This window comes from Miniopterus natalensis, chromosome X (assembly GCF_054644295.1).
Source record: "Miniopterus natalensis isolate mMinNat1 chromosome X, mMinNat1.hap1, whole genome shotgun sequence".
NCBI lineage: Eukaryota > Metazoa > Chordata > Mammalia > Chiroptera > Miniopteridae > Miniopterus > Miniopterus natalensis.
The window spans coordinates 98016863-98161041 of record NC_142103.1 but is presented as its reverse complement, the minus strand read 5'-3'; the positions used below and the strand labels follow the sequence as shown (position 1 = coordinate 98161041).

The window sequence follows — 144179 nt, the reverse complement described above, 5'->3', positions numbered from 1 at the left end:
CTTAAAAGGTCTAAAAGGAAAGTACTTGGAAGAAAAGATTCTGGGGACATGTCTGTTCGAAGCAAATCAAGAGCGTCTCTTGGCAGCAGTAGCAGTGGCAGCACTGGTTCTGTCACTTCACCCAACAGCAATGTGACTACCCCAAACAGCCAGAGGTCTCCTGGCCTTATCTATCGAAATGCTAAAAAGTCCAACACGTCAAATGAAGAGTTTAAGCTGTTACTCCTCAAGAAAGGCAGTCGTTCGGATTCCAGTTACCGCATGTCTGCTACTGAGATCCTGAAGAGTCCCATTCTGCCTAAACCTCCTGGGGAGCTCACAACCGAGTCCCCCCAAAGCACCCATGAAGCCCATCATGGGGCACCTGGGGCCGAGGCATTGTCCCCACTCTCTCCATGCTCCCCACGAGTTAACACAGAAGGGTTTGCCTCAAAGACCTTTGCCACCTCAGCATCAGCAAGGGTTGGACGTTCTCGAGTCCCCCCTGTGGCCAGCAGCAGCCGCTACAGTGTCCGCTGCAGGCTGTACAACGCGCCCATGCAGGCCATCTCCGAGGGAGAGACGGAGAATTCCGACGGGAGCCCGCACGACGACCGATCCTCCCAGAGCTCCACATAGGTGGCCGTGCCAGACTGGCTGTCAAGGCCAAAACCCTCAGTCGGCGAGGGTGGGGGAAGGGAACAGAGGACCAGGGAGAAGCCAGCATATCACGGGGCACCATCACTCGCTACCAATGAATTCCTAAATATTTGCTGGGGAAACAAGGTGGTTTGGTCTTTCTTGATTGTTTTCCATGTTTTTAAGTAGCTGCACTGTCTTTCATATATTTCTTTAGCTTAGTTTGATTTACCCAAGGTCATTCCTTTTGATAATATAGAATTTTAAAATGTCTGCTTTTCATGAAACCTAGAAAAAAAATTTCCCAGAGCTGCCTATTCAGAAAACAAAACCCCCACTGTCATAATTCTTACGAAGATGAAATTACTCTGGAGGTTTGGTATTTTTTTACATTAAAATGAACTAAAGCAAAATTTAGAAGAACTACACACATGTAAATACCATATTTTTGATAAAAATGTGTAAATAGATTTATCAATGACGAGTGGACATGTGGCCAATTATCTACTGCACACCAACTGTTTATAGAACACAACAGATAAAGTGTAATAATTGTATTCTGTGAATACCATTTTCATATCAAATACCATAGTTAAATGTCCACCAATATGATTTCTGAGTGATAAACCTCATATATGAATTTTAAACTGGTGAAATAAAGGAAATCTTGAGGTCATATACTGAAATGTGATTAATTTAAAATAAGGAATTCAGACCTAATCATTTTTGTGACAAATTGCAGCACCAAACAAGCTAATAATCACATGGCTATGATTTGCCATGTGGTGATTTGGACAGAATGAAAAGCATGCTTTTGATTTTTTTAAATCAATGAGAGAAATCATCATTCTCAATACAAAGCCCTGAACAACAGCATTTGACAGTGTCCTTTAAACTTTAATTTTTCAATGGATTGCTTTAAAGAGAATGAGCAGGGAAAACTAGTTAATTTTAGGTTATATTTTATATTAGGCTACTGGAGACATAAGCAGTCATAATCTAATGACTCAGATAATGTTAAAACTCCTTAAACAGTCTAGCAATTAGCTCCAGGTTCTTTAACAGAAATAAAATATAGGCATGCCACAGAGCTGTTGATTTATCAGTAAATACCTGCAATGAGTTTTCAGTGAAGCTTCTCTCTGTGCTGATGAGATTCGTACTACCTAAAAATTAACAGAAATGACACTGTGAACAATGTAGTTGGGAAATAGGTATGTGTATATGCATTATTTATATTCACTGTTAAGCTGGGAATGGGGAACAGCTCTGGTTCACAATGCTACATACAACTGAGTTTTTGTCTGATTTTACTATATCTGCTTGATGGCAAAAGGGGAGGGGTGGTGGGTGGGAAAGGAAATGTCAGGGCAAGCGCTCTGATAAAATGAAGGCAGGGAAACAAGCTGAATTACTTGAAATTACTTGAATTTTCTTGTCTTAAAACTGAAAAAAAAAATGTAGTTACAAGTTGAAATCTGCAAATAGTTTTTACACCTCTGATTTTAACATGAACTGATGCTAATGTTTGAAATATGTCAGAAATATGAGCATTTATGTACTGAGAATATGTTTTGAATGGGAGAAGGTAGAAAGTGGAGAGAACTAAGGAGGGATATGGCCTATAAAAGAATATAATGCAATTAGAATGGTAGAACATACCAGAGTTACCAAGAAATTGATATGCAGCTGGCTTTAAGCTTATGCAAGTGGTATTTGGGAAAGTAGGATGTGTGAAAGGGGGGTTGTGGTTTTGATTTCATTCAATATGAAGGAGAAAGCCTGGTCTAAGAAGATGCTATCTTTCAGAAGAAACACTTTCCAAGATGTTACAGATTGAGAATTAGAGAATCTGATTGCTGTTGGGGTTTTTTTTGTTTGTCTGGAAAGAAAAAACAAGTCTGGCTTCTATTTGTTTTCACTATAAATTGTATTTCTTAATTTCTTGTCATCCTTGTATGTAAAATGGGTGCTGGGGGTGGTGGGGTAGATGAGGGAGAATGTGTGTGTGCGTGCGCGTGCGCACTCTCGGGCTGGGATAGATAAGCTACCTGGTAAAGGGTACATTTGAACATTTATGAAGTGTTATACTTTTTATTAAAAGAAAAATGTTTTGGGGTTTAAAAAAATGGACCATCATTTCTCATTGGAACCCATCAGTTAAGAAAACCGGCATGGTTTGACACCGCATTGGAACATGAATATCTTTTTCTCATGCTTTGAAAAGTACACTTGGCAAAATTTTAAAAATAAAGTTTTTAGACAAATGCGATAAGAAACAGTCATTACAAAAGGTGATCTTTTGTAATTTTCATAAAGCAGTTCGTTTGCAGTATGGCTTTGTGTAGTTAGGGGTGTTTTAAGTGTAAAGAAAGGTATGTGGGCTTTAAAAGTGATTCTAAATCTTGAATAGAAAACATGAATTGGCTTTAATAAATATGTCACCTTTTTATTATTGACATTAATTTAAGTAATGGTACCGTGTATATTTTAAAATGCATATTGACTTGAATTGTGAGGCAATCAGATACCTTCTGTATGTAATGATCACAGAACTAACCCTTATAGTTTTACTTATTTTGTTTACTCTAAAATCTATAGCAGAGTTTCTCTATTTTATATTTCATAGATTTAAAAAACCCAAATAAAGATGGATTTTAAATTCACTGTGGAAAATAGTATTAACAAACTGAATTTAAAAAAGGAAGGAATTCCTTAGTAATCTGGAATATTCTACATGACTTTATTACATAGTATATAAGACCACGATTTAGAGGACCATCTTCAACATCACTGCCATCTTGAAGCAGGGTACACACATTAGGTATTGCAAAAAACATCAATCCAAACTTTTCTTCTGTTGTTTGCACTGATGCTAATTTTTTGTTTTTTTATGTTTATACAACATGTCTATGTTGTGTGGGGGAAATTTTTTCCTTTTTGATTTTTTATGTTTTGGCTAAGTAGAGGACATGGACTAGTTATAGCAAACAAAACACACTGTTTGCTCTTGCCAAAGGTCAGTGAGTGAGTACATTTGCTGCAGTGGTGGCTGGCTTAGAAAACTAGATCATGACAAAGACTTAAAACTATGAAGTGTAACTATTTTGGTACTAGAACCAGTTCATGCTGGCCGAAAAGACAATGGTTTATGGACTTGCATCCATTTTGTATTTTTGTAATATTTGTAAATATGAACTTTTTAAATTGTTGCAAAAATGGTTTCTTTTGTAAGATGTTTTCAACGTTTACATTCAATTCAAGCCTTTGTATATTTTAGAGCTGTGCAACACCTTAAGTCTTGTATTTATTTTTAGTAAAAATGGTGACAGTTTCATTGTGAACCCCTCTCAAAAAAATGTACCAGGAAAGTTTGATTACCTAGAAAGTGTGTATAGAAACTGCAAATAAACGTGACTGCGATTAAACAACCGGTTTCTCTCTTTATTGTTATATAATTGGGGTTTCACAGACACAAGCATTATATAGGGAACTGGACATAAAGGAGGGGTAACTGCTATGGCAAAAGTATGAGCAAAATAATAATAATACTGTCTCTACAATGGGCTCTAATCTAGCTTTGTATTTGAGAGGAAGAAACACATTTCCAATGTCAGATATACTTCCCTTGTAGCCCCTATCTGGGCCAGGAAAAGATTTCCTGGCTTAACTTTGTAATATTCACCTTTGCTTCTGATTAAGTACTCAGACTGTGCCACACTGTGTCTCCTTCACAAGATGGGCAGCCTCGCGATGATATATAGATACAGATATATGTAAGACATCATGCCACTAAATATCATGTACCCTTTATTACATAGCAAATTCATGCACCAGATACTCTTCTAAGTGCTTTACTTACTCTAACTCATGTACTCCCCATATTGTGCCCATTTTACAGGTGGGGAAACTAAAAGCACAGAGCATTACTTGACTTGCCCAGAGCCACAGAGCAACTAATTGTTGGGGCTGGGGTTCCAATCCAGAAAATTGGCTCCAGGGTCGGAATTTGTACCTAACCGCGATAGCTAAAGCCCTACCCCTCTCCCGCTCAAATTCAAACACTGAAGGGCACAACTAGGGTCCACGCAACCTCGACTTCTGTGGCGCATTATTGGGAGGGGGAGGGGCGGAATTACGTTAAAAAGAAAGCTTCCAAGCACCAACCACTGACAGAGTGGACGCCACGCGCCTGAATGCCACACCCCCGCGAGCTGCCTCGGGGAACCCTCCCAGCCACCGAAATGTTGCGCGGGCATGCGCACGTCGCTCCTGCGCAGCAGCCCCAGAAACCCCTCTCAGCTATGGAGGATCGCGCCTGCGGTCTAGCGCCGGGTTCCAATCCCACCAGCCTCCGCGAACCGAAATCTGGGATGTCGGCCCAGCAGCTGCGCAGTGGGAAGCAAAGTCCCTTCCCTAGGCTGTCTCCTTAGCAACGTCCTGCTCCCCAAGGGCTACGCATGCGCCCTCGGGGTTGCTTGATAAACTGCTGCTGTGCGTCGAGGGCGGTCCCTGGTGCGTGCTGGGGTCCTGAGCATGCGGGAGGAGTTGGGCCGGACGTCACGTGATCTAGCTCGGCTTCCGGTGCGGCCTCTAGTGCGTCTTTGCCGTCGCAGCGCGGAGAGAGCCGCCGCCGTCGTCGCTGGGGGAGAGCCGCCGCCGCTCGCGGAGGGCCGCCGCCGCTGGGGGAGAGCCGCCGCAGCTGGGAGAGAGCCGCCGCCGCTCGGGGAGGGCCGCCGCCACTGGGGGAGAGCCGCCGCAGCTGGGAGAGAGCCGCCGCCGCTCGGGGAGGGCCGCCGCCGCTGGGGGAGAGCCGCCGCAGCTGAGGGAGAGCCCCGCCGCTCGGAGAGGGCCGCCGCCGCTGAGGGAGAGCCGCCGCCGCTCGGAGAGGGCCGCCGCCGCTGAGGGAGAGCCCCGCCGCTCGGAGAGGGCCGCCGCCGCCGAGGGAGAGCCGCCGCCGCTCGGAGAGGGCCGCCGCCGCCGAGGGAGAGCCGCCGCCGCTCGGAGAGGGCCGCCGCCGCTGAGGGAGAGCCGCCGCCGCTCGGAGAGGGCCGCCGCCGCTCGGAGAGAGCCTCTGCAGCCCGTCGCTTACCTTGTCTTCCGGAGGCCGGTGTGACAGGATTTGTCTCCAGAAAAGGTTTTATCCAGCGTCATTTTTCCCTCTCCTTGAACTCCCTTGTCTTGGGTGTGGGTGAGAAAACCGTTGAGCTATTTTAATGGCTGGGGAATTGCGGGGCGGGGTGGGAGGGCTCGGGGTGAGGAGAGAGGCTTTGCTGTGAGGGAAGAGGAAGAATTTGTTTTTCTGGAAGAACAAGTCTAGACTTAAATTTCAGCGGCGCTGAGGGGAGTGGGTCTGGTTGGTTCGGGCTGATTCCCACCGCCGCTCCCGGGATGCCTCGCCTGTGAGCTTTTGCGGTTTGGCCACTTGTTGCGTGCTGACTTTTGAGAACTAGTTGGTCTTTTTTCATTCTTTTTCGTCCTAGGCAGATCGAGACATTGTTTTTTGAGGCTTTGATGGTAACCGGTTTTTATCAAAGGTAGTGCAGCCTCGCTGTTTTACTGTAAATACCTAAACGAGGAGAAAGAAAAGAAAGGTGTTAGGTTGAGCACGGTCCTTGGATAACTTCGTCTGTTGCGGATCCCTTCCTTCCCTACGCGGCTTTCCCGAAATTCGGACAACTCTAGGGTTTTAAACTGGTTTAATATTTCCAAGTCGTTATTTTTTTAAATTCTCACCTCAGGATATTTTTCCATTGATTTTTTTTTTTTTTTTTTTCTTAGAGAGTGTGGAAGGGAGTGGGGAGAGAAACTTCGTGTAAGAGAGACATCGTTTGGTTACCGCTCCCCCCCCCCCTCCCCTCCGGTCCTTAACCGGTAATCCAGCCCGGGACCTTCGGGTGCGCAGGCCGACTTTAACCACCGAGCAACGCCTGCCAAGGCGGCACAGAGCTTTGTTTAAAAAAAAAAAAAAAAATAGAGTGGCTTGGCTGTTGTAATCTGCCCTGTTTGGCTATGTATTCCTTGCAGTTTGCTTTCGGGTGAAGGGTCGCTTTCGTCCCATCCCGCACCATTGTGGTAAGTTGACGGCAAGTGAATGCCTTGTACCTTGGGAGCAGAATCTTCAAATGACTTTTGAAAAATGTCTTTGAAATGTCTTTAATGTCTAAAATACGTCTTATAAAAACCAGATGGCTTTTTGGTCTTATGCTGTCAAGAATTTAGTTTTTCTATCGTAAAATATGGATGAGCATTTTAAGTAAACTCATTTTGCAGGATTTTGAATTTAAAGAATTATGCTAGTTTTGCAAAATTTAGTCATGGTCGGGCTCTAAGAAAATGTTGCACAAGCTTTATTTACCTTGTGGGAAGAAGGGAAAGAAAAACAAAGTTTTTGCTGTGCCTGCTATGAAACAAGACATGATGCTGATTGCTTAACTGTGTCATTTGGTCTTCACAGCCCTGTGAAGTAGATATTATTCCAACTTTACAGGTTAATAAATTAGGGCACACAGAGATTAAATACCTGCCTAAATCAAAATAATAAAATAATAGTAGCCAAAAGTGGGTGCCCTTGCTATGCTAGTCATTGTTCTAAGCACTTGACATATATTAATTCATTTAATCCTCGCAACTCTGTGAAGTTGGTACTATTATCCCCATTATACAGATTTTTTTAAAGTAAGCACAGAGAAATTAAGTAAGTTGTCCAGAGTCACACAGCTAGTAAGTGGAGGAGGAACTGGGACCCAAACCCAGGTATTTTGGCCCCAAGCCTAAGTCTTAATGGTATTTGAAGTTGCCTCTCATGTGCGACAATTGCCTTAAAAGCATTAAAGTGAGTGTTCTGGTACTGGGGAAAGCAGTGTCGCTTCCAGATGGGGTGACATAGTACCTTTGCTTTGTGGATCTGGAACCTGAATTAAGCCTGGAAGTTGAATAGTTTCTCCCAGGTGGAGACATGGCAGGATATCTTGGGCAGAAGGCATGACAGGAGTGAAGAGATTCAGAATGCAAGACAGGTGTTGATTTGTGCATGGGCGCCTCAGAGGTAGAAATTGAATGGTAGACTCAATGCTCGTGGCTTCTGTGTCTAGCTGCAGCCAAGTTTTTGCATTACTGTAATTATTCAGTAGGGAATTGTCTGATTGTAAGAGTGTATGACAATGGTTGGCAAACTTTGTCTATAAAAGGCCAGATAGTCAATATTTTAGGCAGCTTAGAGCCAAGGGACAAGTGGTAAGAGGTGACCTCTGAGAGGTGTGGAGGCTTCTGACTTTGCTTTGTAAGGACCTTGTAGACCTTAATAGGAGTTTGGATTTTATATTGTTATTGTTATAGAAGGGATTCCATGTGATTTGAATAATTAAGACTGTGTAAGGAAGACACATAGACTCTGGAGCCAAACTGCACCACACTTACTAGCTATGAGACTTGGGTAAATTATTTAAACTTTTTTTGCCTCAGATTTCTCTTAAAGAAAATGGGAATAATAATAGAGCCTGCCCTGTAGGGTTGTCAGGAATACTAAATGAGTTAACACATCTAATACTTAAAACATTGCCTGGCAGAGTAAGCAGTAAAATCTCTCTTAGATATTATTATCTGTACCTTGTGTTATATTCCAAATTTTCTATAGTGAAAAAATATATGTATATAAATCTTTAAAACAAAATTGTTAGACATACAGTGAGAGTGTAAAATACTATTAGAGTTGGGAAACTTTTAACTTGCTATTTTCATTCTGTGAGAGTTCAGGTAGAGGTATAAGATTGCTCTGCATGTTCTTTGTACGAGCAAAACTTCAGAAGTGGGACATCCATGAATAGGGACTGTTTAAGTGAATAATGGCTATCTGTGTGGTAGGAAACTAAGAAGTTGGTAAAGTGACTGAGGTATATCTAAAAGTATTGGTTTTGAAAGACTTCTTCCGCTATTGATTACTTTTGCCCATTTTGTTGAATTTTAGATTGAATCATACCCTGTGTTCTCTTTTGTATCTGGCTTTTACTCAGTGTTATGGTTGTGAGATTAATCCTTATTGTGTATAGCAATAGTTAATTTCTTCTTGTTGCTATGTATTATTCCTTTGTCCAAAATACCAGAGTTTAATTGTTCATAGTTTGTTATTATCTGGAAAAATACACATAGTCCAAAACAGTAAAATTTGTTTGAAGTTACAGCTCAAATTGGATGTATTTTATAACTGAATATTTCCCACAGTATTAGCCTACATTTATCTAACTTGAGAGTTAATTTTCCATTCTGACTGTCATTACTGGCCTCCATGTACCCTCCCCTTCCAGTGCCAGGATTCCAGCCAGGGTTCAAATCCCTACTACAGGATATAATATGATTACATTGTACTCCATGTTTTTTCCTATTTGCAGAGTTAAGTGACTCAGAACCATAACCAAGCCTACATACATTTATTTCGGTTTAATATAAAATTTAACTATGGAAGCAACCATAGTCTTAGAGCTGAAATGACCTTAGGGATAATCTCACCCATTTTTTACCTGACAGATGAGGAGGTGGTGTCTCAAGTGGTCTGCCCAGCCCACGCCCTGGTGGGGACCCAATCTGGAACACATTTGGAACACATCCTGACTCACATTTGGAGGCATGCTGGGGTTCCTTTACCAAACCAGTTAGGAATGGTGTTTTCTTGTTTCCAGCATTTACTCTAGCCTTTAAATTGTGAAGCATTCACTTCACAATTTGGAATTGTGTTTGATCTTGACTCTTATTCCTACGAGAGTGGGCAGTGTAGCCCTTCAAGCTTTAGAGGCTTATTCTAAATCATGAATGGGAAAATTATAAAATTCAACCAGGACTCCAATTTGAGTTGGCATTGTGAGAACATATCCATACAAAATTTATTAAGGTAGTGTGTAAAGTAACATTTTTATGCATTGCTTTTCAGGAATAGAAGGCTTATCAGCCCTAGGTGACCAAGCGGTTTCACAAATACATTATCCAGCAAGTGTAAAAATAATTAGGTCCAACTCAGAGAAGTGAAGTTGCTCCTGTTGCACAACGATGTCTAGCTGCTCGAGTGAAGTTGATGTGGTTTGTATTTCAAATTGAAAAAAAAATGTGCCTTTGTTCTGTTCATTGTGCTATATTTCTTTTCTAAATTGAATTTAATTTCAAGCAGATATCATAAGTGTTTAGTTCATGAGATATGACAGTGATCTATAAAGCTGCTATGAACATTCATATACAAGTTTGTGAACAGATACTAACATTTCTTTTGAGTAAATGCTCAGGAGTTGAATTGCTAGGTCATAGGGTTGATATAATTATAACTTTATGAGATTGTGCCAAACGGTTTTTCAGAGTGTTTGTGGCTCTTGTACGTTCTGTCACATTGTATGTTTCTAGATCCCTGAAGATGAATAAAAATATAAATTTTTAAGCTGTATATAATTTGGCTTAACAGAAAACACATTCTTATATAAGGATGTAGATATTACTGCCACCTAAGTGGTAAGGCAATTTTTTAACTTACATCAGTCCTAACATTTTTTATCTTTGGAGATAATGTTAACTGCCTACAAAGAGTCCATTTTTTTCTGACATAATTATGTGAAAGCACTTGGAAACGCATAAGGCACAATACAAGGGTAAGATAGGATATTTTTATAAGTACTAATCTATAGCAATTCCATATTATTTTGGTTATATCATTTGAAACAGACATGCATAGCTTTATGCTTATTTTAAAATTATTCCTATAGTTCATAGTTCATTCTTAGAATAAAGAGTTAACTAAATGAAATTTAATAGTTATTTACTATCTATTTATTTAAAACATTCCAAAAAATATTTTAAGGTGATTTAAAGAATAATTTATCAAGAAAAGGTGAAGGGATTGAGAAGTACAGATTGGTAGTTATAAAATATTCATGGGGATATAAAGTACAGCATAGGAAATATAGTCAATAGTATTACAATAACTGGTACCAGGTGAGTACTAGAAATATCAGGGGGAACACTTTGTAAAGTATGTGATTGTCTTAACTACCATGCTGTATACCTGAAACCAATACAAAACAATATTAAATGTTAACTGTAATTGAAAATTTTTTTAATTAAAAGTGCTCCTGGAAAAAAAAAGCCTTGGTAAAAAAATTATGTAGAAATATCTGGAATTGAAGATGTTTTATGATTATTGTTTCACTAGCAATAATTAACTTACATACTATTAATTAAAACAAATCTTAATCAGGAAAATAAAGGTTTAATAAACTTTTTTAAAGAAATAGGTACTCAAGTGTTTCCTATTTTGTCCATAGAGTGGCACTGTTGGATGGTTTAAAAATCCAAAGCCATGTAACATGGTTCTTTGTGATTAGAAATATTTGCTGTTATAGCAGTTCTGGTGCCAGATTACTAGAAGACGACTAGTCTTTCTACCCTGAGGTACACAAGAGGTTTTGCAAGTAGTCCCAGTCTTTTCTTGTAGTCATAGTATTTATTTATAATGGGCAAAGGTCCTTTAATACCACAGATAGGCTTTTGGAGTTTCTTGAAAGTGAAATTGAAGTCCTCAGTGTTTTTTTTTTTAGTTCGATCTTTCATGCTTCCTTTTAGTTTACTAATAAATCTTCCTTAGGTAAGAACTCGAATATCTACTTGTGATGATGATGACGGCGTTCTTTATGCATATGAACCAAAGCCTGCTGATGCATATGTCAATGTAAGTAATGTTAATTGCCATTTGCCAAATATAGTAACAGTTAACCATTTTAAAGATATTTAAATTCTTCATATACTGTAGAGCACCTCTAAACTACACTCAAAAAATATTACTCTCTCATGAATTTGTTTGCCTCCTTTCATTAGACATTGAGCATTTAACCATTTTACTTCCCTCTTTTTCTTATATATTAGTAGAGAATTGGGAGCAATACTTATTTTCAGTACAAAACTCTAAACGTAGGTCATTCTAATATAATAAATTCTTTTCCTTACTCCCTCTCTTAATTAGCAATAGTCATTTCTATTATCATTAATGTGAGTTTTTTATTTTGTCTCTGCTTTAGATTAAGATTTCTGAAATTCTAAAACGTTGGTGAAAAGTAAAAACAATTTAAATAAATATAAACTGTTTTTTATCCTTTATGTTCAGTTTGGCTCTTACAGAAGTAAACCATTAATACTTAATATTTAAAATCTTAGCAGCAAAGTGTTCTGTCTGACACATCCTATGAAGAGCAACAAAAAACAATTGTGGATGTCCTGAGTCATTGCCAGGTACCAAAGTTCTGTCTGTCAAATGTAGTTTTCCAAAGTATTAAGCTGAAATCCTCTTTATCTTATATAAGTATACAATTAGTTGAACTTTTGCTGTATTAAATTATTTATAATCATCACTCCATTGTGGTCACTTTTTTAAAAAAAATATATCTTTATTGATTTCAGAGAGAGGAAAGGAGAGGGAGAGAGAGAGAGAAACATCAATGATGAGAGAGTCATTGATCGGCTGCCTCCTGCAATGTCCCCCACTGGGGATCGAGCCCGCAACCCAGGCATGTGCCCTGACCAGGAGTCGAACCCCAATCGCCTGGATCCTAGGTCGACGCTCAACCTCTGAGCCACGCCCAGCTGGGCTTTTGTGATCACTTTTAACAGTTTCTAATTTGGATAGCATCTGTAGGTGAAAACTTTGAAATAGCAGTATGTAGATTTTATAGCCCCCCCCCCCCAAAAAAAAGCCCTTAACTGATTAAATGTAGTTATATCTATCTCATCTAGATTGTTCAATATGTAATTTCTCCAACATACTCTTTTTAAGGAAATTGGCTGATTTGGGTGAAATGTAGTATGTGCCTAAATGCATGTCAAGATATCTCAGTTGAAACAAAATGACAGCCTACCTATTTTTACAAGAGTATATCTTACATAGTTTTGAAGGGATTTTGTAAAAAATATGTTGCTAGAGATAGATGTATGTAATTATCAAGGATTTTGTGAGCTGCATACCCTAGAGCTAATGAACATTTATAAAAAATGTTTCTTAACGTATCGAGTATCTTGAATAACATGAGTTAGCATACTTTGAAAATTAAAGAATATTTATGTGAGTATTTTTATTACTGAGAACAGAAGTGGAATGCTTAAAGGGAACATATCAAGTCTTCTGGGGAAGCTGTATATAGAGGGTGGGCCGTAGTGGGAGGGAAGGTTCTGATTTTGAGCAGGGCTATTCCTGGCCTGCCTTACAGAAGCATCTACAACGACTTAGGTGGACACTGCTCTGCCAGGGCATTCTGAGCAGTTGTGCAGGATGTGGTGGGATGTAGCACCTAGGATATATAAGAAATGCTCAGGTCCCAAAGTCATAGCCCTGGAATGGCCAGAAGGGATCCACTCTGTTTCTTCTAGTGTGCCAGCTCTCTCCTTTCTTCAACTCCTCTTACCTGTCTAGACCCTGTGGTGCAGCACTTTCGTCTCTTCTTTTTTTCCCTTCCCCAGCATCCTCTTCAGTAAAACCCCAGCCCTGTGCCTGCTGGGAAGCAGAGGGGAGGACCTCTGCTGGAACCTGTACACTCACTGCCTGATAATCCTTCAGCAGCTCTCTAGTCGGCTCCTTCTCCCATCCCCCCACGAGCTCCAGGCACCCAATCCTTGCTGCTTGTTTAATGGAGAAAATGGAGGGTGTGGAGCAGAAATCCCTTCCAAGCCCTAATTCCTCTCCCCACAGCCAACAAACTTGCCTGGGATCCATTCCTCTTCTGGTGTCTTCCTCTCTGTAAGGCTAACACCTCTGCTGGTTTCTGCACCTGACCCTCTTTCCCTGTGGTCAGACACCTGCCTTCATGCGTCATCCCTCTCTCTCCTGTACCTTCAGCCTCTGTGTCTATCACTCTCAGCATATTCTCCCACAGTTTAAAAAATGACTTCTTTAGCCTCCCATCCCTCCTTCACTGTCATCCTTCTCCCTCCTTCCCTTAATAACCCAGCTCTTTGAATGTCAGTTATGTTCACTATCTAAACATCTGACTTCCTGTTTTCTCTCTGGGTATTTTTGAGTACACTGTTCCTTCTGCCCTGTGTGTCCTTCCATGCAACTTTACTAAGTGAACATGTCCTCATCTTTTAATTCTCAATGTAGACATTTTCCTGTCTGAAACCACCTGCCAATCTGGGTTAGGTCTTGCTCTTCTGTGTTCACTTAGCCTCCTGTTCTTACCTGTGCCATATAGTCACAATAGTAATATTAATATTAATGGATGATTGAGTGTTGTTAGACCAGTCGTCATGTAGTATTGTTATGTTAGTATGAACATAATACTATAGCACCTTGCTTTGTCCTTAAGAGAACTCAGATATCTTTTTATCCTGATTCTGTACATCAGGAAATTGAGGCACAGAGAAGTTAAGTAACTTCACCAAGGTCACAGAGCTAGTAAGTGGCAGAACTCTAATATTTAAACCCAACCTTATTCCCCCTAGAGTCTGCACTGTTTACCTTAGTGCTGTAGGCCAATCAGTGGGTCTTGCACTTGATTGGGCATCAGAATCACCTTGAGAGCTTGTGAAAACACAGATTGCTGCCTCCACTCTGAGTTCCCAACTTATGAGGTCTTGGGTAGGGCATTTTGCATTTCTAGCAGGAGAGCATTGAGGCTGCTGGTCCACGGTCCACGGTCCACACTTTGAGAACCCCTCCTCCAGGCTGCTACTCACTTTTTCTGTTGGAAGCATCTCTTTGTCTCTCTCCAGCTGAAACGGGAGTTCCTAAGGACAGGAGCTGTTTGGTTTTTCTTAATGTCCATGTTTCCAGCATCTAGCAAAGTAGTTCTGACAGGTGGTAGGTAGGCCCTCAATAAATGTTCATTAGAATGAGTGAATGAGGAAATCACTCTGGTCTATTACTTAAGTGTATTTTTTGCCTGAATGAAATTTCTGTGTATTCAAGAATTCTCAGGTTCTGTCAGTCACATGACTGACTGGCATATAGGGATGTGTACTTAGAGATTTTATGGTGTTAATTGTTGATTGCATGATTTTAAAATGTTTTGAAGCCAGAAGTCACATCTGATATATTTGACTCACTGTTCTTTCCAGACTGGAATGCTCACTGCCTATTAGTTCATGTCAGCATCATATCAAAAGAGGTCCTTTGGCTTTTCAGTAGATTTGAAAATTTCTTTCCTAAAAGAGTACCTTCCTTGATGTAAAATGACTCCATCATAAATGTGATGAGTTATAGGAATTGTGGTACATTTACTTTCCAGAATTAAGCTTCTTAAAATGCTTGTAGGACATGGAGTAGTAGTGTAGGAAGTTTGCACTCCTTATGTCAATCAGCTGGGCTCTATGTCACCAACAACCAGGTATCAAGTCGGAAGCAAGACATTTCTGATGGCTTGAGAACTTTTCCCCCCTAGCCATCAAAATTTGACTTAGTGGTATATTCTTATATGTTTTCTCTTGACGTAGAACCTGCTAATAGATTGTATTATTATAGGTCATCCAGGATGCTATTCAAAACCTGGATAAGAAGTTTGATGCCATTAATGGAAAGGTTTCAAAAATTTACCGTTTTCGTACAAAATTAATCTGGCAAAATCGCGTAAGTGTCATAAAAATATTTTCACAACTATAATAAACCTCTGGTTTCTGAAATTGCCCGTCAGTTAGAAGTGAGAGAGAACTAGTAAGTCTGAGATTGCAAGGCTGATCCTTACTTGTAGCAACAGATGGGAAACTAAACTAGGAAGAATGTTGAAGTTTAGGTTTGAGAAATGTATTAAAAATGGGTATTTTTATGTTTGTAACCATAATGTATAAAATGCAATTGAAAGGTAGGGTTGAAGAGGAATAAAAATCATACAATTAAGTAGAACATTAATCTTTAATAATAGAAAGCATTGTTGCATAGATAATAATGTATTCACTATTTACTGTTTGCTCACTCACAGTTGGTTTATTATGCTGGGTTTCTGTCATTTCAGAAGCCACTTGGATATGCATACAAGCATTATACTTACCTGCTTTCTAGAAAGGTCAAATTGCAGAAAGCAAAGAAGAAGGATGTGCCTCTTCCCGCTTCATTCTCTTGTACTGAAAGTTATAGCCCAACTACACCAGTGAGCAGACCAACAGATGATTTCCAGAGCAATATTGTAGGAACATATTGCCCTTCACAGGATTCCCTGATAGAGAATCACGAGTCATACTACGATGACCAGGAGGCGCGCCTTAGCCAGAGTCCAACATTTCCTCCTGTCTACACACAGGCGGATCCTCCATATTACACTTCCACTGATCCAGTGCAGTGCTCCCCTGCTGCGCCCTGCTTTGGCAGTTCAGGGGCACACAGCACCGCTAGTGTCTTCTCAGCTGCCCAAGCTTCCACATCAGTACCTGCAGCCATGCTGGACCAAGGCAAATCCAGTCCAGCACACAACCCTGAGACGACGACTTACCCAACTTTGCTGGAAAATGAGAGCCTCGGCCATGCTGCCTCATCTCCCCGTGTCCCAGGTATCGTTGGTGAGTGTGAAACAACACGTATTACAAGTAGCACTATTTAACCTATATTCAACATCCTAGGTGCAAGCTAGTGGAAGCTGTTAGTTTCCTGTTTTGAGGGCTGGTTTTGGGTGATTCTCATAATGATGACTGTGATTCTCATAAATGATGACATTTATTAAGTGTTTGTTATGTGCTAAATACTGCTAATGAATTGACATGCCTCTTCTCCACTAATACTCATAATGATCCTATTATGAGTGTTTCATCTTTTGTTTTTCTTTACCCTTTTCCTGGGTAAATACTCAGAATGCTCTTGAAATGGCCAGAGCCAGGATCATAGGAAAGAAAAGGTATACCTTTGGCTAATTCACACACAAGAAAGATCAAAATAATATTGATAGTCCTTGGTTAGAGAAACAAATCTTCCTAGGGAATTACAAAACCCACTTCTGTTATCACACACTATAGAGAGTTGAGTGCTCTAGTTGAAAAAATGAGTACTTGTCTAGACACAGAAATTTCGGCATGACTTATTGCACATCACAGCTAAAACTTTGTTATATGAGCACTTCAGTTTCATATCTCCGTTATTTTTTCAACATATAAACCTTCAATCAAAATAGCTATTACTGTGTAATTAAATTCAAAAGAAGTATTGAATGTAATGTTGAAATTACTTCTGATCTAGCTGAGCATAAAGTCATCTTGTTTTCTTCAAAATTCAGATAAGCATTTAAGCCTTGAGAGACAGGAATTTAAAGAGTAAAATGATGCTTAAAATATCAATAGTGAATATATAGGAGAGATTCAGTAAAGAACTAATTTGGTTCTCAAAGATAATGGGGTTTTTGAAATTCATTGATTAAAGTGAATAAATGTACGCAATTAAAAAACTAAATTTGGGGAATTTCCATTGTATTTAGCTAGTAACATAAGTCTAATCTAGACAGACCAATAAGAGAGAAATTCATTGAAATACTTAAAAAAGAGTAATAGGTTAGCTTAGATTAACCTAATTGACCCAAGTAACACATCTTTTGCTGTATTTGCGTGTGGCCAAAGAGGACTCAGATTGCTCAGTCTGTTTTATGAGCTTTGAAGCTTTAAGGTAACTTCTGAAGCTGCTTTTGTTGTTCAGGGGGAGGTCGGATGGGACACTCATGGGCACCCATCCTCACTTCATCTTTAAGCTTTCACTGGATTTTACACTTCCTTGCCAGGGTGCCTAACACATGTTTCCAGGAATGAGACCATTACTCCCTACCTAACATCTCTTCTTTCAGGAAAATGATCAGGTCAGGTATGATTTGTCTCTCCTCCCCCCCCCCCCCCCCCCCCATTGAAGCTGCAGGTTCATCAGTTGGAACTGACCTGTGTATGCTAAAACAAAACTTCCCTGATGACCCTTCAACTTGGACCGTAGAGGAAGTGATCCTGTTTCTGCAGCAAGCAGATCCTGAGACACTCGCCCCTCTCGCCGACATCTTCAGGCAACATGTAATGTATCTTTTGATCTGGTTTTCCTGTCTTTGAGTTGACTTCTGTGCAGGCTCTTCAGTTGGATACTGATTAGTGTGGATGGTGGGGAACCCTATGAAGTGATTTTTCCATATGTGTGACAGGTTACTTTGCTCAAAGTTAGATCCTTAAGTGGTAGAGGCTGGATCTGTGCTGTAAATGGGTACTCAAGTACCTAAAATACTGCAGGTCTTCAAGTTCTTAAGAGAAGATGGTTCAGCACACTCACTCACTCTCAGGTGTCTTCTCCTTTGTAATGACACCTGTGACACCCCACAAAGGTGTCGTCCTAGTTATGATGCCTGATGAATCCAGCAACTGACTCCATTTGGCTCAGTTCTATTAACCTTACATGGTTATTGACAGTTGGGGATGCTGATATTGTCCTGCCATTTACAAAGTAACATGGAATAAATTTTTTATAAGTTCTAATTTCTTTAATTTCTAGTTTTACATAATAGAAAAAGCATAGAAGGTGCCTAACAAAGGGAGTACTCGGATTTCAGATCTTTTCAGACAGTGATATATGATTCAGTAAATTTTTATTTTTAAACCAGATCTCATGAAAACCAAATAATAGGCTCCAGTGGCATCAGTTGATTAATAAAGAATTTAAGAAGGTTGCCTGTGTCTATCAAGTCAAATTTTATAGTTTTTCCTAGTGGATAAAATTAGTGGCCACATATCTGATACACCCTTTTAAATAGGGTGCAAAAATCAATAATTAGTTTTGGCATCTTTTTAGCATCAGACAACTGATTAGCTCATTTACAGTTTGCATTGATGCTACCATACTCATTCCTGGCCTTTCTAAAAACATTAATGACCATCTGAAACTCATTTCTACCATTCACAGTTTTTACTCTATCATAGCTATTTTCCCTATTTTATTCATCATACAGTATTTAAAATTAGGTAATTTGACACTTAGGACATTTTTAGGATATTAGGTTAAATATCCTTTTTCTTAACATTTGAAGTAAATTTACAAGTAATCAAACGATGCTTCAGCTGTACAAATTATATCTTTTAATAGTTTTCATCAAGCAGATGCATATTCAGAGAATGTAGAACTGGAATGAGCTGCCCTCTAATTGATGTTACTTGTTCTTATATATAAAGAAATGGCCATTCTGATAAAATATGAAAACATTATTAATTATTGTAATTGCCTTCTCTCCATAGGACATTGATGGGGCAGCTCTGCTATTGCTCCAGAGTGAAATTATGATAAAGTATATGGGGATTAAGCTGGGGACAGCTCTGAAGGTGTGCCACTACATCGAAAGGCTTAAAGTGGAAAAAGGCATTGAAGATTGAAAAATCGTTTGTGTAGATTTACATTGGACTTAATTCTGGGAGACCAATGCATCTTGTTGTAAAATCATTCTGCCCTTAGAAATGTTTGTGTTGAAGTTTTCTCTAAAAATTTGTTATATCTGGAATCGCAGAACTACATCGCAGTTAGAAACCATTCAACACATTACTAGTAGTATATTCAAATTGGTAGTTGATTCTGGATATCTTTTTATTATTGTCATTGTATAGTTTAAAAATATACTTCATATGAGAAACACCTTTGATTTCAGTTAATGTTTATGTATAGAGCCAAAGTAGCTAAATCCCAAAGAGAAATTTAATAAGATCCATGAAAGTTTTCCTTAGAAGAGAATTTAAAGATACAACTGCAGACATCATCTCTTTCTCAAACACTTTTTGTCTGTTACAGCAGTGTTCGGTTTGTGTTCTACCCGTTTCCGAAAAGGGAATAGCCATATAAATTACTGTCCTTTTGTTATTTCTCTGTTATATTTCTTCATATTTAAAGAAAAAAATAACTTTATAAGCTTTCATAAATTGTTCCTACCAGTTTTTTGATAAATTATAAGATAGAATGGTTGTTTTATGCAATAGATCTTACAGTACAAAGGAGGTTTGGTTAGAGTCTGGTTATATTCTTTTCCATTCAATTTACATGTTTTAAAACTTTAAAAAAATATTGTTGAAAGTATTACAGATGTCCTTCTTTTCCTCTGGTTCACCCGCCCCCCCACCCCTGCCCCCGCCCTAGGCCTTCCCCACGCTATTGTTTGTCCATGGGCTATAACTTTTAAAATATTTTGCATAAGCTCGGATATTTAGCCATTTATAACTCCCATCTCCCTGTGAAGATGCCTGTGTCCAAATTTTAAAAAGATGTATATTCATATGGATACTGTTTCATACTTATATTTTATTCTGTATCTGAAGTATACACACAAGTGAATCTGAATTTAAAATGGCACTTTGTACTTCTACATATAGTGAGATGTTTTTATTCTGTAATGAATATGCACATCATTTGCCATCACAAGTACTTCTCAGCTCACTCTTCAGGGTTTCCATACAGGAAAGTTCTCTGTCCTGTGCAATATATCTTTTCATTTGCTTTCTGAGCCAGTTATTCTACTAAACTTTGGAAGGTTCATTAGTTCTGATTTGTCATTTTGGACTTTAGAACTTTCAGGCAAAACATATTCATTGTTTTGTTATTTATTGCATTATTATGTTGTATGACATTAGTTGTAATATTTATAAGCTATGAGAATTGGTGCTAATTGTATTAGCCATTTGTTGTAAATGTTCGCCAGGGGCCAGCATGTACATTTTCTTTTTAGAAAACCAAGTGTCCTTTACATTTATAAACAAATGCAACGATTTGCTGGGCATATGTGATCTAAAGAGTTAGTTATCTCTTTAGAGATAGTTTATCTATGTTACTCCTTTTGTGTTAAAAGAAGAGTTAGTTTATGTTACTCCTTTTGTGTTAAAAGACAAAATTCTAATTTACACTTTTAACCTCACAAATTGTTTGAAAGTGCTGTGTCCAGCTGAACAGTCCTCAGGTGTTTATACAAATACTATGTTTTACAGTTCTCAAATTTTAAAATATAATAAAGTTAAATAACTACAAAAACTAGTGTCAAAGCCTCAGTTGTGATTTTCTGTCATCTCATTCCATTTATGTATGAATTGGTTTTATTGAAAGAGAATCACTCTAGTAAGTTTGTGGTTTTATATGTCAAAATACAGTGGCACCTTGGTTTTCGAATGTAATCCATTCCGGAAGACCGAGCTCTGAAACGTTTGAAAACTGAGGACTCAACAGCCGACAGCTGGGCCTCAGGATCCTGCCCTCAGTGGAAGCCGTGTGGCATGTTCGACTTTCGAGGCGGGTTTGAAAACCAAAATGATCTTCAACAGAGACATTCGAAAACCAAGGTACCACTGGATTCTACTTTTAACACTTGACCTCAGTCTATGGGTGAACAGATTCCTAGGGGTAAACGGCTGGTGTCTTGCACTGTTCCCCTGGGTTCTCCTTAAACGAGAACCCAGGGGAACAGTCAGAAGCTAAATCAGTGAGCTCTGTCCACAAACCCTTTGTTACTTGCAATGTTATTGATGAAGTGAGTTTGCTAGAAAATGCCAGGGCCCCCAGATTGTCCCACCTGAGTACAGTCTGGCTGGCGATTCTGGCTGCTCCTTCACCACCAGGGCCAGAAGGCCTTAGAGGCTCAGGGTTGGGGTTGAATTGCCTTCAGCGTCTGACGACTCAGCCCACCCGCCCCAGGATCTGCTGCTCAGTGCCTCGGCTGTTGCTTCTCGACAGCCTGTCCTGTAAGTTCACTGAAGGTGACAGAGCCATAACAGGCTCCAGAGGTGATGCTCAAGTGACTAGAATGGGACATCCGTTTGCTGTCTGAGACGGGTGATTCAGAACCATTTTCTGGTTTGTAAATTATTAGTGCAGAGAATAGCATGTTGTGTTAGCCTCCTGCAAACTTGCCAGGCTTTTAAAATAATCTTTTCTCTAGTTTTGCCTCTCAGTCCACCTTGGACACTGTGTGTGGCCAGAATTTTGCAACTAGAGCTCTGAAGCGCTCTGGGCACATTGAGCATTTGCTTTCGTCTGCGTGATTTCTGATGGTTGGAGTATCTTACAGGACATATTCCAGAGAAGGATTTCCCAGACTTTTAAATCCGGCCACCTCTGTAAGCATGAAAAAGCCATGCCTTTCTGTAATATTATTAGAAATTAAAAATTCAACACCACAACTGGGAACGGTGTAATTGGCAGGAAAAGCGCTGCTTTTTCAGTCTGCAGAAGGGATTGTACTCAGTTGGCTGAGGAAATGAAGTGCATTTACATTTTGGGGCCTGTTTCTACACTGTCATGCTGGGACCTGCTTTGTATCCATAAGTCCAGGGAATGACAGGGGCCTCTAGGGGAGGGAAACCAAACCAGGGCCCACCTTCAGAATGCATGGCAGACAGTGTTCCACTCCCTCCCGACGTTCCCCCTCTTGTCCAGCAGCTTGATGGGATTGATCCTTGAAAGCGCCTCTCCCCAGTGAGTGCAGACTCAGCTCGAGCTTGCCCACGTTTCCTGATACACACGAGACAACTCTGGTGTTACGGGACCACCTTCCCTAGCTTTAGGGGCAATATCATCACTGAGGGGAGATCCTTCAGACATAAGGGGCCGAGCTCCTCCCCTCAAGCTGCCTAGAACATCATTGAGGGGATTCAACATTCATGGAAAGGAGAGCCTCAGGCTGCTTATGATACAGCATGTGAGCGAGCCCCAAGTGGCTGTGAGTGGTGTCATAATACTTCAGTTACTCTGTGTCTTGCTCTTCAGCTGAAGGACTAAAGCCCTTAATTAAGCTCAGTCATTTGGAGAAATAACCCCTCAGAGGCAAGGGGGCGGCCAGGGCAGGGTTATGGCCTCTGCAGGCCCTGCTTCACCTTTGACCTCCCCTCTTCACCTGTCTGGGCTGGCGTGGGCTGCTCAAGTCCCTTGATGGGTGGGGGGTGGGGTGGGGAAGTCATACTCCACCAGGCACAGAAGTCAATCCTTTGGAAGCAGATTGAACATGTAGCATGCTAGGTTTATATAAGATGAGAAAAGTTAAAGCTCTTTGACATTTAATGTACAGACTGACTAATGTAAAGCGTTCTAAAGTACTGCGTGGTGGTGACAGTCATGACCACCCCAGTCCAAACTGCCCCCTGTGCTTAGAGGTACAAAGCCTGGAAGCAGCATTTCCCATACTCCCTTACCAGTGGGGTGGGTTCCACTCTACGAGCGGGAAGAAGGAAGGTCAGGAGAAGCAATCTTCCACTGCTGGCTGCTCAGGAGTCCCTTCTCAAACTCTGACTGGTCGACCTTCCTCCCAGTGTTGTCCTGCCCACTGTTTGGAGGGAAGGGTAGAAGTTCCACAGGGAGGGGTCTTTTTTTCCGCTAGTTTGAATAAACTAGTATGTTTAACCAAATGTAAAGCTTCTTTGATTGTGAGATATGCTATTGTTTTATGAACCAAATAGGAAAGAAGAATGCCACCTATAAAACTATCACCATCAGTTTCAATATGCAACCAATTTCACAGATGTTAAGATGTGAAAAAATGAGTGACTTAAGATGCATTAAAAGTTAACTCTCAGAAGCTGAACTTAGAGATTTATAGAGATCAATGTAAAGAAACTGAGAACTAAACACTGACATTGTAAGCTCAGGTGAACCGCAAAAGAACAGAGCTGGTCTGAGCTTTGTAAGAACCACAGTACAAACGAAAACATAAGCAATCTAAGTGGTCTGCCCAGGATTCACAATTATTAAGACTTTGAAATGTGAAAGTCTATCCCCTATGACAAGCAAAAAGCCTTGCCACTAATGCTAGCTAGAATGACAGCATCACAGTTAGCAAGAGGTTTGACAATTTCCTTGCATGCAGCAAGGGAAAACAAGCTGGAATGATTATAGACTAACACAGTCTTAAAGACATGACATCCAAGTGCCACACTTAGACGTTTTTTAGATCCCGATTAGAAGAAACCAACAGTAAAAACGCATTTATGAGAGAATTCAGTAAACGTAATCACCCAGTGGATATTAGACAGTGATACCCATGGTATTATGTTTTGAAAGGGGGTTGCCCTTACCTCTTAGAAATGCATACTGAAGTTTTGCAGATGAGATATCTCGGGCTGTTTTGAAAGAATCCAGCAGAGAATAGGGTGTAGATAGAATGGAATTAGCCCTGTGTTGTTTTTTGTGTATGCCAGGTGATGACGACATGGAAGAGCATTACAAAAATTTCTGTATTCTTATGTGTTTGAAAATTCCCCCAAAAAAGTTTAAGTATTCAGAATATGAAAGCAAAGCTACCTGTTTTTTTAGAGATGTCTAAATTCAAGCAAATTCTGTCCATACAGAATTGCACTAAGTTGATAATATTTAAATGCCTTCCTCAAGATTTCTTAATATTAGCTGAAAACAGTTAAGCTGAGAAACACCTGTTCTGCCTGATGTGGTTAAAAAAGAAAAGGTTGAAGTAATATATATGTTATGTATATATATTATATATATGTTACATATATATGTTATATATATTATATCTGTTACATATATATGTTTATATATATATATATATAATGGTTTCAAGTGAAAATGCATTCTTTGTTCAGCAAATACTATTGGAAGGCATGTAGAAAACATTGTGAAGAACTAAAGAGACAGGAGGCAGCCATCCTGCTCTTGCCATGTGCTGCTGTTGGAGGGCTCTCCCTGCTTCAGATCTACCAGCAGCATGAATCAAGAAAAGTTAGCCAAACCTCAGGCTCAGGTCCAGATAGGGGGCAAGGCTACAGCTCACAGACAGAAGAAGGTGGTACATGGAACAGCTGCAGTTGATGACAAAAAACTTCAGAGTTCTCTAAAAATGGCTGTGAATAACATAGCTGGCATTGAAGAGGTACACATGATTAAAGATTATGGAACTGTTATTCGATTCAACAATCCCAAAATCCAAGCTTCCCTTTCTGCTAACACCTTTGCAATTACCCGTCGTGCAGAAGCCAAACCAATCACAGAAATGCTTCCTGGAATATTAAGTCAGCTTGGTGCTGACAGCTTAACAAGTTTTAGGAAGTTAGCTGAACAGTTCCCTCGGCAAGTGTAGGATAGCAAAGCACCCAAACCAGAAGACATTGAGGAGGAAGATGTTCATGCTCCAGATCTCGTAGAAAATTTTGATGAGGCATCAAAGAATGAAGCTACCTAAAATCTTTTCTGGTTTTTATAAGCTGGCATGGACTAGGATTCACAAATCGACTATGTGGCTCCAAAGTTTTACAGACAGAGAGCATCAACTGTTACTAGTTCAATAGTATAAATATTTTGTATATTTTAAAAAAGATCTGAAGAAACAGATACTAGCATACCCTGCACAATGTGGCAGGACTGCCATTCTGTTGAATGAAAATACAGATGTTCCTAAAACTTGTCAGTTTATGGCCTAACTTCAGGGTGCTTTTATGGAAGAATCAATTGTCAAAAAAGGGAAGACCCTCATTGCATCATTAACACCCCTCCCCAAAAGCTGCCTCTTCTTCTCTTGAGCCTTCTGGTGAATTCCTTCAAGTATCAAGCCTGGTTGTTTCCAACTTTTTAGTACTCTCTCTTAATTTGGTTATTCCAGTTATTATTTTTCTAATTTTGTTTGCTTTTCAGCCAAAGGGATTCATTTCCTTTCCCTTCTTTTCTCCCTTATGTCTGAAGGATCTCCCCTTAGTGACGATAGCGCCCCTAAAGCCAGGGAAGGCAGTCCCATAGCACCAGAGTTGTCTTTCTTATAGCAGGGAGCACGGACAAGCTTGAACTGAGTCTGCACTCACTGGGGAGAGGTGCTTTCAAGGCTCAATCCCATCAAGCTGCTGGACAAGAGGGGGCACGTCGGGAGGGAGTGGAACACTGTCTGCCATGCATTCTGAAGGTGGGCCCTGGTTTGTGTTTCTTTCCTCTAGAGCCACCTCACCCCTGGATCAGCCTGAGAGGACTTAGATACAAGCATGCCTCTTACATATATCTGAAAAAGCCCCTCAGGGTTCATTTCTGCCAATACATCCTGATCCACGTGTTTACAAATCTCTCCCTCCCCGAGAGTCCACTTAAATTAACACTACTGTGAATGAGGGCACTATGAGGTGGCTTTCAATACATCCTGAATTTCCTGTTATAACCTAGTCTACGCACTTTCTAAGACCATGGCCTTTGCTTTAAGTGCCCAAATTACTCCTTGACACTACATTAGCCATTGACATCACTGTTACATGAGGAGCTAGACTGGCTTTGGAAACTGCAAGTTTCGTGCTACACCCTCTTCCAAGTTTTCTTCTTGTTGAAGTGCTGCAAATAAAGTATCTGCCAGGTAAGTGTGTTTAGGAAGGTATTGTGATATCTTAGGATACTAGGCTGCTGGCACTAATAGTCCCAAAATGTATTATGTCTCCAATGCAATAGCAGCTTATTTGTTGCTCACAATCCCACTTGCCTGTGTTGATTTGGGAACCCAGGTTCCTTCCATCAGGTGGCTCCATCTTCTTCTGGGGCCTTGGGATCCTTGATTCCAGGTGGTAGGGGACATACCTCACTTCTCTTCCCATTCCTTTGACAGGCTCGGCTTTGTGGCCACACCAGACTACAACGCTGACCAGAAAAGTCTGTGTGCCCAGGAAGATGGGTAAGTGGATATTTGGTAAATAGCCAGCAGTCTTGATCATCCATTGTGATCCTAATAACAAAACATAACACTATTACTTCTTTGAAAGTTGTCAATGTCCCTGTTACACTTCCTACCCCATTACACTCATACACCTGGCTCTTCTAGTCCATTCTCCCTGCTTTATGTTCTCCATAGTACTTAAACTTGGAGTTGCTTGTATTACTGTTCCCAGGCCTTGACTCTGCCCTTCCCTCTAAGAGGATCTTGCATCCCTTCCATTGCCATGGGACTGGCAGTTCCTCCCTGAAGGCAAAATCTAGTGCCCTCCCCACTGTTGGCCCTGAATGCTGCTGCTTCGGCCCATGGGAGGTAAGTAGACCTGAAGCACATCAGGTGCCAGTAGCAGCTTCACAATGGCTTCTTGGTCATCTCTCTCATCCATTGCCCTCCGCTATGAGCACAGTGTATGCCAAATAAAGGATGCTCCTTCAGACTGGATTCTGGGGCAAGAAGGCACGTGGGGCTGGGCCAAGCCATCCCATTCCATCGCTTCTTACAGAATGTGTGGTTGTAACTTCCTAGGTTTTGGGGACTTAGTACCATAGCTCAAAAATATGGTGAAATATAGCTGATGCACTTCCTGACATTGTGCTTATTTGTACATTAGATGTCTTCCCCACTAGAATGAACTCTTCTTAAGGGCAGTGAGTCTCTCTAGCTTGTTTCCTGCTGTCCCCTGTCTCCATATTGGCACCTAGTACAAGGTAAGGCCCAATAATTTGTTGACTGAGTCATATTCCTGGGAATCCAATTTAACTAGATTTTTTTTACCCAATTCATCCCAAGCCTTTCCACAAGTATGAGAGTTAGTGCCACAATTTGCCATTTGGCTTTAGATAATCTTCTGGTTGGCTTAACATACGAACTGCCAAGCACTGAAACTATAGGAAGGAAGAGTGAATTATTGGAGACCGTGTGGCTCTGAAGAGAAGCAAAAACTGTAAAGTTCCCAACTGGTCATCTGGCTTAATATGACATCTTGCTAGTGGGAGCCTAGAGACTGTCAATGGCATGGAGGAAGGAGGGAGAGTGGGCCTGGGGGAGCATGGGGAGGAGCTGGTCATCACAGAGTCTGCAGAGCAGGATCTGTGACCCTTCTGGCAAGCAGCACGGAAGCCAAGTTGTCCTCCCCACCCCAGAAGTCTTGTCAGGATTGTGGATTTTCCATCTACTGCTGCAAATTATCAGGATACCTGCTTGAGCCCCAAGCTGCCTGTGTTAACCCTCTTACTTTTACAATGGCCTAGGACAGTGATTTTCAACCCTTTTCATCTCATGGCACACGTAACTAATTACTATAATTCTGAGGCACATCAAAAACTGTATTTTTTGCCCATTTGACAAAAAAAATGGGTATAATTTTGATTCATTCACACCAGACCACTATTCTTGTGTTGGCTGTTGTCATTTTTTTTAATTTGATAATCTAAGGGAGAAGAAGTCAGTGCCCCTGACTAGTCAGGTATTGCAGGTTTTAAACATTCTTGTGGGCTAAGATGATTAAAAAAACCTGGAGGGATAGGATCTCAAGGAAGGAAAGCACTGAGTGGTAAATAGCCTCCCTCTTCTCTCCTTCACTTGTTTTTGTAGGAGTTAGAATGTGGGTTTGGGTACTCTAACAAAGAGACCCCCCATTCCAGCAGCTTCACTAAGATAGAGAATTTCTCTCTTGTTGCCATGTTGATAGCAGAGGGCGTTCCACATTATGAGGGATCCACCCTCCTCCATCTTGTTCTGCTTTCCTAGGCATGTGGCTTCTGTCTCTTGGCCCAGGGTGGCTGCCCTGATACCTGCCATTACGTTCACATTCACATACAGCCACTCCTGGCCTCTGCGGAGTTCTTACCTAGGAGGCCCTATGCCCAGCCCAAAGGCTCTTAATCTCAAAACCAGAGACCTCCTGGCTAGAAACAAGATCGCGGCGTAGGTCACAGCTGCCCCCGCCGCCTCCCGCAGCCACATCAAAATCACAACTAAAACCCAGAACCACCGTCCCTCAGAGCCTCCTGAGATCCAGCTGAACAGAAGCCCCGCAACCAGGGAGCTGAGGCAGCACCAAGACCAGGAGGAGGGGGAGACGCGGGCGGGTCGGGGCTGAATCCCGGAGACTCGGCCGCGGGTCCACACCTGGTGCGGTTTAAACCAGGGAGGGAATCTCGGCGGCGGGGGTTTCCTGGAGGAGCAGGGGTCCCAGCCCCACAGCGGGTCCCAGCCCAGGGCTCCAGGGCCGGGAAGAGACGCCCCCACAACTCCGGGCTGTGAAACCAGCGGGGACTGTCCCTGAGGGTCGCGGAGGCCGCGGGAGCCCCAGCAGCTCCTCTTAAGGGCCCGGCACGGACTCACTCGGACGCTCCCTCTGAGCCCAGCGCCGGGCAGCGGCCTGAAAGGACCCGGGACACTCGGGGAGGGACTGACCTGCCTGAGATCCGGGCGAGAGGCGGAGGGCGCCTTCCTCCCGGGCAGAAGGGCTGGCGGAGGCCATGGCTCCTGTGGCGAGTCCTCCCAGCACAGCCGGCGGGCAGGCGCCATGTTTGAATCCCCAGCACCCGACTCACCTTTGGCCCCGCCCCGTGATTCCCGGAGGCCCTGCCCCTCCCCACCTGCAGCTCATCCGGGCCATTTCCAGGGGCTTTTCTGTGCAAGTGGCCCCTCCAGCCTCAGGCTTAGGACTTTCCTACAATCTCTCAGACAAGCAGCAGCTGCCCCATGCGGCTTGATAAGCGGCCCCAGGCCTGGCACTAGCGGCAGCTGCACTGGCTCATAGCTGGGCCTCTCCTGGGCACCTCCAAGCCCAGCACAAGGAGCAGCCAACTACGGTTTGCTGAGTAGCTCATGCTGGGTGGCCCTGGGCAAGGCACTGGCACAGGCTGGCTTTGCACCTACCGGGAGGCCCCAGAGACAGTGCACCTGGTGGTCAGACTCGACCACGCTGGATTACAACCCTACCACATCCATGAGTGACACACTCAAGGGGCCCACTTGGTGAATACCAAAGCTCTACTGAAGTAAATCCTGCTCCATAGGGGTGTCTCCAGCACACCATCTCTTTGGCTGTAGTTGCACCTGGCCCTCACAGCTGATTGGCCTGGGGGTCAGTTCCTCCCAGGGACGCCAACAGCAACCAAGGCTCAACTACAACAGGACAGTGCACACAGCCCACAGGGGAGCACCTAGAGGGCCCAGCTCAGGGGACTGTGGAGGCTGAGCCACTGCACCCTACAGGGCACCTACTACACAAAGCCACTCTACAAATTCCAGGAGACATAGCAGCTCTACCTAATACATGGAAACAAACACCTGGAAGCAGCCAAAATGGGGAGGCAAAGAACCATGTCACAAAGGAAAGAACAGAAGAAATCTCTAGAAGAGGAACTAAATGAAATAGATTCAAGCAAGCTAACAGAGTTCAGAATTTTGTTTATAAGGATGTTTAAGCAGACTGTTAGGGAAATAACTGAGAAAATCAATAACATAATAAAGTACCAATTTGAAATGAAGGCTACAGGAACTGAAATGAAGAATAATTTGCAGGGAATCAACAGTAGAGTAGATGATGCTGAGAAACAAATCAGCAATTTGGAACACGAGGAAACAAAAAGCACCCAGCCAGGCAAGCCAAAAGAAAAAAGAATCCAGAAATATGAAAATAGTATAAGGAGCCTCTGGGACAACTTCAAGAGGCCCAACATTTGTATTATTGGGGTGCCAGAAGAGGCAGAAAGACACCAAGGAATTAAAAACCTATTTGAAAAAATAATTACAGAAAAATTCCCCTACCTGGAGAAAGAAATCGACTTACAAGTCTGGAAGCACAGAGGGTCCCAAAGAAGAGGAACCCAAAGAGGCCCACAGCAAGACACATCATAATTAAAATGTCAAAGGTTAAAGACAAAGAGAGAATTTTTTTTTTTTTTAATATATCTTTATTGATTTCAGAGAGAAGAAAGGAGAGGGAGAGAGAGAGATAGAAACAACAATGATGAGAGAGTCATTGATCGAGCCCGCAACCTGGGCAGGTGCCCTGACCGGGAATCGAACCCTGATCACCTGGATCCCAGGTCGACGCTCAACCGCTGAGCCAAGCCCGGCCGGGCAAAGAGAGAATCTTAAAAGCAGCAAGAGAAAAGCAGTTAGTTACCTACAAGGGAGCCCCCATACGACTGTCAGCTGATTTCTCAACAGAAACCTTGCAGGCCAGAAGGGAGTGGCAAGAAATATTCAAAGTGATGAAAAACATGGAACTACAACCAAGATTGCTCTACCCAGCAAAGCTATCATTTAGAATTGAAGGTCAAATAAAGAGCTTCACAGATAAGAAAAACCTAAAGGAGTTCATCACCACCAGACCAGCACTACAGGAAAAGTTGAAGGGTCTTCTTTAAGAAGAAGCTAATGAACAGAAGAATCTGACAAACCAAATAGATCCAGGGACATTGATGCAGGCAACAGACGATCATATTTCAGAGGAAAGAGGGAAGGGGGGTGGAGGGTGGGAAGAGATTAACCAAAGAAGTTATATGCATATATGCATAACCCATGGACACAGACAATGACAGGGTGAAGGCCTGGGGAGGGGGTGAGAGGGAAGTGGAGGGGGTCAATTGGGGGGGGGAAATGGGACACCTCTAATACTCTCAACAATAAAGATAAATTTAAAAAAAACCCACAAAAAACAAAAACCAGAGACCTGATTTTGCAGAAAACCAGCATTGTCTGTCCCACACATATATTTCATCACCATTCACGTAAAGATGATAGCTGAAGCTTAAGTGATGGGTGAAAACTGTAAGGTAGAAAATGTGGCAAGGATGAGTTTTTTCAGTAGGTTCATAGCACGGGAGGCTGGGCGCAGGTAGACTGGGCTGAGAGCTGTAAAGGACAGGAACTTTAGAAGAGTTATGAGGAATTTGTCATCCGTGCCCCTCCAATGATAATGTAAATACAAGTGAATATTAGAATTTGTTTTCAATTATTTTTCGTTTTGGACTTGTTTCTTTTTCTCTCTCCGTGCCTCCGCAGCCATGGTGTGGGTTGCCATGAAAAGGGCCACCTTAGGGCAGCAGATTGCTCCAATTTTTCGAAAGCACATGCTCTGGCACTAAAGCCTCACCATCCCCCCACCTTGTGCAGCCCCCAGTAGCACACCCCGCCCCCACCTCAGCCCAGACACAGCTGCTCCCCTATCCCCTAACCTGCCCCAGCACCCTCCCTATGCCACACCTCCACTCTTCACCCAGCCTCCAGCCTGCCCCGCCCCCTTCCCTGCCGCGCCATTGTCCTCCACAGTCCCCACACCCCATCCTTCCTCCCCATTTGCCTCTGCCACCACCCAGCCCAGATCCAGCCTCGCCCCTCCCCCCACTGTGCTTGTGTGTCCCGGTAGCCTCCACCACCCTTTCTCTCCCCAGCCCTGTGCTACGAGGAGGCCCGAGACTCAATTCCTGGCTTTGCTGGAACACAGTTTTCTGTTACTAAAGGGCACAGAGGCTCCTTTCTGAAAATTTGGGCCCTTGAGGATTTTTCAATCTGGATCTTTCCCAAGATGTATGATGCTCACAGGTTAGGTTTCAACAGAGACCAAAGTCACCGCCAAGTGCCTGTGTCATGTATCAAGACCATCATGTGCACGAGTGACCTGTGGTTGTCCTTGTGGCTGCCAGCAGAGGGCTCTGTCCCCCTGGCTCAGCAGGACTGGGCTAGGGTGGTTTCTCCCCCAGCATCCTGGTGGAGAGGCAGTGGCTCTTCTGACTTTTTGAAAATTCTTTTACTGCAAAGGCTCCCTTCCAGTGGTAGAGAGGTCCGCAGCTCTTACATGGGATGAACAAAGGATTCCTATTCTACGCTAACCTCACAAACCCTTTTCTGTACTTATTTCAAATACAGTTGGCCCCAATTTATCTAGAAGCTGGGTCCCTGAGAGGTTGCCCACATGCTAGATCATATTTAAAGGGTACTTAAGCAAGCTCTGTCATTGAAAGAAGAAACTGCTGTTATCTCTTGTAAAGTGAATTGATATTTCTAATCCAAATAAAGGTTTATCTACTCTCAGACATCAGGTATTTATAAGACGGGTTTGATAAAAGGGAGTACAGCTCTATATGTTTACTTCTGAGGAAAGCCCACTTGCCCTGCTCACCAGGTTCAGGCTTCTGGTGCTGTACATCCCCATGAGACCACTACAGAGCTGCTCCCAGAGCACGGCCTTCAATGGGCTGTGGCCTCTGGACAGGCCTGTCTCTGGGCCCCCTCTGAGAGCCCCAGGCCTGCCCTGGGGGCCTATCCATTGCAGGAGAGGAGGAAATGGTGGCCTGTGTGTGCCCTGGACATATGCATTATATCATCAGTCCCCAAGAGAAAGGCAGCTGAGTCATGGTTTCATAGATTGGGAATCCAAAGCAGAGTGAGGTTTAAGAACAGGTACCACTTTGGGTCCATGGCCAATCTTGCCTTTGGGGTTTTTTTAATTCCAGTCCATGTTTTTTCTCCTTTTCTAACTAGTCCATTTTCTTGCTGATGGCCAAGTGATGAACCCTTCTCTTGAGCCAAAAGAAAGGAACATGAGATGACATGTTGCTTCAAGTAGTAGTCAGTAGTCTGGAGGAAGGCATGAAAGTGCCTAGCTAGAAACCTACTTTTGTGAGACAAAGTAGAATCTGAAAATATGCTAGCTGAAATTAAAAGCTTTGTAAAATCAGAAATTTCCACGACCTCTGTTGGCCTTCCTCTCTATTACCATTCATAAGCAAAGTATAATACAAACTAATTTATTGAGCACTCTGTCCTTGGTGCCTCAATCGTGCTAATTCACGTACTCACAGATATTTTATTATTCCCATTTTACAGATGAAGAAATGGGGACAAAGTTACACAGCTAGAAGGGAGTGGAGGTAGGAAGTGACCCAGACTCTGTAGCTCCAAAGCTAACAACTCCTAACTTCTACTCAGGCTCCCTAGCCACTTAGATGCAATGACACACACTATTCTTAGTTCTGACACTGAAATGTCTTGTGCTTAGGTATTTTCCACATTTCAAGACAGAAGGATGCCTGGATCTATAGGAGGATTTAAAGGTTCATTCTATCAGTTGAAAGAGTTAGAATATCCTTGTTTCATTATAACCCAGTGGGGTACATAGATGATGAATTGAGGCACAGAAAGAAAATATTGAACGTCTTTATATTTGTTTCATTCTTTAAAATTTTTGATTTTTGCACATATTTTATCATGTATGTATTTATAATCCATGCATGTAAGTTATAAATAAATCCACAAACTCTGAGGAGGTACATGTAAAAACATTTTCTTTGTATACCACCAGTGAGATTTTGACTATTGCTTGCTTTATGTTCTAAGTATATTTATATGAATGTAGAAACCACTTTTAAAGAATCCATCTTGTTTTGAAGCATAATGAACCATATGACTTAAAAGAACCAATCAGTACATTTTTTTATTTTTTGCAAAGTGAATTATAAATTCTAAGTATTTCTGTTTTGTGCGTCTGGATTTCCATGTGCTGTACTGGTCTGGCTAAGAGGGGCATACTTGTACTTTCTCTGTGTGCTCAGTTTAGTACACACATTTATTGAGGGTCCTGTAAATGCCAACCACTGTGTTAGGCATGTGAAATACAATGTCTTTGACTTTGGCCCTATAGGACTTTATGGTATAGTGGGGTAGATATACTTCCAATTGAATAGTGGATGAGATGATATAAGTATATACACATCACCATGGGAGGGCAGGAGATGGCTCTTAGCTTATATTGGAACAGTCATGGAGAGCTTTTGGAGGAGGTGTTGTTTTGAGAAAAATCTTGAAGGATTACCCAGAGTAAGAAGGTGAGGAGCACTCAAGAGAGGAACCATAGAGGCTTGTGCTGGCAACTATTAACCTTCTGTATTCCTGGAGCTTGTACATGGGGATAAAACAAGGTTTCAGTCACAGAGGTGGTCTGGAGCATGATCTCAGAAGGTTGCCATGGAAGGCCTCTGCAGCATATGGGATATATCCAACACCAAAATCTTTTATGCAGCAGAATGACATGGTAAGACTTGGCTTTTATCAAAACTGTTCTGGCAGAAGTATAAAAGGCAGACTGGGGGGGGGGGGCTAAAATGAAGGCATGGTGCCCACCCAGTTCAGAGGCCATTTTAAAAGTCTAAGTAGAGGATGATATGGGTTGGGTCTAGAACTGTAAGTGTAAAGGAAAGGAATGATGGATTTGAGGGATATCAAGGAGGCAAAGTCAGCAAGATTGAGGATGTAGGAGGGGAAATCAAGGGAGAAGTTCTTCTTTCATGGGCAACCTGGAAGAAGGCAGAGTAGAAAACGTGCCAGATGGCTGGATGTAGGGCAGGGGTGAGGATGGGAGATGCTGAGTTCAGTTTTAGGGACAATGAGTCTGAAGTCCTAACAAAACAGCCCTGTGAAGATGGCAGGTTGGACCTTGGGTATTTGAGTCTGAAGAGAGAGAGGAGGGGAAGGAATCAGGGCTGGAGATAGAGAGGAATAAACATAATAAAGATGTTGGAAACAACTAGGATCGGAGATGAGGTCACCGTAGGAGAGCACATGGAATGAGAAGCGTGCGCCTAAAGCACTGTCTGCTATAGAAAAAGAAAGATCCAGAGGCGCAAAAGGAAGAGGCAATGAGAGAGATAGAAGAATGCAAAGAAAGGTGAGTTAGGACAGCTAAGGAGGGAGAGAGGGGATAGTACCCTGTACCTCCAAGGGGTCAGGAAGGTGAGGTCTGAGAGGCAACCATGGCTCCCTGGGTAAGGATTGTCACTTGTAAAATTAAACAGAAGCAGCACTTCTAAGAGTTTTCAAAAAAGAAAAAGAGAAGGAGGGAGAAAGAAAGGAGCTGCAGTAAAACATTAATTAAAATGTCATTAATTTAGAAATTTGCAATGGCTCAAATGGGCTCTGCTGGATTTTGACCTTCATGATAGCAACAAGGAAAGGGTCCAACAAGTAAATAAGTAGGGCAGGCGGGCTGTAAGTGAAAAGTCTAAAACGCTGTCTTGTCCATATGGTTCTTAAACAAATCACCCTTGACCAGCATCCGGGAGAGGTACAAGGCAGAAGGGCCTAACAGTGCCTGAGCCCAGGACAGGGGCCATTACAGCCAAGAAGTGATATATGAAAGTAAAGAAGACACTTTGTGCTTCAATTCAATAAGCAATTGTTGACACTTTCCCAGCTACTCTGCACTGTGGGCCAAAAGCTGAGGACACAGCAATCACTTCTACAGGGGCCTGTCTCAGGGAGCTTACAGCCAAAGCGCCGGAGACTCCATCAATAAGATGGGAGAGGCCTTTCCTAGCAGCCTCACTCCCATGCAGTGGGACTCAGAGAAGCCTGTGGAGGAAAGGAGCTGTGGAGGATCTTCCCAGAGGTGGCACTGAAGCTAAGCCTTGCAAGGAGGTGAGGAGGCACTTGCCAGGGAAGTAGGTACCATTTCATACTCTGGGTTAGGTTATGGATGATAGCCAGTTGGCCAGCAATGGCTATCCAGGCATGTCCTGCTGTCATGGAAGCTGAGAAAGGACACAATTGGAAGAGATTTTAAAAAAATTAAAAAGAAGAGAGACACCAGTGTGGAGAGGGCACTGGGGACAGGAGAGTCAACAGCAGCTAGAGACAAATAGGCCCCCCTTCCCTTGACAGCCTGGAGAGCATCATGTCATTCCAGCCCAGGCCAGCCACCAATGTCCATAGTAATGACAGACTGAAGGAAAGGTTTTCTCTGCCGAGATGCTTAATACATTTTGAAAAGATTCCCATTGAAAACATTTCCAATAAAAGGTCTCAGAGCTTAAAGAATTACACTGGCTCTCTCACTGTCTGCCTAGTCACATTCCCCAGCCACACAAAGAAAACATCCAGCCTCAAGTAGCTTTGGAGCACCCATTCACTTATTAAGTTGATACCCTCTTTATAAATAATGTTATCCCTGTGTCACCACCATCTCGCCAAGGACTTCTGCCAGACAAGACCTTATTAGCTGGTTTCCATTAGTAAGGTACTTGAAATCATAAAGCTGCATTAAAAACATAATTTCTTAACAATAACAATTAAAAAAACTGTTAACACTGTGTGCCGGCCTTGTCTCCAGGAAGACTGAGTTCCCCAGGACATTTCAATAGTCTCCACTGCCACTGTGGCCACCTTGAGGATTGATACCTGCTAACATCCTGTAATCAGGGGCTGAATCTTTGTTTAATGAGGATAATGCTTGGATCCTTGACTGTTTCTCTGCCCTGGGGCCCAGCCCCTCTTCTGGAGGAGGGAATGGTGGTTGGGAACCTGCTCACCTAATTCTGAGTTCAGAGGTCATTAGATTATATGTGCCCTGAATGCCCCTTCCATGCCTGGATAAGATGTAAGATAAAATAGTAGAAGGCACATTGCCCTGGTATCCAGAATCCTGATGAAGAAGGTGTTGAGTGGGATGGCAAAAGCTGCATTGCTATGGCATGTTCAGTGCCACCATTGTGCAGTAGCTTTTGACAACGACAAGCGCAAACCCTGTGAGACAAGGGGGCAATCAGGTAGGACTCCAGATCACAGAACCTGCTGTTTTGTGACATTTTTATACACTGGGAGTTCATGTGATTTTGTTTGAATTAAGAGGCCTGTGGCCAAATATAGTTTGATCCTGGTAGAGAAATGGTAAGGACCAAGCTGAAGGCCTGGGAATGCCTGTTCAGGGCAAACCACTTGGAGGAAGAGATTCCAGATTCTAAGAAATGAGAAATGGGAGGTGATGTTCCAAGCAAAGTTTGGACCATAAAGAGAAACCTGGGAAAGTCAGATAGGTGGGGTCCAAAGGGAAGTGAGGGTACATTAACAGAAATGTAACTGATCAAAGATGGGAAGTAACTATTCAGTTCCAGCAGGTTTTGCTGGAACCCACAGTCAGTTTTCAATCTCTATCTGGGGTTCTTTTATTATTTTTAAAAAGGTGACATCTTTGAGATATAATTCAACCAGATAAAGTGCACAACTCAATGTTTGTTTTTTAATATATTCACAGAATTGTACACCATCACCACAATTAATTTTAGAACATTATCGTCACCTACCTGGGGTTCTTGACTCTACAAAGTAAATGGAGAAATTGTGCAAAGAGCAACCAAGGTGACAAGAGGATTATAAAGTAGGAGCTCAGAGGGCACAAGAAGAGATGGGACTCTTGCGTCCTAGGGACGGAGGCTGCGGAAAGATCTGGTGTTTAAAATAAGGAACTACTAAGAGGAGGAGATTTGGCCTATGTTTCCATTAAGGACAAACAAAAACTGGGCTTGATTACAGCAAGAGGATTTAGGTAAAACATGAGGGGGGGGGAACACCCAACTTCCTGGCAATGTTTGTAAATTCTTGGGTTATGCTGCCCTTGGAAATAAGAATGATGAACGGTCATCACGGGGTGAGTTTTGAATAATGGGTGCTTCCAGTTTTGCGGTGTTGGTACAGTAATGAGGCATCCCTTCAGAACTAGCTGAGTGCCTGCCCTTTCTGTGAAGTGTCCAGCTGAATCTCGTTTACTAGGAAGAAGCTTCTAGAGAGCCCTGTTACATGCTAGATGAATGATGGTCCTTTGGATGGATTAATGGAGGTTGTCAATAATATTTTCCTGTTTGTATCAGACACATATTACTAAACCAGAAAATATGTCAGGAGCACCAGAGATCACACCTACATGTCTCTTTTCCTGATTGTTTCTTGATTAAATTCATTCTTCAAAGAATTCTGAACTCCTGTTGTGGGCCAGGTGTTAAGAGAGACCCTAGAGATAAAGCAGTGGTTCTTAACTGGGGGTAACTTCGCCCCCCAAGGTACTATGGGCAATCTGAAGACGTCTTTGTTCATAATCAGGCAGGGAGAGGGGTGCTACTGACATGTAGAGGGTAGAGACCAGAGATGCTGCTAAACATCCTACAGTGCCCAGGACAGTGCCTTTCAACAGAGATTCAGTCCCAAATTTCAATAGTTCAGAGGTGGAGAAACCTTGAGATAAAGAATTCAGTCCCTGCTCTCAAAGAATTTTGTCTGTTCATTTTGGTGTTTCTTTTTCTTTTGTTTTTTTTTTAAATATGTTTTTATTGGTTTCAGAGATAGGAGGGAAGAGGGAGAAATAGAAACATCAATGAGAGAGAGACATTGATCAGCTGGCTGCGTACTGGGGATCGAGTCCACAACCTGGCCATGTGCCCTGACCAGGAATCCAACTGGTGACCTCCAGGTATGTGCCCTTGGCCGGAGTCAAACCCAGGACCCTTCAGTCTGAGGGCTCTAACTACTGAGACAAACTGGCTAGGGCAAGCCTACACTTTTATTTGAATGTATATATAGACTATATATATACAGTATAGTCTGTAGAAAATAACCTACAAGTTGGGATTATATAGTAAACCTCAACAGTTAATTTCCTTTAACTTGAACCTGTTTGTAATTTCAACAGGGCATAGCAAAAATCTCACTTTACTTAGAAATCTCCTGGTTTAATAACAGTTGCAGATGAATTATTTGCAATATTTTGGAACTAGTTATTTCAAGCACTCATATGTACTACTTGTTATAAAATCAACCAATATGTTAATTAAAATAAAATACCAGTTTATTAAAATGGTACCCTAAGGACCTCAAATGCACCCTATTTTGTTTTGTTGATGTGGGAAGTCAGTTATTTGACTTGGTGATAGTGAGCTGTTCTGGAAAATTGCCTTTTTTATTTAATGAGGAGTAAAGTTGGTCAGAATGACCTCTAATACTTTTTTCCCTGCTGTTCAAGTTTTCGGCTTAGCAGCTTTTGAGTGTGGCTTTTAGAGGCTTGGCATCCCCATTCTTCAGCTTAAAATCTTCCCTTTACCATTGTGCCAAGTGCTCTGGGCATTCCATTTAACTGGAATGGTCTTGAAAATAATTGAAAAAAATCTGTAATTCAGACTCTTCACTAATTTATACTGGTTTTTGCCCCCAAAAGATCCAAATTCTTGTGGGTTCATTGAGCTTCAAACCCAATATTTAAGAATCATCACAAAGTACATACTTTTGAGTTGTTGATGCTTAAAAACTGAAAACAGAAAACTTTTGAGCCTCAATTTCTTCACTCATAAAATGGATTCTAAATACTTTACTGTTTTTTAAATTAATTATGCTATTTATGATTATTCATGACTATATTGACATGCTCTGTCAGTAACTGGCTACCTTTCTCTCAGTCTTTTTCCTTCCTTCCTTCCTTCCTTCCTTCCTTCCTTCCTTCCTTCCTTCCTTCCTCCCTCCCTCCCTCCCTCCCTCCCTCCCTCCCTCCCTCCCTCCCTTCCTTCCTTCCTTCCTTCCTTCCTTCCTTCCTTCCTTCCTTCCTTCCTTTTGTTTGGAATTTTCACCATTGAGGACATATTTTTTCATGCTTAAAGTATGAGAGTTTTGCCTTTGAATATAAACAAATTTTTTATCTCTCTTTAGGATTTTCTACTCACTGTCAAGGACTTCCTTGGTTAGGACATTAACTGTATCCTCATTAAATCTTTCTTTTTTCCTCTAGATAAACTAGTTTTTACTTTATCAGCAAAATCAGTATCCCCAAATACAGATCTTTACTTGCTCCAATTTTTTATCATTTCTGAACTGAAGCGAGCTGAAGCCATCTTGACAAGTCTGAGCAAATATCAACATTCCTAGGGACTAATCCTCTTTTCTAAATGATTCTGAAAGGCTCTTTAGGTTAGTTGGCCTAAATGTGTGTGTACATGTATGTAGAGATGGATCATGAGAAAAAGCTTGATGAAAATCTTATATGGCTGAAACCTCCAAGTGGGTTAGCTGGAGACAGTTGTGAGGAGTGGGGACATAAGAGTCACCACAGCTACCTGCATGACGCAGAAAAATTATGGGGCCTGAGAGTTGGCCAGTGGCCCACTTTGTGAGCCCTGTGGCAATCACATGCCTCAAACCAGGCACCATGATTCCCGGCTGATGGTTCTTATTTAAGGTTTGTGTGAAAGACTGCAAACTTCTGACTGGGGTGGGAGCATGGCATTGAACTACCAGGGAATCCTAGGTTCCCTCTGGCCACAGCAAGCACCTTGCCCTTCTCCTGACTCCCTGGCCTGCATATAGCCAAGTAGATTCCAGTTTCCATTGAAGGCTGGAAAGAGGGGCAGGCAGAGGATGTCACTGCCCCAGTAACACAACCCTGGTCTCAACACAATACTCTGGGTATAGCCTGCAAAGATCTCAATGAGCAAGTCTCCCATTGCTATGGCCGGTCCTCACCATGACAGCCTCTCCCCAGAAGCCCCCAGAGAAAAATAGCAAGGCCCATGGATGGGTGCAGCTGGGGTGGGTGGGGAGGCCTCTTGCAGGAACCTGTCCCCAGGCTGGAGGACAGCCCACAGTGGCTCAACACCCAGGGCTGGCTGTGGAGCCCACATTTCTCACCCAACTGGAGCTGACATCTGAAGAGAAAAGGGCATTGCCAGATACAACAAAGAGAAATTTGTCTTGAAGTTTTATAATGTAATTACAGCCTACCTTTCCACCTGTATGTCATTTTAAGCACTTGCTTCTAAAGGGCAATTGAGAACTCTGCTCCCTCGAAGCTGGAGGAGAAGCAGCTCTTGCCAGTACTCTGTGAAGCCAAGGGCCTTGCCGGCTGCCCAATGCTGCCGGGGCACCAGAAACAACCACAAACATGGTGAGAACAGATCTGGGGCGGATGGGAAATGCTAGTCCCTAGGCACATTTGTGTTGGTTGTATTTGAAACTAGAATATACATGCTATGCTCAGGAAACCCACAATAGGAATAAAATGGAAAAAGACTGCATCATGTAGAAGCTGAAAGGCTGGAGTCTGGCTGGGGCAAAAAAACTAGTTAGCCTGACAAGAAACAGCTATTTGGTTATTTACCATCGTGTCCCACTTGGAAAAAGAGATTTTAACAACACAGGAAAAGAGCAGGAAAAAGAAAAGCCATTCTGGGTGTATGGTACAGGACCAGCTAAAGCTGTAATCCTATACACAGAGGGCCTGGTAATAAAAGAACGGTCTTGAAACTGCTTTTCCTCCTGTTTGTGTTCACAGTAACAGCTGGATACATACTAATTGCAAGAAGTGAAAGAAAGAGCTTTAAGTCTAAAAGCAGGCATGCAATGATCAGACACCAAGTGTGAGGTGGCATCTAGCAAGTCTGTTTGAAATGCACACACAGCTCTTTGCTTGTGTGGTTGGCTTTAGTCTATCTGAGGAAAGCAGTGCGCTTTTCCCTTCTCCCAGGTGCATCGCTTCTGCCCATCAAGAAATGGCATAAACGGGTTTTCAGCCTCAGCATTAGTAACATTTGGGCTGGATCGCTCTCTCTGGTGGGTGCTGTCCTGAACATTGTGGGATGCTACACACCAGGTGCCAGTAGCACCTTCTCCCCCAGCTGTGACAAACCAAAGTATCTCCAGGTATTACCAGATGTTTGCTGGGGGCCATGATCACCCCCCATTAAGAACCACTATGCTAAACTAACAAGATATGACTTTCTCTTCCCTCCCAGACCCCACTCCCAAATATCTACCCAGGGCCTGGAATATTGATGAGACATCTCTGCATCCAGCAGCAACAAACATTCTTCTCTTTGAGTGGTCTTCCGTAATGCTTTTGACCTGCAAGACTTTTAGTCATTCAGAACAATGCTCTTATTGTCCTTCAAAATAAGGTCCTTGTCAGATAAAAATCATCCTTTTAGAGACATTTGTTTTCGTCTACAGAAAGTTCAGACACAGAATTCTACACACCAGGGTCTCTGTGAACTAGAAGTGGCCATGGATACTTGAAACTCATCTCCTCCAGAGGCAGAGAAACAAGATGGCGGCGCAGGTTACAGCTGCACCCACCGCCTCCCACAACCGCATCAAAATCACAACTAAAACACAGAACCACCATCCCTCAGAGCCTCCTGAGATCCAGCTGAACAGAAGCCCCACAACCAGGGAACTGAGGCAGCACCGAGACCGGGAGGAAGGAGAGACTCGGGCGGGTCAGGGTTGATTCAGAGACGGGGCCGCGGGCCCACACCCGGTGCCGCGGGGAAACCCGGGAGGGAATCTCGGCGGCGGGGGTTTCCCGGAGGAGCAGGGGTCCCAGCCCCACAGCGGGTCCCAGCCCAGGGCTCCAGGACGGGAAGAGACGTCCCCACAACTCAGGGCTGTGAAACCAGCGGAGACTGTCCCTGAGGGTCGCGGAGGCCGCGGGAGCCCCAGCAGCTCCTCTCAAGGGCCCGGCGCGGACTCACTCGGACGCTCCCTCTGAGCCCAGCGCCGGGCGGCGGCCTGAAGGGACCTGGGACACTCGGGGAGGGACTGACCTGCCTGAGATCCGGGCGACAGGCGGAGGGCGGCTTCCTCCCGGGCAGAAGGGCTGGCGGAGGCCATGGCTCCTGTGGCAAGTCCTCCCCGCACAGCCCGCAGGCAGGCGCCATGTTTGCATCGCCAGCACCTGACTCACCCTTGGCCCCGCCCCGTGACTCCCGGAGGCCCCGCCCCTCCCCACCTGCAGCTCATCCGGGCCATTTCCAGGGGCTTTTCTGTGCAAGTGGCCTCTTGAGCCTCAGGCTTAGGACTTTCCTAAAATCTCTCAGACAAGCAGCAGCTGCCCCATGCGGCTTGATAAGCGGCCCCAGGCCTGGCACTAGTGGCAGCTGCATTGGCTCATAGCTGGGCCTCTCCTGGGCTCCTCCAAGCCCAGCACAAGGAGCAGCCAACTACGGTTTGCTGAGTAGCTCACGCTGGGTGGCCCTGGGCAAGGCACTGGCACAGGCTGACTGTGCACCTCCCGGGAGGCCCCAGAGACAGTGCACCTGGTGGTCAGACTCGACCACGCTGGATTACAACCCTACCACATCCACGAGTGACACTCAAGGGGCGCACTTGGTGAACACCGAAGCCCCACTGAAGTAAATCCTGCTCCATAGGGGTGTCTCCAGCACAGCAGCTCTTTGGCTGTAGCTGCAGCTGGTCCTCACAACTGATTGGCCTGGGGATCAAATCCTCCCAGGGACACCAACAGCAACCAAGGCTCAACTACAACAGGACAGTGCACAGCCCACACAGGGGAGCACCTAGAAGGCCCAGCTCAGGGGACTGGGGAGGCTGAGCCACTGCACCCTACAGGACACCTACTACACAAAGCCACTCTACATATTCCAGGAGACATAGCAGCTCTACCTAATACATGGAAACAAACACCTGGAAGCAGCCAAAATGGGGAGACAAAGAAACATGTCACAAAGGAAAGAACAGAAGAAATCTCTAGAAGAGGAACTAAATGAAATAGATTCAAGCAAGCTAATAGATACAGAGTTCAGAATTTTGTTTATAAGGATGTTTAAGCAGACTGTTAGGGAAATAACTGAGAAAATCGATAACATAATAAAGTACCAATTTGAAATGAAGGCTACAGGAACTGAAATGAAGAATAATTTGCAGGGAATCAACAGTAGAGTAGATGATGATGAGAATCAAATCAGCAATTTGGAACATGAGGAAACAAAAAACACCCAACCAGAAGAGCAAAAAGAAAAAAGAATCCATAAATATGAAGATAGTATAAGGAGCCTCTGTGACAACTTCAAAAGGCCCAACATTTGTATTATTGGGGTTCCAGAAGAGGCAGAAAGAGACCAAAGAATTGAAAATCTATTTGAAAAAATAATTACAGAAAACTTCCCCTATCTGGGGAAAGAAATCGACTTACAAGTCCAGGGAGCACAAAGGGTCCCAAACAAGAGGAACCCAAAGAGGCCCACACCAACACACATCATAATTAAAATGCCAAAGGTTAAAGACAAAGAGAGAATCTTAAAAGCAGCAAGAGAAGAGCAGTTAGTTACCTACAAGGGAGCCCCCATACGACTGTCAGCTGATTTCTCAAAAGAAACTTTGCAAACCAGAAGGAAGTGGCAAGAAATATTCAAAGTGGTGAAAAACATGGAACTACAACCAAGACTGCTCTACCCAGCAAAGCTATCATTTAGAATTGAAGGTCAAATAAAGAGCTTCACAGATAAGAAAAAGCTAAAGGAGTTCATCACCACCAGACCAGCACTACAGGAAATGTTGAAGGGTCTTCTTTAAGAAGAAGCTAATGAACAAAAGAATCTGACGAACTAAATAGATCCAGAGACATTGACGCATGCAACAGAAAGAGGGAAGTGGGGGAGGGAGGGAAGAGATTAACCAAAGAGGTTATATGCATATATGCAAAACCCATGGACACAGTCAATAATGGGGTGAAGGCCTGGGAAGGGTGTGGGAGGGAAGAGGAGGGGATCAATTGAGGGGGGAAATGGTATACCTGTAATACTCTCAACAATAAAGATAAATTTAAAAAAAGAAAAAAAGAAAGTAACTCATCTCCTCCAACGCCACACCCTTTGCCACATTTTTACAAATGAAGAATCTAGAGGCCTAGAAGGGGAAGTGACTTGCTCAAGGTCATACATATTCCTAATCCTCCTTTTGTGGGTGTATAGGCCAACAGAATTCTTCTTCACCAACATTCCTGAAGAGCTTAGGTCTCTAAACACAGAGAACTTGTAGAGCTTTACAAGCAACAATTTGGGCCAAACCATGCCAGTTAAGGAATGCAAATTTTACAAATGATAAAATGCTGCAACCAATTAGTGCAAACAAACATTTATTGTGAAATATTCATCCTACCCTTTATTAGGTATTACATCATCAAAGCACTTTGTGGCAATGAAAATAGCTTTTTTTACCCCTCTGATTCACCCAATATTCCATTAAAGCTGCAAAAAATGTGCAATCTGCTTGAAAAATAGGTTGCTATTATTTACTCATTTGTGAAAAGTCAAAAATTAAAAAAGAAAATGATGCTAGCTTACAGGGCCTCTACAGCCAATTCGCCTTCCTGCTTCCCAACTACTCCCCCAAATAATTAACAAAGATAATTTGTTTTAAATGCTTTTTTATAAAATCAATGCACCTTTCCCCATATTATAATCATAAAAATTTTAAAAATCCTTTATTTACTTTCTTGGAAAAAAGGTGGCCAGCCGTTGTTTTTTTATTGGGAGCATGTGTATGTCCTGGGAGTTCACTTTCTTGAACTTTATGCTCCGGCTTTTGACAGGTTTTCTAAGGGGCTCCATGTTTCCCATAGACTCTTCTCCTTGGCTGTTGATGTCGTAGCCCTGAAACACGGAATCTTCTCTTTTGAAAGAGAAGTTTTTGGTGGACACACCCGAGAGACCTTTGATCTTGCCACAGAAGATAGTAGGCATGGCATCTTCCACTGAGACGATCACCTTGGCCACCTGGGAGTTGCTCACCATCTCAATGTTATTTTCAGCCTTGACCTCGCCACTGGGCTGGCTGGGCTGGCTGAGTGGCTGGGCAGTGTCACTGCTGCCCACATGGCTATTCATCATGGCTGAGGCCTCATGGGGTGTGGCAGGGGTAAAGGGCATGTCCATGCCTCTGGGCAGTTTTTCCAGCACCGTGTGACAGGGGCTGTCCACTGACCTGCTGCTCTTATACAGAGTCTCAGAGGGAGGCTCAGACTTCCGGTGGGCTGCCAGTGACAGGTCTAGGGCTGCATCCTCCTGGCAGATCAGGGGACTGACTGAGCCAGCCTTGAGCCAGGGCACTGATTTCATGGAGAGATCCAGGGCCTCATTCTCACTCCCCATCTTGATGACCGTGTGGCGGCTGAGCTGGAAATACTCCTTGGGCTGGAGGATTTCAAAGGGCTTCAGTTCCTCCTTCTCCAGAGGGGTCTGGGTGCCTTTAAAGGGGTTCAGGCCGAAGGAAGATGGTGGCTTGGATAAACTGGGGCTGAATTTGGACTCAGAACTCTGAGGCACTGGGATGGGGATGGGAATGGGGACGGGCACAGGCAAGGGGACAATCACAGGGTAGGGCACCAAGAGGGTGGCCGGTGGGACCAGGGGGGACAAGGGGGAGTTAAAGGGCTGGGGGGGCACAGGGGCATATCCAGGAGGAGGCTGACAGGGTGGGGGACCAAGAGTGCTCTGTGAGGGAAACAAATTCTGGAGCACAGCTTCAAATGGCAACGTGGGCTCCTGCGGCTGGCTGGGGATGCGCAAGTCCAGGAGCTGGGGCTGGGCCTCCCGGTTCTCGGCTGCCTGGAAGAGGTTGTTGTGGATGGCACTGGAGGAGCATGGGGCCTCCTGCGGCAGGACCAGAGGGGAGTTGAGGTGCTGAAAGACATGCTGCTCCAGCACCACAGGCAGCTGCACGGGGCCCTGCGTGGTCATAACATAGGTGGCATTGCCGTTAGGATTGAGCTCAGGCGCGGAGCTTCCCTCCACCTGCATGTGAATGGGCATCACCACTGGGCTCTCCCCAAGGCACAGGGGCTGCAACACGGTGGCGGCCACTTTTAGAGCCATACCGCTCTGGGACTCGGCTGGGGGGTTCAGGATGGATGGGGCCGGCACCGTCACCAGCGCCTTCTTTACCAGGTCTGTGGAGTTGATGTTCCAGGCCTCCGTGGTGATCAGCTGGGCCATACCATTCTCCAGTCTGTTATTGGCCAAGGCTGGAGAGGAGTTGGTCATGTCCATGGAGAGGTTCTGTGACTGCAGATCATCCATCACTGGCCTCTGATGCCACTGACCTGCAACATAGAACACACAATATGAATCTTCTTTCGGGGACAATTTATAATTGCCTTAAGAGCTCTCTTCACATCTTTTAAAAGTTTCCATGTCTTAGTTAACCAGAGAGCACACCCATCTCTTCATGTATACATACATGTTATAGGCATTTCTTAATATATACAAACACACCCATGTGATCAGCTTTGCTTGATGAGCCCCAATTTAACAGACGATTTTGATATAAACACAGATGATGTAATGACTAAATTGCCAAGTGGGGTTAAACAGAGTATTTTTAAGCCTAATACTCAGCTTATATGTTTAGCTTTCAACAGACACAAAGATTCATTCCACATTGCTCTATCAGACAGTTAAGATATGCAGAGATTTGACTCGTTCAAATTCAAATAGGCAGCAGAGTCTTTCCTTTAAGAAAAAATCCCATCACATTAGAATATTCGGTGAAAATGGAAGAGGACCATCCCAAAACTGTAATTGAAAAAATCTAAAAAACTAAAACTAAAAACCAAAACTCTCTAGTAATAATTCTTCCAAAAGAAGCTTGATAAGGGGAAGAGCAGTGCACTTACACAAGGGAGTCATTACAGTTGTCTCACCATCTCCCTCCAACCAATGACATCCCCTGTCCCCCCAGCTCTCTGCCAGTGAAAATGCAAAACTTGCATGAATGCTTATCGGGTCCAATGTCACTTTCCCCAATCAGCTCATCCATCTGACCTGTGACCTCTCCTAACTTCCAGCTGTCAAGAGTGGATGTTAATCATTCTAGGGCTGGGGAAATGGAACACTTGTTGGAAACAAGCATCCTCAAAGGTGAGATACACTCTCCTGATGTCCGCAGCATCTCTGGCCACCTTTGGAGAGGCCGAAGGAACCCAGCACAGGTGCTTCCTGGAGGAAGCAAGGCTACAGCTGCCAATATGGCTCTCCATGGAATCGAGTCCATTAGCCTGGTTACCATGGAGAAGGCAGGCACCATGTCTAACTCCAGGATCTGTATAGCCCTGGAGTCTGGTTGGCATCAATAATAATTCAATAATCCTCAGTGTCACTGTGCATCTCTGATTCTAGATCTCATCTGTCTGAGCTGTCTAGACTTCAGTGCTGTGATCATCTAGTCCTCTGCTTACCACCAAATTACCAACACAACCTCCAAAACAAGAGAGGCAGCCCAGCACACCATGGGAATAGAAATAAACAAAAAAACCTTCGCCTTATGTGTGCTATTTTCCTTGTAAGGAGTTACATTCTGAAGAAGCCGACCTGGGGCCTGACTCCAGTCAGTGACCCCCCCACTTCTGTGCCCCACTGGGCACCTACACCAGCCATGTCTGCTTCCCAGGCCTCCTGCTTCCAGAGCATAGCACAAAGCACTCATTTCACCCTATGAGCTCCCATACAAGTGGACTTTTTATATGAAGATTCATTTAAAGCTTACTTTAAGAAGTGAAAACACTTGACCATTCAGATAAATTAGTCTATTGTTCAGGTCCTAGAGTCCATCTATTTTCTCATGTGGACATTTGACACTGTCTAAGTAACACACACACACTCACACAAATAACCTAATACCCTCAACCTTAATGCCCTCAGCCACATCCTAAACAATCCCATGGGCCCCCTGAAGTGCCTGCACCAACTCAAACGGAAGGAACTTGAGAATATGACTGTGAGCCCCACATTGACCCAAGGCAGGGTTTCTGAGACTACCTCAGGCAAAACCTGGTTTCTGAGCCAGAAAGTTAGACAATAGCCCTGGGGCATGTTGCGAGTCTCTCTCAGAAGCTCAGATCCTGTTCCCAAGAGAGGTCTGATTTTATTTTGTGAACTGAATGCATTTTCTCCACAGAAGCAACTATCAAGACAACCGCAAGGCCCCCGGTCCACAGCACCAAGTGCTCCTGAGCAAATGTTTTAGGACTGGGTACTTGGTATGGTGGGCAGGGGTTAGTTATCTCATAGCAACTCAAGGCAGGGGCCATTGCCTCCATGCGGACCCTGTGAGGACCCTAAGACTACTGGGGGAGGTCTCTGGAAGGTGAATTCAGCCTCAAGTGAAGCCATCTCAGTGATTTGGGCTACAATGGACAGATTCCACCCGCAAGACCCAGCTGCCCCAGTGAGGGCTTCAAAGTCTCCTCCTCTAGTCTCCATCCCAAAGCAGGAGTTCTGGAGAGGTTGGGGGCCCTGGCCCTGCTCCTGGTGATGCCCCCTACAACCCCAATGGCCTGTAGATGTGGCCTGCTTTCCTCTTCCACTGAAATAAGCCCCATGTAGGTTTTTTCTAGCAAGACAAATTTCTTCTTCTAAAGCATTCATTTAAAGTGTGTGTGTGTGTGTGTGTGTATGTATATATATATATATATTTTTTTTTTTTCTGATAATTCTCTGAAGATATGTGTTTCCCAACTGTAGAGTCTCCAAAAAGCTTTGCTTTTTGTGGAGCCTGTACACAGTTATCAGTCATTTCAGATCAAAATTGGGTCATCTGCGTCCTTGTGGCTCAAAGTGGGGTCCTTGGAGCAGCAGCAGCATCTCCCAAGATACAACATGGATATGGGTATGGTTTCACCATTCACCTGATATGCACTAAATATCTAAGAGGTAATTCCAACTGGGTTAAAAATGGTTTTGCTCTCCCAATAGGGTATAATAATTGTCAATTACTTGCTCTAGTGATTAAATTTTCTGAGCTTTAAACATCAGCACAGGGCCTTTTTACTGAAGCTGTGAACATAATTACCACATGAATGTCTTCCCAAATTGTTTAAAATACACAGAATACACAAAATAGTCACCCACTTTAAGGCCGTTTGCCTTTTACACCCAGAGATCTACGCAGCTTTCCAAAAGGATATGACTACCCAGGTTAGGTTTGAAAATGAGCTCCCCAACATGTTAGTTAATTTATTAAAACAGTGGTGGCCATGCAGTTTATGACTGAGTCTTACCTTCATGAAGATGGATAGTGGCTGTGGGGAAGTTCTGTCGGAGAGAACAGAGTGAAAATCTTAGCTTTGATGTGATACTGGTGAAAAATGGAAGAGGTGGGCAAGTCGGGCAGAGGAAGTGGTGGGTTGGAGCATCATAAACTGGCCATTGACACCAGGGAACACCAAAGTTTTCCCAGAGAGTGGAGTCAGGTAATCGAGAGGTGCCACAACACTTAGTTATGTTCCTTGTATCACCTTATCCTTTTGATTCCCATTTTCTATTTTATAACATAGGTAATAAATACAGGAAGACATATATAACTTATAATGTGTATATGTTGAGGGGATGTTTAACTTTTTTTTCTGATAGGAGTGCAAGAATGAAAAAGTTGTAACTCAGCCAGAGAGCTGACACTCTCAAGGCCCAGTGAGAGTTACAGGGTCCCCCCTGCCTGAACAGGTCTTGGGGTCACTGGTGCAGTTCACCCTTGCCATTTTTCAGAGCAGGAAACTAAGGGTCACAGGTTAAGTGAGGCTCAGAGGTTGTAGAGTTTACCCACTCCCAGACCTGTGCTCCTTCAAAAGCCCAGTCCCTCACCCATGGCTTTGGTTTCAAATTTCTCTTGAGCCTAAGGGGTCACTTGCTACATCTCTATCTTTATCAGAGTTGAACACCAAAGTATGTGAGATGGTCTGATTCAACTATCAAAATGTCAAACAGAGTTTGATGGGTGAGGTTCTTGATTAAAAAAAAACACACAAAAACACTTGCGTTTGTGATACCTAATAGACAAGAGATTGAAATAGAAGAGATATAATTCAAGACATACATACACACAAGCTTTTTATAACTGTGAGAAAGACATTTTATGTACCTGGGACTCAGTTTCTTCTTCTGTAACATGGGATACTGCCCCACTCCCATGGTGGGGTCGAAAGTTAACTCTGGCCTTCCTAGAGTGAGTAGTGTTTGCTGAGGAGTCAAACCTGGCCTTCTAGGAATTGCTGCAGGCCATGAAGGATGGGTAAGGGTGGGCATTCTGGGAGAATTGGAGGGAAGAAGGAAAGTGCACAAGGGGGTGAGGAAAAGGGCAAAGCTGAGGTGGGTCTGGTTGGGCCACTCCCATGACCACTGAGAAGATGCCACTCCCCACCCTCCCCACTCTGAAGGCCAGGCCACAGGGGGTGAAGGGAGCAGCTTGGAGGGAGGGACCAGGAATGGTGAAAACGGAAACATTGGAGAACAGAGTCAGGTTCTTCTCAGAGTTCTGGTTTGTCTTTAAACCAGGCCAAGGAAGGAAGGGAAAGGAAGGGAAAAGATAAGAAGACCTCTTCAGTTTCAGTTAGAGCATGGTTTGTTTCTCTTGGGACTAAACTTCCCATTGCAGGGCAGTCTCTGTGGTTTGAAGACATCAGAACACTGGCAAAGAACCCACTATGTGCCAAATGTGCATACTATGTGGTCTCTGTGGAATCTCAGGTTAGGACTGGGCCTCAACAAGTAAACAGGTTTGTGCAAAGCTGGTTGAAAAGACAGGTAATAAAGCTGGACAAATCCAAAGAGTACAGGAAAAACTTCACGACTAGAACCAACAGCTCACAGGCCTGTTTTTTTTGTGTGTGTGTGTTTCTTAATCCTCACTTGAGGATATTTTTTCCATTGCTTTTCAGAGAGAGTGGAAGGGAGGGAGGGAGGGAGAGAGAGAGACAGAGAGACAGGGAGACAGAAAGACAGAGAGAGGGAGGAACACCGATATGAGAGAGACACATCGATTGTTTGTCTCTCGATGGGGGCTGAGGATCGAGCTGGCAACTGAGGTATGTGCCTTTGACCAAAATCAAACCTGGGACCCTTCAGTCCGCAGGCCGATGCTCTAGCCACTGAGCCAAACCAGCTAGGGCAGGCCTGGTTTTCTATTGATGGCCTTGAATGGGTTCCACCAAAGCAGAAGAGGGATCTGGGAGACTGCCTTGCCTCCTTTCTCACCCATGTAGAGAGTGTCAGCTGTCTTTGCATTTCCCATCTCATTTCATATTCCTGATGACCTCCAGCCTGCCCACAAAGGAACTATGGCAGCCCTGGGGCCTCGCAGGCCTTGGTGTAGGACTGGAATAGGAAACCAGGTTCACATCCATTCATTTATTTATTCTTTCAAAAACTATCTGAGCACCTACTGTGTGCCAAGCAGGCATTTCTTACTCCTCCACCTTGGCACTGTTTTCTTCATAGGCCCATTGCTTTCTCTCTTGGCTCAGTTCCCAAATTGTTAACAATTTGATACCCTGCCAGGATTATCTGCTCTTAACAGGGCTCCTTCAAGGCCCATATTTCTTACAGAGGTAAAGGAATAGTCTCTAAAGAAGAATGTTAGTCCCTAGACAGCAGTGGAAAAAGACTTTGGTGCAAGGATCTCTCTAAGGTAGAGAAGAAATGCTTATTCTCCAGAGAGATCTGCCTCTGAAACGAAAGGAAAGAAGTGCCCTCCTCAGGTCCTGGTGAACCTCAGTTGAAGGTGAGAGGCGCACCTCAGAATCACAGGAGAAAATCATGAAGAACTGCTGTTGGTGGCAGGGGACACTCACCTGGACAGTGGGCTGTGAGAGTCAGTGAGAATCTGTCTTGCATCCAGCCAGGGCCCCAGAGCCTTCAGCTGGATACACAGAACCCCTGACACCCGCAGGTGCTGCTGCCGGAGCAGCCATCTTGTGCACAGCTCACGTTTAAGGTCTCCGGCCAGGGTGTGTCACCTTAAAAAGCTATGGTTTTTGGATATTTTTCTGGCAAAAAATAAACCTCTTAAACATGGAACAAAGAGCAGGGTGAAACCTGCCTCTGGAAGAAAAAATACTTCTAATTAGATTGAAATACAAAGGTTAAATTTTTGTTCTGGGAAAAGGGCTGTTTATAATCCTGTGTCATTAGCAGGACATTTTCCAGAGACTAGTGTGCCAGAAATAGACCCTCTAAGGGGTCACTGGAAGGAAGGGGTGTAGATTTGTGAAGTACAAAGGACTAGAGTTCAGATTTTCACTTTCTTCTAGTGCATGCGGGCCCCTCACCAATCACTGGCACTGAAATAAACAGTGCCAGCCTCACCCTGGGCACTGGGTCCCCTGTGAGAGTGGTCAGAAGTACAAGCTTTCAACTCAGACAGGCATAGGTTAAAATTTCAGCTTTGTCTTCCTTTGCTAGCTGTGTGAACTTGGGCAAGTTAGTTATAAGCCTCAGTTTCCCTCTGTGCAAAATAGGGATTTAAAATAAGACCTGGGGTGGTTGTAATAATTGTAGGGAATAATTTATGTAAAGTAATTGGCACAATGCTGGCACATGGAAAGTGTTCAATAAAACATGGCTATCATCATCACCATCACCATCATCATCACCATCATCATTGTTGTCATCTCGTCACTAGAGTCATTTTCATCATTATCAGATCCACTGATCAAATTTCCTCTGAGCATCTTTAGTAGTGTAATGCTCCCAATAACTTTGTACATTCAGTTTCTAAGTTAAAACCCTGTTTGTTCAAAGATTCATTTTAAAATCAGCTGCTAAGAACTGGGAAGGCATTTACCATAGAATTTATGTTACACTTGATGGTGAGGTTTCTGCAAAAACTCACTTAATCCCCAACATAGCTGAAATATTGAACATTTGCATTGAAAATAGGAAGCCAAGCTGTTGCAGTATTAGAATAAAAGACAGTGGTAAAACAATTAAATAAATACAAAGTCTATTTCTCATTCGAGCTGAAAGGCTGGGGGAGAAAGAAGAGGCAGCCAGAGCCTTTTGTATGTTGAATACAGACTCATGAACACGTAGGGGTCCAGAACGAGTCTCCCCAGAATGTGCCACCCTAGCATGCTGATTATTTCGTGCTGAAAACAAAGTCCAACAAGTTCAAGAAGAAGTTTTGTTTGTTGGTTTGTTTGTTTTTTCACCTCTTACTTTACCTGCTTAAAGAAATTCACCTAGAAAAACCTGCTTCAGGAAGGGAACCTCAGCTTATTCCCCTCAGCCCATAGGAACTAAGTGTGGCCCACAGGGAGGATCCAAGCAAGTCTGTTTGTTAGGTTCCCGTGTCCCATTGTTTCTGGGTGGTCCAGCAAGAATTTGTTTACCGAATGTTTGCTTCTTCTCATCTACCTGTAAATTGCCAGCTTTCCCTTCAAAGTACCAGACCTCTGCCTTCTTCTTAGTCCAGGTAAATAAGCCTCAACTGCCCAATGTATCTTGGGGTCCCATATTTTTAGGGAACCCATACATGCACATATGTAATAAATTCGGTCATTTTTTCCATAACATAATCTGTCTCATGTTAATTTATTAGACCAGTCAGAAGAACTTCCAAGGGTGGGAAGAAAAGCATTTTTCTACCCCCACAAACATTGTAAGGTTCTGAAGTTACTGCTGATTGGCTATGATATATAATTTCACTTCAGATCCTACGGTTTTCCTTCTGGTTATTGACACAGGGGCCTAAATAGCTCTCCTCTCCAGCTCAGCAGTGAGATTAGGGTCATTTTTTCACTCACAAGAGGAACAAAAACAAGGGAGGGGTGGAAGAGGAGAGGAAGAGGCTAAGGACAAGAGGGACACAGAAAGCAAAGAGATTTTCTAAGATAACAGGGCAAGAGTTGAAAGAAAGAGTGGGGAAGGGGGAGAAGATTAAAAAGTGTGTGTAGGTCCAAATGAGTGAGAGACTGCTCAGATGGAAGTGATAAAAGAGAAACTGGAAAGCTATAAGGAAAGCACTGAATCGGCATTATTCAGGTGGCCACAAGGGAACGCTGCTGAGCTATAACAATTGGTTACTATGCAGTGTGGTGGGGGGAGAGGTGGAACTGGAACTTCTTAGTAGAATGAGAATGTGGGGAAAATATGAAATTGTTCACCAGTACTAGGAGGTACATAAGGAAGGTGATCCATATTTGGGAGAAGCTTCTCCCAGGCTTTAAAGCCACTAAGCACATTCACTTGTGACTTGGCAGTACTGTCAGTCCTAGAAAAAAAACCCACGTAGATTTATCTTCTTTTGGTGCCTAATCTTCATTTTTGTTTACCTCTTACTCCTCCTTGGGCAGTTAGAATTGGGTTTCCGCCATCAAAATTGGGTTTACCAGAAAGAAGTTGATAAACTCATTCTCTCTGAGGTCTATGACTGATAGGTTCAAGAATTATGTTTCCTTGATTGGCATAATCAACATAATTCAGCCAGTAATAAAGCTATGGACAAAGAAATGAAACTCTAATTGAGGGATTTCAGATACCAATCATGGGGTGGGGCCTTCCTAATTGTTTTGAAATCTCTCCATACAGACAAGGGCCTACAACTATGACCAAGTTTGCTGATTCCACTAAAAGGCACTTGAGATTCCAAAAGGAGACGTGACATAGCCTCAACCTTTAAACACTCGTAGGTAAGAGAGGAAGTGAATGCAAGTCAATTCTTCATTCCCTTATAGACTCAATCCATAAAGACTTACTGTTCACACACCAGGAACCTCATGAGTATGTGCCTGCAAGGTCCAGAGATTTTAGCAGTATCTGGAATTGTCCTTACGTCATGGTACTTCATGGTCCTTACTTACCCTGTTACTGAACTGGCTACCTCCTGCAACTCTGGTTTCTGTCTTAACCAGATTTCTATGCAGAGGTTAGGGGCTCTCAAAAGATTGTGCTTCCCCAGGCCCCTCCCCCATGCACAACATGCTACTGCAGTGCTACATCCACAGTGGAAACTTAACAACCATCACCAATAGTGGTAGACATGGTGAGGGGTGTAAAGAGGGAAGCTTGGCTTTTGGTGAATCCAACTGGCTAGTTATCTTAGTGGGGTTCCCCCCTTCCAAACAGGCATTTGACTGAAAGCAGTTTATTTGGGAGAGGATCACAGAAAACACCAGTAGAAGAGTGAAGCAGTGAGACTGGGAAAGGGCTCAGTTCCACTGGGGATGCTGGGAGACAGTGGCGAACACATGCCTCAGAGTTGGCATGTTTATTCACCAACCCCCATCCATTACTGATCAAGGGCTGCTCCTGAAATGTGTGTTAATTCCTTGGCATTTCCAGCTAGCCCAGCATGCAGGCCTAGTGTGCTTCTGAGACCAAAAGATTTTTTAAAAAGTCCTCCGGGAGAATCACAGGTATTTGTAGTTAACAGTCTTTGGTATATATAGTCTGATGGGATATAGGGGCAGAGCACCAACCATGTCTGCTTTACACCAGCCATGCCCTGGAACGTTTCAGTGGTTATGTGAAGACACAAACATCACCAATTCAGGCCACATGACAAGGCATTTCCCCAACGGCTGACACTTTCTACTTTCTATGACCCCTGTGAAGAAGACACTCTGTTACGATAATCTCCAAGCCTGGTAAGACAGAAACCAGAGTTGTGGGAGGTAACCAGTTCAGTAACAAGTAAGGACCATGAAGCACCTTGACATAAGGAAAATCCCGGATACTACTAAAATCTCTGGGCCCTAAAGGCACATACTCATGAGGTTCCTGGTGTGTGAACAGAGGAATCAGCTCACATGAAGTGTGCCTCGAGATTCCATAAAGAGCCAGGCACACAAGGAGGCCAGGAATGCCTCTCTCCAAAAGCAAAACAGTCCAGAGATGAACAGCTTGGCTAATGTGTTCCTTTGGGGCTCTTGAGAAAGTTCTTTTAATCATATTTGTGCTGGCTGGAATGCAAAATGTTCCTGGGATGAGTCACAGAGGGAGTTTCTCTTCTGGTGATCTTCTGTTCCAACTCAGGGACCAAAAAACAATAAATAAATATATGCCACTTCACTTCATCAGCTGCATACTGCCTAAAAATAATAATAATAATAACCTCGACCCAAGAAGTACGCAGACAATGCAGAAAGAAGAGGGTGGAGAATGCTCATCTTTTAATCAGGGAGCCTGCTTTCTGGAATTGTTTTGTCAAAAGCACCCCTCTGCCTGGAGGCGAGCCTTCTTAAAAGCAGAACAATGCACTCTGAAAAATCTTAGGGTTGGTCAGTCTTTTGAAGTCTGATAAATTCACTATATTTATTATCTTAAAGCAAGTATGGTGGATGCAGCTGATACAGCATAAACAGTTGGGGTTTATGCTGTGTGACATCTGGCTAGTTGACAATGAAGATTATAGGTGTTATTTCTTATTTCTTTGGTGGGGGAGAGTTCTCCTTGAATGTATGTGTTTATACACACACACACACATACACCTCCTCCATGGTGGATGAGTAGAAAGGAGGCCACCTACTGTCCCTCTAACACTTGAGGCGGATCTCCAAAGCAAGATTCATGGTGATTCTCCTTTGTCCTCACCTGCGCCACCTCTGAGTTCAGTCATTAAACCTTTATTCCTGGAGGTGACATGTGAACTGGGCTTGGACAGATGGGTAAAATTTCAGCAGAGGAGATGATGGAATGGGGGTGGGGCAGAAGCACAGGAGGAAAGGCACAAGAGGAATAGTGTGGAGACTGGACAGCAGGCTGCGCAGCTGAAGCACAGGGCTGGGGAGGGCCTGAGGGAGAGGCAGGGCGCTGTGAACATTAGAGGGGTGTCTGGCTCTTCCAAAGGGTGTTAAAAATTGCCCCTCTGCCTGGCCGAGCGTGGCTCAGCGGTTGAGCATCGACCTGGGATCCAGGCTATCAGGGTTCGATTCCCGGTCAGGGCACATGCCCGGGTTGCGGGCTCGATCGGTGACTCTCTCATCATTGAGGTTTCTATCTCTGTCTCTCCTTCTCCTTTCCTCTCTCTGAAATCAATAAAGATATTTAAAAAAAAATTGCCCCTCAACAATGAACTTTGTCCCCCAAAGGATAGCCAACTCAACGAACACAATTTTGATTTCTTCACAGGCCCTGATGAACGAACAATAAGAGGCCATGGTGCAGTGCTGAGGCAGGTTGAGAGGAGGAGAAAGGATATTAATTGGTAGGGCTATTTTAGCTCTCTCTTCTCTCTCTCTCCATTTCACTCACACACACTCACAAGATGATATTAATAAACTATTTATTAAGATGTACTTATTATGTGCCAGGCACCCTGCTAGGTATTTTATATTCATTTTCTCAACTCAGTTTCTCAGCAACTCCAGCAGATCAGTACTACCTTGGTGTGAATTGGTTTGTTGGATTTTTTTGTCTTCTTTTTTTCCAGGAATAGAACTGTGAGTCCCCAGGGAATGGTTGTTTCGATGGGACGGAGGGAAAGAGTTTTCTAGAATGTGAACAACATTCAGTGCAGGAAAGGCAGGTCTAGGGGAGGTAAGGAAAAGACACGGCAAAGGTTCCTGGCTCCATATGTAGGGGCAGGAAAGGCAGGGAAGCCTAGAATTCCTTGACCTTCTGTACCTGGAGTAGGCCCATCCCTGAACTTCCCCCTCCACTATTACCAGAGCAACTAGCCATTACTGGCCTTGAAGGACACAGGTACTTTCATTTCTTCTTGGAGCCCAACTCTCCCTTCCTATGCCTCTGGACCAGCTTGCATCCCAGTCAGGGCTTCACTCCTAGCCTTCCCAGGAATATACAGGGTGGGGCATAAGTAGGTTTATAGTTCTTTCTATGGAAAAAAATACAGTAATTAATAAATAATAACACTGTAGAATACACTGTTTCACGTACCCACAACTGCAAACCTACTTTTGCCATACCCTGTATTTCATCTGTGGCTGGCTGTTCATCACACCTGTTTCCTCTTCTGCCTGACTACCTTTCCCAGCCTCCCTTGCAGTAAGGGGTGGCCATGTGCCTGAATTCTAGCCAACATTATGAGGGTAGAAGTGCTGTGCACCACGTCCTGGCCTGGCTGCTACAAATCTTCCTTACATGGTGCTCTAATCTCCTTCTCCTTCCCTCAGCTTGATGTACAGGGACCTCTTGGAAGCCACCTGTTGGAGATAGTAGAGCCAAGGGCATGCATATCTGAGTCATGGTGTGAAAGAGAGCCACTGGCCATCAGGAACATCCATTTTGAGCTTTATGTGAATGAAGAATAAACTTCTATTGTGTTTGAGCCCTGGTACATTTTCGATTTGTTTGCAGTGGCAGCTAGCATTACCTTAATTGACATGCTGTGTACAGGGAGTGCTGGGGGTACACTGACTTGCAGCCTCAGAGCATCCTGAATGCCACCAGCTGAAAGCCAGACTGAAGTAGCAGCCCAAGCGCCCAGAGCCCAATTCTGAGCTTCCACGTGCTGACTTTTCTGTACTAAAAGCACAGACATCCTTGGCTGTTCTTCCTGACTTGAATGGATTTATTAATACGGGTTCGAGATCATTCTTTGCTTGGTTCCTGCATAAATATCCACTGAATCTATTTCATTAGCATTCATAGAGCTGGTGGGGTTGGGAGAGGGCAGGGGGTGTGGAGCTGCCTTCACAGAGCAGGAGGAGGCAGGCCTACCAGCAGCCTTCTCCCCTCCCCCAGCTCTGCAGGCAGCCCTCATCCATGTGAGTGGGTGGGGGTGGGGGAGGGAGAAGCAGCAGGGCCCTGGCACAATACAGGCAAACAGACCCCAGGGAGTTGGCATGCTTGGCATCTGACCAGAGGGAACTGCTAGGACCACAACACTCCCTTCTCTCTTTGTACCCTTGGATGTTTTGTTGTTTTGCAGAACACGGAGGCCTGGGATTTCTGCCCTTTCCCCAGCCACACTGGAGTCTTTCTAGGAAAGGTTTCTGTGGATTTTCCCTTGGGGGAGCTTACCATCTATGGCTCAAGGATCTGGGCCAGCTTTCCCTTGGTGCTCTATCTACATAATTGATTTTCTAGGCAAAAGACTGCCCATTCAATAGTATCCTTCCATTCCACCAACCACTGAAATTTCACCACTAGCAAGCTCATGCCTTGTGTTCAACATTATTGCCATCTTTCTGGGTTCCCTTCCAAAATACTGATCTGTCTAAAGACTTTGGGTCATTGCCACATTAGAGTGAATTGACCAGAATCCTTTCTACATAGTAAGGGCGCCAGCACCTACAGTGGGAACATTTTCTGTCTGTTCCTTAGGTGAAGCTCTAACCCAGTCAGCCAGCAGAGTTCCAGTTATCTATCGCTTCATTTCCATCAATGCTTGAGGCTTGGCTACAGAACACAGGGAGTATTATAAATGTTCTTTTGGTGGTGAAATGGGTGGCTTGCTAATTAGCATGGTGAATGTAAGAAATAGGAAAAATTAGTGAAATTCAAGATGCATGGATAGCTAAAATATTTTAGAGGTATTCCTCATTTTGTATGCATAGGGCTGGAGAATCCAGGAAAGCCCGTAGCCAGCACCCCAAAGATGATTTTGATACTTGCCACCTAACTGGCCCCATGCTTGGCAACTAATTGGTTGCCTACTTAGGTCAACTAGAAGGAAGCAAAATTCTGCCTTAGAAATGTTGTCATATCTGTGTTAAGTGGAAATTTCATACCACGTGTGGTTACAGCAGCTGAAAGGACAGCTGGCTGGGACTCCCTAACACAGGCCCATGAACTGGTTTGTGCCTGCTGGCTACTTACACATCAGATTTTAATTGTGTGTGTGCAGCACAATCTGCCCTGAGACTAGCTGTCAGTGTGATTCAGAGCTCCCTGTGCAGGAGCTCCCCTCCTCCACTCTGACTCTCTGGCCTGATTCCTCCTGCCCAGCCTGAGCCCTCTGGGGCTCTGGCTCTAAGATTGCCCTGAAGCAACCCACAGACAACCCTTAAGACTGGAAAGACTCTGCTTCAGGGACAGGATGGTGAGCAGAAACCTCCTGTTTGTAAAAATGTAACACTTGGCTTCCTCTCCCATAGGACCTTTATAGTGTCTGAGCTGGCATTGACTGACATGCTTGAAAATTCTTTAAAATAAAAAAGTAAGGAATCATATCATATCCATTAGAACAACTAAAATTAAAAAGCTTGTAGCATGTCTACCTGATGTTGCTCAGTGGTTGAGCATTGACTCATGCACCAAGAGGTCACTGGTTCGATTCCCAGTCAGGGCACATGCCTAGGTTTCGAGGGCTCGATCTCCAGTAGGGGGCATGCAGGAGACAGCTAATCAATGACTCTCACCATTGATGTTTATATCTCTCTCTCCTTCTCTCTTCCTCTCTCTGAAATCAGTAAAAACATATTAAAAAAAAAAAAAAAAAAGCCTGTAGCACCAAAAGTCAATGAGGATATGGAGAAACTGGAACCCTCGCTGGTACATTGCTGGTAAAAAGGAACAGCCACTGTGGGGACCTGTCTGGTAGTTTCCAGTGAAATTAAACAACTGCTTACCCTCTAGCTCAGCAATTCCACTCCTAGGTATCTTCCCAAGAGAAATGAAAACATATTCACAAAAATTTGTATACAGATGTTCATAACAGTCTGGTCATAAGAGCCACAAACTGGAAACAACCCAAATGTCTGTCAACAGGTGAATGGATAACACACTGTGTAACACCCACCAGTGGACCTCTACTCAGCAATAAAAAGCAGTGAACTCCTGCCACATACCATGACATAGACAAGTCTCGAAAACACTGTGTTGAGCGAAAGAAGCCAGATACAAAAGTGTACATGCTATAAGATTTCATTGAGGCAAAATCCAAAAACAGGCCAAAAAAATGTATAATGATAGAAATCAGAAAGTGCTTGCTCTGGGGAGGGGGCATGGGGAAGGACTTTTCTGGGGTGATGGAAATGCTTTTATTGCCTCTTTCAGGTTGTGCTTACACAGGTGCACACAACTGTCAAAACTGATCCATCTGACCACTTAAGAATCATTGGATTTTATGTTAATTAACCCTTGACTTAAGAAAATAGATATTGAAAATATTATCAAACTACAAAAAAGAAAAAAAGAAAAAACAAATACCTGAAGTGGTTCTGTGTGCCTGCATTGCGAATTGTGACCAATTTTGAGCGTAGTGGAGAGAGGGGAGATGGAGCAGAAGCTACTGGTAGGCAAGGGGGTTCGGGTACCTCCTGGGCACCTGCCAGGGGCTCTTTACCTCAGGTACAAATGAAGGAGGCAGCACAGTCAGCCCCCAAACAAACAAATCCTCAATGAAACAAAAGAACAGAGGCCCCAAGGAAAGCTGGCTAAGAGTGTGGGATAGCTATCAGGCCTCGAGCCAAAACCACTTTCCAGGAAATGGCAATATTTTTGTGTTTGGGAAAGGGGAGGGAGTATTAAGGCAAACAAGAGCCAAAATGCATTGGTCTTTGGACAACTGCTGCCCAACTAAGGGGCCCTGTGGGGGAGGCTCCAAAGTGCTGCTACTGAGAACCTCCTTAGTGGGTCTCCAGGGTAGGGCACCCAGAAAAGCACTGGCTGGAGCAGAAGTTGGAAGTTTCTTAAGGGCAAAGGTCTCTTATTTTGTAGGGTGAAGAGGAATCTTCTATTTTCCTAGTAAGAGGCCTGGCAGTCCCATTTGCCCTAGTCAGCCCACAAACAGCCCAGGGCAGTTTTATGAGGTCCTGGCACCAGCATAAGCTTGCAAGTCAGGCCGGCCACAGACCCTGGCTCTGCCCCTTCAGAAAAGAAAAGCAAGGGAGTAGATCTGTATGGCCTCCTAATTTTCATTTTACAAAAACCATCTAGTACAACCCATTTTTCAGATGAGGAGACAAAGGCTCATAAAAGGCCATTTGTCCCAGGCCAGCATCTAGTTAAGGGCAAGATTATGGTTACAATTCTCCTCTGTTTAAGGCTGTATGCATCTTCCAAGACAATATACTGGCCCCAGGCCCTCAAATGTTTTGATTTCCACAAAATGCCTCCAAGTAATGAGGTGACTAATAGTATATTGAAATGGTGTTCCTCCAAGCAGAAGTTCTTTAACACAAACACACACACACACACACACACACACAAATATTTACAGACTAATTAGGATTTTGATGACTAACTAAGATTCTTTAATGGCCCTAGGACCATATCAAAATCTATGCTACTATTTCCAAGTTACTTTCTTATCAAGGGTGATATTAATTCTCAAGAGAAAAATCAAGGATGTGTTAGTGACGTTCTTTGAAATTTGAGTTGAATGCTATGATCATATAAGCAGAAGCAAGAATTTTTAGGTTATTTTTTTCAGTAATCTAAAAATAATTAAGAAATATACAAGTAGTAAATGAACAATTTTACACATATTTTAATGCCATTCCTTCAGTCCAATAAACAACAAGAATTCTTACTCCTAATAACGTGCATGGAAATACTAAGGTCAAGGTTTAAAGGCTCAAATACTCCCTCCTTTCTTTTGAAACTCTAAGCCAGGTACTAGATAAAACCTGGAGAATGTGGAAAGACCCTGGAGTAAGTCTCACCTGCATTCCCTCTCAAGCCTTCAGGGTAAATGGATTTCTCAAATCTGTTTTTCTCTTTCACTGGCTAATCCCTTTCTTCCAGGAGGAGATTTCAGCCCTCTACTCTGCCCCTGGTTTATGGCCACAGAGCCACGTGCTGTTTGCATCTTGTATCCCCACACTGAGCTCTGCTACAACTGCAGAAATGATGACTCAACAGGTCACAATCGCTGACTTCCTAGAGCCTCTGACTCTCCTGGGAGAATAAGCAGATGAGAAGTTCTACAGATTTTCAGAGACAAAGTCAACCTGTTCCTGAATCACACTCAGGCTTTCCTCTGCCTCTCATTTTTCTCGAGAGGAGAATTCTGAAAGTGTACAGATGTAGCAGTGCTAATGGCAGAGAGGCCTGACATCTCTTGGTGCAGGTAAGAACCATCTGCTTTTCATTACTGAAACTATCTCTGCAAGACTAAGATAACTTGGCCCAGTGGGTACAACTAAAGTGACTCAAACTGTAGGCTGAGAAGTTGTTGAGAGATACCCTTGCTAAGCTCTCTGTATTAAGTCACTCTTGCCATTATGAGAGTGATGGGACGGTGGTAGAGCTCACAGGTGTGCCCACACTCATCGCCCCTAGTTCTAAATTGAGAAAAAAAATACAATGTCGAAGCAGAACAAATCCAAGATAAACCCTTCTGACTTGTAGAGAAGAGCCCTACTAAATGAAATAGATGTCCAGCTCAGACTGGCTGTGGGAGCAGGAGCAAGTTCCTTAACCTCTCTATGCCTCAGTGTCTTCATCTGTACAATAGGAGTGAAAACAGTATTTATGCCACAGGCTGTTCAGGGGAGTGAGTTAACAGGCAAAACACTTAAAACTGGTCCTAGCACACAGTTAAGCACTCAGTAGGGGTTAGCTATTGTTATTATAATAAAGATAGGGAGCTAAAGACCCTCACTGTGAAACACTAAATAAATGAGGTGAGAATTTCATTTTAAAGTATAAATAAGCGATAAATAAGATGAAAAGAAGATGCTTTTTCTTCTTAGCAGTTTTTAGCCTGGCATGGTGCTGACCTCCCATGGTCCACTGTGGGCAAGGTGTGCAGGGGACCAGTAACTGCCATCAAATCTGAAGTAACAAGTGTAAGGTCAAGAGCAGAGGCAGTGGGGGCACTGGCTGGTGGAGGGTTTTCCTCGGCCAGACTCTCGGGGATAAAGAATAGGGGTGGGCAGTCAGCTGAGGCTGCACCTGAGACTTTGCTGGGGCACACTGAAAGATCTGGATACCCAGGCCACACCCAGACCAATAAAATCAGAATCTTCCATGGTCACCCTGGCATCAGGGTTTGTTAGAGCTCCTTAGGTGATTCCAGTGTAAGGCCAGGGGTAAAAACCCCACCTCCAGGTCTGGACGCCCTTTCTCCTAACATGAATGAGTGCTTATCCTGGTTGGTCCTCAAGAGGCCCAGACACACAGTTTCAATCCTCTTCACAGAGACAGAGGAACCCACGAATCCCCAACCAGGGCAGGAATTGATTAGGATTTGTGTGAGTCCACAGTGCCTTCAATATAGTAAGTGCTGAATCAGTAAGTGAATGAATAGACACATGGTTGAATGAATGAATGGATGAATGAATGAATACAGCACCATAGGAAATGTATGCTGATATGGAAATAAAATTGGTTAAAAACTTTCTGGAGGACAACTTAAAAGCATTCATACCCACTGACCCAGAAAATCTACTTCTTGAAATCACACCAAGGCAATGCAGGCCCTGGCTGGATTTTCTCCCTGGTGCCTACAGTTCTGATTAAAGAGAGATCTGTGGGCGACCAGAGGGGAAGAGTAGACGCTCCAGGGCAACTGTGCTCTTGCAATCCCATTTCTGTGGGGAGGTGGGAGAAGAGCACGTTTGGACAAGGCCAATTTTTTTTGTTTCTTTCATTAAGGTTTGAGATTTGCACAGAATTTCAGATAAGAACTCACCTTAGACCCCAGAGTTCAGTGGCACAAGCTCAGAAGAGACTTTTCTAGATAGGTGAAAGATTATAAGAGGGTCCTGACAGCCAGTTACCTAAGCCATCAAAATAAATAAATAAATACAGTAGCCATGGCTGGGTGGCTCAGCTGCTTGGAGTCTCATCCAGTACACCAAAAAGGTTGTGGGTTCAATTCCCAGTCAGGGCACATACCTAGATTGTGGGTTCGATCCCCAGTTGGATTGCTTGCAGGAGGTAATCAATTGATGTTCTCCCTCACATTGATGTCTCTCTCTCTCTCTTTCTTTCTCTCCCTTGCTCTTTCTAAAAATTAATAAACATATCCTCATGTGAGGATAAAAATAAATAAATAAATGAATAAAATCACAGTAAGGCAGGGACGAATGTCTGGTTTTGAGCAGATCAATCCTCTAACAACCTGCAACCAGGACAAGTTAACTTCAAAATGTGTCTTCAGGTGGTGAATGAAATGATTCAATTGTGCCCGCCGCTGTGAACAAAGGTGTTGGCATTGTGCCAACACACTGAAGATGGGTATTTAACTTGGGGAAGTTAAGAACCTTCCCTTTCTGAGAATGGGATACATTTGCCCTTGAGTCCATCTTTAAGGCACTATACATCAGGGTGAATCCATTTGTCAACAACCAAGGCCTACAGATCTCTCCCTTGCAGGTGAAGAGGGCCTTCTCCACTATGTATGCAATAGCATTAAAATGAAAGGGCTTTGAATAAGAGGCTGAAATTAAGAGGAACAATTTTTGCAAATATGCCTTTAAAAAAATCAAACTATCCCATCTGAAGCTTTTAAATGTGTTTGCATGTGTATGTACTTCTTAAGAGAAAATAGAATCATCTTTAAATTTAAAAACATTCCCTGAGTAAGACCACTTATAAGAAGTATAGTCCAGAAAAAATATTATTCTTGTGTTACAAAATCAAAGCAGTGGAGGAAAAAAAATCAAAGGGAATGATCCATCAGAAAAAATGTCAGGGTTCCAAAATGCTGTGGGAGACCACATAAAAAGCACGGTAATATTTAAGCTTGTGCTAAACATACTTTTTTCTACAGTCACTTTTCACCAAGTGTGAGTTTATATATGCTTCCTTAAGGTTTTATTCTGAGGGATTTCCTATCATTCTTGGGCTTAAAAGTTCAAACAATGTTAAGGAGGAGGTGGACTTTGGAAGTGAAAGGACACATAGAGGACAGCAATCAGAACATGGCACTGAGCTCACTGAGGTCACTCCTCTGAGCCCTGCATGGCCCACTTAGAAGGAGCCTGGGTAGTTCTCCTGTGCTGTAGGCAGCCCCAGCCTTGGCCAGCCATTCTGCAATGAGCATGGGTCATGAATGGCACAGGGGCCCAGGGGCTGGGTGTCGCTGGACCAGCAGTGTCCCACAACTGGAAAATCACCAAAGAGGTTGATGATGGGCATGTAGTGATGTATTAGATACTAAGGGTGATGTTACCATTACCACCATCACTATGACCATTGCAGTAAGCCTCTTACTAAAGAGAAAATAAAACCAATTCCCTGAAAACTTACCAAAGCAGTATAAAGAAATGTTATTCAATTATTGATCCCTTCAAATGCAAATGCCTATTTCTTGGTGAGACTGTATGTTCTAAAACCAAAAGACAGGGAGTTCAGCTGCTATTCCCTCCTCCACTGCGATCGCTGTGGTTTAGGTCATGTTGACCTCCATATGGCCAGATCCACTGAGACAGTCTCTTGGCCCTCATATTACTCATCTCAGCAGCATTCCACACAGTTGACCATTCCTTCCTTCTCTTCAAACACAAATCAGATTGTTTCACTCAGCTGCATAAAACTCTCCAATGGCTCCTCACTGTACTTTAAACTAAAAGGCATGCCCTATGGAACCAGCCCCACCTTAACCCCTCCAATCTCATCTATCACTTTCCTCTTCCATCAGAATACTTCTTTTCCTAGAAGCTACCTCGCTTTTTCCTGCCTCAGGGCCTTTGCACAGGTTGTTTCCTCAGCTTAGAATGTCCTTTCTGCAGCTGGTTCCTTCTCAGCCTTTAAGTTTCAAATCAAAGCAGCCTCCTTAAAGAAGATTATTCATTTGGATGAAGGAAGGGAGGACCTTAGCGGGGGAGAAGGAGGGAGAAAGGGAGAGGGACAGGGGCGTAGAGAGGGAGGGAGAGAGAGAGAGACAGAGAGAGACAGAGAGAGAGAGAGGGAAGACAGTATTCCCAACTAGTGTGCCCAATGACGCACAGCTCAAATTCCTCAGAGAAGTACCCCTAAATTTTGAATAATGGTTCTATTGATTTCAGCTACAGCTGAGGCCATATAGATTTGATCTGCTTGCTGTCAATGAGATATTGAGCTGATGAATAATGCAGAGTAAAGTAGCCTTCAACTTCTGGTGAATGGGCTTCTGATGAAGCACTGTATAGGCATGACCATTGGGATACTGAGAACTTTTCTTGGGGATTAGATAGGACAGCACGGCCAGGGCAGTGGGCTCTGCTTCCACAGTGCTGCCTAAGGCTGAGAGTAAGGAACGGAGCCTGTGACACCCCCTGCCCCACCCCCACCCCTGCAGGCCAAACTCTGAGTGCCTTGAAAGTAGGGGTGGGGCCTTGTTCAGCATCCAGTAAGCATTTGTTGAATGGCTATATTTAACAGAGGTTCTTCATCCAGACAACTGATGTTCTATTCACAAAACACTTATTAAAGTGCTTATTATGTGCTGGTACTCTTCTAAATGTTTGTGAATATTCGGTCCTCACAAACAACCCTACAAGGGGGATGTTATTATCATCACCACTTTCCAGATGAGGAAACTGAGGCATGAAAAGGATAGGACACTTGCTACGAGGTGGTGGCAGAGCTGGGATTTGAACTTGGGCTGCAGCATTGTGTACCAAGGACAGGCAGGAGGGAGGGCAGTGTGGAAAAAGGGAAAAGAGGAAAGCTGTGAACAGTGGGTGGTGAAGTCTCCCACACTTTATACGCCTGAGGGAAGGTGGGGGGGGGACTGTGGGAATCTTGCCAGCATTTTCTACAGTGCTCCTTCCCCAACAGCAGATCTCTTTTCCTTTCCCATATCTACTACAGGTCTAGGCCAGTGGTTCTCAATCTGGTGCCATTCTGTCCCTGTTTCCAAGGGGACAGTGGGCCATGTTTGGGAATATATTTTGTTGTCACAACTCAGGGGTGGGGATTCTACAGGCATCTAGTGAGTGGAGGCCATGAATGCTGCTAAACATCCTGCAATGCACAGGACAGTCCCCATGACAAAGAATGATCTGTTCCCAAATGACAATAGTAGTAAGGGTCCAGAAAATTAATGAAAATGGTAGTAAGGCCAGCAAAAGAAGACCCATCTGGGAATTCCTAAGAAATGACAGCCTGGATCCTGCTTCACCACTACAAAATCTGAAGGGCAGAAGCCTTCCTGCTTGTCTGCCTCTCTGCTTGTCTCCTGGCACCAAAGCCACTCCCTCCTGCCGAGAAGCTAAGAGCAAGCAGCCCTTGGCCCACATGGCACACAGCAGAGGCTGCTAATACCCACTTCCTTTGGCAGCTTCTTAAGACTCTTGGCTTGGAATTTGGTATTCCACGAGCCCTTTTTCTTAATTACATTCTAGAGTTAAGGGAAACCTATGTGTATGCAATTCAGAAATAAATGATCCTACCTTTGATTGCTCTCAAACATGCCAGATCAGAACAGAATGGTGGTGTTCCTTAAAATAGATTATAGAGGTCTCTGTAGAAGCAAATGGACCTTGACAAACCAAGCTGTGGCTGGACCAGATCTCCAAGCTGGACCCCAGAGCAGAGCCCAAGAAATTTTAAAATGCCCTTTACAGATCATAAGAAGAAAACTCAGGATCAGACTTAGGGTAGAAGAGAGTGGAGCAGAACCAGGTGACGTGATAAATTCTGAAGGCCTGAGCTCTGTGACCTGGGATCATCACCTCACCTCTCCCACTTGTGAAATGGAGTTCGAAACATCCCCATAAAGATGTTGTTAGGGTCAGTGGGGGAGGTTGTAAATGGGCCTCACACTGTATGTGGGTAAAAGTAGTGGCTTGTTAAATTTTTGTTTGCTCACTCCCTGATGTCCATCCTTTTATTTTTTTATCGCTATTTATCCTTTTAATCATCTGATACCAGGATCCAAAAGGGACCCAAAAGCTATTTATGTTTCTAGCCTACAAACCCAAGAGCAGTTAGATGTCCAGAGCACTCAGTAGAATAATAACAAACAAAAATAAATGTTGAGAAGCACTGCATGTGACCTGATTTGAAGGCATTTGAAGGAATCATATAGTTGATTGGATTTCAAAATTGGGCTTCAGCTAATAAAAAAACGTATAATCTAGAGTCTATGGCAAGATGCTATTTCATGGTCATTTGTGTGACAAAAAATTGTCTGGGATGGCATGGGTAAGATCCAGTCCAGAGAAATGGACCAGGCCAGCAGTTCTCAAACTGAGTTAATCATCAAAATCCTCTAGGCCCAGCCAGCATGGCTCAGTGGTTGAGCATTGACTGATGCACCAAGAGGTCACCAGTTTGATTCCCGGTCAGGGCACATGCCAGGGCTGTTGTGGGTCCAATCCCCAGCTGGGGGGGCGGGGGCAGGAGACAGCCAATCTGATGTTGATGTTTCTCTCTCTCCCTCTCCCTTCCTCTCTCTCTCAAATCAATAAAAACATATTTTAAAAATCTCTGAGTATGCAGAGTCTCTGTCAGACCTCCAAAAGCCTAACCCAATACATCTGATGGGGTCCAGGACCCTGCAGGTTCCAAACTCCCCCGAAGTGATTCTAAAAGCAGCCAGATTGGATTTAGGGACCTCTTGAAGAGGTTTCTAAATTGTGTGGAGCAATTTACCAAGTACCGGGCACTAACCCATGATCCTTAAATCTCTCCCAAGATCCTTAACCAAGATGTTTCCCAAGCATTGTTTGAAGCTGCCTTTGCTGTAATATCTAAGAGAAGGTTTTTAGATATGGCATTTGTTTTCCTCCCAGCAAATGCTCTACATCATTACTACCAATTAAGCTAGTTCATTTAAGAGCTTTGCATCCATACTTGTAAAACCCTCCTTTGCTCATCCAACTTTATGTCTAAACAGTGCAGCGAATGGCTGTACAGTTCCATTTGTGAATTCCACTCTTGTGAATGTATTTCCAAAATTGTTTCAGAATTTCTTTGTCTGGGAAAGCCAGCACTGCTGGTTTTAATAAGAACATGGTTTAAACAGCTATCCAGGTCACTGAGATTTCATGACTTCCCAGAACACAGGCAGCACACAGCACCCAGAGTACCTTCTCTTTTTTAATTTTTATTGAATTTATTAGGGTGATCAATGAAATTATATAGGTTTCAAGTATACAATTCTATTACACATCATCTGTATATTGTATTGTGTGTTCACCACCCAAGTCAAGTCTCCTTCCATCACCATTTATGCTCCCTATACTCTCTTCTACCTCCCTCTACCCCTCCCTCCTTTCCCTCTAGTAATCACCATGTTGTCTGTATCTAAGAGGGTTTTTGTGTGTGTGTGTTTATGTGTGCTTAATCCCTTCATGTACCTTCTCTTTTTAAAACAAAGACTGCCCACGCACAACTCCACCCTTTCCTCTTACAAAGACTCTCTCTTACTCCCTTCTCCCAAAGTTTTCTTTAGAAAGTGTAACCTGGTTTAAAAGAATGAAAACTAAGGTTAGACCAAGTGAAAAGCAAATCCTGTCCTCAGGTTAAAACTCATCAACATCACAAAGTAATTCACAACAGTGGCTAGCACCCAGTAGGTGCTCAATCACTAGCTGAGTAAATGCAAACTATTTGATAGAAGTCTGGCACCTCCGTTTATGAAAACCCAAACAAGAATTCTCAGACATTCCATAGCGTTCACATTTGAAAACATGATCTATTACGTAATCAACAAAGTAAAAAAGAATTTTATTTTTAGCTACTGAACTTCACAGGGAAGATCCCAGTCTTATTTAAACTTTGCTTTCATCCCTAACCTTCAAATGACACTCACATGATTTACTTTTTAAATTTGTATTTTTTTAGGAAAAGACTCAAAGATGGCCTTGAACATATTTAAAACAATACAAAGCAACAACAAAAAAAGCAGATGGTAAAAAATCATAAATCAGGACAAGCATGCTGAACAAGCTACAAAGGAAGGCATCGTCAAACTGTAAAAGAGAAGAGGCACTTCGTTCCTCATGGCTAAGTCTCCGTTATTGCTTCCTTGCAAAAGAAAGCTCAGAGTGATCTAGGGGAGGGTATCATCGTCCTTCCTTAAACTTTCACAATCTAGACTGGAAAGAGCTGCATGATAATTGGAACCTCCACAGGGTCAGTACTCAGAGCAGGTGGGTGGTATGTTGCTTCTCATGTGATAGAAAAATAATGGTTTGGAAGAATTTGTTATTTTATTTTATTTTTCAATTACAGTTGACATTCAATATTATTTTGTGTTAGTTTCAAGTGTACAGCATAGTTGTTAGATAATCAGATACTTTATTATTATTATTTTTTGTATTTCAAGCTTTTATTGAGTAATGTTAACTAATCAAGAGACTAAATTCTGTCTTCATCTTTTTGTATTTTTTTTCAGTTTATGTAAATTTTTAAAAATTTATCTTTATTGTTGAAAATATTACAGATGTTCCCTTTTTTCCCCATTGATCCCTTCCACCCCTCACACACTCCCTGCCCCAGGCCTTCACCACACTATTGTCTGTGTCCACGGGTTATGCATGCTTGCATATAAATTTTTTGGTTAATCTCTCCCCACCCACCCACCAACCCCCACCTTCCCTCTGAGATTTGTCAGTCTCTTCCATGCTTCTATGTCACTGAATCTATGCAAAGTGATCTCTGTTTTTTTGTTTTGTTTTAAAATATATATATATCTTTATTGATTTCAGAAAGAGGAACGGAGAGGGAAAGAGAGAGAGAGAAACATCAATGATGAGAGAGTCATTGATTGGCTGCCTCCTGTATGCCCCCGACTGGGGATAGAGCCCGCAACTCAGGCATGTGCCCTGACTGGGAATTGAACCGTGATCTCCTGGATCCTAGGTCAATGCTCAACTGCTGAGCCATGGTTGCCCAGGCTGATCTCTGTTTTATTTATTTATTTTTTTAAATATATCTATATTGATTTCAGAGAGAGGAAAAGAGAGGGAGAGAGAAAGGCATAGAAATATCAATGATGAGAGAGCCATTGATTGAGCCCTGACTGGGAATCGAACCCCGATCACCTGGATCCTAGGTCAACGCTCAACCGCTGAGCCATGCCTGGCCGGGCTGATCTCTGTTTTAATTGTACAGTGGCACAGGTAGGGAAAGAAGAAACAAAAAAATAAACAAAGAAAAGTAACCCAATGTATGTGCGCTGTTTGTAACACATGATGAAAACTCTTGTCTAGAAAAATCTTCCATCCTTATTTTTTCTATAGACATCAATAGAAGAACACCCCTAATAGAAACACAATACCCTCTAGGCTGAAAAATACAGTAATGGCCACATTAATGATATTTTGGACAACCATGGACTACCTATATGGGGAGGTGCCATAAGATTATAAGGCAGCTGAAAACTTCCTATCTCCTAGTGATGTCATAGCACAATGTATAACACAAACACCACTGTGTTACAGTTGCTTACAGTATTTAGTACAGTAACATGCTGTACAGGTTTGTAGCCTAGGAGCAATAGACTGTAGCACATAGCCTAAGTGTGTAGTAGGCTATACACCGTGTATGTTTGTGTAAGTGCACCCTATGATGTTCACACCATGATGAAATCACCTAATGACCCATTTTTCATTATGTATCCCTGTCGTTAAGCAGTGTGTGACTGTGCAAGAAAGAGATTCTAAAATTCAAGACCCATACTACTTGGCTGTCTTCAACACTGTACTAAATGTTGGGGCCATCCCATGGCGATAAGGGCTTTAAATTGGGGGGAATTTGTTTTGTTTTGTGGGATCTGTGTGATGGCTGGGTGGAAAGTGAAATATCCAAGGGAATATATGCCAATAGGTATCTGTGGCATGGATGGATGGATGGATGGATGGATGGATGGATGGATGGATGGATAAAAGAAACTGCATGGGCTAACCTTTCATATGTTACAACAGTTGCCATATATTTGTAATGCATTAAAAGGGTTTTTCTTTTAACCAACAATAACTGACCCTCTTGGACAAGAACACATGTCCATTAGTTTTAGATATTTTAGGACTACACACTATTCTGTTGCAGCACAACTTTTTGCTTTTTTTTAAATATATCTTTATTGATCTCAGAGACAGGAAAGGAGAGCGACAGAAATATCACTGATGCGGCATGTGCCCTGATCGGGAATCGAACCCCGGTCGCCTGGATCCTAGGTCTACGCTCAACCGCTGAGCCACGCGCGGCCGGCACGACGTCTTGCTCTTAGAGCCATTTACAAACATACTGCATTATTTTTATTATTATTAATATTATTATTATTATTGCCACTGGTCTCATATTTATTTTTTCAAGTTTAACAAAAGAAGGGGAAAAAAAATTCAAATTCGAGTTTCTTCAGAAGAATTTTATTAGTTTACATATGGTGTGTCAACCCTTGACTTTTCCTGTCTTACTTTGACACAGAAACCCATTTATTCGTATTCTTCGTCGCCCCATATTTCATATATTGTAACATTGTTCTGTGGGTCTGAAGGCATCTCGAAGGCCTGCGCCTTGTTGTTACTGCCAGTTGCCATGGCGATTTTCAGATTCCGCACCTTGGACACAAACTGCACGAGGTCCATCTCGAGTTGGTTTAAGGTATTGAAAGCATAGTCTTTGCTGGGGGAAGCACACTGGTTTTTCTTCAGTGGAGCAGGAACAGAAGAACCTCGAAGGCCAGGAGGATTCTTTTCCTTACTCTTCTCACGGTTTCTTCGAAACTTCAGAATCACATACACCACAACACCAAACAGGAACCAGAGCCATTTGCTGGCTAGCCAGCTTTGGGCGTGCTCCGGTAGATTCTGCCTAATCCGGAAGTGCCCTCCGCAAGGCACCTTTCTCGGGGATTCTTTCACGTTTTCTCTCAGAGAAGAAAACAAAAAGGCATACACACACGATAGGCACACAGGCAAGAACACGATCCATTTCACAGTCCACATGGTGAGCAGAGATGGCGGAGGAAACTGCTCATGGAGGTTCTGTCTGCCCTCGCGCTTTGAGACTGAGTGCCGAGGTCGAGTCATCATTGATGTCACAGACGCCCGAGCCAGGAGTGGCTCTGGCCATTGTGATGATGGCAGGGGGAGGAGAGTGAGGCTGACAGTGCTCCAGGAGGAGGACTTAAAGGGAGATGGAGACATTTCCAGCAGGCAATAAAAAAGAGAAGACGGGATGATGGATTTCCATGTCCTTGCTAGTCTTTCTGACCTTCCTGGTGCCCTGTTGGCCAGGCCTGCAATTATTTGTTTTTATTCTTTTTAAAAATTTCTCTTTATTGTTGAAAGTATTACAAATGTTCCCCTTTTCCCCCATTGATACCCTCTATGCTGCACCCCTCCCCCCAGGCCTTCACCACACTATTGTCTGGGTCCATAGGTTATGCATATATGCATGTAAATTCTTAGGATAATCTCTACCCACCCACCTCTGCATTCCCTCTGACATTCCTCAGACTGTTCCATGCTTCTGTGTCTCTGGATCTATTTTGTTCATAAGTTTATTTTGTTCATTAGATTCCATATATGAGTAAGATCATGTGGTACTTGCCTTTCTCTTAGCATAATACTGGCTTATTTCACTTAGCATAATACTCTCCAGGTCCCACCATGCTGTCTCAAAGGATAAGGCAGGCTTCTTTTTTACTGCTGCATAGTATTCCACGGTATAAATGTCCAAAAGGATGCTTGATATGATTTCATTATTCTTGAACATGTAGAGACTTGTTTTCTGTCCTAACATGTGGCCTATCTTTGAGAATGTTCCATGTGCACTTGAGGAGAATGCATATTCTGTAGCTTTGGAGTGGAATGTTCTGTAAATGTCAGTTAAATCCATCTGATCTAGTGTGTCATTTAGAATCACTGTTTCCTTGTTGATTTTTTGTCTGGAAGATCTATCCAGTAAAGTCAATGGGGTGTTAAAAGTCCCCTACTATGATTGTATTGCTGTCAATCTCTCCTTTAACGTCCTCCAGAAGGTGTTTTTATTTTCAGCCTGTGTAAGTCTTTTGTTCTGAGGTGGGTCTCTTGTAGACAGCATATATCTGGGTCTTGTTTTCTAATCCATTCAGCTACCCTATGTCCTTGGATTGGAGCACTTAATCCATTTATATTTAAGGTTATTGTTGACAGGTACTTATCTATTACCATTTTATTTCTTTATGCTTATGTTTCTCGTTCTCTCTATTTCAACTTCTTATTACAGCAGTCCCTTTAACATTTCTTACAATGCTGGTTTGGTGGTGATAAACTCATTTAGGCTTTTTTGTCTGGGAAGCTCTTTATTTCACCATCTATTTGGATGATAGCCTTGCTGGATTGGGTAGTCTTGCTTTCAGATCCTTGTTTTGCATTACCTTGAATACTTCATGCCATTTCCTTTTGGTCTGTAGAGTTTCTGATGAGAAATCAGCTGACAGCCTTATGGAAGCTCCTTTGTACGTAACAGATTGCTATTCTCTTGCTGCTTTTAGGATTCTCTTTCTCTTGAATTTTTGGCATTTTAATTATGATGTGTCTGGGCGTGGGCCTCTTTGAGTTCTTTTTGCTTGGGACTCTCTGTGCCTCCTGAATTTGTGTGACTTTTCCCTTTACCAGGTTAAGGAAGTTTTCTGCCACAGATTTAGGTCTAGAAACTTCAAACAGGTTCTCTAGCCTTTGCTTACTTTCTACATCTTCTAGTTTTCCTATGATGCGAATATTGTTATGTTTCATGTTGTCCCACAGCTCCCTTAAACTGTCCTCTTGTTTTTTAATTTTTTTCTTGTTTTTGGATCTCTGATTGAGTGTTTTTCTTCCCTGTCTTCTAATTTGCTGAGCCAATCCTCAGCTTCCCCTAATCTACTGTTTATTCCTTCCAATGTTTTTTCTTATTTCTACTATGTCATTCTTAATTCCTTCATAGTTTCCATTTGTTTTCTCATGCTGTTGAGCATCCTTATGATCAGTTTTCTGACCTCTATATCTGATAGATTGCTTATCTCCATTTCATTTAGCTCTTCTTCTGGATAATTCTTTTGTTCTTTCATTTGTGGCTTGGTTTTTTGTTTGTTTGTTTGTTTTTTGTCTCCCCATTTTGGCTGCCTGTTTGGATTTGTTTCTATGTATTAAGTGGATCTACTAGGACTCCCAGTCTTCTGGATTTTCTCAGGTGCAGGCCAATGTCAGACAATGTTTGTGACTGGCCTTGGGTATCCTGTTTGACGTTTTCAGCATTCTGCAGCTTGTCGTTCCCTCTGCTGGGACTGGGTGTGTTTGGACAGGACCAAGATGCATACCAAGGTCTGCTTTTCCAAGCACAGACTCTATTTGGTCTCCACTTTTCATCCTTTGTTATGAGAGTGCTCTCCAGCTAGTCCTCAGTTGCAGTTGATTATTCAGGATGTTTTTGTCTATATTTTAGTTGTAATTCCAGTTTGGTCCTGGGAGAGAGTCAGTGTAGTTTCCACTCAATCCGTCACCATCTTGCAATCTCTCAACATACTACATTATTAACCCCAGTACATTAGCTCTGCCTCCCCCACCACATTTTATCTACATGACCCTAAAACATGCAGAAGGTTTGCCAAGGCATGCTTATCAATGTGAATTCATGGGCATGGACAACTCCAAGATGAAGACCTCCTGCTCACCCCACAACTGGATGCTTCAAACCACCCTAATAGGTGCTCTCTGAGTAGGAGGCAGGACTGGGGATCTAAGCAGCACAATGGATTACATCAATAGACCTAAATCTGTGTACTTCCTTATCATCTCCATGTCCACACTCTGTTCCACAGCCAATTTTTGGTGCATCAGAGTTTGCTGTAAACTGCTTTTCTGAGCAGCTCTAGAACTTTGTGGATATGCTAAGGAGACAAAGTGGATTGTCTTCCCCACCTACTTCATAGCCTTTGGTATTTTCCCAGTTAAAGCACTCACTGCCTTATCTTTATCAAAGCAAGCATTGCACTGGATTGTAATCACTTCTTTAAACTCCACCTTTCTCTCTAGAAGAAGTACTCTGGAAGGGGAGAGGGATCATTTGTGCTTTGTTGATTACCACTCTATCCCCCAAACCTTGCAAGGTGCATGATGTGTAAGTTCAATAATATTTGTTAACTAAATGAGTGAAAAGATGTCCCTCTTTTAGGGTGACCAACTCTCCTGGACTGGGGGCTTCCAGGACCTCAGACTTTCTGTGCTCAACTGGCAACAGTCCCAGGCAAACCAGGATTGTTAAATGGCTTATGCTCTCTGTTTCCAGCTTGCAGACCCACTCCTCCTAGGAGTTCCCAACTCTGCCAAACCTATATGTACAGCTGCTCACCTTACCCATCAGCTGAAAGAAGGGGGCAACCTTCTAAGATGACAACTCTTTGTGCCCCATTTCTGCCCAATGACAAATGTCTACCTTAGCTGTACTGCCTGATCAGCTTCTTTATGAGAGATAATAATAGTTTATTTCCCAGATTCAGAAAATGGGAAGGTGTCAGAATGATCAGGAATGATGCCCCAATTTAAGCTGCGTCCCTGAGTCTACTCAAAGGTGGGCATGGTGCCAGGTACATGGGCACTCCAAGTGAGAAATGGCTCCTCTCCTAGCTGCCTTCAAACCCAACCTGAGACCCACCTTCCAATCTCTTTGCTAAGCTATCTTGATATGACTGGCCAAGGCCCAGCTCACCTCCCTTTCATCTAGCTCAGGGTCAAAGGAGGTGAGGTAATGAAGCCACCTCTTTCCCACAACACAATCCTGTCCTTCAGGATATGGCACGCTTGCTTATGTGATGGTGAATGGATTTAGCCACCAGTTTGGAATAAGTTCACCCAGGGGCACACCATTCCTGCTTATTTCTCCGATGCTCTTCTATAGACTATCTAGAAATATAAGTTAAAAATGAAGGCAAGGGGGAAACCGGAAACAACCCAAATGTCCATCACTAATACATAAACTGTGCTATATTCTCATAATGAAATATTACAGAGCAATAACAGAATGAATTACTGAGACATGCAACCTTGATGAGTTTCACATTGAGTGAAAGAAAACAGACACCAAAGGACTTTATATAAAGTTCAAAAACAGGTGATGATTTTCAAAAACTGTTAGAAGGCCAGATAGTGGTTACCTTGAGGGCAGGAGAGGGGTGTTATATTGATTGGGAAGTGAACTCTTTGCAGGGATGGAAGTGGTCTATATCTGGATTTGGATTGTGGCTATATGAATCTACGTAATGGCAAACGTATTAAGTTGTACATTTGACTCTCCCTCTCAGGAACACGCCCATGCCTTTCCCTTCCCCCTCTCTTCTTCTCCCCAGGCACATTACCTTTACCTTTCCTTCTCCTAAGCTGCAAGGGCCCTTCTTTTGCTTCTGTAACTTGTTTCCTGAGCCTAGGTAGCAGAGCTGGCTGACTTTTACTACCTCTGTAATTTTCTAAATAAACTTTCTCTTATAATTTGATTAAAAAAAAGGTGTACACTTAAGGTAGGCTCACTTAACATACTTTATATGTCAATTAAAAAACTAAAACGAAACCAAACAACAAAAATACAAAAGCAATGGAGGAGATAGTGTCACATGATCCAGCAAGCCCTGTCATGTAACCCCTAGGAAGCTTTCTTACCTCCTCTGTAAGTACATTCTTCTCCCTACCTGCTTTGGCTGTCAGATTAAATTAAAGGCAACAGAGTGGGGTGGTCGTTCAATCTCATTTGTAAATGTATGCTCGACAAAGGCAACACAACACTATCAATCTCAATGAAATCAGGGTTTGTCAAACTAAGAATCTGATTTTTTCTTTTTTTTTAATAAAAGACAGCTTTCTGCATTTAAGACTCACTCTCAAATATATTTACAGCAGCTGTGTCTCTCAGCCTATTAGTCAAGGGCAGGCACTCAACCAGCTGTTTGCTGGATTCAACTTACCTCTACATGATTATTTCAAAGGTCGTGTATATGTTAATTTACTACCTGGTTGTTATTTAAGAGGATTTTATTACATCATTTTATGTTGATTTATTTTTTCCTCCTCCTCTAGGAAATTCTGTATTCTAAAGCAGCAAATGGTGGGGTACTTCTGGGTAAGTATGAGACTTCAAAGAAATCACACTGTTGTCATTTTTCAAATCAAAAAATGAATACACACTGGCAATATGTTTTCATTGGACAGGGTTATGATTGCCATTTTCTGGAGCTAGAAGAAAGAAGGGGCTTAAACAAAAATTGTTCATGTGAAAAATAAAAGAAAAAAGGAGAAAAAGCAATTAAGAGAGACACCCACAGCTTGCCCTATCTAAATTATTTGACAGTAGCAATGCCCAGTTGGTGAATTTCACAACATTTAGGTCTTAATAATTTGATTTAAATTACATTTTTCCTGGGGGCAACCTAAAGGCTTAACTACTTTAAGTCTCCACAGTTTCATTTTCTATAAGATCTGTGTGTCTGACAGTATCCTAAAGCTGAAATAATATGGGAAGAGCCTGAAACACCAAGAAGAGAAAAAAGAAAGTTGAGAGAAGGCCAGGTTAGAGAGGTGAGATGGTTCCACCAATACAGCTTGTAGGAGGGGAGGGAGGATGGATGGAGTGGGATCCTATGCATAAGGCCATTCCATAGGAGTTACAGAAAAGGATTGGTGCTGCTGCTTTAGGGAGGAAAGTGGTGATGGGAAAGGGAAATGACAGAGAGCCACAAGCAGAGGAGATCTGGAGAGATACATCTCTGATAAAAGAACTTCTTGACTTTCAAAGGAATAGTTCAATGCCTCCTTTACTTTTCACCAGCACCTGTATCTGTGAGGCCTCACCCACATGTGCTCCTGTAGGAGAAGAAAGTGACTCACACTCAAAATTGTCAGTGAGTGATCACCACTGTTCTGATCAAATGTCACATCCAGGCACCCTTACGCTGCCATTCAGAAATCTATTAGCAGCCTAGCAGAGTTAGGAACTTCCCCGACCTACTTTTACCAGAAACGGGAAGCTTCTAATTCTGCAATCCGTGAAGAAGCAAAACGATTAGAAAATGTGTTTGGTGTTGTGCCAGATCAACTCAGGCAAACACAGCCCTGGGGAAAGGTTAATAGAATGTAACTTAACCAGCTTGTGTGCTTCTAAATATGTAGGGGTTGGTGAGAACCAGAAAATAGGGAGTTCTTCAGAACCCAGAACATGTCTTCCCCCTCCATCAGCCCAACTCTTAGAGTGAGTTTATCTGTGCCCTCAAATCCCCACTTCACACACCTCTACTCCAACTGTGTCCTTCCACAGATGAAGTGTTTTCTGTATGTGCAGTGTGACAACCTGCTCTTCCTAAAGTCTCCAGATTGCCCCAGCCCCATGGAGATAGGTCTGTATGCTTATTCCTCCGGAACCACAAACTCATACGTAAATCATCCAATGTTATATAGAATTATAGCTCTCGGCCCCAAACTCCATCTTCCTCTTCTGTTCCTTTTCTGAAGTCATGTGGAAAAACACCTTTTCAAGAAAAGATTATAAAGAAACTGAACAAACTGCTTTGTGTATTATGATTTTTCTCCCTAAAAGGATTTATCTTAGAATTCTTTTAGATATGTCCACACCTACATTACAACTGCACTTTGGAAAATCAAAAACAAAAGAAAAAAATTCATTCAGGAGTCTTGGGCTCTCAACAAATAAGAACTATTTATTTTATTTTGTTGTTTTAATTTTTGAGAAAACCTATCATGGCAGAGATATAATTTTTGTTTTTTCTTTTTTTGCTTTGTATTTTATAAGTCATTTTCCTTGGGGCTACAGAATGGTTTGGAATCCCTTTAAATAACAATGTCCACCCCCATTCCACTCGCCACCCCCATATCCCCCACCCAGTGGGTGTTTTAAATGATTCCATTTACACACACCTTTTTGCAGTGTCACATCCACTGTGCACGGTATTGGGAACGACAGTGACAGAGAGGGAGCAATGGGATGAGGCAGTCTGCTTTCACTGCAGCTTGAAAATTAAATACTATTTATTACTGTCCTCCCTTGGGTCAGCCACTAATCTCAAACTTCTCCACAGCAAAGCTACCTGGTGGTGGCTTGGCTGAACACTGAATGGGTGATGCAAGTGGTGCCATGGAATTTGCAAAATTCTCAGACAAAATTAATGTATGTACCAGAGAGCATTTATTTAAATTTTATTTTTCAATTACCATTTACATTCAATGTTATTTTGTATTAGTTTCAGGTGTACCACATAGCAGTTAGACAATTGTATACTTTACAAAGTGGTTCCCCTGGTATCTCAAGTACCCACCTGTCCCCATATATAGTTATTACAACATTATTGACTGTATTTCCTATGCTGTACTTTACATCCCCATGACTATTCTGTAACTACCAATTTGTTCTTCTCCATATCTTCACCTTTTTCACCCAGTTCCCCCAACTCCCCATTCCTCTGGAAACCATCAGTCTGTTCTCTGTATCTATAAGTCTGTTTCTATTTTGTTTGTTCATTTTTTTTTTTTTTTTTTGGCTCTTTAGATTCCGAATATAAGTGAAATCATATGGTATTTGTCTTTGTCTGACTTATATCACTTAGCATAATAGCCTCTAGATCTATCCATGCTGTTGCAAATAGTAAGATTTCTTTTTTATTGCCAAGTAATATTCTATTGTATTATGTACCACACCTTTTTTATCTATTGATGGACACTTGAGTTGCTTTCATATCTTGGTATTGTTAACAATGCTGCAATGAACATAGGCATGCATATATTCTTTTGAATTAGTGTTTTCAGTTTCCCAGAGATCATTTTTTCTTAAGAAGGAGCATGGCTTCATTTAGGATTTCCCCCTGTCAAAGCAGGCTTTCAGGCAAAGACTCAAGTGCAGATAGTTTTGTGGGAGGAGGTCCCAGATTGCTCTGGTGTGGGGGTGGGGATGTGAGCCTGGAAGGGTAGGCAGACCGCCCAAGGTGCTTTAAAGAACAGGTGTCTGCTGTGGGCAGAGATCACTTCCTCTTGGAGTTAACCTCTGAGCTATCCCCTTGACTTGGGGTGGAGTGGGGGAAAATGCTGGGGTCTATCTCCTAATTTCATTGCAGCATTGGTTGGAGGCTGACCCAAGGCACTAACTCCAGCACCTCTTGTTTGCCAAACACTGATCCAAGCATGCTCCCATGGCTAGCACAGAAGTCTTGTTGCCAAGAGCTGAAGGGGGTGGCAGTGAGCTCACAGGTAGGTGGAATGAGTGCCAGGGACATAGAGGTCAGCCCCTAGAGCTTCTGTAGATAGAGGATCAAGGGTGTGGGTGCTGCAGACTCCAAAATATCTCAAAACAACCACCGTGGAGGTACAGGCCTAGTCATTCCTCTTCATTCCCTAAAATTCCTCCTGGTGACCGGGGTCAGGCAACAGGTTGGATTTTCCCAAGGTCTGAGCTGCCTCAAAGTAAATTGAGTATCTTTCGGAATTTTCTAAACCCAGCCCTACAGGGGGTCCCAATGAGAAAATCTTGGAGCCCGAATGATAACCCATGGACACTGCACCAGCCAGTGGTCTTTCCAAAGACGCCAGTATACCCCAAATCAGTAATTTTTACACTGGGAACCCTGGTTCCATAAATATTGTAATCCTTATAGATGATGTCTGTTTTGCAGCAGAACTCTGAGTCCCAGAGAGCCTGCCACTCTCCCACACATGACATTCTCTTCTCCCAAAGACAGAGAAGTAGTCAGATTCAAGACAAGCTGCATGCATGTTAACTGCTTCATCCTTCTTGGGAAACCTGCTGAAGTAAGTTGGTGGCTTTGTTGTTATTTGATTTTTGCAAGCTCTATCTCTGTCAAATGCTATCACAGGCAACATTAAGACAGCTCTACATATGGCCACCAAAATACGTGCTCAAGAATGTTCGTAGCAGCTTTATTTGCAATAGCTCCAAACTGGAATCCACCCAGATGTCCAATAGTAGGAGAACAGATAAACAAACTCAGATACATCCATACAATAAGATACTACACAGCAATAAGAAAACACAAACTGCTGATACAGGCAGCAACATGGATGGATCTTAAAAGCACTGTGCTAAGTGAAAGCAGCCAGGCACAAAAGATTATATACTTCATGATTCCATCTCTATGAAATTCTAGAACAGAAAAAAATTAATCTATGGAGTCAGAAGTCAGAATCGTGGTTGTCTTTGGGGGATGTTGACTGGGAAAGGGTTCAAGAGAGCTTTATGGGGTGCTGGAAGTTGATTCTATTTTGATCTGAGGGGTGGTTACATGGGTGTATATACATGTAAAAATCCATCAGCACTTAAGATTTGTGCACTCCATGCACTTTACTGTTTTGTTATGTATACTGCAACAAAAAGATAAACCAGAATAATACTTTTAAAAGAATAATAAAACAAAATAAGATAGCTCTAGAGAACACTGCCTCCCTCCCTCTACCTCTACCAGGTAATGCTATGAAATGCAGAGACATAAGTGCTTCTCTAGAGCTTGGCTTCCTAAGGGAGAAAATGGTCTAGAGGGTTCTCTTGAGTGAGGCTGGCATTTTTGCTGCAGGAAAGAGGGAAGACAGGAGGAAAAACTCAAAGTGAACAGCATGGAACCTTTGTTAGACCATATGAGTGTCTCAGGGGATTTAATTGGTGCCCTCTCAAACATATTCACATATAGTACAGTCACACACTACCACTGTGGCACACCACACATCCCCACACAGTCACACACACAGAGCACTGCACACATTCACTACACATCACACATAAGCATCACATTCACATACAAAATCACATCACACTGCACAGATACACACACACAAACAGGATATGTTCATCTCTCTCTGTCTCTCTCTTTTTCTTTCTCTCTCTCTCTCTCTAACACACACACACATACACACATACACACACACACACACACACAGGAGGTAGCCCTTCTCGAAGATTCAACTCTTAGTGCTTCAGCACTGTTTGGGTGATCATCTTCCTCCTCCTGCTGCCAACCACAGCTACTGTCATCACCATTATTATCATCGCTATTGTTCTAGGATCATCTCTCATGGACAGGACATCTCAGAAAGCACACAGATATGCCCACAGACAAAGACACCTGCCTGGAGCTTCCTGCTTACCCCGAAAGCTGTTCAAGCACATCAGATTTATGCCTGGTTCTGAGGAGTGGGTGCCCTGCAACCTTCAGCTCACCCCATCAGGAATCTTGTGGTAATGGCTGTACACCTCCCTCCCTCTTTTCTTTCTGGGTTATTGGCCACTGCCCCTTCCTCTGAAAGGAAGCCTTGCTTCACTTCTTAGTAAGGGACAGCATCTTCCCTGGAGCCCAGATCAGGCTGGTCTTCCAGACAACATTGATCTCATTACCAGGAGGCCACAGAGAAACCAGCCAACACTGCAAAAGTACCACCTTGTCCTACTGGAACGCCAGTGCTTCCTCACTGTTAATCTTTGCCATGGGCTTGGAGCATATCTGCATCATTCTAAGAACCTAGAAACCCTTTCTTCTACTGTTCTTTGTTATCTTTTTTTTAAAAAAATATGTCTTTATTGATTTCAGAGAGAGGAAGGGAGAGGGAGAGAGAGAGATAGAAACATCAATAATGAGAGAACCATTGATCGGCTGCAGCCCGCAACCCGGGCATGTGCCCTGACTGGGAATCGAACCCCGATCGCCTGGATCCTAGGTCGACGCTCAACCGCTGAGCCACGCCCAGCTGGGCTGTTCTTTGTTATCTTAACTCGAAGAACTAAGCCCATTGAGTCCATTTCAATAAATGTTGACCATCTGGACCTTCTATAACAATAGGTCTCCACATGTGGAAGACAGTGAAACATGCCTGTCAGTGTCCTCACAATTTCCCTCTTAGGATTCTACCTCAAAGGGGGAGGCACAAGCACGTTTGTCACAGCTCTTGTGTGTTGTCAAGATTGAGAATAGCCTAAATGATAAACAACAGGGAACTGGTTAATTATTGCAGATCATTACATAGACTATTACTAGTTGTTGCAAAGGATGACACAGATTGGTATGTCCTGACATGGAAATAATGTCCAAGGAAATTATTTAAGGGGAAAATAACTGAAAAAGTCATGTGGTGGGAGAGAATTTAGATTTTGTATACACAAAGTGAACTAAGGTTTGTCGAATGTGTGCATATGTTAAGAGTTTATACCAGTTTTCTCTGTGAAGATTACAGAGGGTTGTTATTTTCTTTGTTTTGGATGTCTACAATGTTTTCATTTTTAAATGTGTTGCTTTTCCCAATCAGAAATACAAGATGAGAAACTAAAATGTCTTTTCCTAAAGGTGCATCACAGCTCCCTACTCATACTTTTTAAAATCATGGGTTACATATACTCAGAGGCAGCTGGACCTTGAAGCCAGGCAGCCCTGGATGAATAGTGGGTCCAGCATTTTCCAGCTGCAGGCCCTGGGCTTATGAGTTTGCTTTGTTGAACCTTCTTTTCCTCCAACATCAACAAGCCTCATTGAGCGCCTACTCAATGCCACTCTCTGTGCCAACTCTGGAGGCTATCATAGTGGACAAAACACTCACCTCCTTTCCACTTGGAGTTGTATCTACAGCTGTAAAATAAAAGTAACTTTGCAGGCTGACTGAAGGGATTATTATTAATGTAAAGGATTCCTGGCACATAAAAGGCCTTTGAAAACTGTCAGCTACTTTTTTTAAACACCTGAGGAGTATGACTTAGTTAAGGTAGGATAGGCCTAAGAAATCACACTTGTAATGGCTCACTAATGGAAGCTTATTTCTTATTTATGTAACAGTCTAGGGTGGGGGCTCCATACCAGGCACTTCCATTTCATGCAATGATCCTCCCCAGGCAGAGTAGGCTCTGCCACCTTCCAAGGTTACCCTGGGACTTTGCTCCATCCCAGACAGCCAGTGGGTGAGAAAAAAGCATGGAGAAAAACCTAGAAAGAGGTTTTTTTTAAATTGGATCAGAGGTGCACACAGTTGTTTCCACTCACATCCTATTGGTCAGAACTAAGTCACATGGACAGCAAGGGAGGCTGGGAAATGTAGGCTGGCTGGGTGCCTGGGAAGATGAACAAAACAGGTTTGAGGGACTAACCAGCAATTACTGCCATGGTGAATTAGAGGAAGAAATACACACCGCAGTGACTATGTTTGTGTATTTATTTGTGTCCAGTCTGCAAAAAGCCAAAGCTCTGGGAAGTTCCAAAGCTCTTCTTTGCTGAACTTTTAGTTTTCTGGAAGAACTCAACCCCTCTTTTTTATTATCAAGGTTGTCTTGCCACCATCTGAGATATTACCAAAAAACAACACCAGCTCCCAGCTCTGATTTCACAAGATTTGAGATGCTGTCAAAAATAAATGCCAACTCATCAGATTTTGTGTGAAAGAGATGCCAACACACATATAACTCAGACTAAAAGCTGCAGACGGGAGTTTTACTGTGCATACATTGTCACTCCTCCTCTTCTAAAGAGCCTTATATGCCAGCCAGTGAATCCATGAACTTAATCTGGGGAACTAAGAGGAAATATATTTTTTTTCCTTAAGTGGGTGCTTTGCAGAACCAATACTTATGTGTCTGTCTGTCAGAAGCTTACATTATAGAATCAGAGCATTAGAGATTAAATTCTATAGTTTGGTTTGCTTTTGTCATCCAGAAGATTGCAGAAAGCCCACAGGTGAGGTTGAGATAAGGCAAGATGAGTCCAACGTGGTATCATTCATTCATTCATTCATTCATTCATTCATTCATTCATTCATTCAATATATATTGAGTGATTCCTCAGTTACAGTGGATCCGAGGTTGAGGCTATCAAGATAGAAGGCCCATTCACTGTCTAGTGAGGGAGCCAGCTACTGGACACACAGTTACAATGCAACAAGACACGTACTTCAGGGGAAGCACGTGGACTGACAGTGGCAGTGCAGGTTATTAGAAAGGCCACTGATTCTTTGCCATTTCTGATTTACTAGGCACAGAAGCATAAAGTAACTCATCAGAAAGTCTCATATTCATTAGATGAACCAACTGGAAATGTGAAGAGAAAGGTGACATTCTGGACCCCCAAAGGCTCTTTATTTATGCTGTCATCGGAAAGAGAAGTGGGAAAGATACTAGTAGCTACAGATTTTGGATCCCTCCTGTGTATCAGGCATTGTGCATACTTGTCATCCATCTTGCCAGGCAGGTATTACCACTGCCCATTTTACAGATGGCATTTCTGAGGCCCAGAGAGATTAAAATACTTGCACCATTATGTAGTAATTAATTAATTAATTCTGCAGGCCTGGGAATCTGGTCTGTTTGACTCCAAAGGCTGGGCACATTTCACTGCCACCCCTCACTGCCTCCCCACATGGAAGATCAGGGGAAAGCAGACCCAGGAGATAGTGGTGGGACCTATGGCTTAATCAGACTGCTCTGGAGAAGCTGCAAAGGAAGGGGAAAGAGGTTGTCCTCAGGAATCAGTGCTTACCTCCTGGAAGTAATGTGAGAATAGACTCTCACCACTCATTCATCTATTTAACAATATTTATGAAGCAATGGCAAGGTGCCAGGTGCTGTTCTAGGTGCTGGTGATAAGGTAGCACACAAGATGGGGGAGGGGGACAGTAGGAGAGTGGGGAGTAAGTATGTCCCCAATTTCTGTCACACATGAGAAGTAACAAAGTAGATACCTTTTCATTCTTGATGTTGAGAAATGTATGTTAGAGATTTGGGGGATGGGGGATCAATTTAAGCCCAAGACGACATTCCATTGTGGAATATACTTTCCAAATCTAGAGAAGATAAAGGATATATGTATAGAAAAAAAAGACTTTTAAGGACATGAACCGAATACACTGATAGTATGATCTTTGGGTGGCAGGGCTACAAATGATATTTATCCTCTTCTTATTGCCTTCCTATATTTGTAAATTTTCTAAAATAAGTATTACTTTTATAATCATAGAGAAACAAAATTTACTAAAATGTTAAAGAAACTAAAGCTCCAAAGAACCAGAATCTTCCTCTCTTGGCATTTAGGCGGTAACTGACAAGTTAGCCAGACAGGGCGATGCCTCACTCTTCTAGTCATGCCGAATGATATCTTATTTCAACACACTGCCTGATTACTTCAGAATTCACTCACAGGGGTAGCCACAGGAGGAAATATACACTCATCACTGAGATATTAGGTACTGAATCCTGAAGCTTAATTTTTCATTAGGGCATTGTGCCATTTTTCAATTAAGACAGGTTCATCATTTTTTTTTTTTTTTTAAAAAGTGGTGATGTGTAAAATGTCATTTCCTTCCTTAGCACACTGGTTTATGGATTTTATTTCTTAGAACACTGGCCTATAGATTTTATTTTTAATTGATTTCCATATGCTCCTAAGAGTGGCAGAGAAACTAGGCTGGTGAACTGTGTTGCCAGTGTTCCTGGTGCTGGAAAGGAAATGCAGCTCTGTTAGAACAATGCTTTGGAAAATCTGTAAAACCCAGTGGAACACACCTAACGCTTGTATGAAAGGGCAGGCATTACTCACAGCGGCTTTGACAGTGAGAACGGAGACTAAAAAGCCGTCCAGCCCTTCAGCAATGAATGTGCCTGGATGATTTGGCCAGGTCTCATTTAGAAGCCAAGAGAAAATTGTCTAATAACATTATGATATAGTGGATGCATTGCATTATCTTTTTATTAAAAGTATTTTCTATGTTTTTGAATAAAAGAAGATTGCCATCACCCCTCCCCCACCAAGTATAAATCTAGAAATGGAAATACCCTCACTCAGATTAACAGTGTCTGTGAAGGGCTTAGGGTTCTTAGCATAAGATTCTGTTTACTGCTAGAAATATTCTTTCAGAAAAATAGAAGCAATAGAAAGACCACAGGAAACATCTGTGTGTACAAACAGGCCAGCTCATTAGGAATAAAAATGCATTATGCACCATGAAGGTCTAAATATTTTTATTAACATAGTTTATTAACCAAGATCTAAAAAATAAGGTTCTCTAAGAGTCCCCTGTCAAATGCTTTTTTTTAGTATTTTATTTTATTCTTAGGAGAGAAGTAACTCTGAAATCTTATCTTAGATTTTAGCAATGAGTTTTCTATTAAAAGTTATTTCTTTTCCATCTCAGGCTGAGCAAAGCTCTGGGCCAAGGGGGTTAGAGAATTTGTTTCATAAAACTGACAGCTTGGCAAGCATTCAATCACTCTGCACTACACAGTGCGGGAGAATAAATAAGTCTTTTTCTGATGCTGCTCCAGACACATTACGATGTATGTTCCATAGCTTTATTCCTTCATTCGTCCTGTTTGCCTCCTGCAGCAACATGGAAAAGGGGCAGAAAGCACATCAAAAACTACGACAAAACCGAGGAGGAAGTAATATTAATCAATCATGCTCTCATTTGGAAGTTGGGGGGAAATAAGCACTTGGATATGCTGTTTTAGTGGTGGTACCCAGTCTTCCTTTCCAGAAGGCCAATACTTTCAGGGGACTCTCAGTCATTTTGTTGAACTGTCTTCAATGCTTTTGGACACATGTCTTTGCAAGATCCAACAGAGGCTTTAATAGGGCAGATAAGGCCAGCTTGGTGGCTGCCTTTGGCAGAGGTGGTGTCTAGGGCAGGCTCCTGGCTCGCAGTCTGGCCATCGTTCTGGGCAGCAGAGACCAGCCTTCCCCAAACCCTGTACCAGTGGAAACTTCCTGTCTAACAGGCCTAACTCAGAGCAGCCAGGGAAAGGAAACCATTACAGAATCTCTGCCCTCCTCCCTAAAATATTACAAGGACTTTTGGGGGGGGGGGTGCTACTCATACACAAAGCTGTGACTGAAAAATTCCTGTGTGAGGCACAATTAATCCATGCTTTTGGGAGATAGTGGTTATTGTTGGTGAAGGATAATGAAGAGGATACGAGGAGGGGGGCTTCTGGGGGTTGGTGTGGCCCCTGTCTCCATCAGGGTGCTGGTGACAGGGTATGCTGTTTGTGAAATTTTTTCAAGCTGTACACTTAATAATTCATGCACTTTTTTGTATGTATGTTAGGATTTTAGAAAAAAATCTGAAAATAAAAATCTGCAATGGATAATTTTAGGACTTCTCCCATCCATATAGCTGGCTGTAAAAATCAAACATTACCAAGAAAAGAAAAAACCGTATCCGCCCACTGCTTAAAACTTCTGACCTACTGAAAGTGTATGTGAAATAGAAAGCCTTTTTAAAATGCTGATACTATTATTTAAGCTTTTACCCACCATGTCCTTTATGCTTGGGAAAGAATATAATGTAGGCATTTTTGCTGTAACTAATATTCATTCCTCATTGCATGATATAGATGGGCACAGAGAAATGACAAAGCTCATTTTCACTCTCAGACTTGTGGTAGGAGTTGGAGGCTCTTTCCAAAGACCCAAGTCCCATTTGGGGTCTTTCTTGCTCTTTCACTCTCTCAGCCATATGGCCAGAGGAATCCCATCATGACTTTTTTCATATTTCCCTCTATTTTCCCTTTTCTCTTTTATTTCCCTGCACTGAATTCCTCCTTATTTCTGCTGCTGCATCAGAAAAGACTCTGATGCTTTTTCCTGTCATTGTGTCACTGGTGTTAGATGAGTATGTCACCTCACCCTCCGATTCTCTCTGCATTTCGGAATGTACCTGAAGGTTTATGCCAGGCCAGGGCTTCACAGGAAAAATCCATTTAGTTAGCTTGCTAGTCCAGGGCACCTCTGTCCTACCACTTACCATGCTGCCTGCTTACCTACTGAGGTTTATTTTGCAAGAGAAATAGTTGGGGTGGTGGTGGGGAAGGGAAGCTTTTGAAGATAAAAAAAGTTGTCCTTTGGCTTCAAAGAGTTATGAATAAAGGAGGACTAGGGATGCCTTGCAAATTAAGATCCAAATGGCCTACTGTTACAAATGACTCCACATTGTGCTGCTCTTTCTAACCATGGTTTCCAGGAAGCAGGAATGCATTGTGTAAAGAAACTGGCTCACCTAAGACCCAGTTTAAAGTATTCTCACGTCTGGTTAAGGAGTTGCAGGTCCCAGATGTCAGCAGGTCCAAAGAGTTTGTTCAGTCACTAGAAATCTACCTGAAATGTCAGGGAGACTCCCTCAGATGAGTGGGAAGAAAGCAGAATGGAGTTCTCTGGCCCTTATTTTAAGAAAAGCATGTCATTCAGACCCAGAGAAGCTCTCGGAAAGGGCTTGGGATATGCTCTTGCTTTTTCTATTACCAACCTCCCTTTCTGCTCTGCAATAGCATCACTGTACTGAGTTCCCAGGCTGAACTGAGTCTCCACTGTTTTGGCCCCGACCAGCTCAGCTGTCCATGTTGCGACACTTCCCTTGGCTGGTGGAGTGACCATCTCATCCCAGTTTGCCCAGGACTGCTCAGGTTTTAAAGCTGAAAGTCCCATGTCTCAGGACCCCACACCCCCAATCCCAGGCAAACTAGGACAGTTGGTCACCCTAGTGGCAGGCCACCAGCCAAACTCCTCTCCTTCAGCTTGGCTTAGTCAAGGCCTGAAGCAGCAGGATTACCCCATGTGCCCTGCTGCTTACGAATTTGGACTTATTTAAAGTATATGAATTTGGAAAATGTATTTAAAGCTGCTGACTGAAGGTGCTCCTGGCTGTTGACTGTGTCTGTCAGGATCGCTTTTTCCCTCCCAATTCTGGCCTATTCGTTGTTTTCATCACTCTCCCTTCAGAAATCGGGGCTCAGATGATTACATGGGCAGTGCCAAGATTTTCTGACCACTCACCTAGCTCTGGGCTGCCCCAACCCTGGCTGCAAAGGGAAGGTGGGCCCAGGTATCCACTCTCTCCCACACTTAGTTCCCTGTCCCATCAAAGGCCCTAAACAACAGAAACTGGGGTGTTGTCATAATTTACTTTGTCAATCAGCCATTACCAAGTCCTACAGGGTCAATACTTCTAGAATCCAATCACTTGCCTCTCCATCCACAGCCACTATGCTGCTTCAGTTCAAGTTCATTGCTCTCTCTCCCTGGATTACTGCAGCAAAGCCTGTTTTGGTCTTCCTTCCCTCCTACCCCAGCTCATTCTCCACTAGGGGAAAAAAACAAACACATAAAGTAGATAATGTCATTGGCCTCAGGATAAAGTCCAAGTTCTTTATCAAGGTTTAATAGCTATTTCTAAACATTACTGTGGGTTTAAGTGAGAGCACGTATATTAAATTCCTGGCCAGGTGTTTCAGCTCCATAGTGAATTTGAAAAACTTGGAGTGCTTCACTCAGTCCACAGAAGTGGTAAAAAGGGTGGGGCATTTGGCATTGACAACTACAGAGAGAGGTAACAAGTGACAGATTTGAAGAAACGGAAGAAGTGTCCCACACGGATGATGTATGAAGAGCTTCGTGGCCAAAATATCTGAGATGGAGTTGAAAGTGGGTCTGATTATAGGAAAGTAGGTCTCATTCTCTGATGAGTGGTGGTGACAGAGACAAGAGGGACAGGGCTGGGGCTCTACTGGTGTACTTGGATGTGCTGAGCTCTGTCGTGGGTGGATGGCACAGAGCTAAGTAGAAAGATGGAAGTACTCAAAACACAAGAATGTGACATTTCACCACTGATTAATGGGGACAGAACCCATGTAAAAGCAGGAATGAAGACTTCAGTTCATGCCTTTGAAGGCTTGCTTTTAGAAACAGACATACTGGGGAAAATATGTGTGTTTGTACTTTTTTATTAAGCATGTTATATTATCAGCATCTAAGTGCTACAGAGCACATTGCCAGGGGCCAAGGAGCTGGGTTGTTATAGATTGTGATCAAAATGAACTTTAGGACGTGTTGCCTGGCTCAGGAGAATGAATGCTGGTATAACACCAAGCCACACAAAAAAGAAAAAAAAAGAAAAAGAAAAAGGACACATGATTCCCGCTCTCAAAAAACAGGACAAAAAACAAAACAAAGAGGGAGAAACAGAGACAGAGAGAGAAAACAAAAAAGCATAGGTTTTGTGGGAGAAAACATAGGTCTGTGCACACTTAGGAAAAAAATGATTCCACATTACTTTTATTTTTACAAACATTCATAAGAACAACCTAATAGCGGCTTTCATGAGTAACTTCAGTTACTTCTTTACACTTCTATTTTTTAAAAAAAACAAGAATAATATTCTCAGCACTGATGAAAACTAGATCAAAAGTCAAGGTGGCCTCATTTGGGGGGGGGGATTTCTTTTTATTTTTTACAACACTAATGTCATAATCCCCGTGATAGTCCATTACATGCTTCAGTGTTCTTTATCTAGAAAGATTCCCAAGAGATGTTATAAACTTCTTGCAAACCTCCTCCCATATAAGAAAACAAACAAAATCCAGCTCAGAACAGTTTCACAACCCGGAGACATCTTCCCTACTGAAGGCCAGTCATGACGGGAAGAATGGGAAGAGGGCTTCGTGTATGGTGTTTTATTCTAACTAATTAGGAAATAGGGAGTCACTGAGTGTTCTTGAGCTAGAGTGACTGCTTTAGCCAGAGGAATAGCAAGAACAGGAGCCAGATGGAACAGTGAGAAGACTGGAGTCACACCCAGTGAGCCCTGCTGAGGCTTACACTCACGGTGGTGGTGGGCAGAGCTGAGGACAGGAGGGAGGGGGTCAAACCTATGCAAACTGTCAGCAGAGATGACATCAGGAGCCAGGGATAAAGGGTCTAGGCTCCTAGCACTGAGGCTGTTTGCTCACACATTATGTCCAAGAGGCCAAATTTCCCCTTCAAAGTCCTCTGTTGAAGCAATTCCGTTTGGACAAAGCCAGCTCTCAGTGAGTGATGGTCAGAAGAGTCGGGTTAGGGACTTGGAGCAAGACCTCTCAGGTTGGTTTTTCTGGCTTAGGAATCATAACAAAGGCTCCCCCTTCCTGATCCACTCAGGCCTTCTGAGTGAATCTCAGATTTTCTAATGTTTCAGATGAATAACATTTTTTTTAAAATGGAAGCTACAACAGGAGTTAGACAACTTCTGACTTTGTCAAAAAAAGATGTTAAACTACAAATGCCATGTACTATCTTAATTATTCATAAGAGACCTTAACACTAATAAAATTAGGAAAGGTCATTTTTGAATAAAGGGCAGTTCTGTAAAATGGAAAAGGTTTAGCTCTTTTTTTAAAAAAAGAAAAAGAAACATACTACATTTTCACTTTACTTTCATTTCACTGTGAATAGGTAAAAATTTTGTCCTGTGCAGGCAATGGTCTGCAAGCCTGGTTTGTGGGAAGCAATGGTTTATGTGACATTCTAAAATGGTTCACTGTGTGATTTAGGCTGTCAGAACCAGCCCTGATGACCCCAAATCCAACTGCCCAGCTCCTAAGAGCAAAAACAAAGCTGAGGTTTCTGGTGTGGGTGTGTCCAACATGAACAGGCAGTGCGGAATCAGTCTTTACTAGCCTTCTTAAAATGCAAGTGATAGGCCACAAAGGATCCTAGAACAAATGGTCTCATATTGATATATTCATTCACATTCAATAATTTCATATTTAGTCTAGCGGGTTAGTGATATTTTTCATAAAAGGAAATTGCAGCCAGAGCTAATTGCTCAATCTGAAATGTATCTCGACATTGTTTAGATGTTGGAAAGGAAATGGTAATATTGTAGAGTTTCAGCAAAGAGGAGGGCATTATTTTTTAAATGTAAATGTAAAATTAATAGAAAATGTGGCCCCATATAGTTTTCAAGCTTTGACATATATGGTCGAAGAAAGAGCACCCCTATTTTGAGTTTTCCTTGACATTTTTCTTATTTCTAAAATGCAAAAGGAAATTCACCAGCACAAGCTCAATCCATTTTCATCCATTGATTTGTTAACCAATCAATGGCCACTGTAGTCTGAATATAATAACACCCGTTTCTATGAACCTTTCCAAGCAAGGCTGAGTTCAGCTAAGTTTAATAAAGAGAAAAACAGCAAGGACCATCTGGAAAACACTTCCGGAGTCGCAAAAGATAGTGGCAGCCTTTGCCCAACCTGCTATAAATAAGTGTCTCAGGAAAAAAAACACCCGATTTTCAAATCTGTTTCTACTTAATACAGCTGCAATAGAGTTTATTTAGCTTTTCCCTATAGCAGGAAGACTGTTTTCCTTTTTATGACAAGGGTCTAAATGTTTTTCACAGCCATTTCCATTGCCATTATTTTGAGGAACAACATACCACGCGGACCTGTCTGTTTGTTTCTGCAGCACACAGCAGTGGCCCCAGTGGCCTCTGCACCACAAAACTGGCCTTCAAAGCCCAGATTTATGATCCTGTTTCCTCTCTCAGTGTTGCAAACATCACCCAAATCCTGGCCTGCAAGGGGCTGGCAGTTTAGAATGACCAAGTGTCACGTGCAGCAAATCAATTATTTATCTGCCTGGACCCAGCATACTGTGGATGTCTGCCAGCTCATTGCCTCTTCCTTCCCGATGACAAGGAAGGGTCAAATTACTCTTCAAATGAAGCTAGTACTTGCCAATGACAGCTTGGCAACCCCCTACACACTCACCTTTCCATCTTTCCTCACTGGCTAAGCTTGCAAAGGAATTCCTCTACACATGACACTCCAAACTCCTTGAGACACTCTTTGGGAAAAAGCCTCGCCTATCTTGGATGGCTGCAAAATGAAGTGGCCCCCATTGATGTCTGCACTGAGTATCTGCCCATACCCTCGAGCACCCCTAAACATCCATCCCACTCCGAAGACTGGCAGGGCAGGGTTGACTCCAGGACACTGTCCTGTGTAATGAATTATCCACCTCTCTCTTTTCCCTTTGTCCCCCAAGGGCCCATCCCATTTCCATGCATTGGTGGGTCAGGGTTCATCTCCATGACACCTTCCCTGTGACTGCATGCCCCTCCTTTGTGGCCTTTCAAGGGACCATGAGAAAGATGATGGCTGAGGGCTTGTCCCAGCGACTACATTTCATCTGTTGCTGCTGACTGCAGGCATTATCAGGTTTGTGGTGCCCGAGGGAGCCCTGCTGAAGTCCTCTTTCCCAAGGAGAATTGCTGCAAGGAAACGAATGTATGTAAGAGGGACAAAAATTAGAAGGGGTGGTGGAGATCACCTGAATTTGAATTTCCAGTCATTTTGAAAACTGCTCCATTTAGCCACCATTGACTTTCTCTCTCAACAGTACTGAAATTAGTGTTGAGGAGAGGGCTCCCACATTCTGAAACAAGTCTATTCCAGTGCTATGAGCAGAGCTCTCCCAAGTACACTAAGGGGTTAAATTAATTGGTTCAGGTTAAAGATGTTATAGGAGAAATGACAGTGGGAAGGGGATGGGGGTGGAGGAAGATGCATGATGGCTTTGAAGGCATGCCTGGAATCAGGTGCATTTGCAAAAGAAATTAGGGAGAAATAAATCTGTTCTCTTTATGAAAAACCAGAGAAGCCATTAGTTATTACAATGTATCCCCCAATTACCTATGACTTATTCAATGCCTGCCTTAAAAATGACGCAAAACAAACAAATAAAACAAACCTCTGAGTTCATATACTGTTATAGACCTTCTATCAACCTTAGAATTAAATCAGACATGTGATCCACTTCCAAATGTTAATTAATCACCCCCATGAATTGTATATATAAAAGTCAGAGGGGGAAATTGTGTCTTTTATTATTTCAAATTTAATTTCCCCAAAACCAAAACTTACTTATTAAATCTTGGTCTAGATCACTGGTTCTCAACCGGAGGTTATTTTGTCCCAGAAGGGACACTTGGCAAGGTCTGGAGACATTTCTGATTGCCACAACTAGGGTGGGGGGTGATGCTACTGGCATCTAGTGGGTAGAGGCCAGGACTGCTGCTCAAGATCCTACAATGAATGCATAGGACAGCCCCCACCGCAATAAAGAAAGATCTGACCTAAAATGCCAACAGAACCAAGGTGGAAAAAATGTGCTCTAGATAAAGACAAGTATGCTTGGCATTTAATATTGTTATCATTGGCAGTTATCAAAGGCAGAAGACCGCATTGTCTTTGAAATCTAAGGTTGGCTTACATATATGTCAACTAAGGACACATTTACTCCTTTTCAGAATAAAGGAAACAGGGTGAGTCTCAGTCTGAATCTAGGAACATTAAAGAAATACTGTGACCATGGTGGGTGTAGGTAGGGTGCGTTTTAAATGCATAATTCATAGGTCTAAATGGAAGGAAATTAATATCGCATAAAATGAAATGATTATCTAGTTATGTTCCATACAAAACCAAAATCAATACACTGTATCTTACTTAACCTGCAATTAGAGTTAAAAACACACACACACTAAAACAAGGAAATGCCATTCTTTCCCATTTCTTGCTAACTGGGTACACATTTCTGAGCATGAGGCATTAAAACAAAAACAAGCAGACAAAAACCTTTATTTTTAAAGCAGATTTTTCCAGAGCATAAAAAGCTTCCTGAACCATTCCATTTTATTTACTGTAGATTCAATCAGTCTTTAGTGAGCAAAACATGCAGCCCATTCTCTTGGTTATGCCTGCTTGGCTTTCCAAATGCCCTCAAAACTGGGATGATGAATCACATACCTTGGCCCCAGTATGCCAATTAATAGTAATCAAATAATTCCACAGAGCTAAGACAGGACTTTCGGCCCAGAGAGAAAGAGAAAGAGAGAGAGAGAGAGTGTGTGTGTGTGTGTAGGGGGGTGTCTGTGTGTGGGGGGGGTGGAGTCCTTCAGCTAGTTGTTTTCAGATGGTCTTAAGAGCAGGTGTTGCGATTCTCTAAAATTTCTTTAGTTCTCTTTGGCTCTGCAGTGCCCCCAGCATGGGGATGGGCTTTGATCAGGAAAAACGTATGTACCTAGAGTTGGCCTAGAGCATCCAGGCTTAATCCATGTTGGAAAGAATGGCTAACAGCTATGCCATTTCAACCCTTCCAGGCCACTGCTCCTTTCTATGAATTATACAGCTAAAGTCGCCATACACACAAAGGCAAAAATAACAACAACAACAAAATGCCCAAACACACCCAGTCTTGGCTGCCAGTGAGGCCTGATTCTGTTGCTGAAAAAGAATAGTTGCTACAGTGCAGCTGGAGGAGCTTTTCCAGGGAACTGGTAATACCCTGGCTGTTAATGAATTATTTTTCGCCAGAATGTCGAATTCTTCCTGTGCTCCAGTAAACATTCTGCTTCTGCCATGGGAAACAAAACCAGCTCCTTCCAAGGAGCTCAAGGAGGTCAGCCAAGGGTCCCCTGTGGGGGCAGCCCCCTTAGGAGCCAGAGCCACAGGCGCCTGACCTATAAATCACCACATCCCCAAGTTCATTCTTTCAGCTCTTTCTGTCTACTTGGGCCATGCCCAGTGCCCAGGCAAGGGCCCAGGAAGACCACAGTGCCACTGCCATTCCCTCTAAATTGTCCCTTGGTCAGGTTTCCTCATCTTCAGCACCACGATGTGTGAAACTGGGCTTCCTTGCATTTATTCTGTCTCTCTCACAGTAACTGATTTCCTTGCTCTTGTTTTCATCAAGCTGTCAGGAGATGACTATGTATGTTCTCTTTTATCCTTTCTCTTCTCTAAGATTGGCCCCAGCCCCAAATAACCCACTCTCAGTGTTAATGTGTCCACTTGGGACACTATTCTCCAAACACAAATCCCTGGGAAGGCTATTACTAGATCAGGTGTCAAGGAAATCAGTTGCTCAGGCAGGAGACAACTTTCCAATGGGCAAGGACACAAGCCAGGGGGAAGGAAAAGGGGCCACTTTCTTCCAGCCAGTCCTATCCTCTACCCCCACCTTGTTCTCTTGTGAACATTAAACTTTAGGAGGCCACATTCCTAACCGAACTTGACTGAGCAAACATGCTCATAGGTAGGTTTGGCGGGGGGCCCTATAAAAATGGTACCTTAGCTACCAAAAATCTAAGTCATCTGACGACAGGCTACTGTGTCAGTCCCATGTCTCCCATCTGCCATGGAGATGGAGAGGGTTTATGTTCCCCCCAAAACATCTGGAGATGTTGTGAGGCTGAAGGCACAGTTTGGTAGTTAGTTTGCTCTGGAGCAGTGCTGTGTAGTAGAAATATGTATGTAATTTTAAAGTTTCTAGCAGGCATTTAAAAAAGATTAAAAGAAACAAATGACATTAAAGTTAATACTATGGCTTATTTAAATAATATATTCAAAGTATTATCATTTCACCATATAATCAATATAAAATTATTAATAAGCTATTCTGCATTGCTTTTTTTGTACTAAATCATAGAAATTCCATGCATATATTATCCTTATAGCTCATTCTACTTTGGACTAGCCACCTTTCAACTGCCCAATAGCCACATCTGACTAGTGGCTACTGTATGGGACAGTGCAGACATAGAACATTTCCATCACCATAGCAAGTTTAATTAGATAGCGCTGTGCTGAAAGACCAAACCAGTTGTGGGAAGAAGAGTGACAGGTGAGAGCAAGATGGACTATAGAGTTATTGGAGCCAAGAATTACAGCAGAGCCCTGGCCGGTGTGGCTCAGTTGGTTGGGCATCATCCCATGCACTGAAAGGTTGCTGGTTTGACTCCCAGTTAGGACACATGCCTGGATTGTGGGCTCTATCCCTGGTAGGGGGCGTGCAGAAGGCAGCCGATCAATGTTTCACTCTTGAATTGATATTTATCTCTCTCTCCACCTCTCCCTCTCTCTCAAAAAATCAATTTTTAAAAATCTTTTAAAAAAATAATTAGAGCAGAAATGGGAACTGCAAGGATTGCAATGTTTAGGAGCCCCCAGTCCTACCTCTAAGTGGAAATTAAAATGGGCTTTTAAGAAAGGCCCAGGGCCCATGCTTGCATAGTGAGTATAATCATTACTCAAGGCATCTGCTAGAGCTGCCTCCATCTTAGCTCTTCCTATCTGTTTAAGGTAGGGGATGGGACAGAAGAGCACCGAAATCAAGTATGTTTTTTCAATAACAATTCTGGGTTTGCAATCTAATTTGCTGAAGCAGATACAGAAATATGATCAAATTATGTGCTCCTGTGTCTGAGCGTGCATGGGAGTTTGTCTGTGTGTTTCTGGCTGGAGAGAAGGAGGGTCACGTGAGAAATACAGAAGTACTAACGTGGCCACCAAAATCACCTCCTCATCAGTGGCCATTAGAACACCAGAGAGCAGTAGAATGAAGGGACTCATCAAAAATTGTGAGTCACAAAGGAAACGCCTTGAGTCTGGAAAGAATGAGATGATGGGCATCCAGGCAATCAGGTGGGAGAGAGAAGTGATAATCAGAGACATTCTCCAAAGACAAGAGCTGCCAACTCTACAGCAAGGATGCCACCCTGATCCCTAAATCAAGCTTAATTCAGAATCCCACACAGGCTTTTGTGCAGGGGAGAGTACAATTAACCATCTCCTCCTCCTGTTGAGAGCCTTGTTCTCTGAGGTCTCACTTGGATTCTGATAAAGGAGGCAGCAGAGTCAAAAACACCTCATATATGGATTCAAATCCTTGCTTTTGCAATGGCTCCAGAATTTCTAGGGGGTTAAGACTGCCATCTGGTTGGAAGGGGGCTAAGGGACTAGCTTTGACAATGCATTTGCATAGCAAGACCCCACTTCATTTTTATTTAGAGTTTGTTTATCTGAGGCAGGTAAGAGTCAGAAATACCTACCCACCCTTTGGTCTCACTATGGGCCTCAGGCTAATTACTTAACCTGTCTCATCCTCAGTTTCCTCATCCACAAAGTGGGAATGCTATTGTCTGTCTTGTATCGACTTGTCAGCTTAGAACTACTTTGGGCATGACACCAGAAATTCAGAGTCCCCAACCAAGCATTAATAGCTCCAGATTTCTCCTTGCAGGGTCTCCCTTGACAATGACTTACAACTCCTTCCCCAGCACCATTCACTCTACCAGCTCCATCATTTAGTCACTCAGCTCTCACTTAATTAGGTATTGGATATTCCAAGATGAAAAGGCAGTCTTTTCACCTTAATTAGTTAGGGACTATTTGGGGTCTATCTACTTGGCAAATACACCCTGGGTGACTGGGTTGTGTCACTGGTAGGCTCCCGTAGCCCTTAGGTACCATATTTTGTGAATGGGTAGGGGATGAAGACTCTGGCCTTTGGGATAAATAAGAGACTTGGGGGAGGGGTAGAGGGACATGTTGCCCCTTTATATCATAACCACTAAAGCCTGAAATCAGACATGCAACTGGAAATTTCTCTGAACCTCAGATTCCCTATCTGTAAAATAATGCCTCTGTCACATCACGGATTCCCCCATGTGAAGTGTTTGGCAGACAGCGCAACAACAAATGTCAATTCCTTTCTCATTTTATTTCCCTCCATTACCCTCCTCCCCCAAAGCTAAGGTTAAGGAAGGAACCAGAGAACAGAAACTTGGTATTTTCTGACTGGAGAGTCACAGCACACTGTATGTGAATATCTCCCCATTCAGAATACCTCTGTTCTGGGTCCAATGGATTGGGGGAGGCCAGTCCTATCCAGTTCTGGGTCATTGTAACTAATGCTGTATCTGTCTCCAGGTGCTATAGCACTCCCAGGAGCACACCTCCCATTCTTTCCTTTTTCTTTCTTGCTTTTCAGAGGCCCTGTCTCAGAGGATCTGTTTTTTGGCAACAAGATTTTTTTATTTTACGGTTCTTACCCAACTGCCCACCAATCAAGTTCTCATATTGGCAGCTGGCATCACCTGGAAAGCTGTTTTCTCTTTTAATCCTGAGATAGAAAGATTTTCCTGGGCGGAGCCTTGCTGCCAGAGGTCTGGGGCTTCTTTGCATTATAAAAGACCCCTGCCTGGTGCTGGTACCAAAGCAGCGGATACTCTAAGTTCCAGCCTGACTTGGCTCACAGTGCCCTGGCACCTTGTGGATGATACTCACATGCCTATTCAGGGGATATTGTGTGTATGGGGGTGATGAGGTGGGGGTGGGTTTGCTGGTGGGTGGGTGGCCTCTTTGGGCTTCAAAGGGGCAGAAGAATTTGGATGCCACCAGGCTTATGAATGTGTGCCTTCCAGCCCACCCTCAGCTTCTGAAGGTGGCACAGCTCCCCATATTCCCCTTTGAGAAGAAAGGGTACGGACAAAACTGGGTGGGGGCATAATGCTGCTCTAGTGAGTGGCTCCCACCCACTAGCATCCTCACCGTCTTCCTCCCACGCTGCCACCTCTCTACTGTAACAAAGGCACATCGCTACACATTTTCAAACTTATCAGAAGTCTCTTGGTCAATTGACTAATGATTCTGATGACTCAAAAAGAGGAAGAGAGGCATCCAGAAAACGGTGGGAAAGATTCCCTGGGAAAAAGCACAGCAAACGTTACCCGATGCATGCAAGGCTAAAAATTGTTTTCTCCCTGCTGGCTGCTTTTCTCTCTGTTCTAAAGAGAAGCTTCCAAGGACAGCTAAATAAAGGGATCACACCAGAGGACGAGAGAGAATGCTAAACCAACAAAAACAAAGACCCAAATGAAACAGAGCGAGCCATGAGAATCTGCGGTTATCAAAACTTTGTTTGGCCGTATCTATTTATCATCGCTGCACACCCGGGCTCTGCGGAATATCATTCTGTTGATGTCACTTATCCTCAGCAAAATATTTACACATCCTTAAAAATGCCAGATGAGGGGGGCTGGCCTGCGCACTGCTGCAAGCCGCCCCCCACGCCCAGGCGCGGAGTTCTGGAGGTGGGGGCATCACGGAGGGTGGCTCCTGGGGGCACAGGTAGGAACTACGGACAGTTCTCGGAACAGGGCCACCCGGCGCTGCGCCCTGCCCTGCCCACCTCTTCACCTGACTGCAAGGAGCAGCCACATCCCCGATATGGTGTCAGCGCCTCCCCCTCCTCCCCCTGCCTTTCTCATTGATTAAGTTCTCAAACCATTGTTAAAGCCCGGTTGCTTTTCCCTAGAAAACTGGGCAGAATTCATTAAGCTTCCCGGTGCCACAAAAGGAATATTCATAAAAGTTTGGCAGGCAGAAAAGGAGGCTGACTGCGTGCCACAGGGTGAGTGACAATTCGCTCCTCCAAATCCACCTTCTTCCTCCGTGCCCCATCCCTCTCTCCATCCACCCGTCGTGCCCCAAACCTACTCCAGGGACTTCTGATAGGAAAACACAAAGCAGCAGCTGTTTGGCAACATTTCTACCCCTCGTCGGCAACTGTGGTGGGATGCCATTTCCCCACCCAGGCGGAGCTTATCCGGAACAATAGTCGGGCTTTAAACGGCAAACAAGCAAACAGAGCACAACCCCAACCCCGAAAAAGCCAACGCGATGAGAAGCAATAACTCCCTCCGCAGCAAAGGCACCGCGGTAACACACGCAAAAATGCAGCGAGAACGCTGCTCGTGCCTAACATGGCAGAAAGCCCGAGCCGGTGCCGGCCACCCTGAATCTGGGCATTGGGGGGCAAGAGGGCTCCCGGGTAGCCGACACACACTCACCGGGCTCCGGGAGGATGCGGGGCTGGCCAAGCGTCACAAAGGCTAGCCCAGCGTGATCTGGCAAAACCCAACTTTCCACCCGGCTCGCCAGGGCCGCCAGATACGTCAACAGAATCCATCTTTCGAAGGGCCTGGAAGGCGCCGGGTTTTCCGGGCCGGGACAGAGCAGCACAGCCAGAGGCGGCCCCGTGCGGTGCCCGGGTGCGGAGTCCGCCGCGCACCGCGCTCTGCGCCCGATGCCAGCGCCCGTGGCGGCCCGAAGCCCACTTCGGGACCCCACGCCCCACTGGCCGGCGCAGCCTCCCGGCCGTCCCCAGCCCACTGGCAAGTGTGCGGCCCCAGGAGCGGGAGCGGGAGAGGGGCCAGGAGACGCCGCACCGGTAGCGGCATCAGCCTGCGTCCCCGCCCCCGCCCGGCCCTTCCCGCTGGCTCGGGCTTCAGGGCGCCGTCCTGCCCCCGCGAGCAGGCCCCTCCCCGGGCGCCGGGCCCCTCCAGGCGCTCCCAGTCCGGCGCGCCCCCTGCTTCCCAAGGCAGGTCCGCACGAGGAAGGCGAGGGGGGACCCCGGCTCGCATGGGGGCGCCGCAGCCACTACCTCGTAATCGCAGCCGCCGCCTCCAGGAAGCCGCTGGGTGGTCAAGGGTGCAAGAACTCTCGGGTCTGGCCCTGCCGCTGGCCTCCTGAAGGGGGTGCGTAGTGGTGGGAGCTGCCGTGGCCGCTGTCACCGAGCTGCTGTCGCCGCCGCCGCTGCCGGTTGCGCGTGAGCGAGTGTGCGCCTCTGTCCGGGCGAGTGTGTGACTGCGTGCGGCGCCCAGGCTTTACTATATACACCAAGGGGTGGGAGGAGGCGGGGAAGGGGAGGGCTTGGGGGAGGTGGCGGAGGAGGGGGAGCAGGAGGGGGGCGAAAGGGTACCCAAAGAGGCGGCGGTGGAGGAGGGACAGGTGATCTTGCCCACAGGGAGGGCGTGGTTGTGGGTGGCAAGGGCTGGCAGAAGGAAGGGGCACCCAGGGCGTGAGGCGGGGGTGGGGTGTGGGGGGTGGGCCGATGTGGAGAGCCGGCAGAGCGGGGATCCGGACAGGCCAGGGACCATTCTAGACCCCAGGAAGGAGAGGAGAGAGAACGGAGCCCAGGAGGGAGGGAGTGGTTGACTGCTGAAGGTGGGAGAAGTGGGAAGGGTCTGGTGATCACCTTCTAAAATGCCAATTGTGATGCATGTGGAAGATCCTTCTCACAAGGTGTGAGATTATTAAAGACAAAATTAGTCCACGGACATAATTTCATTTCCACAGAATTGCTTGACAGGTGATTGATTTATTAATCTAACATTTATTAAGCACCTAGTATTTGCCAGACACTGGGCTAAGAGCTGGAGTTACAGAGATCATGAATATATGGTTCTTAACCAGTATATAAATAACAGGTATCAGCAGTACTATTGATCATTTTAAAACAAAATAAAAAATCTAAGTACTATAAATGTTTTAACAGTACATAGGAAGCAACTACATTGGTTTAATCAATCCCTGGAGATGTAAAGATTATTTTCTGCTCATCAAAACAGGATGAAGATATTTGAGAGAGAATGGCAGAGCAGAAATTACTTTAATCAGAGCAGAGAGCAGTCGGAATCTAGCTGGCCTTTGCATGTTCAAACCTCCTCTCTCAGCACTGTAACTAATAACCATGACTTAACCTCCTGTAGAATTTGGGGTGGCCAAACAGAAATACATAGAGAGCAGCCTGGCAAGTTTATAATTAGTATGAGAACCTGAACTTGTGTTTAAAAGGTTCTGGTTTAGCCTTGTTTTGTTACGAGAATAATGTGGTAGAAAGCAGAACCACACTATGACTTTCATGGACACTTTGCCTTTGTGGACCCCTTCCTCCATAAAAAATAAAATTAAAAAAAAAATAGTAAAAACTATGTTTTTTTCCAATTGCATTGGTATAAAGATGAATATATTAATATTATATATTAAAACATTTTCTTCAACCTAAAAGATCACATTTTCTTCTGATTTTAAATGAAATTAGAACATTTCCATGGGCCCCTAAAAACATTGTGGGCCCCATGCACTGTGCCTACTGCCTCTGACAGAAAAGTCAGCCCTGGTGGTACCATTCCTTAATAGTGAATTTCCTCCTTTGAAAAAGGAGAGTTAAATTAAGAGGTGTCCAATCAATATAAGGGCAGAAAGACACACGGTGCAAGTTTAAGAATTGATAATAATGAATATCAACAGAAAGGACCAGTTCCTACTTTTTTTCAATCAAGCTCTAGGGTTTTAAATGAGCTGTGAGTAGCTAATGATACTTGTAGAGATATCTGTCTGTGAATGTGTCTTCAACCATTTCAGTATCCGAAGACTTCCTCTATGGATCTCAGAGCTGTTCTGACCAGGTATGTGAGGGCTCAGTTACCAGGATGTAGCTTGAATGCAACTAAAGACACAGCTGGGCAATTAAAGTAGGGCAAGTTCATGGATGAAAGATCCATAAAGGTTTTGTGTGTATTGAGGGGGAATCTATGTATAAGGTAGGGATTGATATCCTGGAAAGCAATTACTAGCTTATTTCTTTTGTTGGCCTCATCACAACCCTGGGTTAATGTTTGAACCTCACTGGCAATTGTGATTCATATTTGCTGCCTTTTGAAGTGTTTATGTTTTCAGGAAAGACTATCTTGATTCATATTGATGCATAATAGGCATCATGGCCCCCATTCCCAAATAAATGTACATTGGCACCCCTCTGTATTTTCATCGTGGCTGCCCTTGCAGAGAGAAGAGAAAAAGAGGAGTCCAGAAAGAGGGTCTGGATTGGGGTGGAGGAGTTGTTTTGGGACAGAAATAAGACATTAATATGGAAGAATTGTGTTGATACAGTTAAAGGGATGGCTAAGAAAATGGAGATAAAAAAGGAATTGCCCAACAGAAGAAAAGAACAAAACAAAAACAAAAAACCTTCCAGAGGTGCTCAGGTGATTTCTGAGATCTGTAATTCTAATATTTGGTGATTTTAAATAAGGATTGAAGAAATTTGCTATCTCAGATCTGATTCTTTTATCTCTATCCTGCTTCTCTTATAGAGCATCTCCTCATAATCTAGTTTTTGCAGAGTTCCCAGATGGGCGATTCACTCATTTATCCAATAACCATCCTTTAAACACCTGCTATATGGCAGTCACTGAGCTAAGGACTGTGGTTAGAGAAATAGTTAATGGAGGGTTGCTGACCCCAAAGAGCTCACAGGCCAGTAAATAAAGTGTTAATATTACAGTGTGACACTATGTGGTACATGAGGAGCTATGAAATGGGCCAGGTGAACATCAAAGGAGGGACATATCCCTGTACTGGGAAAGGGTAAGTAATGGCATGGGGCAGGACAGCAGAAAAGATTACAGAGAAGGTTATGAGAGCTGAGCATTGAGAGATGAGCAGGAGTTTTTCAAAGTGAGGGAAAGGCATTACAAGTGAAGGGATGACAGCAAAAAGGGGATATGTAATCAAGGCCAATTACTACCATGGGCAAGTGTAGCTCAATCCTGCAGACAAACTCTTGGACATGATACAAAACACCCACTTCAGAATTGTCCCACTCAGAGGATGACGATTTTCTGGGAATTTCAACTTGCCACCCAGTATTGGAAGAGAATCCTTCTCAGGTATAGGGAAAGGATACTGGTTGGCAACTTGGAGCATGTTGGAATGGTAGCATCCAAGGGATATGGGTAGAGCACCATCAGTGTCTGCTCCAGGGAGTTCCGGTTAGGACATATTGAGTTGGGAGTATATATTGGGTAGCCACAGAGAAAAGTAGGTATTTGCAAGAACAGGCCTGGAGTTCAAAATCTAAGCTGGAGACCTAGATTTGGGAGCTGTTGGGCCCTGGGTATTAGATGAACCAGTGGGTGTTGATGAGCTCTACAGAAGACATATGTTACTTAAGTTGATGGCTGAGCCCATCACCCTTGGCCATACCAACATGATTTGATCTGATCTAATCTGCAAGAACATCATTGTGAATTTCTCTAGGAGTTACTAGAAGCCCTGAAGTTGTAATGCCAGTTAAATCTCATGGGTGTGAATGTGTCTGGGGAAAAGGTTCTATTGCTTTCATGAAATTCTTAAGGGGTCTATATTTTACTGAAGTTGAATAATGTATTTAAAATGGAAACTCTTAAAAAAATTGTTAATGCCCAATCATATTTACTAGATGATTGAGTGACTGAATGCAGGTGGGCATTTAAATACATAATCACAATGAAAATAGATTAATACTGGAAAAAATGCAAGGGGTAATTAAAGCACAGAGGACTGAAATCAAACCTAGGCTCAGGGAAGATGATGGAAAACATTCAGAGAAACAGTCCAGCAAGAATGACATTTTTTAGCTAAGAAACATTCAGAGCCTGTGAGGTAAGGGAAAGGTTTTAACCATTTTGATAGAACAGAGACTTCTAATGTTGTTGGCATGGGGGCTTCAGTATTCTTTATTTAGAGATTTCATATGAACTGTATTATGCTCTGATTTTATATCCAAAGGGCATAATAGAATTCATATGAAATCTCTGCTAATTTTAGCAATACTGAATCAAAGGATATGTGAGTTGGTCCTTCAGTTAGGCAATCAACAAGCATATGCCAGGCAACTATTACTTTACAGTAGTAAGTTACATGCTAGAAACAGTGGGTAATAAAGTACTGACCCTGCCCTGCACTGGTCTTTTATAGTCCACTTGTAGCTCTGTCATCTCACAGTCAGGAAAGCATTGGATTTCACAGGATTGTGGGAAATTGTCAAGAGTCAGAAGCAGGCTCATTATAAAGGGCTCTGCTTGTGGCTGCTCCATTCTGCATTCCCCATTCCTCTTTCTAACATAAACACAATGTTGTTCAGGTATCCATCCCTTTCCTACAAAACCACATACCTTAGAATTTAATCCTAGCTTTAGGGTGGGGCTTATTTGATCTGAAGCAGATGACATCCCGTCTGCTATAATTTGGACCAAATAGATGAGAAGAGAGATTTGCTGGGGGCATTATGGGTTAAGTTCTTTCAGGAGAGCCACCCACTCTCTCCCAATGAATGTGAAGATAATGAAACCGCATTTGGAACTGGCAGTAAAAACACAATGCAGGTGTCCATATACTGGATTATCTAAACTGGGGCACTACTGAGAGTAAAAGGGGTTGCTATTACTAATTATGTAAGGGCCTAAGGCATAAACTGGGTCTTCAAAGCAAACCAGGATGGATGATAACTATGATGTTAGGAGCCAGGTCTAGGAGGGACCTGATGCTCTAAAGGCAGCACAACAGAAAATAAAGAACCTGGAACTCTGATGATGTTATTGAACTGCTAGAACAAGCAACCACTTCTGAAGCCACCACAACTTTCACCTCTTGTTATATAAATTATTATACTTCTTTCTAGGTTAAGTTTCTTTGAGTCAGGCCTCTACTGCTTGCATTAAAATCATCCTAAGACATACATGCAGTTGCAGGATAGCTTGTTTTGTTTTAGTCTCAGATGGGGTTCTGGAGTCAACAGATCTAACAAAGGGTTAGAGGGAGGAAGTAGGTCAGGAATTGATATTTTAATCTGACTTTAAAGACAAGTGAAGGGAATCATCTAACCTAGCACATGGTTGCTTTGAATCTGGAAGGCCACTGTACACTTGGCAGTTTTCATTTGAGTAGCACCTTAGCGGCACACTCCCGCCTCTGACAAAGGCTAAGGCTTCTGTGCCCAAGGCCAGGGGCATTTATCTCTATTTCTTGTTCTCTCACTGCTCTGAGTGGCTTTGAACCAGCTGTTTCACTCTGTGGACTTGCATCCCTTATACCAGGAGCAGGTCTTCCCCCGATGTTGTGTCTAGTCTTTCTGACTTGACTGTAAGCAAGTACTTGACTGTGCCATGGTGTATATCTCCCACAGAACCTACCTCAGTTCTCTCTGCAGTGGGCCCTCAATAAGTAATGGTCAAATTCACGATTATTTCCCCTCACGTCTGTGGTCTCTTACTCTAAGGAGCTTCAACATCCCTTATCTTGTCCAAGTCCTAACACACCTTCCTTTTCTGTGTGGAGGGAGGAAGTGGACAGAGGAGGTTTGAGGTTGGAGCCATGTGACTGTCACCTGAGGCTATCAGGGTTTGTCCAATCAATGGAGAGCCCTGCACAAGCCAAGTGAGAAGCCAGATTGCATGAGACAGACTAGAGTCCATATAGGTCACCAAGAAAGGACTAGAAACAAAAATTATAGCCTGGAGAGAGATTTGGAGTCAGGGGCATGAAATAATATGGCAGTGGATTTTGGTTAAGGGGAAAATAGACCCAGATTTGGTTTTGATTTGGAGATGTGAATTATTTTGCCAGATGGGATAACAATGCCACCTATGGCATGAGTGCCATTGAAATACAGGCACATCAAGGACCAAGGATAGACTGGTTCAGAAATGACCCCGCACTGCCCAGCCTTCCAATGGGGTAAATGATGCTCAAAGGAGGGTGGGCAGGAGAACTGGACACACACACACACCTTTACACATGTCAAGTCCTATTCTCTTTCCCGGTGTCAGGGTTACTTTTTCCTTTCTTAAAAATTTATTTACAAATTAGCCGAACTGATCTCCCAGTAAGAAAGCAAAAATCAGCAAAGTTTCCCTGAAGTAATGAGCAGTGATGATGAGAATATTATCCAAAACAATCATTAAAAATAACTGCTGAAACACTCCAAGGCAAAAGTGTTTATGTAAAGGGGACGACAAGCAGTGGCCCCTAAATATCTCTAATCACTGAAACTACAGCCCCCTGTGCCTGGCACTGTGGTGAGGGCAAGAGTCTATCTGTACAGTTGTCTCTTAGAAGAAGAGCTGCTGAGGACTTTCTCAGCTATCAAGCCCATCGGCTGCTGGAAATGATTAACTGTCCCATAGATACTCCCTATCTGATCTAGCTAGCACACAGTGTATAAACAAAGGAGAATGTGGTCGTTAATTTCACAAATGGTCTCTGCCACAAAATGCACTGCGTGTTCCTGCAACCTTCAGTGTGTGGGTGATGGGTCAGGTTTGTCCTGATTCATGCATGGCAGGTTTCTCCAGTGTAACTGACAAGGTTTCCCTTACTATAACTGTAAGAAGTGGAAGGAGTTGCAAGGTCACCTGTTTTCGAATAGGACATCAAGGTATAATATAGAGAGGATTTAAATCATGTAATTTTTCTGCAGTTAAGAGAAATTCTCAAGTTATGGAATTTTATTTTTTTCCATTTTAAATCATTTAAAATTTTCAATTACAGTTTATATTCAATATTATTTTGTATCAGTTTCAGGTGTACAGCATAGTGGTTAGACAATCATACCAAGCGGTCCCCCCTGATATTTCCAGTACCCACCTGGCACCACACATAATTATTATAGTATTATTGACTATATTTCCTATGCTGTATTTTATATCCCCATGACTATTCTGTAACAGTCAATTTGTACTTCTTAATCCCTTCACCTTTTAAAACCACCCCCAACCCCTCTTCCATCTGGCAACCGTCAAAATGTTCTCTGTATCTATGAGTCTGTTTAGAAATTTATGATTGGAACAATTTTATAGAAGGAGGAAAAGAGAGCATGAGCAAAACCTCTCTTGCTAGGATGGCTAGCAGTTTTTATTGCTGTCCTTTGCATTTGTGGCCTCACTGTGCCAGCTCAACACCCAAGTGCTCTCATGAGACTGCTCCCTGTCAGCTCTGCTGCCTCAGCCCCTCTCAGGGGAATCCTGATGCTCTTTACCCCCAGGATGATCCCTGCCCAATTTCTGAGCCAGACCACCCATGTGCTGGATCTGGGATGAAGCTGGTCTCTCCCATTAGATCTCTCGTGTTCCTGAGGCATCACTCAGCCACCAAGCTATAGCATTCTCCAGTTGTCCTCTCCATGACCTTCTCCCACATTGGCTCAGCCCTAGGAGTAAGGTTCTGGGTCTGTTTCTCTTCATAGCTCTCACGTCTTCCTTTGGAAATGTAGTTCCACTGCCTAAACCCACTCACCAAAATGTCCCCATCAATCTCTGAAGCTCACATTGCAGTTTGCATGGGATAGAGTTGGTTTCTTATTCATTGATGTCCTACCTTGAAGGGACTGCCCCAAAACATGACAGGAGTGTTGCATAAATACTGACCACTACCATCCTGGATTATCTCTTTCACCACTTCTATTAGATGGGTCCTTGTTAGAGATTTATAGTGATTGATTTTATTTTTTAAGAACAAATATTTTATTTGCAAATAGAGGTGATCTTTTGAAAATCACAACATTATTGCTTTAGAAATTATTCGTGGTAAAAGTAGAAATACTGTAGAATACATATAATTTATTTTTTAAAAGTAATTTTTAGTATAATTAAATTTCATTAAAAATTAAATATAAGTATAAAAGGCTATTCTATCTTCATGATGAACATTCAGTCATAACCACTCTCAATGATCCGTATATTTCCTTCAAATTTTTCTCCATAACATTTACCCAAGTGAAATATTATTACCCATGATTTTAGTCCTTTTATCTCTTAATATCTTCAACCAATAAGCATTTTCTATAGCGTTCTAATAGTATTACATAAGCAGAGTATACATTTTCAATGGCTCAATAAACAATTTCATTAAGTGGATTCACCACCATATACTTAGCTTTTCTCCTACTGTTGGAAGTGTGGGCTATTTCCAAATTCTGCTATTGTAAAGATACAATTAGTATCTTTGTGTATATTGATGTTCCCATTAATAATAATTATTTCTCAAAATAAATACACAGCTGTAATATTTCTGGGGCACACAAAGAAACATTTACATGCTGCCAATCTGATTTTAAAAACAATGTTCCATTTATAACTCCAAATATGAGCTCTGATAGTACTTGCCGTATGGATACTCACTAGCCTAGGCCTACATATTTCTCATTTTTTTAAAAATTTATCTTTATTGTTGAAAGTATTACAGATGTTCCCCTTTTCTTCCCCCCATTGATCCCCTCTACCCCACATCCACCCCACCCCCAGGCCTTCCCCATACTATTTTCTCTGTCCATGGGTTATGCATTTATGCATATAAATTTTTTGATTAATCTCTCCCCACCCACTCCCCCACCCCTGCCTTCCCTGGGACAGCATGGATGAAACTGGAGAGTATTATGCTAAGCAAAATAAGCCAGTCAGAGAAAGACAAATACCACATGGTCTCACTTATATGTGGAATATAATGAACAAAATAAACTGATGAATAAAAAGGTCCAGAGACATAGAAGCATGGAACAGACTGACGAATATTTCTCATTTTGTATTAAACTATATTTCACTGATTACTAGGGAGGCAGGCCACTTTTATTTGTCTGCTTTTTACTTATGTACTTAAGGGAATTGTCAGTTTATTGCTTTCATTCGCTTATTAATTAAATCATAGTGTTTGCATTTTATTTATATGTCTTTTATTTAGTACAAAATGTATTAATAAATACCATAATTTATTGTCAAAATAAATTTCGTAACAGCAACAAATAAATCCCAGAAGTTAGATTACTATATCACATGGTAGTTCTATTTTTAATTTTTTAAGGAACCTCCATACTGTTTTTCAGAAACTCTGTACCAATTTACATTCTTATCAATAGCATACAACCTGGCCAATATTTGTTATGTCTCGTCTTTTTTATAATAGCTGTCTTAAGAGGTGTGAAATGATATCTCTTTGTGGTTTTGATTTGCATTTCTCTGATGATTAGTGATGTTGAGCACCTTTTCATATACCTGTTGTCTGCTTGTATGTCTTTTTTGGATAAATGTCCATTCACATTTTTTTGCCCATTTTAAAATTGATTTGTGGGGTTTTTGCTATTGAGTTGTATGAGTTCCTTACATATTTTGGATAGTAACCTCTTATGTTATATACCTTAGATAGGTGGTTTGACAATAATTTTCTTCCATTCTGTTAGGTCACCTTTTCAGTTGGTTGTTTTCTTTGCTGTCTAGAATTTTTTAGATTGATGTAGTTCCACTTGTTTATTTTTGCTTTTGTTGCACATCCAAAAAATCATTGCCAAGACCAATGTTAAGGAGCTTCTTCCCTGTGTTTTCTTCTTGGACTTTTATGGTTTCAGATCTTGCATTTAAGTCTTTAATTTGTTTTGAGTTAATTTGTGTGTATGGTGTACATTCTTTCACATGTGGATATACAGTTTTCCCACACCATTTATTGAAGAGACTGTCTTTTCCCCATGTGTATTCCTGGTGCTCGTCAGAGATTAGTTGTGTGTATATGTGCAGGTTTATTTCTGGGCTCTCTATTAAGTTACATTGTTGTTGTTGTTTTTATGCCAGTACTATATTGTTTTCATTACTGTAGCTTTGAGATATAATTTGAAATCAGGAAGTATTGTACCTCCAGTTTTGTTCTTCTTGCTCAAGATTGCTTTGGCTATTTGGCTTCCATTTATCCTTGGGATGCAAGGATGGTTCAACATATAGAAATCAATAAAGGTAATCCACTGCATTAACAGAATGAAGAATAAAATCCATGACCATGTCAAAAAATATAGACAAAGTACTTGACAAAATTCAACATCCTTTCATGATAAAATCTCTCAACAAATTAGGTATAGAAAGAATGTACCTCAACCTAACAAAGGCCATATATGACAAGTGCACAGCTAACATCATACACAACACTGCATGATTAAGAACAACATGAGGGTGCCCACTCTTACCATTTCTATTTAACGTAGTACTAGAAGTCCTAGCTAGAGCAATTAGCAAGAAAAAGAAATAAAAGGCATCCAAATCTGAAATGAAAAAATTGTCTGTTTGTAGATAACATGGTACTATATAGAGAAAACCCTGAAGATGCCACCAAAAAAAAAGCCACCTGTTAGAACTAATATGTAAACTTAGTAAAGTTTCAAGATATAAAATCAATATACAAAAATCAGTTGTTTCTATATACTAACAATGAACTATCTGAAAAATAAGGAAACAATCTCAGTTTCAATAGCACCCAAAAGAATAAACCACTTAGGAATAAATTTAACCAAAAAGGTGAATGATCTATACACTGAAAACTATAAGACCATTAAAAGAAATTGAAGAAGATACAAATAAATAGAAAGATATCTTATTTTCTTGTATTGGAAGAATGAATATTGTTAAAAATGTCCATACCACCTAAAGTGATCTACAAAACCAATAATATCTCTATCAAAATTCCAATGGGACTTTTCACAAAAATAGTAAAAACAATCCTCAAATTCATAAGGAATCACAGAAGTCCAAAAATAGCTGAAGATATCTTGAGAATGAAGAACAAGACTGAGAGTTGTTGTTGTTGTTTTTTTTAATCATGAATCAGTGTTGAATTTTGTGAAATGTATTTCCTGCATCAATTAACATTGATTATCTAACTTTTCTTTACTCTGTTGATATGATATATTGCACTGATTTATTTTTTAAAAGACTTAATTTTTTAGAGTTTTAGGTTCAATTGAAAGAAAGGTACAGAGATTTCCCATATACCCCTTGCCCCCACACATGCATAGCCTCTACCATGATCAACATCCCCACCAAAGTGTTACATTTGCTACAGCTGATGAGTCTACATTAACACATCATAACCACCCAAAGCCTGTGATTTCACTCTTGGTGTTGCATATTCTATGGATTTTGACAAATGTACAATGACATGTAGCCATGATTATAATATCATACAGAATATTCTCACTGCCCTAAAAATCCTCTCACTGCCCTAAAAATGCTCCATTTATTCATCTCTCCTCTGACCCCCAACTCTTGTCAACCACTGATCTCTTTTACCATCTCCATAGATTTTCCTTTTCCAGAATGTCATATAGTTGGAGCCATGAAGTGATGGCTTCTTTCACTTAGTAATATGCATTTAAGTTTCCTCCATGTCTTTTCATGGCCTGATAGGTCACTTCTTTTTAGTGCTAAGTAATATTCCATTGTCTGGATATGCCACTATTTACCCATTCAGTTACTGAAGGGCTTCTTGATTGCTTGTAAGTTTTTGGCAATTATGGATAAAGCTACTATAAATATCCATGTGCAGGTAAATAACAAGGAGTATGATTGCTAGATCCTATGGTAAGAGAATGTTTAGTTTTGTAAGAAACCATCAAAAAATGTTCCAAAGTGACTGTACGATTTTGCATTCCCACCAGCAATGAATGAGAGTTCCTGTTGCCCCACATCTTCACCAGTGTTTGTCAGTGTTCCAGATTCTGGCCATTATTCCTTCTTGATGCTTCAAGATTCCTTCTTTTTATAACTTTCTTTCTTCTTGAAGAGCTTTAATTAACTAATATTTAAGAGTAGTTCTGGCAGCAACAAATTATCTTAATTTTTCTTCATCTGCGAATGTCCTTATTCCCCTTCACACCTAAAGGATACTCTGGATTGGCAGTTCTTTCAGAATTTGAAAAATATTGTACCACTTCCTTTTGTGCTCTGTGGTTTCAGATGAGAAATCCACTGTCATTAGAATTGATGTTCCCTGATAGTTAATGCATCATTTCTCTCTGGCTGCTTTCAAGATTTTATCAGTTTTCAGAGGTTTAACTATGATGTGCTGGTATGAATTTCTTTGAATTTATCCTGTTTGGGGTTTGCTCAGCTTCACGTATTGTGTGTTTTCTTTTGCCAGATTTGGAGTGTTTTACATCATTATTTCTTCTAATATTTTTTCAGCCCCAATCTCTTTCTCTTCTTCTGGGACTCCAATGATATGAATTTTTTCTTATTGTTCCACAGGACCCTGAGAGTCTGTTCATTTTTTTCCTAACCTATTTTCTGTCTCTTTCAGATTGGATAAATTTTATTTATATGTCCACAAGTTCATTGATTCTATCTGCTGATAAAGTTACTTTACTATTGAGTCCATCAAGCAGGTTTAAAATTTGGGGTATTACATTTTTCAGTTAGAAGATTTCCGATCATCTTTTTTCATACCGCATATTTATTTTCTGAGATTTTCTGTATTTTCATTTATTTCAAGAGAATTTGTTATTGCTTATTGAAGTTTTTTTGTTATGGTTACTTTACTTTAAACTCCTTGTCAGGTAACTCCAACATCTGATTCATCTCTGTGTTGGCATCAGTTGTCTTTTTTTCATTGAAGTTGTGATTTCCTGGCTCTTGATTTTCAAGTGAATCCTGGACATTTTTACTATTATATTGTGAGACTCTAGGTCCTATTTAAATCCTTTATTTAAGCAGGTAGTCACCTGTTTAGTTTTAGCATGCAGGTTTGAATGATAACTTAGTTTTCAGGGTCTTTGCAGTATTTTCTGGTGCTGCTGAGACTCCCACTGGTCCCTGGTGGCGCTCCCTAAGGGGTTGCCCTAGGCAGGGCTAGTTGATGTCTCTGGCTCATAGGGATGAAGATAGTTTCCTAGGCCAGGCAGCTTCTTGTGTGTGGCAGAATCTCTTGCCAGTGCCAACCTGCCACTTGGTGTCTCCAAGCAAAGGAGTTTCAGGTCTAGCAAAGGAGGAGAGCACTTTCTTTAGGTGATAGTTTTTAGCGAGGCTCCTGATCCATCCCCTTTGCCAGTGCTATCAGGCTCACCTGGTGTTATCAGAGGGCCTACTGCTTGATCTGGTAGATGGATGAGCCTACCTAGGCAGCCCTGTGTTGTTAGGTTGGGGGTTTGGGAATGCCAGGCCTGGGTTGCCTTCTTTGTTTGGTGGGGCCATGTAAGACATCCTGTTGCTGTCTTATTCTTTCTGTCCTGGGATCTCAAACCAGCTTGATTTCCTCTTCTTACCTTTCAGAGTGCTCCTTTGGTTGCCTCTTAAGTTCTTTCTAGGGTTTACAGTTGTACTTAGCAGGGGAAGCAGAGGAAATGGGCCTAAACCATCTTGTCTGAGCCAAAATGTCTTTAAATTTTTTAATTATTTATTTTAAAACTAAAGAATAATTGAAAAAAATGATGGTTGCAATTATTATATGATTGATATGAAAATAATTTTGTCATAGAAATAAAGTGCATTTTAAAAAATGATCTGCTCCAGGTGTCAAATATACAACTATGCCACTGAGAGTGAACAAAGTGAAAGGAGAGATTAGAAAGATTGTTAAGAAGTGCCTTGAAGCCAGGGGTAGACAAAGTGTTAAGAAGCTGAGAGGTTATTATTATATTTGTTTTATGATGGGATTGGAAACCAGAGGATCTGCGGCATTAGGTTGCTTGCCCAAAACTGCTTTGGCATTTGGCTGCAGGATGGTTACAGAATTCAGGATTATGACATTCCAAGACCATGGTAACAGCACACTGTTTCCCAGGACGCTGCTTTCAAACTCCAAACACAACATTTGCTAGAAGATATACTAAAACAGTCAAGTAACTTTTGCCTATCTGGCAAATGAACAAAAAGTTTCAATAGAAACAAGTGTTTGCTAAATTTGACCAGTATTAAATGTCTGTTACTGTCTCTTAATCATCCTGTCTGGAGGAAGCTTAATTAAAGTTCATGAATTCATTTCAAGGTAATAAACAGTAAAGTGCTTACTCCTAGAGGGAGAGTATTAAATTATAATTGGCATTTGGATAAGTTTGTAAAACCATTTCTTACGTCTTTCTTTAAGCTTCTGACTTCTAGAATTTATTCATAACAATTTCTTATATGTCACTTTTCTCTGAGTTTCACTTGCCCATGGTCACTTCCATATAAACTAAAACTTTGTTCCTAAAAGTATATACAAGATTTCAGATAAAAGTTGTCCACTTTCTCATTAAAAGAGTCTTTCATGAGATCTTTCTATTTAATGATATCTATATCCCTGCCTTTCACAGGGTCAATTTTTAGAAATCTAATGAAAGCCTCAAACACATTTATATGTGATTTATATATAAAAACATTATACTTATATATGATATATATTATTTATATTTTTTCAAAGAGAAATGTTTTTAAGGAAGAGACCTTAAAATGTTTTTAAAACTAGAGGGGCGAGAAACAAGATGGCGGCGTAGGTCACAGCTGCCCCCGCCGCCTCCCGCAACCACATCAAAATCACAACTAAAACACAGAACCACCGTCACTCAGAGCCTCCTGAGATCCAGCTGAACAGAAGCCCCGCAACCAGGGAACCGAAGAAGCACCGAGACCGGGAGGAGGGGGAGACGCGGGCGGGTCAGGGCTGATTCAGAGACGCGGCCCGGCCCACACCCGGGGCGGCGGGGAAACCCAGGAGGGAATCTCGGCGGCAGGGGTTTCCCGGAGGAGGGAGGGGTCCCAGCCCCACAGCAGGCCCCGGCCCAGGGCTCCAGAGCCAGGAAGAGACGTCCCCACAACTCAGGGCTGTGAAACCAGCGGGGACTGTCCCTGAGGGTCGCGGAGGCTGCGGGAGCCCCAGCAGCTCCTCTCAAGGGCCCGGCGCGGACTCACTCGGACGCTCCCTCTGAGCCCAGCGCCGGGCAGCAGCCTGAAAGGACCCGGGACACTCGGGGAGGGACTAACCTGCCTGAGATCCCGGCGACAGGGGGAGGGCGGCTTCCTCCCAGGCAGAAGGGCTGGCGGAGGCCATGGCTCCTGTGGCGAGTCCTCCCAGCACAGCCCGCAGGCAGGCACCATATTGGAATCGCTAGCGCCTGACGCACACCTTTGGCCCCGCCCCGTGATTCCCGGAGGCCCCGCCCCTCCCCACCTGCAGCTCATCCAGACCATTTCCAGGGGCTTTTCTGTTCAACTGGCCTCTCGAGCCTCATGCTTAGGACTTTCCTAAAATCTCTCAAACAAGCAGCAGCTGCCCCATACAGCTTGATAAGCGGCCCCAGGCCTGGCACTAGCGGCAGCTGCATTGACTCATAGCTGGGCCTCTCCTGGGCACCTCCAAGCCCAGCACAAGGAGCAGCCAACTACGGTTTGCTGTGTAGCTCATGCTGGGTGGCCCTGGGCAAGGCACTGGCACAGGCTGACTTTGCACCTCCCGGGAGGCCCTAGAGACAGTGCAGTTGGTGGTCATTCCACCACACTGGATTACAACCCTACCACATCCACGAGTGACACACTCAAGGGGCGCACTTGGTGAACACCAAAGCCCCACTGAAGTAAATCCTGCTCCATAGGGGTGTCTCCAGCACAGCAGCTCTTTGGCTGTAGCTGCAGCTGGTCCTCACAGCTGATTGGCCTGGGGATCAAATCCTCCCAGTGATGCCAACAACAACCAAGGCTCAACTACAACAGGACAGTGCACACAGCCCACACAGGGCAGCACCTAGAAGCCCCAGCTCAGGGGACTGGGGAGGCTGAGCCACTGCACCCTACAGGACACCTACTACACAAAGCCACTCTACAAACTCCAGGAGACATAGCTGCTCTACCTAATACATAGAAACAAACACCTGGAAGCAGCCAAAATGGGGAGGCAAAGAAACATGTCACAAAGGAAAGAACAGAAGAAATCTCTAGAAGAGGAACTAAATGAAATAGATCCAAGCAAGCTAACAGATACAGAGTTCAGAATAATGGTTATAAGGATGCTCAAGGATATTAGTAAGAGTATGACGAAAATAATTGAGAAAACAGATGACATAATAAAGGACTAATTTGAAATGAAGGCTACATGAACTGAAATGAAGAATAATTTACAGGGTATCAACAGTAGAGTAGAGGACATACAGAATCAAATCAGCAATTTGGAATGTGAAGTAGCAAAAAACACCCAACCAGAAGAGCAAAAAGAAAAAAGAATCCAGAAATATGAAGATAGCATAAGGAGCCTCTGGGACAACTTCAAGAGGCCCAACATTCGTATTATTGGGGTGCCAGAAGGGGAAAAAGAGAGCAATAAATTGAAAACCTATGTGAAAAAATAATTACAGAAAACTTCCCCTACCTGGGGAAAGAAATAGACTTTCAAGTCCAGGAAGCACAGAGGGCCCCAAACAAGAGGAACCCAAAGAGGCCCACACCAAGACACATCATCATTAAAATGCCAAAGGTTAAAGACAAAGAGAGAATCTTAAAAGCAGCAAGAGAAAAGCAGCTAGTTACCTACAAGGGAGTACCCATAAGACTGTCAGCTGACTTCTCAATAGAAACCTTGCAGGCCAGAAGGGAGTGGCAAGAAATATTCAAAGTGATGAAAAACATGGAACTACAACCAAGATTGCTCTACCCAGCAAAGCTATCATTTAGAATTGAAGGTCAGATAAAGAGCTTCTCAGACAAGGAAAAGCTAAAGGAGTTCATCACCACCAGACCAGCACTACAGGAAATGTTGAAGGGTCTTCTTTAAGAAGAAGCTAATGAACAAAAGAATCTGATGAACTAAATAGATCCAGAGACATTGACGCATGTAACAGATGATCATATTTCAGAGGGAAGAGGGAAGGGGGGTGGAGCGTGGGAAGAGATTAACCAAAGAAGTTATATGCATATATGCATATATGCACGACCTATGGACACAGACAATGACAGAGTGAAGGCCTGGGGAGGAGGTGGGAGCAAGGTAGAGGGGGTCAATTGGGGCAAAAAAATGGGACAACTGTAATACTTTCAAGAGTAAAGATAAATTTAAAAATAAATAAATAAATAAATAAATAAATAAATAAATAAATAAATAAATAAATAAATAAAACAGGAGACCTCCTTCCCCAAAAAATCCTCCAATAAAATTACCTCCAAATGAAACTAAATTGCAGAGAACATCCTGGATGAAATTTAGACCTTCATTACTCAGTACAAAAAGTCTACGTATTTTGGCAAGTACAATTGGGCTGTGATTATTTATTATATTGAGCCATGGGAAACTACTTACAGGAAATAGATTAATTATCTTTGGAAGATCTCTTAACACTATCAAGACATTGGGCTGCCATCTCACTCACCCAAACATTTTCTCCAGCACATTAAATGTCTTCCTAGAATCCTGAAAAAGTGAACCAAGCTTCCAAAAATGTCCATTGTGCAGTTAGCTGACACTTCTGCTTGAGGCGCAACTGGTTTCAGGGATATTAGCTTCATCCTGCACGTCTTACAGTATTTGTGGTAAAAGTTATAATGCTTTGGTTACTTGAAACCTCTCCTGACAGCTGAGCTATTAAATCATGAATCTAATAGGAGGTGAGATGACAAGGATTTGGATTTTAATGATCAGGTTCATAAGTCACAGGTGCAAGAATTCATCCAACAGTATAAATTATTATTCAGCTTGCAAGAATCTAAGGGTCAGAGTCGCAAAATATAATTCATGATATACAAATGATTCACCCAGAACAGTGATGCACTCATTTATAAGGCAGGTTCTAACATCTATAATTCTGAAACTCAGGGCAGCAGAAAGCAAGTCTACCCTCACAAACCTTAGAAGAAGCACTAATATCATTAGTGTTTCTCATTTGTTCTTCAATATCATACCATCAACTGATGCTTCAGAATACTCCCCTACACTCAATACTGCCCTCATGTGAACTGAACAGGTAAAAAGTCATTGTTATTTTCTCGGCAGTGTGGCTGGCTCTGCAGTGCCAAAGCAAAGTGGAGAAATGATTATTTGATGCTAAATAATCATTTGATTATTTCATAGTAAAGAACTCAAATTATTATTGTGACCCAAATGTCTCCTGGGGGACATGGATGAGGTTGAATTAATTTTTTAAAATCCTGACTCTTAACTCCACCCAATATTTCACAGTCACCAGTTCTATGGTTTGAATGTTTATGCCCTCCAAAATTCATATGTTAAAATCCTAACCCCCAATGAGGTGGTATTAAGAAGTGGGGCCTTTGGGAAGTGATTATATCATGAGGGCAGAGCCTTCATGATGGGATTAGTGGTTTTATAAGAGACCCCATAGAGCTCCCTTATTCCTTACCCCTTCAGAGAGAAGTAGGAAGTCTGCAACATGAAAATGCGCCTTTAGGACTGGACCACGTTGGCACTCTTATTTTGGATTTTCCAATCTCCAGAACTGTGAGAAATAAATCTCTGTTGTTTATAAGTCACCCAGTTCCTGGTATTTTTGTTATAGTAGCCTGAACAGACAGCTTCCTGAAAAAAAACCCATCCCAACCAAATATTCCTGGGTGTCCCTGAAGGGATTTCACAGGGAACTCATGAACCAGTATGGCACCTGTGGGCCCCACTCATCCACTATGCTCCAGTCTTGCTCCTTTCCTGCAATGGCGTCCCCTTGTCAGTGTCATCTACTCAAAAGTGGAGTGAGGGTCTCAGATTCCCAGTGCTACTGCAGTTGGTGAGATTCCCAACTTCTCTGCCAAGTGCACTCTCTTGCTATGCTCTCTAAATGGTCCAAGGTGAAACAGTAGAGAGACTTTCTGTTTTGGGCAACAGTCCAGAGAATGTCTCTCTTCTTCACTGTGTGATATTTGCCACCAGAGCCCCAAAGCAAAAATACTTGTGCTCAGTCTCATCAGAGTGACTCATAAAAGGCTCCTTCCCTGTTGGATCTCAATGATACCTTTCTCCACTGAAGCTCAAAACCATTCTGTCAAACCAGGCAAGAAGAAAAATCCTGCCTTCTACTTTCTTTTCCTCATTCCCAATTTCTCCACCCTTCTCTACCTGCACACTTCATGCATGTAACTCCTCTTTCTTCCTTCAGACACAGAACTCAAGAACTCAAGGACTCATGGACATCAATTCAGAGAAATACTGCCCACCCTCCCACACTCTCTTTGCCCAGTGTTAAGCGATTCTCTGTGAGACAGTATATTCTTTTTTTTAATTATTGTTCGAAATATTACAGATGTCCCCCTTTCCCCCTCATTGACCCCTTCCACCTCGCACTCACTCCCCGCCCCAGGTCTCCACCACATTATTGTCTGTGTCCATGGGTATAGTGTATTCTTTATTGGCCCCAATCCTCCACTTGGCTTTGGCTGTTTAGACATGGCCTTAGATTCTTCAGACCAGTGGTCTTCAAAATAGGGTGATCATACTCAAGGGTGTAGTGAGCAAATGTTAAAAGGAACAGATAGATAGGTTCAGTTTTACTACTGTTTAATAGATAGATTGCCACCAGTGCCCTCCCTCAATCTGTATGAGAAGGTCATACATCCCATGTGTTTTCTGAGGTATCCTGGAGAAGGAGTCAATGTTCCATACTGGGAATAGTTGACAATGGAGCCCTCATGTGATCATTCCTCTCAGCACTTTGCAAAGCAGTACAATTTATATGTTCCTGGTTAGATGACATTACGAATTATGTTATCCAGTTTTAATTAATAACTTTCAAAATTGGCAAGTAACTTTAAAAATCCCTGCCAAAAAAAAAACATAGATAAAGATACAACCATTAACTCAAGCTCACAAAAGTATAGAAAAAATGGCAAAGTTGATAATCCTCCCACCCTAGTAGTAGTTCAGTATCAGCCATATTATATAAAATAATGAATTCTAATCAGATTACTTAAAAATAGAAATTGTCAAGGAGATCATTTAAAATATGTTATTAATAATTACCTTCATTTGGAGTCCCCCCAAAACAGACCCACCTTTTGCTCCAGGTAGACAGAACTGGGCCAACAAAATTTGCTAAGTCAAGAGCTTTTTGGATCCATTTTAGCCATTGGTAGTTAAGACATCAATGGTCTGTATCCATCACTTATAGTGCCTCCAGAATATTAAGCTTCAAGAAGTGCTAGAAGAGTCAGGGCCATGATGCATCTGTCCTAGTATTCTGTTCATGCCAGGGGAACCAAAGAACAGGTTTTGGAAGGTTAGGTCTTTCTTGCAGACTTCAAAGCTAGAAAGGTATTACCAAAACATATGAACTCTGATCAGCCATCCAACCTCAATCAACAATTGCTGACTGTCTGTGCTAGGGCCTATATTAGATTAGGGAGGGAGGGAGAGAGGGAGGGAGGGAGGGAAGAGAGAAGGAGAAACATCATCCCTGGCTTCCTTAAAAGGTAGCTAACTTTAGACAAAGCTGCACATGGTGATTGCCAAATGAAGCAGACAAACTTGGAGACTTCTCAAGAGCTGAGATCAAAGTCATGGTGATCAGGTAAGTATCCGGGAAGAGGTGAGATCTGAGTGAAAAAGTATTCTCAAACTTGAATGCACACCAGAACTAGACTTAAAATCAGATTGCAGGGTCTCCCAGAGATTCAGATTCAGTAAGTCTATGGTGTGATCCAAGCATTTGCATTTCTAACAAGTTCCCAGGTGATGCTGATGCTGCTGGTCCAGGGACCACACTTTTGAGAACCACCTCTCTGAAGGATTTTAGAAATGTAGAAGGGAAAGGGCTATCAAGGGCTGAGATGAGAAAGTGTTAAGAGGAATAAGGTTGGAAAAAGTAGAAGACATGTTTAGGAGGATTCTGAAGTGAAGGGATTGTGTAACAGAAGAATGGAAGAAAAGAATGTAAAGATCTGTGTGAAAAATTTGGAATTTATCCTGGGATTTTAACTGGGAGTCATTTGTATTTAGAACAAGTTCAGTTTAACTGGGAGTCATTGAATGTGTTTGAGTAGTGACATGACATGCTGAAAACCTTCTTTTAGGATTTTAATCTGTTTGCAATATATTCTGTGATGTGGAGAAGGGGAAGGAAAGAGATGAATGCAGAAAGGGCGTGTAAGAGCTTATGGATTTATTTAAATTATTTAAAAGTTTATTTTATATACTGTTTTTTCCAAACAGAGGTAAGGAAAAAAGTGCTTCTCAGGGGGCTAAATTTTGATGAGAAGCTTGTGCCGGCATTCCTCTTAGAAAAGAAGACAGAGGAAAACAAATGGAATTTGAGATTTGGTCTCCCATTATTCAACTTTTCCTAAAAGGTGACAGCATGGAAATCCTCAAGTCTGCTTGGAATCTTTGCCAATCTGATGGGAGAATCTGCAGATTTTCAAGCAGTAAGTTGATCCATGGTGGCCTTCAACCCAGGAGTGAGGAATTTTCTGTTTATAGTCTTGATTCAAAAAAAATCCAAATTTGCCCCACCCTGGAAGTACATCACTAAGGGGGAATTTTCCATGTTTAAAAATGGTTTATAATAAGATCACATTGAAATTTTCTTCCCTTTTTTTGCCTCTGTGAAGATAAATGCAATGTGACACTGGTTCTACATCAGGCAAGAGAATTGTGCTCTGAGGACACACACCCACACCCCACTGAGCATCAGCCAGGAGCTCTGCTCTGAGATGCTCAGGCACATTTCTGCATGAAGCAAAATCAGCATGGGCCAACCTTAAAACCGGCTGCTGGGAACTTTTGGAAAGGTAGATGAAAAGAGATGAGAGGCAAGGGTGAAGACTTGGAAAACAGTCCAAAGAAGCTCTTTTGACAACTCAAGTCATTATTTAACATTGATGTAGCCATCTGTGAGGCCCCAAAGTGAGCCATCATAGGGGTGGGTACAGTTGAAAACAAACCTCTGGCATCTCAAAATGTCCCTGCACCTTTGTTCTCCTGGGTTCCACCTCATTAGGCAACCCTTCTTTTCCTCTATGTTTTTTTCTCCCATTTCCTGCTTTTCTCCTTCTTTAGCTACCACCCAGCTCCCTATGGGTTGAATAATAATTTAGTATAAATTCATTTTTTTGGAAAATGTTTTGCAATAAAATTGTCCTGCTTTTGTTCTCTGTGGCTAGAGGGTTGGTGCCCTGGTATGAATGCCCTGATTTTAAAGACAGGGGGGAAAATAGGGATAATGGATCAAGTCATTTGCCAGGGATGAAATAAATGAGATTAGTACGCATTACTTTTTATCCCAACGACTGAAATAAATACAAGAGCTGTATTGTGGCAATTATTTGGGGAAGCATTGGAAAACATCATTCTTTGTGAGTTTCATATAATGAATGTGGTAACAGAGAAGATGACTATGCCAGTTTTTAATTCAATAGAGGTTTTGAACATATTTCTAAGTCCTTTGCCATGTCCCCAGTTTTCTCATGCATAAAATGGAGCTAATACAATAATTAGTATTTACCTTATAGGGTACTTGTGAGGATTAAATGACTTAAAACATGTCAAACACTTAGAACAGTACATGGCATCTAATAAGCACTCAATAAATTTTATTATTGTTGTTGCTGCAGTAGCAACAATTTATTTTAAAGTGACAACCTCAATATTCAAATCTTGCAAAATTTATACCAGGCAATGCCTAGACACAAAGAAATAACACTGATTTGCCAGAGAACCTTATTAGAATGAAAAACTAAGGGGTGGGGATTGAGCTAGTGAGTGTCCACCACTCTCCCAGAACATTTTGGAAATTAAACCCTTCATTTTAGATTACTTGTATCTGGGCTGGCGGTGCCTATGAGAAAATGGAACCCAAATGTCTCGGGTACCATTTCTGCTCCTACCTACCTGCACCTCATTGTAGCAAGAGCCATTTCTGAGCCACTAAGAAGACAAGAGTGTTCTGTGATTGGATTCTGATGTGACACCAAATTTACCTGTGACTGCTAAGGCAGTTGATCCTGCTTGTCATACCTCTCTGTCATCTCTGTGTGACACCTCTGTCATCTCTTCCTTCTTATACTCTCAGCCAAGGAATTTTTGCTCAGCTTTTCGGCTCTCTTGCTCTTCTTGTCCTCCCCAATCATTTACACAGTGTCCACTGGAACTCCAGTATCTCCTTCCATAGCAAGTAGCCTGTGCACTGCCATTCTTCCATCATCTAGTGCTAATAGCAACCTGGCTTTCCTGTGAAGCTTTACTCCCTAAAGCTCTTTTAGGCAGATGGTGTTTATTCTACTGGGTTTCATGGAGATTATCATCATCATTCACCTGTCCTCCCTCCAAACTATTGTTACTCTACCTTTATATAAGCTCCTTCTGGGAAACTTCTACTTTCAGGAAGATGTAGTAGATAATACTTTTCTCTATTTCTCCCACTAAGTACAATTGCAAACCCTAGACATTATATATAAAACAAACTTAAGAAGACTCTGAAAGGAAAGCAGACTGATTAGGGACCTTAGGACCTGAGGAACAAAAAGGAAGTAAATTCATTGGATTTTCTTTTTGTCTCATATATTACAGAATTGGAGCTGAAGACACTGACAACTTGGAATACAAACAAGTATAGGCCAAAGAAACCCAAACAGAAGCCTGCTCTCTCCAGCCAAAGTACCAGAAAAGTGACAGGCCAGCAAGATAGAACCTTTGGAAAATAACCACTTTCCTTAAGCCAAACAACACAGAAAGAACTTTCATCTAAGCTTACAGCATTGCGTGGCTGTACAAGGCCCCCTCTCACCAGGGTGGTATCACAGGAAGCTGAGCACGGAGTTATCTCTTTCATCCCTGCTGGGTGGTAACAGACACACTCCCCTTGCAGGGTTGGTAGGGACCATGTGGGAAGCCTGGATCTCCATCCCCACCTAGCAGTAATGAAGCACCTCTCCCTCTCCTCTTCCCTACTGAGGCGATGTCAGAGGAGGCCCAGTGGTGAGTCAGGACTTTCAACATCACCCAGTAGTAACAAGACAACCACTCCAGGTGTCAGTGAAGGCTATGTGGACAGTTGTAATTCCATTAGGATGACAATAGAGGCTGAGTGGAGAACCTGGACTTCTGTGCTCACCTGGCAGAAACAAAGTGGTACTCCTACTGTCCCTGCCAGAGCAGTGTCAGAAGAAGTAAGCTAAAGATTTAAATATGGGCCAAAGTGTCATAACGTAAGTGTCCAGGTCTCAATAAAAAAAATCACTCATCAATTTTAAAAATTGGGAAAATCTCAATTTGAATGAAATAAAACAATCAATAGATGCCAACACTGAGCTAGCAGAGATGTTTAAAAAATATGACTAAGACTTAAAAGCAGCCATCATCAAAATGCTTCAGTGAGCAATTACAAACATGATTGAAACAAATGATAAGGTAGCAAGTCTCAGCAAAGAGATAAGAAGTCTCAGAAAAGAAAAAGAAGATGTAAAGAAGAATCAAAATGGAAATTGTAGAACTGAAAATACAATAACCTAAATTTTAAAAACCTCTTAATGGCTGGACTCAGTAGCAGAATGGAGAGGCTAGAGGATAGAACCAGGGAACTTGAAGAAAGAACAATAAAAATGATTCAATCTGAACAATGGAGAAAAAATAGACTGAAAAACATGAACAGAGTCTCAAGGAACTGTGGGACTATAACAAAAGATCTAACATCTGGATCATTGGAGTCCTCAGAAGAATAAAAAGTGGATGCAGCTAGCTAGAAAAGTACTCAAATAAATAATGGCTGAAAATACTCCAAATTTGGTAAAATTCATAAACTAACAGATTCTAGAAACTGAGCAAACCCCAAACAGGAAAACACAAAGAAATCCACACCAAGTCATATAATAGTCAAACTTCTGAAAACTAAAGCCAAATATAAATTGTGAAAGCAGAGAGAGAAACAACACATTTTCTATAGGTGGAACAATTCAAATAACAGCAGATTTCTCATCAGAAACCAGAGGCCACAATAAAGTGGAATGCTTTTCATGTGCTGAAAGAAAAGAGAACTGTCAAACTAGAATTTTATATACAATGAAAATATCCTTTAAGAATGAAGAAATTCTCAGATGAAGAAAAAACAAGAGAATTCTTCACCTGCAGATCTACCCTAAAAGAATGGCTAAAGGCAGTTCTTAAAACATAAAGGAAATGAAAAAGGAAGAGTCTTAGAATATCAGGAAGGGAAGAAAAACAACAGAAAGAGTAAAAGTATGAGGAAATACATTTTCCTCCTCTTGAATCTTCTAAATTATGTTTCATGATTGCAGCAAAAATTTAACACTGTCTGATGTGTTTCTAAATGTAAGCAAAGGAAATCTTTAAGAAAATTATAAGCTACTGAGGGTAAACGGAGGTAGGGTTTCTGTACTTCAATAGAACTGATAAAATGTCTAGTAGACTGTGATGACTTGTATATATATATAATGTAATACCTAGAGCAACTACTAAAATAGTTATACAGGGATACACTCAAAAACACTACAGATAACTCAAAATTGATTCTAAAAAATGTTCAAGTAACTTATAGGAAAGCAAGAAAAATAAAACAGAGATGATAAACATAGATAACGAATAGAAAACAAAATTATAAAATGGCAGACCTAAGCCTTAATATACCAATAATCACATTAAATGTAACTGGTCTAAACATATCAATTAAAAGAAAAAAATTGGCATAGTGGATTAAAAATCAAGATACAACTATATGGTGTCTATAAGAAACTAACTTTAAATATAATGAAAATATATATCACACAAGCAGTCAAAATAAAGCAGAAGTGACTATATTGATATGCTAGATAAAGTAGACTTCAGAACAAAGAAAATTACCAGAGACAGAGGGAGTATTAGATAACAATAAAAGAGTCAACTCCCCAAGCACCATAACAATCTTAAATGTGTATGCATCTAATGACAGCTGCAAAATCTGTGAAGCAACAAAATGACATAACTGAAAGGAGAAATAGAAAAATCCACAATGATTATTAGAGACTACAATACCCTTCTCTCAACAATTGATAGAACATCTAGACAGGAAATCAGGAAGGATATAGAAGAAATCAACACCACTACCAACCAATAGGATCTAATATATATTTATACAACACCACAACAACAGAATACATATTTTTCAAGTGCCCATGAATCATATACAAAAATAGATCATATCTGTCCATAAAACAAACCTTGGTTTACTTAAAAGAATTAAAATAATACAGAGTATGTTCTCCAACCATAATGTATCCAAACTAAGAATCAATAAATGTAAGATAACAGGAAAATCTCCAAACAGTTGGAAGTTAAACACATTTCTAAATAATCCATGTGTTAAAGAGGAAGTTTCAAGGGAAATTTGAAAAAAAAATTTTAATACATTAGACTGAATAAAAATTTAAATATACATATCAAAATATGTGAGATCCAGATAAAGCTGAGAGTGACATTTATAGCATGAAATGTTTACATTAGAAAAGAAAAAAAACTCAAATCAATAATATAAGCACCCACCTCAAGAACCTAAAAAAGAAGAGCAAAATAAACCAAGCAAAAATAAGAAAATAATAACAAAAATCAATGAAATTGGCAACAGAAAAACAATAGATAAAAATCAATGAAACAAAAAGCTGGTTTCTTGAAAAAAAAAAAAAAAAAATCCATAAAATTGACCAACCTCTAGCAAGACTAACAAATAGAAAAGAGTGAAGACACAAATTACCAATATCAGGAATTAAACAGGGGCTATCACAACACCCTCTGCAGGCATCAAAAGGATAATAAGGAAATTCTATAAAAATTCTGCACATGTAAATTTGACAATTTATATGAAATGGTCCCAGTCCTCAAAAAGTGCAAACTAGTACAACTCACCCAATAAGAAATAAATATTTGAATATTCCTGTAACCATTAAAGAAACTAAATCTATAATTTTAAAAACTCCCTAAAAGGAAACCTCCAGGCCCATATGGTTTCATCGGAGAATCCTACCAAATGTTTAAAGGGTTAACATCAATTCTATGCAATCTCTTCCAGAAAATAGAAGAGTAAGATTTCTGAGTTTATTTTATTAAACTATTATTACTCTAAGACCAAACCAGACAAAGACAGTACCAAAAAAAGTTATATTTCTCATAAATATAGACACAAAAATCTTTAACAATACTTTAGCAAATAAATTCACCAATATACAAAAAGAAGTATACACTGTGACTAAGTGGGGCTTATTCTATGAATGCAAGTCTTGCTCAAATGCAAAAATCAACCAAAGTAATCCACCATAATAACAGGCTAAAAATAAAAATCACACGATCAAATCAATTGATACAGAAAAAGCCTGTGGCAAAATTCAACACCCATTCATAATAAAAGAAAAATCTCAGAACTAGGAATAGAGAGGAACTTCCTCAACTTGATAAAGAACAGCCAGCAAAACACTACATCTAACATATTAATGATGAAAATATGACTGCTTTCCCCCTAAGATCAGGAAGAAAGTAAGGATGTTTGCTCTTACCATTCTTATTCAACATAGTACTGGGAGTTCTAGCCAGTAATAAAGAAAGTAGAAGAAATAAAAGGCATAGAGAGCTTGAAAAGAAAGAAATGAAACTGTCCCTGTTTGCAGATGACATGATTATCTATGTAGGAAATCCTAAAAAATATCTACAAAATACTCTTAGAATATTAAATAAATAGTTCAGCAAGGTGGCAGGATACAAAATAAACATGCAAGTCAATCACATTTCTGTATAGTAGCAATGAAGATATGAACACTGAAATTAAAAATACAATACCATTTACAATTCCTAAAATGCTTATGTGCAAATCTAACGAAATACGTGTGGGGCTTGTATGCTGAAAACTACACAATAGTGATGAAAGAAATAAAATAATATACACATAAGTGCAGAGACATACCATGCCCACAGATTGAAAAATTCAACATAGATAAATGTCAGTGCTCACCAAATTCATACACAGGTTTAATGCAATGCCTATTAAAATCCCAGCAAGACTTTTTGTAGATATAGATATATATATAAAGGTAAAAGAACTAGAATAGCTAAAACATTCTGGGAAAAGAAGAATAAAGTGGGAGAAAGAACTCTACCTAATATTAATGATTACTAAATAACTATCATAATTAGAACAGTATGGTTGGCAGAGAGATAGATACATAGATCAATGAAACATAATAGAGAACCCAGAAATCTACCCACATAAATATGCCCAAATGATTTTTGACAGCGGTGCAAAAACAATTCAAAAGAAGAAAGATAGTCCTTTAAAGAACTGGTGCTGGATCACAAACTTAAACACAAAATGTAAAACTATAAAACATTTTAGAAAAAAGCATAGCAGAAGATCTTTGCTAGAAGTAGGCAAGAAATTCTTAAACTTGACACCCAAACCATGGCTCATATAAAGAAAAACTGATAAATTAGACTTTATCAAAGTTAAGAACTTTTGCTCTGTGGAAATTCTATAGGAGGATGCAGAGGAAAGCTACAGACTGTGACAAAATATTTGCAAACCACATATCCACAAAGCACTACTAACTAGAATATATAAAATAACACTCAAAACTCAATAGTAAAATGCAAATGATCCAATTAGAATATGGGCAAAAGAAATGAACAGACATTTTGCTGAAGAGGATATGTAGATTGCAAATAAGCACGTGAAAACAAGTTCAACATCATGAACGATTAGGAAAATGCAAATTAAAACCCCAAAGAGATATCACTACACCTTCAGAACAGCTAATATAAAAAATACTGACAACACTAAATGATGGCAAGGATGTACAGAAACTGGATGACTTATAAACTATTGGTGGGGATGTAAAATGGCGCAGCTAGTCTGGAAAATAGTTTGTCAATTATTTTAAAAATTGAAACATGCAACTATAACATGATTCAACAATTGCACTAGTGGGCATTTGTCCTAGAAAAATGAAAATGTGTATTCACACAAAAACCTGTGCATGGATATCCATAGATACTTTATTCATAATAGCCCCAAACAGAAAACAACCCAGATGTCTTACCACAGGTGAGTGGTTAAACAAGCTATGTATTATGTATTTATTACTCAGCAATAAAAGAGAACAAACTATTGAGACACACACACACACACACACACACAACACACAAACTTGGGTGAATCTTCAGGGAATTATGCTGAGTGAAAAAAAGCCAATCCCCCCAAATCACAAGCTGAATGATAACATTTATGTAATATTTTTAAAATGACAAAATTTTAGAAATGGAAAACAGAGTAATGGTTGCCAGTGGTTAGGGATAGGGTGGAAGAAAGGTGGATGTGGTTATAAAAGGTCAGTAGAGAGATTGTTGTGGTGATGGAAAAGTTGTGCATCTTGACCATATCAATGTCTACATCCTTGCTGTGATATTGTGCTATAGTTTTGCAAGGTGTTACCTTTGGGGAAAATACTGGAACTATGTTTTTAACTGCATGGAGTCTACATTCATCTTAGGTAAAAAGTTTAATTTAATAAAAACATAAAAAAATAAACCTCATATTTTGAATCTATCTTCTGGCTGTACCACTCACTATCTCTCTTCACTGTTATCTACCAGATGCGATTCAATGGCGACTTTGACTAGGGAAGGAATGGTGGAAATGAGAAGAAGTGGAAAGCCTCAGGGTTTATTTTGAAGGTAGAACCAAAAGGATTTGCTGATGGAGCAAACGTGAAATAAATGGAGGGATCCAAACATGATTCCAATTTTGTCCTGAGCCATCTGAATGATAGATTCATTATTTAAATGAAATGAGGAAGACTGAAAGAAGAGCATGTTTTGGGGAAAGTTGGGAGTCTCCTGTTGGATATGTTGAGTTTGAGGTTCCTAGTAAGTCTCCAAGTAGAGATGTAGAGCAGGCAATTGGGTACACATGTATTAGAAAGAGAGGTTAGATCCAGAGAATCAAAGTGAGGAGTCAACAGCAAATGGATAGTATTTTGTCATGAGTTTAGATAATATTGCCTAGGTAATATGTATAGGAGAGAAACAGCCTGGATTTGAGCCCTGGGACTCCATAGTTTACAGGCCAAAGAAATGAGGAGAAAGCAGCAAAGACACAGAAGCAATGCCCAGTGAGAGACAGGAGAGCCATGAGAAAGTGGGGTTTGGGAAACCAAGGCTTAACTCTTTGTCCCCCTTTGACGCTTTTCATGGATGTGTTGACCTCTGGTTCCATCCTCAGCCCTTTTAATCACCATGTATATTCAGATTCTCCCCAAACTATTGTCTTTAGCATTCAGCTCTCCCTTGAAGTTCCAACTCATAAAAGTCATTGATTATTGGATTCTCTGTTGAGACAGCACATGGGTACCTGTTCTAGTTATTCATTAATGCCTGGCAACTCACCCATAAACTCAGTGGCTTCAAACAATAACAATAATTTATTATCTCTCACAGTTTCTATGGGTCAGGAACTTGAGATTGGCTTGGTTGGGCAGATTTTGATCTGGGATCTCTCAGATGGATGCAGATGGCTGGGGCTGAAATCATCTGAAAGCTCACTCATTCACCATTTACATAGTCTGGCACCTGGGCTAGGAAGACTCAAACCATTGGTGCAGGTACACCTCATCAATCTTGGAGTTATAGAATACACAATGCAAGTGCAGGGTATGACATTTTTAAACATAAACAAAGTGGTATCCATCACCCTCCAACCTTCTGAGCTGGCACAGTCTAAGTACATACCAGAACTCAGTGGTTTGGAACCAGAACCAGATGTTGGTTTTCCAGATATGGGACAGAATCTTACCATATAGGACTGGATCATCCCTGTGTGTCTACCCCAGACAGTCTGTCCTTCTGGAATGCTATTACACCAAAGCCAAAATGGTTTGTCTCAATCCCTAAAATCACTGCACCCCCATAAGACACATAATAGGCAAAATTCACCATGTTGATAATCCTACCAAGTCTCTGTGAGCTTTGGAGGCGATTTCCATTGCAAGAGCATCTATGTATCAGGGTTATCGATGTTCCACTTTACCATGACCAACATCTCATGGTAATGATATGCTGTCTTATCCTGTTGTCCCATCCTAATTTTTAATAGTGCCTCCTTTACTCACTCTCAAAAGTGTCCTGATTACCTGATAAATTATATATATATATATAGTTTCCTCCCCAAATCAGACTGTTTCAGAATTTGGTTGGAAGTACAAATTTCTCCTGGAAGCAACAGATCAATGTGTCCGCAAAGGGTTCTGAAAGCGAAAAGAACTAGCTTTTCTCTGAGTATGGGGACAGGGGGCACATAAGAGCCCAATGTGTTCAGTGTCAAAATGGACAAGAGATATACACTAAATGCAAAGTCATCATCATCATAATAATAATAATAAGTAAAGCATGCAGAGACTCTCCTAACCCATTTTAGCTTACTTGATTTAGCCTGATTAACCAATGCTCTCCACTGGAAATGATACTGATGCCCAAGACCTGAAACTGCTCAAAGCTAAAGGGCTACACTCTAAGATGCCATAAAACTTCTGTTTCCAGTGATAGAATTGTGTATTTAGCAAACTGGATAGACTTAACTAAGACAAGTTGCTGGGGTTATAAAAGGGCTATTGGTTTGGAATATTATATTCAGGTGTAAAATATTAGGTGAACATTAGAAAACTCTACAGTCTATACTCATATTCCTCTCAAAATATGAGGAAATTGTAAGTTGTGACTATTCAGCATCTTTTAAAAACCGTTCATATGTTTACAGAATTTTCCTTCTCAAGTTAGAATTCATTCTCCCAGCCTCCCTTGCAGCTGGGGAGCAGACACATGACTTAGGCTCTGCCAATCAAGATTGAAGGAGGAAGTGGGTGAGCTCCATGGGAAGTTGGTTTGAAGAGTGGGTGGTGGGAAAAGTATCCATCTTTTTAGGAAGCTTCAGAGGCAGAGCTTTTGGTGTTCACTGAGAGAGAGAAGTCTGCAGTGCAGGTTTGTGAAAGATATGAGGAGCTCCATTTTAGACACATTACGTTGAGATGTATATTAGACCTCCTAGTCAAGATGTCTAGTAGGCAGGTGGATATACCAGTACAGAGTCTGGAAGAGGGGTCTGAGCTAGAGATACGAATTTGGGAAGTATCAGTATACAGGTGGGGTTTTAGGCCATGGGCTTGGATAAATTCTCCTAGGGAGTGAGAGGGAATGAGAAGAGACATGAAGACCAAGTCTGGGGGTTCTCCAAAGCTTAGAAGTTGAGAAGATAAGGAAGTACAGGGAAGGAGAGTGAGAAGGAGTAACCAGGAAGGAAAAAGGGAAACCAAATGTTTTTTTTAGAGACCAAATAAAGAGTTTAAGGAAGAAATGCTGGTTAACAGTGTCACTATTGCTGATGGTCAAGTAGGATAAGGGCTAAGAACTGACCATGGAACTTGGCAACATGGAGGCCATTAACATCCTGGATGTGAGCAGTTTCAGTGCTTTACCTTTGGCTACCTGCAGTTCAGGCCATCATGCATTCCCATTCAGGGACTATTGGGGACTGTTGGGACAGTTCAATCAGCTCCCACCTTGGTAGGGCGGGCCTGTTTTTGAAGCTCTTCCCCAAACTGGACAACTATTGTTAAGGTTGGCTCCAGTAACCTGTTTGTTGGGTGAGACGGAAGTCTTTCCTGACCAGTTGAACCTCTCAGACCTTCTAAACATATTGCCCTCTGAGGGGCCCGTGAATCATTCCAGATATTGTGAAAGACCCAGTCAGCCCACCCTCATAGACTATTTTACACCTTATTTTATTCCTTCAAATGACAAACACCTCCTCATCTTACTCAATCTGACCTTGTTTTTTATTCCACTGGAAAGGTAGAAGCAGTCAGAGAGAAGTTTATCAGGTTCCCACCACCACACCCACCAGCCTACCTGCAACCATGCCTTCCCCTCCTCCACTATGGACGAACTGTCTGCTCTTTGCCAAGGCCAACCCTTCACTTGTGCATTGGTTCCCATCCTCACTTGCAGGGCCAACTATACAATTTGGGGGGCCAGTGCAGAATGAAAACGTGGGGTCTCTTATTCAAGAATTATTAAGGATCTCAAGACACCACTAGCAGAGCATTAAACCAAGCATGGTGCCTTTCTGAAGCCAGAGCCCTGTGTGACTACACATGTCTTTGAAACTGGCCACCGGCCCTTACCCAAGAAAGGATGCTTATTCTTTGGGTCACCCTCTCCCACAGAGAGAATCCTGGCAGTGTGAACAGGGCTCTCTCTCGACTTGTCGTGGGGCTTTTATTTGTTATTTAATGTTCTGGGTAAAGAAAAAAAACTTAAGGTTGCAATTAGGACCATAAATTTTAGTGCACACACTTGGACCTGGTGGCCGTTGGGTTCCCCCTCCTACCAATTTCCATGCCAACCTGCTGCACTGAGTCAGGGGTGAGCTCTGAGAAAGTGAGCTCAGCTTGCCATGGGTGTCTCCGCAATCCATGGCAGGTGGTCAACCCTCAAGGACCTTTGAAGCCTCTGCACCAGGGCACACTAGGTACCTGGATTGGAGGTGGGTGAGAGCCTTGTCCTCTCCAAGATGCAGCTTTTGTTAAGCTGCCTGGACATGCTGTGGCAATGCCAACCGTGGGGCAAGATAGCCACCACCCAGGCCCCACCCTGTACCCAGGACCCACTCCGAGCAGAGGGTGACAGCAGAAATCGGGTCTTTCTTCCCTCTCTCCCCACAAATGGGAACCTGCCACCATCCTGAGCAAAGGGCTCTTAGCTTGTGAGGCATGAACCGAGGGGAGTCCAAGTGGGACCTGAGGCACCAGGGGGCTGGGGAGCAGGTGCCCAAGAACCTGTCCCAGGGAGGTTGGGGAGGCAGTACTTACTGCGTGTGAGCTGAGGCTCCAAGCTCCTGGCATGAGCTCCTATGTTCCACTGGACTTTCCTTAATAGGAAAAGTCATTAGGAATTTCAAGACTGTGACAAGAGAGCATTAAAGTGAGCACAAGGCCTTCCTGAGTGGGCTCTGGGAGCCTGCACAGGTCACAGGCCCATGATGCTAGCCCCGCCCACCTGCCTCCTCTAGCACTTACCCACCAATTCTCTCATCACTTCCCTCCTCTGTACTGGAGAAAGCTGTACCAGCTTACGCACATGCTGTAAAAGCTTCAAAACTTTAAAAACACACGCACCCCCCTCAACTCCACATCTAACACCACTTACTACCCTAATTTTCTACTCCCTTTACCCCCAAACTCCTAGAATGAGTTGCCGATACTTGCCATCTTCACTTGTTCTCCTTTATTAATCCCACTCCTACCAAGTTTTGTCCATCACTCCATTGAAACTGCTGTCACCATTCTCTCTCTGGGTTTTCCCTGACCTTCCCTCTTACTCACAGACAGAGGCAGCTGCTGAGTGTCCTTGCAAAGGCTGTCTCAGATAGCTGCCTTCAGAGGTGTTGCCGTTTCTGTCTAAGTTTGAGAATAGAACTTGAAACAATCTCTCCAGTGCCTGTCCCACCTAAGGGCTCTCTTCTTGGAGAACAGCTCAGCCACCACAAAGGTTCAAGGGAAGAATCAAGCTGCCTTCCCCTAGAGTGGCTGATTTCTTTTCCTCTCCTTTTTATTTCCCAGCAAAGAGAATGCCCGTGCAGATGTTGCATGAGAACATTCAAACTCTCTGAATTCAGAACATTCTCAAGTTATCATTGCTGCAACATGTTTATCTAGAGACAGTGGTTTGAGTTCCACATTTTTCTACTGCTATTTTCTATTTTAAACATACCCCCAAAATTCAAATGAGGGCCAAGAGAGTGTTACTATTAGTTATGAAACACCTGTCATTTCGGTAACTTAGATAGCTATCCTCTAATCATGCCACTGGTTAATATATTTAAAAACTAGCAATATGTCTTCTTTAAAAGTGTTCTTTTGAGATCATATCATCATCCTGTTCTTAAGAGAGGGGCTGGTTGGCAAATTTGCTACATAGATCAGCAGCTGGTCTCACATTCAGGAAGTGCAGGGGGAAAGCCCATTCGATTTGAAGTTCTGGAGTCTCAACTGTATGTAGTGCATTACAGCTCTGTTCACATTAGACTTTCATGTAGAGATAAAGAAATAAGACTATCTTACTTATTTTTCTGTATTCGGCTTCTTTTTCACTTTAAAAAAGTCTCATTTAAATTCGGTTTAAAAAGGCTAATCTCCCTCACACATATAAAGAGCTCCTAAAGATCAAGAAGAAAAAGACCAAATACCAAATTAAAACCCCACAAATATAAACAGTCCAGAGAAACATATGAACAAATGATTCTTAAATATAAGAAAATATACTCAACTTCATTCATAATTAGTGAAAACTACACCGAGACTACATTTCTCATCCATCCACTGGGCCAAAATTTAAAAGCTTGACAAAGCATTCTGTTGGCAAGGCTGTGGGGAAGCAGACACTCTCCTACATTGTTGGCAAGAGTGAAAAATGATATAGCTAGTATGGAGGGAAATTTGGCAATATACATTCATTCTCTTTACTACTGGAAATAGAGTCATTAGCATCTCTAAATCTAATCAGATTAGAGAGCTAATTCCAGAAACCCCAGAACCAATTCAGAAAACTCATCCTTAAAATTCTATTCCTCTAGAACCACTCTGGGTACCAAAATCCCTATTAGTCAGGGTTGTCCAGAGAAACAGAACCAATAACATAGATAGATGATAGATGACAGATAGATAGATGATAGATAGATAGATAGATAGATAGATAGATAGATAGATAGATAGATGATAGATAGATAGATAGATAGATAGATAGATAGATAGATAGATAGATAGATAGATATAGATGATAGGACATTTATTATAAGAATTGGTTCATGCAGTTATGGAGGCTAAGAAATCTCACTCTCTGCCCTAAGTTGGAGAACCAGGAAAGCCGGTGGTGTAATTCATTTGGAGTATGAAGTCCCGAGAACCTGATGGTTTAAGTCCTGGTCTGAGTCCAAAAGCCTGAAATCAGGAGCACTGATGTGTGAGGACAGGAGAATATGGATGTCTCAACTCAAGCAGAGAGAATAAATTATCCTTCCTCCATTTTTTTGTTCTATTCAGGCCCTCAAGGGATTGGATGATGCCAGCCCACATTGGTGAGGACAGATCTTTACTCAGTCTACAAATTCAAATGCTAATCTCTTCTAGAAACACCCATAAATAAGATTTGCCAGCAATCTGGGCATCCCTTAGCCCAGTCAAGTTGGCACATAAAATTAACCATCACAAAGACTAATGACAGGATTGGATTGTAGCTCACATTATGCTACTTGCTTTGAAACGTTTCAGCAAAAGGACACAGAGAGAGAGAGATGGAATCATGTTAGGAGAAATGATGTTAGGTGACTCTGAATGGAGGGTTTACAGGTGATAATTGTATTAGTCTTTCAACTTTTCTTAACATCTAACAATTTTAAAGATAAAAATTTGGGTGAATATCTGAGAAAAGTCCCTTTCTGAGCTTGATCCAGCATCCTCAAGGGATAGGGGTGCAAGCAAGGAGTCAGAGACCTGCCACGTCCTCATAACAAACTTCAGGTCCTTGCAGGCCTCAGTAGCAATGACATCCCTGTCCATTTGCCCCTGGTCACCTGCTGTCTCTGTGCCTGGAGTATGTAGCTGCCAACTCCCAGAACTATAGGACCCACCTGGTCAAGGCTCAGCGTCCTCTGTCCTGACTCTTACAAGTACCTTGGATCCCCTTGAAGTCCAGCTGGGACTACCTTGGGTCTCTGGCCTGGGCTTTACCTTTCAGCCCTCAGCTCTGGGGTCCCTCTGTCCCTATGCAGCACCTCCTCTGGTGGGCTCACCAGCCACATCATGGCTGCAATGGGCTTCCCTCTGGATGCCTTCCCTGCTACCCCAGAGCCTGGAGAAATTTGGAGATGTTTGAGGATGATTCTGATTGTCAAAGACTGGAGCCTGTTGCTGGCATCAAAGGGAGGGGGACAGGGATGCCAAACATTCTGTAGTGTATGGAACAGTCTGGAACAACAAACTTCTGTCCTGCCCAACATGCCATTTGAACTACTACTGAGAAACCACAAGAAGCATAGCAATTTTACAGCTGCTTACACTATCTTGTGAAAATTCTGTTTGTGCAGAACAGCTGTAAATCTAGAGATTATTGGGTTTGCTTATGATATAAGCTTCCAGAGCACATAATTTGCCCATAGATTTCTGAAAATTATGCTGTGAGCAGATGCTAATGCAAAATTCCCTTGGAGTCCATTTTTCATGCCCAAGAGCAGAAAGGTTTTGTGAGGCCTGAAGCCCCACAAAGTTGGTGGGGGGAGCTCTTTTAGAAACCATACAAAATAAATACAAAATTAGGTACAATCATGAATATTTACTTAGAATGAGAACAAAACTTGCAACAAATTTATAAATTTTAAAAAAAGAGGTGACAAATAAAAATATTTTGTATTAATTAGCTTCCTGAAATATATCTATAATATTTTCCTTCTTTTTTTGTGACTGGATACTCTTTGATCACATCTTCATATGTTAATAATTTCATAATATAATTTTTATAGAATAGACATTATATAGCCTTATCTCTATCATGGCCTATTAAAATTTATCTTATTATTGATAGCTGTGATGCATGTAACATGTAACTTCACATGCACATTCTTACTTTTTACAGTATTGCTACAGGTTTGTACATACAAGCACAGGAATTAAATTTCCAATTAATAAAAGATATATTCTGTGCTCATAATTGTAAATGATTCATTTATAAAGTGCATTAGTTTCCCAGAGCTGCCATAACAAACTACCACAAACTGGGTGGCTAAAAACAACAGAAACTTATTCTCTCACAGTTCTGGAGCCCAGAAATTCAAAATCAGGGTGTCAGCAGAGTTATGCTCCCTCCAAAGAATACTTTCTTGCCTCTTCCAGCTCCTTGTGGCTCCAGCACATCTTGGCCTGTGGTATCACCCCAACCTCTGCTTCCATCTTCACACAGCCTTCTTCTGTTTGTCTTCTCCTCTTCTTTTTTTGTAGTTTTGGATTTTTATTTATTTTCTCATTTGGCATTAGTCAAGGCAATACATAAAACAGTTTCAAGTAGACTGACTAATTTTCTCCCCCACCATTGATTCTTTTGTTTATTGAAATATATTTGACATATAACATTGTGTAAATTTAAGGTGTACATCATGTTAATTTGATATATTTATATAATGTAATATGATTGTCATTGTAGTGATCATTAGCACCTCAATTACCTTCTCCTCTTCTTATAAGGATACCAGCCATTGGATTTAGGGCCCACTTTAATCCAGTATGACCTCATCTTAATTTCATTACATCTGCAAGGATCCTATTTCCAAATAAGGTCATATTCTGAGGTTCCAAGTAGACATGAATTTGGGGGGACACTCTTCAACCCAGCACATCCTTGCCAGGAGAACTTCCATTTTCATTAGGCATCAATGAGAACTGAATTGTCCATTTGTGCCTATTGATGGGAAGAATTTTCCACAACATTAAGCTATATATTTTCCAAACTTTCTTCCTCCTCCATCACCCACATATTTCCGGTTTTCGGTGCTGTAGGTTCAGTTGATATCTCAATACAGCTAGGAGTCATAGTGCGTCCTGAGCCTTTGTGTCACAAGGCTGTATGTGTTGGCACAGTGGGTAGCAAGATTCCAGAGCCACTCATACTGGGACGGCTAGCAATAAACTATACACACAAGTACTCTGAACCACATAAATATCTCCCACTAAGGGTAAACTAAGTGTACCCCTAACTCAAATTCCTCTAAACCTGATCTCAAAAGTGCTGGCTACTTCAACATGGTCAGGCTTGAAGAGAAGTATTACGGAGGGAAAGTAGAGATTAGGGGCCTCGAAGATTTGAGAGCTCATGCTGGTGAACTTATTTTGATAGGGCTGTCAAATTCAAACCAGGGAAAGACTGTAGACTGTGTATCTGGATTTTATTAAAAGAGTTAGCCAAGATCTTCATCATTTCTTCTTGTATAAACAAATTATGGCCAGTTGGGTAGAAGTGAACGTTCACATCTTAAGAGGGTTGCTGGCGGATCCTTGGGAACCTGAAAAGATGCTCTTGGCTACCCCACCTCATCTACTCCATTCCAGGCACACTGGCCCACTTGCTTTCCCCCCTCTATGCCAGGTACACTCCTGCCTCAGGGCCTTTGCATTTTCTGTCCTCTCTGGCTGAAATGCTCTTCTCCCCTCCCCCCATATCTGCAAGCTGGCTCCATCAATTCTTTGAGGGAAATGTTACTATGGCAGACAGCTGCCCACCAGAATTCATGTTCCCCTTCTGTAGTGTAGAATTACTGCTAGAAAGTGGCACATTTTCTGTTGCATCTAGGGAGAACATGTGCTAAGGTGACCAACTCATCCAAGTATGCCTGGAACTTTCCAGGTTTGGACACTAAAAGTCCCACATCTCAGGAAACCCCCCAGTATTGACAAACTTGTATAGTTGGTCATCCTACATGTGGTTGAGTTTTGGCCAACTGAATGCTGGTGAAAATGACTATGACATTTCTAGGCCTGACCCATAGACCACAGAAATCTCTTGAACAATCCTCCTTTCTTTCTTTTCTCCTATATGCTGGCTTGATATTAATATTCAGGGAAACTTTGGAAGCTCTGTGCTATGGATGGCAGAGCCTCCATTGTTAGCCTGTGGCCTTGAATAAAAACATGGAATAGATCTCACCTAATGATTGCACAGTTCCTCCCTACAACCCAGAGACTACAGCAAGAAATAAACTATTGTGTTTAGGCATTGAGATTTCAAGACTTTGTTCTATCAGTTACTTACATTAACTAATGTAAGTAAGTTAGTTATATTAACTAATACAGTTGTCTTCTCAATGAGA

The 144179-nt window shown here is 42.4% G+C and overlaps 3 protein-coding genes and 2 pseudogenes across 8 annotated transcripts in view; 3 read left to right on the top strand and 2 right to left on the bottom strand.

Annotated features, from left to right (window-relative positions):
• Nucleotides 1-4049, top strand: part of NHS (NHS actin remodeling regulator) — a 327136-nt gene extending 323087 nt beyond the window's left edge. Inside the window, exon 9 of the mRNA XM_087813442.1 lies at nt 9-4049. Within this exon, the coding sequence (XP_087669568.1) occupies nt 9-618 (610 nt within the window). The 3' untranslated portion in view covers nt 619-4049. The remainder of the gene's footprint in view (nt 1-8) is intronic.
• A 1623-nt stretch (nt 4050-5672) lies between these two features.
• On the top strand, nt 5673-20584 carry SCML1 (Scm polycomb group protein like 1). Of its 6 annotated transcripts, XM_087813422.1 has the most exons (8): nt 5673-5755; nt 9542-9687; nt 11237-11320; nt 11803-11877; nt 15098-15202; nt 15585-16125; nt 17453-17604; nt 18811-20584. In XM_087813422.1, the coding sequence occupies exons 2-8, from the start codon at nt 9658-9660 to the stop codon at nt 18943-18945; spliced, it is 1122 nt and encodes a 373-aa protein (XP_087669548.1). In that variant the 5' UTR covers nt 5673-5755; nt 9542-9657; the 3' UTR covers nt 18946-20584. The 6 variants fall into 6 exon arrangements, with proteins under 6 accessions (XP_087669548.1, XP_087669551.1, XP_087669550.1 ...); XM_087813425.1 differs by lacking the exon at nt 5673-5755 and having other exon boundaries at nt 6057-9687; nt 15585-16116; nt 17459-17604; XM_087813424.1 differs by lacking the exon at nt 5673-5755 and having other exon boundaries at nt 6057-9687; nt 15585-16116.
• A 3673-nt stretch (nt 20585-24257) lies between these two features.
• Nucleotides 24258-24731, top strand: LOC107535667 (transcription factor BTF3 homolog 4 pseudogene; annotated as a pseudogene).
• Nucleotides 24732-44937: 20206 nt separating this feature from the next.
• Nucleotides 44938-104394, bottom strand: RAI2 (retinoic acid induced 2). Its single transcript, XM_087829382.1, has 2 exons — nt 104376-104394; nt 44938-46890 (listed from the first exon to the last, which is right to left on the bottom strand). The coding sequence occupies exon 2, from the start codon at nt 46865-46867 to the stop codon at nt 45278-45280; it is 1590 nt and encodes a 529-aa protein (XP_087685508.1). The 5' UTR covers nt 46868-46890; nt 104376-104394; the 3' UTR covers nt 44938-45277.
• LOC107535663 (protein FAM209 pseudogene) lies at nt 73783-74295 on the bottom strand (annotated as a pseudogene).
• Nucleotides 104395-144179: the final 39785 nt, after the last annotated feature.

What these genes read in the sequence shown, in the direction of transcription:
- RAI2 (XM_087829382.1), bottom strand. Translation starts at nt 46,867, where the DNA reads ATGGATGATCTGCAGTCACAGAACCTCTCCATGGACATGACCAACTCC.
- SCML1 (XM_087813422.1), top strand. Translation starts at nt 9,658, where the DNA reads ATGTCTAGCTGCTCGAGTGAAGTTGATGTG. An exon ending in CCGTGTCCCAGGTATCGTTG is followed by an intron (nt 16,126 to 17,452) that starts GTGAGTGTGAAA and finishes CCCCCATTGAAG; the next exon opens with CTGCAGGTTCATCAGTTGGA. An exon ending in CCGACATCTTCAGGCAACAT is followed by an intron (nt 17,605 to 18,810) that starts GTAATGTATCTT and finishes TTCTCTCCATAG; the next exon opens with GACATTGATGGGGCAGCTCT.